Below are 144,179 nucleotides of genomic sequence, written 5' to 3'. Positions count from 1 at the left end.
CAGATCGTCTGGTAGAGGTAATTCAGAAATTATACAAAAATAACGCAATAATGATATAAAAATAATGGAACACAATCTGCCAATATTAATCAAAAAATTAGATAAGTCTACCCCCCTACATCCCCCCCCCCCCCCCCCCCGTCACCCATTTTCTTCAATGCCGATATTGTGGCAGCAAAGGCTGAATAGCACCGTGGTGTAGTGGTTATGAACTGAACTGTGGCATGGAAGATCGTGAGTTCAGAACTCCCATGGAATGTGCTATTTTAATTTCTTGATTAGGTTAGAGTTCAGTCTAGAAGTGTCCACAAGCGTCAAGAATCATTGCACCGGAATATTCTGTAGCTGTATACATACTCTGTATGTTCTGGGCGGAGGCAGTTCGCTCCGCGCACTTGTATGTGCAAGTGCTGAATAAACCTACGTTAAGTGAAGTTAGTGTTCTTCAGTTATATAGTTACACCTTCTTCTACGTGACATTATTCTGGTGGAGGCGGTGGGTATTGAAATTGTGATAGCGCACTTTATCGACGACACTGTGGCTCGCATCAGGCCACGACAGAGCCGCAGTTTACGTGGTGACAAATCCGAGTTCGCGGCTTAGTTAGTTAGTTACGTGTTCCATTGATCAATAGCACGGAAAAACCGTTATGATGTGGAACGTGTCAAATGCACAAGAAATGCGCATAGGAAACAAGGTTTTTTTTACATTATATTGTTATACCTAAATATTTCTATTATCTATCCTATTCCCTTAAATGGCATGTTACATATATTATATCTCCAGATTTATTATTCATATTCAAGAATTCCTCTATGGTATAGAAGGAGTTGTCAAGGAGGTATGATTTCAATTTGTTTTTGAAACTAATACTACTGTCTGTCAGACATTTTATTGCATCCGGTAATTTATCAAAACGTTTTATAGCAGCATATTTCCCCCCTTTCTTGCCAACGATAGGTTAAGGAAAGGACAGTGCAGGTCTTTCTTTCGTCTGGTATTGTAATCATGAATGAAGCTGTTGATTTTAAACTGGTTCATGTTGTTGAGAAAAAATTTCATTACTGAGTAAATGTATCGTCAAGCAGTTGTAAGAGTTTGTGACAGTACGTCACATAAATGGACATTTGGAGAAGGGGAAAGGATGTTTTTGTTATGAGACATGTGAATTATTAATTATTTCAAGACTGTGTACGTGTGCGCGATTACAAATAGTAAAGAACGTAAGTTATTATTATCAAAACACAAATATCGATGTAATTAACGAAACACAGTTTTTTTTGTATAATCTCTGTGTAACATAGGACATGAGGATCAGAGACAATGCTTTGATTGAACTAACTATCCTGTTTTGTTTCGTCTAGCGGTAGGCCGCCATCGTAGTGCTGTCTGATAATTAACTTAAGTTTTATCTGTATTTTCAAAAATATAATAGAAATTGTTATTAGAAAGTGTGTATCATTGACTTATTTGTCACCTCTCATGATCGCAACCATTAATTATAATTAACAAAGTTTTTACAGGACTTCGCAGTACAGGGAGCTCATCTCCCCTAGCAGGAGTTAGTCGGCCATTACGCTGACTGTATTATTTAATTAAAATATCATGTCATAATATTAAATGTAAATGCGAGAGACTTCTCAATTTTGATCCTTCATTAATTTCAAAGTTAAAAAGAGTCAAAATAGATTTAGTTTATTAATACTTAGAATACTGAGTGAGTTCAGTATGTTTCATTTTGGCCGCCTAACGGCAGACGAGATTCTCTCCAGTTTTGCCTTGCAAATAATGAAAAAGAAAGATTAAAAAATCATTACATTACGGAATATCTCAGTTAATCTTTGTGTACTTTGGTACATAAATAACCAGTAGCCCCTGAGACCCATATTAATAATTACAGTTTGCGTAAGAATACGCATACTTTCTTTTCTAAATAGCAGCGCTGACGCAAACTATTTATTAGAAGGCGGTAAGCCGCGCGCTGTTTTTAAAAAAATACTATATCGTACGTACTTCGGGGCAGTCGATGTCCGTACGAGTGTTATCGCGGTGTAAGTTAATTAAAAGTCTCATGCTAGCCCACAATATTTAAAGCCACCCCAACCAACATCATAAAATATATGGTTATAAAAATAAAAAAATATACACTTATACCGTGATAAGTTCCTAACCTTTTAAACAGATGCCTACAAGATGCGCAACTGTGAACCTCACACATTATTCCAACTACTTTCTTTTGAGCAGTGAATACCTTTTGCTGAAGTGTTGAGTTGCTCCAGAACATTATTCCGTATGACATCAGAGAGTGGAAGTACGCAAAGTATGTCAGCTTACTAATTTCTACATCCTCGAAATTGGCAATTATTCTGATTGCAAAATTTGCTGAACCTAGTCGCTTTAGGAGATCCAAAATATAACTTTTCCAGTTAAGATTCTCATCTATATGTACACCCAAAAACTTAGTATGCTCTACCCTGGGTACTGACGTCTTCTGATGTGTTATGTTTATTGAAGGAATTATACTTTTTGGTGCGGAAAATTGGATGTACTGTGTTTTTTCAAAGTTTAGAGCAAGCCCATTCGCCAGACCTTCTTTTACTGGATTAATAATTATGCTTGTATCATCAGCCAACAGTGTCAGTTCAGCATCTTCTTTCGCATAAGAAGGGAGGTCATTCACATATATCAAGAACAGGAGGGGACACATGATCGAACCTTGTGGAACACCTAATGTAATTTCACCCCAGTTAGATGAAGTGGGAAACGCCTTTGAATCACTTGAAGCATATAAAGAGACTTTTTGCTTCCTGCTCTGTAGATATGACTTAAACCACTCATATGTCGTTCCATTTATACCACAGAATTGTAATTTCTCTAACATAATGTCATGCTTCACACAATCAAATGCTTTAGATAAGTCACAGAATATTCCTACTGGTGACATTTTACTATTTAAAGACTCTATTATGTCGACAGTGGAATTGTATATTGCTGTCTCAGTGGAACAGCATTTCTGAAATACGAACTGTGATTTACTAAGCATCCCATTACTATTGAGATGGCTAACCACTCTTGGGTGCATTACTTTCTCAACAATGTTTGAAAATGCTGTAAGCATATTCAACAGATCGCAATCTATCGGAAACAGAAGATGAAGAGGACGTTATTATGACAGCAACTGTGTGCCACCTTATGAGATACCCTTCCGGGTTCTCTGGTGATGATGGCCAAGATCCAAGCAAGTGGCTGAAGGTGTTTGAGCGTATAGCCAAATTTAACAAATGGGCTGACACTGTGTGATTGGTTAATGTGTTTTTCTACTTGGAGGGCACTGTCAAGCAATGGTAAGAGAACAACGAGGAGAAGTTCACAAGCTGGGAAGTATTCCAGGCGAAACTACGCAAGTATTTCGGCGACACGCAACGACAGAAGTGCAAGGCTGAAGATAAATTAAAGAGCAGGGCACAGCGTCCAGGAGAAACTACAGCATCCTACACTCAAGACATCTTGGAGCTGTGTAAAATAGTGGATCCTAGAATGAAGGAGGAAGATAAGGATGCACATCTCATGAAGGGTGTTGCTGAGGAAATGTATCAAGCCCTACTCCTGAAGGAGGTTTCCACAGCAAACGACATCATAAAATGGTACCAGTATATCGAGACAACGCATCAAAAAAGAATTACATGCAAGAAGTTTGAACGGCTTCCAAACATCGTATCGATGTCTGTGATCGAGGGAGCAACTGATTTCACAAGTGTTCTTTGCCAGAGAGAGAAAGTTCAGAAGGCACTTGGATTGCACGGCGAGCAAAAAACTGAGGCGATTCAACAGGTCATAAGGGAGGAAGTGGAACAGACATTTAACCCAATCTCTCGTCCTTCATTTCCCTTTAAAATGGTGAAAAAGTCGAGACCCAGGCGGAGTTACGTTCCTACAATGTCGCATGAGGAAACCATTTGGACACCAACGAAGACTGACGTCTGGAGCACCCAGGGTAACTACCCACTATGTTTCCACTGCGGACGACCGGGACATGTGGTGCGCTATTGACGAGAAAGGCGCCAGAAAACAGCAGACTGATCTTAGCCGACACCAACTCCGGGACGACGAAGATGAACAAGAAGATGTGGGTGCAGGAGGATGTAGGTCACGATCGCCGCAAGCTAGCCGTTGGAGAGGACACTCCCCAACACCACGATCAAGGTCTCCATCGCAGTTTAGAAGCTCCAGCCGATCACCTAGCCGCCGCAACCTGGAAAACTAAAGGGTGCGATCTTCCTTGGAGGTGAGGCCGCCAAAGAGAAAAATCCTTCACCGTCGATCACTACAATAATGATAGGAAACTACGTCGATATCCTCCTAGATGGCTGACCAGCCCAAGCTCTTGTGGACTCCCGAGCATCATATTCAGTCATTTCGGAGAAGTACCGTCGCCAGTTGCAGAAAATCGTATTCGTCGACAGCAAAACATCTCTGCTGAAGGTGGCTAATGGGAAATACGTAACACCTACAGAAAAATGTACCATTCGTGTGGGTAAAAGAGGCCATACACAGCCCTTAGAATTCATCGTCTTACAGGAGTGTAGTCATGACGTCATTCTCGGATGGGACTTTTGGAAGCTTCTCAGATAATTATAGATAGTGGTTGCTAGAAGATTATGCTAGACGAGATGAGATACTGCGGACAGGAAGATGCGCATCCAAGTGTGTGGAGACTATGTGTGCTGGATGAAGTGATCATTCCTGCAGTCAGCGCTAGAAAGGTAACTGTCATATGTCCTACAATGCACCAACCCATGGATCTTGTAGTGAAATGTAAGGTATCGTTCCGAGTGCAGCGACAGCGACAGAGAGAAGTGTCGCCCGGCGACAGCGACACTGCTGGTTTCTATTATTTCTTATGTGAGCTCGTTCGCAGGGCGCGACAAGTGTCGCGCTGCACTTCATGCCTGTATCTGTGGTGCACGCGACGGGCGACACTGTTGCTCCCAGACCAGTAGCGTCGCGTGTCGCCGAGCGTAAATATGGATTTTACTCGCGAAGAAGACGAAAAGTTGATCAATTTGGTCCGTGTCAAACCCCAGCTATATGACGCCAATTAGATGCACACAAAAATACGCTTTTGAAGGACAATATATGGAAATATGTAGGGAAGGAGCTCAATAATAACAGAGTGTATTATTTATTTAACTACACATTTTATTTGGCAAGTACTCGCATTTATATAAGTATGTGCAAGCGTGGTATATATTCAAATTAATTTCGTAAATAAAAAAATATGTACATGTCGTTTCGTATGTTTCTTGTAAATACACTCCTGGAAATTGAAATAAGAACACCGTGAATTCATTGTCCCACGAAGGGGAAACTTTATTGACACATTCCTGGGGTCAGATACATCACATGATCACACTGACAGAACCACAGGCACATAGACACAGGCAACAGAGCATGCACAATGTCGGCACTAGTACAGTGTACATCCACCTTTCGCAGCAATGCAGGCTGCTATTCTCCCATGGAGACGATCGTAGAGATGCTGGATGCAGTCCTGTGGAACGGCTTGCCATGCCATTTCCACCTGGCGCCTCAGTTGGACCAGCGTTCGTGCTGGACGTGCAGACCGCGTGAGACGACGCTTCATCCAGTCCCAAACATGCTCAGTGGGGGACAAATCCGGAGATCTTGCTGGCCAGGGTAGTTGACTTACACCTTCTAGAGCACGTTGGGTGGCACGGGATACATGCGGACGTGCATTGTCCTGTTGGAACAGCAAGTTCCCTTGCCGGTCTAGGAATGGTAGAACGATGGGTTCGATGACGGTTTGGATGTACCGTGCACTATTCAGTGTCCCCTCGACGATCACCAGTGGTGTACGGCCAGTGTAGGAGATCGCTCCCCACACCATGATGCCGGGTGTTGGCCCTGTGTGCGTCGGTCGTATGCAGTCCTGATTGTGGCGCTCACCTGCACGGCGCCAAACAAGCATACGACCATCATTGGCACCAAGGCAGAAGCGACTCTCATCGCTAAAGACGACACGTCTCCATTCGTCCCTCCATTCACGCCTGTCGCGACGCCACTGGAGGCGGGCTGCACGATGTTGGGGCGTGAGCGGAAGACGGCCTAACGGTGTGCGGGACCGTAGCCCAGCTTCATGGAGACGGTTGCGAATGGTCCTCGCCGATACCCCAGGAGCAACAGTGTCCCTAATTTGCTGGGAAGTGGCGGTGCGGTCCCCTACAGCACTGCGTAGGATCCTACGGTCTTGGCGTGCATCCGTGCGTCGCTGCGGTCCGGTCCCAGGTCGACGGGCACGTGCACCTTCCGCCGACCACTGGCGACAACATCGATGTACTGTGGAGACATCACGCCCCACGTGTTGAGCAATTCGGCGGTACGTCCACCCGGCCTCCCGCATGCCCACTATACGCCCTCGCTCAAAGTCCGTCAACTGCACATACGGTTCACGTCCACGCTGTCGCGGCATGCTACCAGTGTTAAAGACTGCGATGGAGCTCCGTATGCCACGGCAAACTGGCTGACACTGACGGCGGCGGTGCACAAATGCTGCGCAGCTAGCGCCATTCGACGGCCAACACCGCGGTTCCTGGTGTGTCCGCTGTGCCGTGCGTGTGATCATTGCTTGTACAGCCCTCTCGCAGTGTCCGGAGCAAGTATGTTGGGTCTGACACACCGGTGTCAATGTGTTCTTTTTTCCATTTCCAGGAGTGTAGTATTCAAATTAACTACTGAAGTTTAATGAAGATCAGTTACTATTATTTACAGCATTATCTTGCCAAGGTATTCCTCCTCGTGTACTACAAAAAAACAAGTTTGTCTCTCACCTCAAATCCAACACTGTTTGGAAAACCAATTCTATCATACTTGTTGACTGAGTCGGTGTTTCACAGTGATAGAAGGGAACCGGTTGATCTTCAAGATAAGCATCTCGCAGAATATTATGTAGGCAACAAGCTGCTATAATCAGGTCATCAACTGATTCTGATAAAATTGCAATTGGTGTATGAAACACTCTAAATACTTGAGACAATAACCCAAAGGCGTCTTCTACTACTCGATGAGCACGACACAAACGGTAGTTAAAAATTTCTTTTTCCGGGTCGAATCATGCAACTCTTCGAGAGTATGGCGTCATCACGTAATTGATAAGTGCAAATGCTTCATAGCCGATTATGAAGTGCGATATTAAAATATCAGTGTTGGGAAGAAATTTAGATGCAGGGAAATTAAAACTGTTTGTGGCAATCTTTTCCCCCATCTCGGATTTTTGAAAAATACGGCATTCACTTTCTTTGCCATCTACAACAATGAATTTGTAATTGGCGTCAACTATTGCAAGCAGAAAAATGGAAAAGTAATTTTTATAGTTGAAAAAAGGAGATCCTCTGTTTTTTATGCTTATGCTTTTATGTGCACATGTTTGCCATCAATACTACCCACACAGTTTGGTACATTACATTTCTGCCAGAAATCTTGTTCAAGGCGCTTAAAAGTATTTTCATTTGGCGAGGGCAAGGCTATTGGCATCAGTTTTGTTCTCAATACGTTCAAAACTTTCCTAGCGATCCGGGAGATATAGCCGTCTGATATGCAATAGGCATATGACAAAGACTTAAACGTTTCTCCTGTGGTCATGAATCTGTAAAAAAAGGTAAAAAAAGAATTTCTTATCATTATTTATATAGACAATATGTGTTTTGTAAATGTACACGACATACGTAAGAAACTGTGATTAATATTTGAATGTTAACATGTAAAATGCATGTCATAATTTACGTTACAGGTGAGGATTGTAAAAGAAGGTGGAAACACATTAAAGAGTCCTGTAGTAGATTCAAGCGCAACAGTAAATCAGGAACAGGATCTGCTGCACCTAAGAACTCTAAATGGCCAATATATAAATAGTTGAGTTTTCTTGAGACCGTATCTCAGCATAAAACGGGTGGCACTAACGTGGTGAAAGACAAGGTAAACAGAGATGACACTGCTGATCAATCTGGGGGTGAGAGTATTGTCGCTTACAGGGAGGTGAATAAGGAAGGAGCTGCGAATGAAACTCCTAGAGACCGCCAACCTACTACAAGTACTGAGTCTACTAATACTAAACGACGACGCCGAAACAAAAAAGGCGATACCATTCTGAATTACTTAAAAAAGAGGGATGACAATTGGCAGACATTTTTGAATAAAATAACACAAAAACATGATATTGTAGTACATTCATTTTGCAATCATGGCGGAGATGTTTTTGTCTCGCTACCACAAATTTACAAACTTAAAGCGAAGCAAGAAATTTTAAACATCCTGATTAATTATGAAATGATGGCAGCTGAAAATCCTGATTCTTCTATTCAGCAGTTCAGTACCGAAGTGTCATTTAACTCTGCTTCATGTCACTTAAATTCCCCAAATCAAACTGGGAGCACTCCTGATTACACAATTTCAAAGCCTTCTATTTCCACCAATTCCGTTGCCGTGTATGCATACTCACCTCAAGAGCCTACCGATTTGACACTACCACCTGCTCAAGAACAGCATAATTTCAGTGCAGAAGAAATTGAAAATATGATACAAGACGATACAAATACAATACCTTAACCTTAAGAATAATTTTTCTTCCCCTGTAATCACATCTCTTGTTGTTCTTGGTTGTAGTTCTTCATGAACTAAATTCAAAATAAAATTAAATTGTTTTTTATTTAATCTGCAATAAGATCTAAATTTTTCTTCATCACTTTGTAAATGTTTTTCTAACTTGTAGAAACCTTTCTTGCATCGTTCCTTGAACATCGGGTTAACAGAGCGTCTCCTCATTAAATATTGGTACAAAAAAAATCATCACCGGCCGGAGTGACCGAGCGGTTCTAGGCGCTACAATCTGGAACCGCGCGACCGCTACGGTCGCAGGTTCGAATCCTGTCTCGGGCATGGATGTGTGTGATGTCCTTAGGTTGGTTAGGTTCAAGTAGTTGTAATTTCTAGGGGACTGATGATATCATAAGTTAAGTCCCATAGTGCTCAGAGCCATTTGAACCATTTTTTTTTAACATATCATCACCTTCCTCCACTTCAAAAAGTAAAAGCACAATTTCATTAGTCGACATGTTTTCGCAGACAACCAACGTCTTCGAATTCGAACGACACAATTTAGAGTCTGTCGCTGGGTACGGCAACAACATGTCGCTGTCATGGGCGACACCTGCCTACGTCGCCTGTCTCTGTCGACTGTGGCCCGTCGCTGTCGCTGCACTCGGAATGTTACATTAAGAGAAGCATACCACTGACGAATACCTTGGTCATCCTAGCCTCTGCCGTCTCGTTTAAGAACGGATTCGGTGGACTGTGGATAGTTAACTGTCGCCGAGAACTGTAGATCCTTCCAAGACGCATGTGCGTAGCAGAAGCTGAGCCGTTAATTGAAGAACAGCTTAGCGTCATAGAAACCTCCCGTGCCGAGTCTGTGGGTGAAATTAGCACTACCACTACAAGATCTTCTGGCTCGACTATCACCAGACCTTTCTAAGAAACAACAGAAGCTTCTCGCCATTCTTCAAGAGTTCTCTGAATGCTTCAATCCACAGGTGAAGAGCAAATTAGACAAATCGACGGTGAAACACTGTATTAGCACTGGAGACCACCAACCAATAATCCAAAGAGTATACCGTGTGTCAGCTACAGAACATCGAATAATTTGCGACGAACTAGAGAAAATGATGAAGAACTACATTATCCAGCCTTCACACAGCCCATGGTCGTCACAAGTGGTCCTCGTCAGGAAGAAGGATGGCAGCTGGCGCTTTTGTGTTTATTACAGGAAGCTTAATAAGATAACTAAAAAGGACGTTTATCCTCTTCCACGAATTGACGATATACTAGATTGTCTGAAGGGGGCTATGTTTTTCTCAACCATGGATATGTACTTGGTATTTTGGCAAATCGAAGTAAATGAGGTTGATCGTGAGAAAACTGCATTCATCACACTTGGGGGCCTGTATGAGTTTAAGGTAATGCCGTTTGGTTTGTGTAATGCACCAGCAACTTTTGAACGGATGATGGATAATCTGCTAAGGCACCTGAAGTGGACGATGTGTCTTTGTTATTTAGATGACATAGTGTTCTCAGAGACATTTGATGAACATTAAAAAAGACAGAGGGCTGTTCTTAAATGTCTCCAAAAAGACGGACTGAAACTTAATCCGAGAAAGTGTCTCTTAGCAGAAAAAAAAAATCAAAATACTTGGACACCTTGTGTCAAACGAAGACCCAGAAAAGGTGAGATCTGTAATGGAATTTCTTATTTCTAAAAGTATTAGAGATGTGAGAAGTTTCCTCAGACTATGTTCTTATTACCGTCGTTTTATCAAAGACTTCTGTATCAAAGCCAGGCCACTCCAAGAGTTGTTAAAAGTTGATGCTAAATTTTTCTGGGGTGGTGCTCAACAAGATTCTTTCTACGTGCTGCGAAAAGCTCTCACGACTGACCCTGTACTTGGTCTGTACGATGAGAGAGCACACAGATGCCAGCAGATATGGGATCGGTGTTGTTCTGGTGCAAATTTCGGATGGTAAAGAGAAGGTTATAGTCTATGCTTCTAGGACACTTACAAAAGAGGAGAGAAACTACTCAACTACAGAAAAAGAATGTCTTGCTGTGATCTGGGCCATGTGCAAATTTCGACAGTATCTCTATGGAAGCCCATTCACAGTTGTTACAGACCGTCAGTCTCTTTCTTGGTTGACAGGTCTTAAGGATCTAACAGGACGACTCGCCAGGTGGGCACTATGTCTTCAAGAGTATGTCATTACCATAGTAAACAAAAGTGGAAGAAAACATCAAGATGCCGACTGTCTCTCAAAAAACCCTGTGCAAGACCCTCAAAACTTTGATGAAGATAGTGACTGTCTCGCTGCACTCCAGGATCTCTCTCCTGAGCAGAAGTAGGCCGCCAAGATATCTCAAATTATGCTTACCTTAAATCTGTCAGAGGATGTGAAAAGACAATTTAAGGTAAATGGTTCAAATGGCTCTGAGCACTATGGGACTTAACATCTGAGGTCATCAGTCCCCTAGAACTTAGAACTACTTAAACCTAACTAACCTAAGGACATCACATACATCCATGCCCGAGGCAGGATACGAACCTGAGACCATACCGGTCGCGCGGATCCAGACTGAAGCGCCAAGAACCGCTCGGCAGTTTAAGGTAGTTAATGGGTTACTTTGCAAGAAAAACTTTGATCCGTTTGGAAAGAGGTGGTTACCAGTGATTCCTAAACCCATGCGCTAAGATGTTCTACAGAAATTCCATGACATACTTGAGGCCGGACATTTAGAATTTGTTAAGACATACGATAGAATACGCAAGATATTTTTCTGGCCAGGTTTATTTAGGAGTGTATGACACTGTGTCGCACTGCCGAGAGTGCCAGAGAAAGGCAGTTCCTCAGAAACCACCTGGCATACCAATTCCACCAGCCGAAACGCCTTCACAGCGTGTTGGGATTGACCTCCTCGGGCGATTTGCAACGTCTGCTAGTGGCAATAGATGGATTATTGTTTTCACTGATTATCTGACACGTTATGCCATTACAAAGCCGTGAAAACAGCCGAAGCATCCGAGGTAACCAAATTCATCGTGGAAGACATTGTATTAAAACACGGTGCCCCAAGGTCGTTATTTACGGATCGAGGAAAAGTTTTCCAGTCGAATCTTGTCGGCGCAACATTACTCATCACATCACGGCTGCCTGGCTTACTGAAGCCTAAATAAGACCTTGGCCGACATGCTATCAATGTTCGTCAATAATGAGCAGAGCAACTGGCGTGACGTTTGCCTACAACACCGCCAAACAAGACACCACAGGATATACGCCATTTTTCCTGGTTCATGGGCGTGAGGCGACTACGACGATCGACATTGTGTTTCCGTTACACCCTGATGACGTGGACGAAGACTACATCGGGCAGGTGTTAACCAGAGCTGAGGAAACTCGGCAGTTAGCTCGACTCCGCACGCTGCAGGCTCAAGAAAACGATCGCCAAAGGTATGACGTGAGTCACCCCCCTGTTGTCTACTAGCCTGTTGACCTCGTCTGGATCTTCACTCCTGTTCCGACGGTTGGTCTCTCTGAGAAGCTCCTCAGGCGCTACTTTGGACCTTACAAGGTTGTCAGACAGTTGTCTGATGGTACTTTTGAAGTTGAAGATTTTGATCCTGACACAAGACAGTGAAAGATCAGTGATACGGTCCACGTCCTTCGAATGAATCCCTATAAGGATCCTGCAACCAAGGGTAAATTCGAAGCTCCAGCGACAGGCAACAAGCGGAAAGGTGATGAAGTGCGTAGTGGCAAAAGAAGTTCTAAGAAGACCACCACCAGGGCGAGAATCAGTCGACGGGAATTGGAGTATGCAGGACCTATAACTCGTTCCTGGACTAAGAGGACATAACACCGAGACACTGTCCTCTTAAGGAGGGAGCAATGTCTCACTATAAGCTTAGCAGCACTGGGGTGTAGTGTTTATGATATCAAACTCTAGCATGGAGAGTCGTGAGTTCAAAACTCAACTGAACTGTACAATTTTAATTTCTACTTTAGGTACGAGTACATTCTAGAAGTATACACAAATGGCAAGAATCATTGTACTGGAATGTTCTGTAACTGTATATATACTGTATATGTTCTGGCCAGAAGCAGTTTGATTCCCATTCTCGTATATGATAGTGCTGAATAAACCTTTGTTAAGTGAAGTTAGTATTCGTCATTCATCTAATTACACCTTCCTCTAGGTGACAGTATTGATGGTATCATTCATAAACTAAATGAGATAAAGAAATGATAATTTCCATTTTGTGACAATTCTGTTTGCTGATGATCAGATGAGTAGAAGAATCTGAAGAAAAGGCTCAAATTGCAGTACATAAATTCAACAAACTGCCACTATATGTGGAGCGTAAATATGGACAGAAAAATTAAAGTAATGACATTTCAAGGATGGGAACCCATAAAAACAAATATTATTGTAGATGGACAAATAACTGAATGATTAAGAGAGTTTAAATTTTAGGGTGCAATTTTAAATCTCCCAAGTTAGAGACTGTAGTACTAAGCTTAGCCGGATTCAGACATTTCTGTGGTGCTATACAACGCATAAAATACAGCACATGTAAAGAAACACTGATTAAACTCTACAGAGTAATAGTGTTGTCTTTGCTACTAAATGGTAGCAAATGTTCGCACTTAACACCTGATGAAGTACACCAAATAGAATCACTGATACGAGTATTACAAATATAACTGAAAAATACTGTAGTGAACTCGTGGAATTCTTCTCTATGCTATCGGATGTGAAATGACTAATGAGATTGCACCACGTTTGGAGCCAACAATTAACTAATATCAATAATTAAATGAAATCAAACACAAAGGGTTCTTAGTTAAGGACTTAATTTATGAATGTAAATGATTGCTTATATGATCAAAACATGAAAGAAATGTATTTATTGTTGTGCTGTTTAGACAAAACAAAACAGAATTATAAATCTCAGAGCCGATTTGACTGGGCATTGACATGACTCAAGGGAAGAAGGAATGAACGAATGGTCTCACCATTCTTCGTTGTCGTTTGTCATATACTGCTGTCGGCGGCAGGTGCTGCGTCAGTACGGCTCTTCGCCTCAGAGCTTTGCTGCGAGAGTCGACTGCCCTCATCGGCAATTACAGTGTTGCGGCAGGCCCAGGTACAATCTTTGCGTTGTCTGCCCATTGCCGGTCGCATGGCTGAAGCTGCACTATCACGGTATCGGAAGGGGGATGTTGGTGATAAGTGGAAGAGCGCCGTTTCATTGCCATGCCTCTCCGTGCAGGGTCGAACTTTTCTATCTGGATTCGACTGGCGTGTGCCTTGTGAATTGGCCTGTTTCTCACGATTTCACATTTTTAAGATGTTTTCCAGCATTCCGAGACTGTTGGGAGAGCAGCTACATAACATTTCTTTATAACCGCTTTCTCTGCATGAGCCCTGGACAGACTCATGTCCGCCCGCATCTCTGGTCGTGCGGTAGCGTTCTCGCTTCCCACGCCCGGGTTCCCGGGTTCCATTCCCGGCGGGGTCAGGGATTTTCTCCGCCTCGTGATGGCTGGGTGTTGTGTGCTGTCCTTAGGTTAGTTAGGTTTAAGTAGTTCTAAGTTCTAGGGTACTGATGACCATAGATGTTAAGTCCCATAGTGCTCAGAGCCATTTGAACCATTTGAAGACTCATGTCTGGGCTCCATCTCAAAAACTGCTGGTGTCCGTCATTTACAAGGAATGTCCTCACTGTCGAGAAAAAACATCTTCTTAAGAATGCTGGCTTCTTTCACACGCCTCCCTGCACCAATTCCCCACGCTTTTTGCGCGCTGCTCCTTGTGCCTTTGGGGTGCTGGAATTGTCAGCACATCTCTGGTTTCTAAGTCAGGTAAAATGACTACCACCAGGCCAGAAGAACTCCGATGCTTTTGTGCGTACGTTCTTGGAGTTCCGTCCTAATGGCTGCAGGTGTCCATCAGGTCTCGGCGCACTTCTCATTGTCAGACAGACCCTACAGATCGTGCCCTCCTTGAACCAGGCGAGGATGTCTGCCCGGCTTCCTGCTGTGTCACTGCAGAATAACTGCACTCGGGGGCTCGCCCCAGGGGTTCAGCTTCCTCCTCCTAGGCCACTTGTGGCTGCGGTATTACAATCCCAATTGAACTGGAAAGACCATGCCCTATGTACTCACATGCCAAATAATAGGATAACTAAAACTGCAATACAATATAACCTAACCGGCAAGAAGAACACTGGCATCCCCTAAACAGATGGCATGAACAATTCTGAGGCCGACAGTGATGATGATGCTACTATGGACTCACTCCATTTAAACGTTTGCCTGTAAGGCACTGGTCCAAAGCAGCTTAATGTGTAGTAACCAGCATAACTGCTTCCTTGAGTTGGACATAAAATTCGTCCCTTGTTCAGACATTCCAAATTTTAGTAGCCCAAGCTTCACCATTGCGTGTGCTACTGTTTCTGCCTTCTTCTTTGATGTGGCTGTCATAGGAATGAAACGAGACGAATGATCGATTACTGTCGGTATATAAGTGTTTCCTGCCGGTGTTTATGCAAATGGCCCTAGGATATCCATACCAATCATGTGAAATTGCTTATGTGTCTTGGGTAACCTTTGTAGCACAATCCTTTAGTGACTGATCTTCATCCTTTGCATGCAAGCAATACAGTTTGTTATGTAACAATCGACATCCTGCCTACATATTACCCACCAGTAATGTTGTACTACTCAGCATTCCAGCACCCTTCAACCACTATTTCTGGCCAATATCAAGACATAGATCTGTCTTAATACCTTGTTTCTTAAGTTCACTAGTACACATATTCTGCATCTCATCTTTCTATACAGCACCACAATCCCATGCTGAATTGCAGTTGTCTGATGAACTGCTGACAATTGGATCCATTGCTTGTGCTTCCTTCGATTCATTTTCGTTATACAAGTGCATTCCAAAGCACTGATACCACCTGCACTTTCATATAACTTCTCTGGCTGATGTGTTACTGCAAAATCGAACTCTCTGAGATACAATGTACATCTAGTAAGCCCACTTCTTGAATCTTTATGTCATAATAACAACTTGAGCTGTGCATGATAGTTTATTATTTTAAAAAACTCTTCGATATAAATAACATTGCACATAAGTTATTTCACACATTAATGTATGAATTTTTATCAGTTATCAAATAATTCGTTTCCAATCTAATAAGCTATCTGAATGCTTATGCTAGGAGTGATCTTGTCAGTCTAACTGCTGACTTAAAATGCAACCTACATGAAAATCTCTATAGTCACATAGCAGTATAAATTCTTTTTGGTAATCTGCAAAGGTAAGAACTGGACTAGACACTACCAATTTTTTTAGTTTCAATAATACTGCTTTACAAACAGATTACCAATTAACCTTATACCTATTTTCAATAATTGGGTTGGGGTGTGGCAATTTCAACGAATTCTGGAACGAATTTTCCATAAAAACTTGCAAGGCCTAAAAATAACTGTAGTTCCTTTACTGTGTTGGGGAAGTCCTTACAGCAGCTATATGGCCGATTAGCTGGACCAAGTAACAAGTTTCTTAGAAAATTAAATGGCATTTTTCTGCAGTAAGCAATAACCATACAGCATTTAAAAAATCAAAAAATATGTATAAACATACTATATGTTCCTGGATACTTTTGGAGAACACAATTCTATCATCCATACAGACCACACATTTCTACAGTTTTAATCCTCGCCGTACACTCTTTAATAGTCAGTGATACCTTTCACTGATGGTACCCAATTCGCAAGTCCATAACTGTGAAATAAATACACAGAGTTCTGAAACATTTGGCATGGTGTACGCATCTGATATTGTCTTCTCGTTAAAATAGTGGTAGGCGAACCAGAGCGCATATGACTTTGTGCCATCTGGTGATTCGATTGGATGATGACAGTTGCTGCTGTTTCTATGATTCCATCTTGAAGTTACTGTCGTAAATTCTTCCATGGCAGGTTGTAGACGCTGTAGGACTCTATACGGCTTTTATAGACAGGTGTTTGATATGCACTGAGAATATAGTGTTCATTTCTTTTACATGACATGCAGTGCTCTACGAGTATCAGCTATCAATATGTATTCTTCTAACGGTTTCATCATGTCGTCCTCGTCCCTCAAGAATTGCTACTTTTTCTAGTAGTGCATTCATATTGAAAGACTGTCCTGGGTTTGCTTAATTTAACATGAAATCCTTGATCAGTTGGTCTTCTATTAATATTTCTGAATTAGCTACCAAGCTACTACATGATAACTATACTATTTCTGTGATAAAGTTATCAATACAAATCGCACAACTTTGCCTCCTTCAATTTTGCATTTCATAAGACAAACTATGGCATGCAAAATATTTCATTTTATCCAGTTCTTCATTTTCAAACGAAGTTTCAACACTATGCAGAGAAATAACTGGCAGATCATCTCCAATGTCACTGACGTTATCTTTCTGGTCCTTCTAGTGTGATATCCCATGAATTGTCTTTATGGGACTTTGTTGCAGTTTAGGCAGCCCACTCAATGACTCAGATTCTCCTTGAAACAGTAATGATTTTCTAGCCATAGCTCCAAGAAGAAACAGTGCAGCATCTAGTTCCACTGTAAGCCGTCAACTGTAGCATGATGTTCAGCATCTGACATATAAGTGGGCTTGTTGCTGTTCTAGTGTCTCTCTACTTCTCAAGGCCACATGATACTCTGCATGGAAGTACCTTTCACAGCTCAAACTCTCTTAGAACTATGTCTATATCAGACTTAAGTTTACATGGCATATCGTAAAACATATACTATTATTAAGGGGATTTTTAATGCTTCCCCAACGTAAACGTTGTAAATGTGGGTCTCCAGCTTACCATACCATTTTATTAATGTATCTCCACAATACTTCGCTGCAACACTGTCCATCTTCGCAAGGCAATGTAGCAATTCTTTCTAAAATTTCAGAAATCGGCCACTAGTGCACATATTTACATAGTCAAAGAATAATCTATAAATACTTCGAGTCGCTGACCTCTGTGGGAAGTATCATCAGCCTCCCATTCGCATGTATCTCTTGGGCTCAATTTATTTCCGTTTTTGCGTTATAAAGTAGCATATTCTTGCGTTCTAAAGTAGCCTATGTTCTTTCTCAGGGGTTAAGCTACCTCCATCCCAGATTTCATCACAATTGGTTGAGTGGCTTAGTCATGAAAAGGTAGCTGACAGCAGACAGAATTACTTTTGCATTTAGAACATAGGCATCTATTTCAACAACCCCGAGCACGTCTAAAAGATGATACATATAAGGTATCCAGCGTTAAATTTACCAAAATTCAAAACTGGGGCGGGTGGGGGGGGGGGCTGATTAGCGATTGGAAAGGTACTGGGAGCAAAAAATAAAGTGTACTAGTTTATATGTGCGGTATGCAGCTGGGATCTGAACATTTCCTCTTTCATTAAAAGTGTACTAGAACAGTGGTTCATTAATACAAACAATTAATCCTTTAACAATGAGAAAACATGCAGTTAAATATAATACTTGAAATGCATTACAGTAAGATAACAGTTAAAAACAACAAAGGTCACTACACATTGGAGGATCAAACTGAAATCATCAAATAATTCAAGTACTAAGCAGTTGCTAAAAATTTGTTAGTCGTCCAACAGCACTGCTCATTAACAGGGTATTCAAGGATATTAGTTGACTATACTCAGCAAACGCTCAAACATCTTAAGGTCTAATGATAGTGTCTACCAGGGCGAAGCCTTTAAATAATACAATTTTGCATGCAGTTTCCATGAACACGTTTCCCCAGTCATTAGACTACTTCGCCGGTAACACCAACCGAACTTATGCCAACGGAATTACACGTCAAGGATCCTTAAAAGCATTATGACAAATACATAATTAATGGCCGGTGGCCAGGTGACAATTTTGTAATTGATGAAGGTGCTTCATGATTTGTAGAAATTAGTAACTATTCTGGAGAATCTTAAGCTTGGATACAGAGAGGTTTACAGCGCAGTGGCCTAGCTAAAAATCAGGTTAAACTTATACTAAAGCCCGCCTCTGCATAGTGTCTCTTATATTCACTTAAACAGGATTTATAAGAAATCGGCAGCATTAATTCATCTACAAAAGTAGTACAAAAGACCAACGTAAGAAAAGAGATTAATTTCAGAGGCCAGAGGAAAATAAACAAGAGTAGCTGTAGTATAAACGAACTGAATCAACTAATCCCGGTGGGCAGTTTCGTTAAGTAAACAACGGGCGAGATAATTATCACACAGGCAACTACTTTGGAAAATAACATATGGCAAGTAATGCGGACTTAATGTAATCAACTAGCCAGCTGCCCCACCAAAATAGATACCTCTTTCATAGATGTATTACAAAATAAGTGGGCAAACATTGACACTAAGCACTAACCTACTAGAATGCCAAAACCGTCGATGACTTAAAATCTGGGGTGCATTAAATGAACACGACTACCATAAAACACACTAGATACTACGTGAGGCACATAGTCTACAGTTGACCTTAACAGTAAGAAACTTTAACACTGTTGTAAAAAAATACTAGACACCTTCAAGAAAATTGGCAAGCATTACATAAAAGAATCAGGGCAGGTAAGCGACAGAATGGTGTCACAGAAAGCACGTCTTGCACACACAACAAGTCAGCCACACTTCTCAGTAACGTGGCCATTAGACAACTAATACACGTCCGCCACAGTCGCGTATTCATGCTCAAAAAATCGGCCATAGAAGGCCAAGTGTCAAAACACATACGAGCGGCTTTGGCTCACTACAACGGACCGAAAGAACGACACATGGGACAAAATTCTTGGAACAAACTTACTCCCAGATACAAAAAGAGCCTCATCATGCTGCCGAAAATACGTGCACGCAACAATTTGCCAAGCAGACTCGCTTCCTTCAGTGATCGAATAGCTGACAGTTAAACTCACGTCGGTGTAATGGCCCCCAATGTCATTCCACGAGGCAAGCCACCACCTTCCAGCTACGTTTGACCTGTAAAATCTTCTCCTATGTGACTTTCATTTACTGATAGGGGTAGAAAAATTGTTGACTGCTTAGTGAGAGAAAAATAGTTAAATAATTTGGAAATCAGATACGCCTGCAATCTGAGGACGATTCTCGACGGAATCGTTATTCGCAGCACACAAAACGGATTTACGTTAGCAAGAGAGCTACGAACGGATTTTTTATTACTGCAATATTTCATGATCACGGTTGTTTTACGATCTAGAAAAAAAGTACCTGCCTAGCTTTAGATCGATATGCGGGCGGCAGAGGGCTTGTCTGATGAGCTAGCCTGGAGGAAACTGGTCAGGAAATCGGAAAGTTAAGGACTGCAAGCTCTTGAAAAGCGTAATGCGTGAGCGGCCGTTTTGACGCACTACAACTCAACCAGGAATTAATATGTTCTCACTTTCGTCCTTTTACAAACTCGAAGAACCGGTAAACTCCTTCGCCTTCTCTGTAGTAAAAGGTGCCACAGGACTATAATAATAATTATCTATACCGATTTCTTCACTTAAATGGTTGTTATTAAATAATGAATGGACATTCTCCCCTCTACCCAAACTACATTCAACGCTTAAAATTTAAGGATACCAGAATGTGACAAAACAAGATCAGCTTTAACATATCTATTGTTTTTCTACAGAGACCATAATATTCCATCTGGCACCGAAATTATTTACTGTAAGATTTCAGACCTAACAGAGCGCTCACGCGTCCTTGTTAAACACAGACATCCAGTTGCCCATACTTGCTAGCAAGTAAATTCCCCATAACTAGCTGATCACGGTCCAATATCGGAATCCACCGCTGCTTATGCGCGTCCTCATTCATGGCCAGGCGTCCTCTGGTCTTCAAGAAACAGACCAGAGATGAACTTAGGGCAGAGAAAATCGATACTAGAAAACCAAAGACGTTGCACACGCACGGTACAATAATGTCTAACACAACAGAACACACGATAATCTACCACCTCGTTGAATTTCACCACCCTTACAGTAAAGGAGACACGAAATACTATACCAAAAATAATTACACAACCAGTGATTTCTTTTCATACAGCAAACACAACTTTATATGTCCATTTCCACAAAAGGAAGAAACCACAATAGTTGCTGAACCAACTGTTTACCAGTTGTTTACGACTAGTTTCGGCCAGACGAGCAAGACAGTGGTTGCTGTTGCTTTCCTATGTTCCCTGTTTCTTTTTAAGTGGGAACGGAGCTTTTAATACACAGATGAAAAAGGGTGAAAGACAGCCTTAGTTCATAGATACCAGAAGATGCTTTATATAATTCCAAAACAACACACGTATACAACAAAATCCTTTTGGTTCAGTGACTGTTGTGACTTCCCTCTTTTGTGAAAATTGCACAAAAGTAAAAGGAAAACAAGTAATACATAATAATCAGTCTTAACTCAAAATGCCAAAGCTTACAATATATCCAAACAAACCCAACACTGATACTTAACGAACAATTATCAAGGTAGTAAAAGTCAGTGACAGAGCGCAACAGCCCAACCAATGAATGCCAGTAACAAGAAAGGGTTAAACTTTTACTGGACGAAAAACAATAAACTAAATTTACAACTTTACAGCGGCCTCGATATAGTTCAGAATTTTGATCTCTATTGTAATCACTCACTTGGTACCTTCATTTGGTCGTGATGTATACATGCCGACAGTAATGACGATGAAAAATTTGTACCAAGGCTCGGATTCTAGTCCAAATCTCCTACTCAGTAGGAAAATAAGCTAACCACTACGCTACTCTGGAACAGTGGCTCTGCACAACTGCACAAACTACGCTAGCATATCTCCCTCGTCAGTCTAAATTCCCATTCACGCCTCAGTCCACATGGTATTTCCCTAAATTTGAAAAGCAGTGCGGAGACTCTCCAACTGTATTGGAGTACCACCTCAGCTTCAAACCAAATGGGGGATAATGCCTGTAACTCAATCATAGGTGTTTAATCAAATTAAACTATATGGTTCCAGAGGACTTTTCAAGTCTCATCCATCTATGACGTATATATGTTGACAGAAGAAATGAATGAAACTTTTTACCAAGACCAGTATTCGATCCGAGACCCAGATCATGGAACAAATTTTCAATCACCAATTCAATCCGCATACATGCACAATGGATGTTTGAGAGTTGAAAAGGTCTCTGGAATCACATGGTTTCATCTGATTAATTTGGTCCATACAGGTGCATTCGGCTGCGGAGTAAGACTGCACTGATCGCAAATGGCACAATTTCCTTTAATGGCTATAGCCAAAAACTAAAAACACCATACTCGTGGCATGATGCATTTCCCGGGTCTACGAACTGAAGCACAGTCCACTGCTCCAGATTGTGTTGGCAGCAAGCCCCCGCCAGCCCCTACTGCCGGTCCAACAGGCTGTCTCGCTGCTTCACTGCAGGACTATGCTAAGTCCAGCCAGCTGCTGTCCTTGGAAGTTGCTAGCTGTGTGCTCTTCCAGTTAGCCGTCTTTCAACTCTTGTCTGCACTGACTCTCTTCTCCGACGTCGACAGCAGCCATTCCCTTCGGCACGGAGCTGCTGCAATCCCGTGGGTCAGCCATGTTGGGACATTAACAAGGTCCGTCATCACGTCATGTCGTCCCGGCGCTGAACATGAAGACTCATCTGCCATTGTCCACGGCCCATTGATGCTGGCTCCCCAAGCTGATGTTGTCAGTTTACTCCCGTACGCCGGGCTGCAGCTCAATCAGGCATCAAGGCGTTCCATGCCTCGCAATGATACTGCGAGAGGCAATTTTGCTGTTGCAGGCGTGGTCTGCTGTGGCGACAGGTAACACCAATGCTCGGGAATACGACTGTGCCGTGAATCGCTAATTCACGGCACAACTTGATGAGGTTTGTTAGGATGATGCAGGTGCTGGGAAAGTTGATGCTTCTATAGCGTGGTGTTGGCTTAACGTAAAACGTGTTCAGCAGCTAGCACTGGTATTGGATGGAGATTTTGAAGTGATGTTGGTCGTTGCAAATGAAATTCATCAGTTCTGGCATCCTTGCAGCTGGAACAAAAGAGGCAGATGAAGCTGGTGCTCGTAGATAAGTTGTAAATGGAAGGTGAGGTAAAAACTGGAACTTTAATGTGCAGAACTACGAGTATCACACTATAAGAAAGAAACGATATTCATTATTCTAATGAAGCTTTAGAAAGGGCGTAATTTGTAACAATAAAATTTTTAAGCCTATTTACCCAGTAGGCCCACCATAAAAGTTTCAAAGATAGAGAAGCAAATTTATCTGAACTAGATACTTTTTCTTATAGGTTAAGAGTGCTATTCGACAGATAGATGTTTGCCGTTGATGTTAAATTTATATATGTTTCACTAGCGGTGTACAAGATAAACATATTTTCCTTTCTTGTTTGTTTTGAGCAAGCTTCAGTAATAACTCGAGTATTGTTTAAGTCAAATATACAGGGTGCCCATAAATGTTTACCCTGATAATAAAACAATGTAACGCTTTATTTGATACAGTAAATGAAACGTGCGTTATGCCAAACACGCCTATACTCATTAAGTTTTGAGCCTTACATAAACATTCAGTACAGGTAATACACTTCAACATTTAAATCACTTTTAACATGTGCAACCCTGATACCACGCAAAATATCAAACCAGCATTTCTGATGCTTTGCTCTAGTGTCACAATATCAGGAACTTCTGCTCTATACATAATATCTTTCACATACCCCCAAAGAAAAAAACCTAATAGGGTAATGTCAGGTGAGCTCGGGGGCCACGGAATTGGGCTGTCTCTGCCAATCTACGTGTTGCGGAAAGTTTGATTAAGAACGTGGTAGACTTTCAGAGCCCAATGAGGGGGGAGCGCGACCTTGCTGGAAGATGATAATGTCCTGCTTATCCTGTAGCTGGGGAACGGCATAATTCACCAACATGTCTAGGTAAATATATCCCCTTAAATTTACTTCAAGGATAAAAAATGGGCAAGTCACTCGATCACACATTAACTTACACCACAACTTAACCTTTGGACTGGCCCCAATGTGTTCTCCTACGGAATGAGGATTTTCTGATGCCCAGATCCGGACTTTATGGCAGTTAACAGGATCACAAACGTGTAATGTAGCCTCATAGGAAAAACACAGCCCTTTGAAGAAATCATTGCCTTCATCCAAGCGGTTCAGCATGGCCACTACAAACTGTTCACGTTGTCGGCGATCTTCTGACGGTATGCCTGAACAATTTGGACCTTGTATGCATACCACATTTTCTGTACTCTTTGGCACTTGAAACTCCCACGAGGCTTGTCTAATTAATTCCTATGGTGACCACGTGAATGCGGTTTGAACTGCCTGCACAGTTTCGTCCGGAACAGATGGTCTGCAGCTACTTGTCCATTTCTGGACCAATTCCATTGCTTAAAAAGTTTCCATCCACGTTCTGATTAACTTCTTGTCAGGTGCCTTCTTTCCATAACGGAACTAACTTCCGCTGCACGTAATCGGTGATTTGATTTCTGCTAGCCACCACAACTCAATGAGCCTTCTCCTGGGTGAAGGGGGGAAAGGGAAGTCACTTTTACGGTATGCCTCACATAGTGATCCTTGTGCCGAAAGTGTTGAAAGAGACACAGCAGTACAGAAACTTCATGGGCTACTTCGTAGACCTGCAACAAAAAAAAGAACGGTACCATATTAAATATGATTAATATTTAATCTTGAAATTAGGGTAAACATTTATGAACATCCTTTATTTCCTATTGTGAAAAATATTTTGATCATCATGATATTAACCACTACATAAATGGCCATCATGTAGCGATATACACAAACAAATCTCACGCAATTTTCCTTCAAATAGTGCTTGTATAACATCTTTTCGATGTACGTAATGCTGCTATCGATGATTTGACGATGAAATTAAGATATGAATGAGGTGTAAAGGATAAGTTTCTCTCTCTACAAAATATAAATAAATAAATAAACGAAAAACCGATATGCCAACAGTCTCAGAGTATGGAATTTATGTTCCTTACTCCTGATCACAAACTGAGCGAAACAGTGCAGTTGTTAAGTTATGACATCCGCACTCGAAAGAGAGCGGATCAGATCGCCGTCCGCCATTATAATTTTAGCCCTCCATTGTTTCCCTAAATCCCCTAATGCGAATGTCGGTTTGGTTCCTGACAGTGACACATCCCATTTCCTTCCCGATCCTTCTGCAATCCGAAATTGATATCCTTCTCCAAACATCTTGTCGTTAACGGTATGTTAAACTTTCTCAGTAAATGCATGAATGATTTCAATTTCGGCGCTAAATAGTGGAGTCATCGGGCTCCGTTCTTAAAATATAATTACGAGGAGTCAACATTATTTAACTCACAAACAGAAACAGAGACATACAAATGTTGCAAATTCCTTCACCAGTCGCTCTGTTTATACTACTGTCATACTATAAAGTATTGATGAACAGGTTATTGCATTGGTAAATCGCGCAATTAATGGTATGAACTAGCCATCCAAAAACATACTGAAATCTTCGTCCAGTAAAATGTGGCAGGGTTTGTGACACCAAACATAGCTTCAGTAATTTTTTTGCTAACATCTCATTGTAACCCAAAATTGAATGTAGACTTCATTATATGCCATAGACTTCCCTCTTTTCAGCATTTGAAAAACGAAATGTTAAAAACTGATGTACTGTGAATTTACTCCATAAACACTGTGCATACCCAAAGATCTTCGTGTTGCGAGAGAAGAACGTATGTCATGGGGCTGTGTCCGATACAAAGGCGAATAAGAACTACTTTGTCCCTCCTATGTGACGGAAATGCTCATTATCTTCTCTGTCTGATCCTGACAGCACTTAACACTATTGCTTACTTAATCTTCTTCTTCATGTGCCGTCTCCTCTAAGAAGGTTGGCTGTCATCATGGCAATTTCTGATCTTGATTTGGCTGATCTAAGGAGTTCTGACGTTGAACAGTTGTACCAATTTTTTAAATTGTCAATCCAGGATGTCTGTCTTCTACCCCTCGTTCTCTTCCCACAAATTTTCCCTTCTAGTATTATTTGCAATATTTTGTAATTTACTCCCCTAATAACATGGCCTAAATATTGTAGCTTCCTTAGTTTAATAGTTTTAATTAATTCTTTTTCCTTTCCCATTCTTCTTAGGACATCTTGATTAGTAATCCTCGACACCTAACTAATTCTAAGTATTCTTCTATATGCCCACATTTCAAAATCTTCTAAACTGTTCATGTCCTTCTTTTTCAGTGTCCACGCTTCCATTCCGTATAATAATTTTGAGAATACATAGCATCTTAGCAACCTCATTTTTGTGTTTAAACAAATGTCTCTCGAACAGAATGCATTTTTCATCTTATTAAAGATACTTCTGGCCTGTCCTATTCTCGATTTAATTTCTTCTGAGCTTTCAATCTCCTCATTTACAATTGTTCCGAGATATTTAAATTTACGTACTTGATCGACTCTTTCCCTATTGATTGTAAGATTTTCTTGTTGGTGTGTTTTAGATATCACCATGAACTTAGTCTTGCTTACGTTAAGAGTCAAGCCAAATTCTTCACTTTTTTCTGCGACTTTGTCAAGAAGTAATTGTAGATCTTTGAGGTTTCCAGCTACTAGCGCAGTGTCATCAGCAAACCTAACATTGTTAATGTTTAGCCCATTCACTTTAATGCCAGCTATTTCATCTGATAGAGCTGCCTGGATTATGTCTTCTGAATACATATTAAACAATAAGGGTGAGAGAACGCAACCTTGTCTCACACCCCTCTTTATTTCTATATCATTCGATAACTCATTTTCTACCTTCACGGTTGCGGTTTGATTGTAGTAGAGGTTATATATAATGTGGATGTCTTTCTTATCAAGTGTTTTCTTTTCTAACAATTCTATGAGATGATCATGACGAACTTTGTCAAATGCTTTATTATAATCCAGGAAGCACACATACAGTGGCTGGTTAACCTCCATACATCGTTGCGCTAATATGTTAAAAGCAAACAATGCTTCTCTTGTACCGAGGGAACTTCTAAAACAGAATTGTGTTTCACTTATACCTTCTTCTACTTTTTTGTATATTCGTTGGTGTACAACTTTTAGAAATATCTTTAAGGTGTGACTCATTAAGCTTATTGTACGGTGATCATTACAAGTTTTGGCATTAGCCTTTTTGGGTAATGTAACAAAGGTAGATGTCAACCAATCCCTAGGAATAATTCCCGAATTATAAATATCATTAAACAATTGTACAAATATATCTATATGGTCTATTCCTATGAGTTTCAGGATGTCGTTTGGTATCTTATCCGGTCCAGGGGCTTTTCCTGTCTTTGATTTGTTGATAACATGTAATATTTCTTCTTTTGATATGCTTGGTCCTCGTTCTCCGATCATGTTATCATAGAATTTTTGATCTTTTCTTGTATCTTCAAATAGTTCTTTGACATATTCTGTCCACCTGTCCAGTTTACCTTTAACATCAGGAATTATTTTGTCATTTTTATCTAACAATAAACTTGTACTTTTCTTTTTATTAAGTCCAGCTAAATCTTTAACTTTTTTGTGTAAGTTGAAACTATCATGTCTTGTTTCATAACTCTCAATTTCAGAGCATTGTTCCTTGTACCATTCTTCTTTTGCTCGCCGTGTTTCTTTTCGTATTTCTGCATGTAATCTTTTATACTCACTTTCATCTCTATTTTTAAGTATTCTTCTTTGTTTCATCAATTGTAATATCTTCTCTGTCATCCACTTCTTTTTCATGTTGTCGTGTTTGGTCGCCATTGTGTTTTTACATGCATTATTTAATGTGTCTTTTATAAGTTCCCATTTGCCATCAATGTCTTCTGTTTGATTATTCTTTATCCTAACTAATTCCTTATTAATCTCTTCAGAAGTCTTTTGTTTAGTCAAGGGGTCTCTTAGAATAGTTGTATTTATATAGTCCTTCTTTTGTTTCTTTTGTATGGCTTTCAGTTTCACATGGAACTTTGCTACTAAAGGGTTATGATCAGAAAATATATCAGCTCCTGGATATGTTTTCACACCATGAATAAAATTTTTGTACCTCTTGTTTATAAGTATGAAATCAATTTGATTTCTGCAAACTTCTTCATTACAGTCTCTTGGTGATTTCCAAGTATAAAGTCTTCGTTTAGGGAGTTTAAAAAATGTGTTTGTAATAGACAGATTGTTTTCCTGGCAAAATTGTGACAGCAAATCTCCTCTTTCATTTCTTGTTCCTAAACCAAAAGGTCCAATAAGATCACCTTCACTTCCTTCACCTATTTTGGCATTAAAATCTCCCATGATGATAATAATGTCTCTGCTTTTTGAGGTTCCTATTGCTTGTGTTAATTCTTCATAAAATTTTCCTATTTCTTCTTGGTCTTTGTCGGCTGTTGGAGCATAGATTTGGATTAAATTAATATTTGTTTGTTTCGTTTGTAAATGTAGACTGATTACTCTATCTGAGATTGGTAAAATGCTTTTGACAGATTTACTAGCATACTCATCTAAAATTATTCCTACCCCATTCCTGTGCTGGCTATCAGAATTTCCCGAGTAATATACTTTCATGTTGTCAATGGTCATTTCTCCTGAGTCAGGCCATCTTGTTTCACTTACACCCAAAATGTTAATTTTTAGGCGTTTCATTTCTTGTATAACATTATTTACTTTGCCTGGTTGGTATAATGATCTTACATTCCAAGTTGCTATTGTTGCATTATTTTTTGTATTTACTTGTGGCATTGTTCAAGGTTCTCCCCCCCGGAGATCCGAGTGGGGGAGTTGAAACTCCGGATAATTTGACATTGAACCCTGCCTGATGAGTTTTCCTGGGGATATCCATTGGATCTTTAATGCTGTGGTTTCCCGTTGCCTTCAGCATCCTATGCCGTTGACCACCCTTGGTGATTCTTCCGTCTTTAGGAGTGATTTCTCACTCCAAGGACAAGAGGGTGCCCTTGCTCTACCAGCTCATCCGCCCTCTAGAAGGTCGTTGACTTAGTAGAGGGTTCCACTTAATATGAAGACCTAAATGCGTAGCGAAGTTAGTCGGAATGGTATGCGCCTCTTCCTCATTCCACAACAAGAAAGTCTGCGAAAGTACAGCATTACTCCGTCTGTGAGTGTTTCATTCCAAACTCTCATGGTTGTATTTCGATTACTGTAGCGCGCAGCAGCAGCTGGTGCAGAATCAAGTGCATGAGGGCTACCGCACTCCAGTGGCAAAGCAACGGAAAGGAGTTACGCTGTAAATCCGGTAATTTTCGATTGACATCTAATGAATTCACCGTCCCCAGGAGAAGTAGCTGTTGCGATCTATAAATCAGTAACATTGCTTGCTCTTTGTCCAGTTTCTGTGCGCGAAGTAACTACTCAATCATAACTTGAACTATAATTTACAAAGTTCAGTTGACAATAACGGCGTAGAGACCATTTAGATTCAATTTCTCCAGGAATAGCGAAACGCAGAAGAAAGACGGCAGATCCAAACGAGTTCGACCTCGTTCTCGCAGGGTATTCAAGAAGTTGTTCTCCACTTACCATACGGCTACAAATAAAGAAGCTTGTCACTCCTCTGTCGCTGTTGCATGTACACAAACGCCATCAAAACATTACACTACAAATGCTTTTAATCTCAAAACCTTATTAGAAACAGATCCCAAACATTCGGGTACTCCAGTAATATTCATAACATATCAATAACTGGTATTTCTCTTCATGGACCGTCGTATACAAAAAATGCTAGGAATATATATGTGTTGTAATAACTCGATACATACCTAGATGTACCTGTAAAACAATTAACAAAGAAGTGCACATTCACTAGATATCTTCTCCCAGCTATTAGGATTGGAGGTACGTCGACACTAATGAAATCTGGAAAAATCACAGATGTATAAAGCTGAGAAGCCGTTCATTATTTATAGTGCAAATTTTCAATTTATAGGGCAACATGCGTTCCTTTGAATCTTCTCGACAGTTTCAAAGTTTGTATAGCACCGGGAAAGACCCTGGTCTAAGTACTGAATCTCTGCCTGGGACTTCTGTTACAGTGTATGTACCTCTGCAGAATGAAAAATCAGGAAACGTTCTTTAGGATGTGGCAGCTATTCACGCAAGTTACGCAAAAAAGCTTAATTTTTTAATGTGAACGATCCCTGGGAGGTAGTCGCGGACTCAAGTTTTGAGGAGCTCGCTGGGACACATGTGCTCACGTGGATAGCTTAGATAATAGGAGTTTCTTCAGTGGAAGGCAAGAGTGTTTTAATACTCGTCTGAAGTATTGATTTAATCTATCAGGAAGTTACTGCATATTTGTTTCTCTAACCATTTGCTTAGGTTTAGCTTTTACCCCTCAACGTTTTACACAACTAAAGAAATTTTTCACAACAGAAAGGAAAAGGCCTGCACCATCCAGATGCTCTGTGGAACGTCCACCGTCTGCCTGCATAAAATTGCTGAAAGTATGCGAGGTGAACATGCAACGAATTACGATCTACAGTATATCTTTAAAATATGTCGTCCTCAGAGGAAAATTCTATTTCTCACGTTTCTTTGGACAACGTACTCCAGATATATAGCAAATACTCAAAAGTGGATTAGGAGAAGTAGAATAAGCACTTACACAGGTATTCAATTGAAGTAGTGGGATCAAGGATATAAACATTGGCCACCTTGTGGAACAGATGCATTGTGATAAAAATAATAAATATATGAGATCAACTAGAACTGGGTGAAAAAATATACAACATTTAAGCTGTTTATAATTTAATTATCTTAGTTTCAAAAAGGATGGCATTATGCCTGATGTCCGGGTGAGAGAGACAGCATCGCTTTCTCGTTAACGTACTAATCCGCATCTCTTCCCATCGAAACTTCTAGTTTTTATGTAAAATCCATAGCTATATTCTTAGCTTTATGGTACACTGGTGTGCAAATTTAAGGGCAAATGTACACTACTGGCCATTAACATTGCTACACCAAGAAGAAATACAGATGATAAACGGGTATTCATTGGCCATATATATTATACTAGAACTGACATGTAATTATATTTTCACGCAATTTGGGTGCATAGATCCTGAGAAAACGGTACCCAAAACAACCACCTCTGGCCGTAATAACGGCCTTGATACGCCTGGGCATTGAGTTAGATGGAGCTTGGATGTCGTGTACAGGTACAGCTGCCGATGCAGCTTCAACACGATACCACAGTTCATCAAGAGTAGTGACTGGCGTATTGTGACGAGACAGGTGCTCGGCCACCATTGACCAGACGCTTTCAATTGTTGAGAGATCTGGAGAATGTGCTGGCCAGGGCTGCAGTCGAACATTTTCTGTATCCATAAAGGCCCGTACAGGACCTGCAACAAGCGGTCGTGCATTATCCTGCTGAAATGAAGGGTTTCGCAGGGATCGAATGAAGGGTAGAGCCACGGGACATAACACATCTGAAATGTAACGTCCACTTTTCAAAGTTCCGTCAATGCGAACTAGAGGTGACCGAGACGTGTAACCAATGGCACCCCATACCATCACGCCGGGTGATACGCCATTATGGCGATGACGAATACACGTTTCCAATGTGCGATCACCGCGATGTCGCCAAACACGGATGCGACCATCATGATGCTGTAAACAGAACCTGGATTCATCCGAAAAAATGACGTTTTGCCATTCGTGCACCCAGGTTCGTCGCTGAGTACACCATCGCAGGCACTCCAGTCTGTGATGCAGCGTCAAGGGTAACCGCAGCCATGGTCTCCGACCTGATAGTCCATGCTGCTGCAAACGTCGTTGAACTGTTCATGCAGATGGTTGTCGTCTTGCAAACGTCCCCATCTGTTGACTCAGGGAGGAGACGTGACTGCACGATGCGTTACAGCCATGCGGATAAGATGCCTGTCATCTCGACTGCTAGTGATACGAGGCCGTTGGGACCCAGCAATGCGTTCCGTATTGCCCTCCTGAACCCACCGATTCCATATTCTGCTAAAAGTCATTAGATCTCGACCAACGCGAGCAGCAACGTCGCGATACGATAAACCGCAATCGCGATATGCTACAATCCGGCCTTTATCAAAGTCGGAAACGTGACGGTACGCATTTCTCCTCTTTGCACAAGGCATCACAACAACGTTTCACCAGGCAACGCCGGTCAACTGCTATTTGTGTATGAGAAATCGGTTGGAAACTTTCCTCATGTCAGCACGTTGTAGGTGTCGCCAGGCGGCAACCTTGTGTGAATGCTCTGAAAAGCTAATCATTTGCATATCACAGCATCTTCTTCCTGTCGGTTAAATTTCGCGTCTGTATTACGTCATCTTCGTGGTGTAGCAATTTTAAATGCCAGTAGTGTAGCTTTCGCATGATGTGTCACAGTCAAGTAATTCAATTCGATGAGATTTGCACCATACATAGAAAGTACTGGTACAGCATAGTGCAGAAGGTAACTGTAACAAATACGCAATGAGACTCTCATAAATGACAATTTCATTCACCGACAATGGTTACACTGAAGTCACTGCTATTCATGATGGTTCACTGGACATAATAAAGCAGTGTGCATGATAACCACGGAAAGGAATGAATACTCTACTCCTCCACCTGCGCGGTTGGCAGCTCCTTCTTGGTCGTTGAGGCATGTGGGCGTGCTGATACACGTCTCCCCAACACAACCCACACGTGGTCGATGGGGAACGAGCAGGCGACTCCATTCGCCGAATATCCTTTTGTTACACGAGCCCTTGGACGTGCGCTGTTCGATGCGGTCGCACATTGTCATCCATAAAAATGAAGTCAGGACCGAATGCTCCACACCATAACATCTGGACCACCAAAATGACCACGTTGACAATGCTGGTCGTACGCTCATACGACGAGAGGTGTAAACATGTAATTCGACCAGGAATATTACCGAGCATAGTCGTTCCGGTGGGCCAGGTGTTATGGTGTGGTGAACATAATGTTGCGTTGGCGTACTGACCTCCAAATCTTTCAGTACGGTACACTCACCGATCAATACTATCGTGACACTGTAATCCTTCTCTTTACGTGTCTTTTCAAGTGTGCATAAGGCCCTGGCAACATTTTTTTTTTAAGATAATGCGCAACAGATTTGTTACATACTTCTCCAGCAGTACGTCTTATGAAACGGATATTGACATGGCGGGGCCTTTTTTCCGTTTTCAGTTTCAGTTGTATGGAATGTGTAGTGACAATTTATATTTCTAAATAACCGACATATGCTATCGTAAATGGGGCCCACATAATGTTGTATTGTCAAAATTGATTGTTTTTAAAGGTGATACTTCAGAATAGCGTCCCCTTCTTCAGTACGGTAATCATTTGCTCACGTAACTTGCTTCAGAATTCAAAAGTTCTTTTTAGTTTTATGGAGATGAATGTCTTTTTACATTTATCGGGATGGCATGATTGGGAATTAATAATTGCATCAGAATTTGTAGGCTTTCTAAAACAGTGGAATTGATGCCTATTCCCACTATTCATAATAGTGAAATCCATAAAATTAACTTACTTTGATCATGTTATACTGTAAATTACAAAGATGCATGCTGCTTGGGTTTCGTGCAGTGTTATCTTTTTCGCCCATATGAAGTATTAACACAACAGCAATGTATCTTTTGTATTAAATAGTTTTTGCTTTAATTTGAGGATATGCTTCGAAAATCAATTTAATTCATGAATATATCTGCTAATTCCCAGCAGAAAAATTACCTACAGCCATACCGTCTTTTGGCAGTATACCTTATTACTGAAAAAAGGTTAAAGTTTAATGTAGTTTCAAGAAAACCTGTGTAATATTTACTTGAACTTAAAATCGCTTTTAATGACAGTAATAAAGAGTGCATGGCCTAGTTCAAAAATATTTTTAATTTTTAAAGTTTTTCGAAGTAATATACCGTCTTAAGCGATTTAACTTTTTATTTAGTTTGTAAGATGGGCAATTAGAATATTCTGTTCACGTAATTGCCTACCATGAGGCTCCATATAAGAATTTGAAAGCAGATTACAATAATTTCTCATTCATGGAAAAAGAGAAAGAATATTTATATATATGCCTGCTATGAGACTCTAACACAAATTTGAAAGTTATTAAATGACAATTTCTCATATGCGCTAAAAGAGAAAGAACATCTAAGAGTGATGAATCAACAATTTCCCACGTTGAAGGTTCAACGAAAATTTTATAAACAAGATATCCCAATTCACCCCGTTTTAAATGACATAACCACCCGACCGAGTATCACCACTCTAGAGTTTACAAAATTAAATGTAACGACTGTGTACATTATATGTATTACAAGTGGAGCATTACTTCAGTATCCGCTTCCAAGAGCGTTTCACTGGAGTAGCATGTAACAAATCTGTATTTGGACAGCATCTATTAAGGAGTGAGCACTCACTAAGTAGTATAAATGACAGTATAAAAATTCTGCATAATGCTCCAAAAAGTCTATTATAGGATGTTTTAGAAGAAATGTGAATGTATAGTTAGCACAAAAGTTTGCAACAAGAATTGTTAAACGAGCAGACCGACTTCGAAGAAGAACATTTTTGTGTCTTATTCGATGACGTTCTGCTCTTCTGTTTCACTTTTTTTACTTCGTTTTTTACTTCTCGCTTGTAATTGTTTACGTTTTTTCCATTTCTGCAATGCAAACTATACGTTAGACTTAAATCAACGTATTTTAACGAAATTCTTTTTTACAGACGCCGTTTTGAAGGCTGCTATAGCGTCGCCACGTAGCGGAACTTCATCAAACTATAGCGGCTGTATTTTCCATTACTTATTAAACACTCCTCGTATCACTAAGAAACTAATATTCACAACAGTGCCGCGTTTGCGATCTGACATCACAGAAGAGAAACTAGAAAAACGACGTAATACAAGCAAGCATTTTGTAGAATTTACAGTGATACGACGAACTGATGTATCATATGCTGAAGTAAATAATACAGAAAAATAGTCCAATGATGGTAACATGGATCTGAGTCATATGGAGTTGCAAAAGTCGTTCGGCAAAAAACAGACCGCATACCTACCGGCGCGTTATTAGTATCGCCAGAGTAGAAAAACCAGCGAAATTAAATAAAAACAAGCATTTGACAGAAGCAGAATTGAGAACCGACCGAGAAAATTTTGAACACTGGACAAACGAGAATGGGAAAAACTGAATGGTGTATCAGGCAAGAGATTGACAGGACGTTGAATAAACATCTCACAAAATCTGCATACAACAGCACGCCCTAGAGCACTATGCCCACGGCGCAGTTGAATGACCTCGGGGCGTACCAGTCCATCAAGCTTAACAAAAGTATGTAAACACTGGGGGCTAGGCTGTTATTATTTCTTTCAGAGCAATATGTGTGTGCAGAACAGAATCATCCAATTAGTGACGTGGCGAGCCGTTTACTGAGATGGATGCGTTCCGAGAATAGGGGATGCTGCCTGTGTCAATATTTAACAGTTATTCCTGGGACTACTAGCGTATTTTTAAAATGAGTTTTAAAATTTCCATTCGTTCGTAAGTACACATGAATTGAACGTCCTTGTAAGCGATTTCTGTGTTTAGCTATGGAAACTGGAGAATAAATAGATTTTCCCTTCAAAGATACATATACAGCCTTTGTAATTTTCAAATACGTGCCCCTGACCAATCTCGCCAGTCTACTGTCATTCTCTTTAGGTACGGGGAACTGTCAAAAATAACGTGCAACACGGCATGTTCTGTTCTTCTATCAATGAATTTGTTTAAGAATTATCAAATAACTCACTACCGATTTTTTTACAAAGTGTCCTGCACATGTTAACTACGAAGTATGAATACATTTGGTTCGAGATCCCTATGCACTGTATATTTTTTGGGCTATTGTGAACACAACAACCAACCCTATTTTCCACTGACTATTGCGAAAATGTATAGTAGCTGTATACCACTTTCATTCAATAAAAAAATGGTTATATTGTCTACTTGCATACGTCGCAGCGTCACATTTCCACCAAACACGGTGAGCTGACGAACTGGGTAAGGCACTGGACTGTGAGTCAGGAGGAGTGGGGTTGAAAGCCTAGTTGAAGCACACAAGTTCAATTATTCAATGGTTTACCAGAATCAGTTTCCATAAATAACAGGAAATATTTTTTGAAAAGTACATGGCACATTTCATTCTGTAATCCTGACCATTAAGAGCTTGTTCTCGTCGTTGACAACTAGTTAATCCCAAATTCTTCCTTTCTGGGCCATAACCGATGTAGTATTAATTCTGAACATGTTCTCCTAATTCATAAGCGAATTCATTTCAGAATGAAATGTGAATAACGACAAATTTCATGTTTTTTGGAACCATAGTCAGATATTGCGTCTGTAGTCTGAGCAACGCAAGAGGAAAATAACGTTAGTTGTTCTCTGTTAGTTGTCTTCTAACTTTGAAGCCTAAGGAAACTGCGACTGTTATTATACAAATTAAAAGTGTTGTGTACATAGTTCCGCGTAGTCAGCACGTACACAACTTGCCCAATAGAGCGCGTCCCGCTAAGCACAACAGCGCAGGCGCAGCGCTCATCCGTCTCCGCTCTACGAGATGGCGCTGCCATAAAGACGGGCCAAATTCTGCTTCCGCCGATCCGCGTATTAATATGTAACGCAGCCAATGAGATCGCTGCTAACGTAGAACCTTTTCTCCTCGCGGATCACACTCGCGCAGTGATACCTGAACGCTCGACGTATTATAACGAGTGTACAGAACTCCGATTAGTCAATCTGCATTAGTCTATAGTCAAGTTTCAGTCTGCGCCTAATAAGATTATTATATTCCTGTACATAGCCATGAAGAGAATTCTGTAGACACTTTGTCAAGTACCAGAGATATGTGAGAATAAGATTAACATACCAAGACCAAAGGAACTTCAGATTGTCAATTGTAAACAGCATCCAGAATCAGGTTACGTAATATCTATGATTTTTATTACTTTAATAAATGTGAAAATTAATCAAGTTCTGTTTAAAGTTGGGCACCGTCAATCTGCTACTCTAAGCCTGCAAGTGGCATTTCTATCGTCTGACCTAACGGCGGAAGATAAACACGGCACGATAAGACCACGAGACAAATTACTGACACTCGCCTACTTCGTTAGAGGGACAAGTCAAATAATCTGATGGTGAGTACCGAAGGGCTTACAGTACGCACACCACAAAAAGCAATCTAAATAAATAAACAAACCCATTTACATCCATGTACACTTCTGGGAAGGAAAACATAGGTACAAAGAAGGTAGCTGCGAAGAAACCATGGGTAACAGAAGAAATACTTCAGTTGATTGATGAAAGGAGGAAGTACAAACATGTTCCGGGAAAATCAGGAATACAGAAATACAAGTCGCTGAGGAACGAAATAAATAGGAAGTGCAGGGAAGCTAAGACGAAATGGCTGCAGGAAAAATGCGAAGACATCGAAAAAGATATGATTGTCGGAAGGACACTCTCAGCATACAGGAAAGTCAAAACAATCTTTGGTGACATTAAAAGCAACGGTGGTAACATTAAGAGTGCAACGGGAATTCCACTGTTAAATGCAGAGGAGAGAGCAGATAGGTGGAAAGAATACATTGAAGGCCTCTATGAGGGTGAAGATTTGTCTGATGTGATAGAAGAAGAAACAGGAGTCGATTTAGAAGAGATAGGGGATCCAGTATTAGAATCGGAATTTAAAAGAGCTTTGGAGGACTTACGGTCAAATAAGGCAGAAGGGATAGATAACATTCCAGCAGAATTTCTAAAATCATTGGGGGAAGTGGCAACAAAACGACTATTCACGTTGGTGTGTAGAATATATGAGTCTGGCGATATACCATCTGACTTTCGGAAAAGCATCATCCACACAATTCCGAAGACGGCAAGAGCTGACAAGTGCGAAAATTATCGCACAATCAGCTTAACAGCTCATGCATCGAAGCTGCTTACAAGAATAATATACAGAAGAATGGAAAAGAAAATTGAGAATGCGCTAGGTGACGATCAGTTTGGTTTTAGGAAAAGTAAAGGGACGAGAGAGGCAATTCAGACGTTACGGCTAATAATGGAAGCAAGGCTAAAGAAAAATCAAGATACTTTCATAGGGTTTGTTGACCCGGAAAAAGCGTTCGACAATATAAAATGGTGCAAGCTGTTCGAGATTCTGATAAAAGTAGGGGTAAACTATGGGGAGAGACGGGTCATACACAATATGTACAACAACCAAGAGGGAATAATAAGAGTGGGCGATCAAGAACGAAGTGCTCGTATTAAGAAGGGTGTAAGACAAGGCTGTAGCCTTTCGCCCCTACTCTTCAATCTGTACATCGAGGAAGCAATGACGGAAATAAAAGAAAGGTTCAGGAGTGGAATTAAAATACAAGGTGAAAGGGTATCAATGAAACGATTCGCTGATGACATCGCTATCCTGAGTGAAAGTGAAGAAGAATTAAATGATCTGCTGAACGGAATGAACAGTCTAATGAGTACACAGTATGGTTTGAGAGTAAATCGGAAAAAGACGAAGGTAATGAGAAGTAGTAGAAATGATAACAGCGAAAAACTTAACATCAGTATTGATGGTCACGAAGTCAATGAAGTTAAGGAGTTCTGCTACCTAGGCAGTAAAATAACCAATGACGGACGGAGCAAGGAGGACATCAAAAGCAGACTCGCTATGGCAAAAAAGGCATTTCTGGCCAAGAGAAGTCTACTAAAATCAAATACCGGCAATAATTTGAGGAAGAAATTTCTGAGAATGTACGTCTGGAGTACTGCATTGTATGGTAGTGAAACATGGACTGTGGGAAAACCGGAACAGAAGAGAATCGAAGCATTTGAGATGTGGTGCTATAGACGAATGTTGAAAATTAGGCGGACTGATAAGGTAAGGAATGAGGAGGTTCTACGCAGAATCGGAGAGGAAAGGAATATGTGGAAAACACTGATAAGGAGAAGGGACAGGATGATAGGACATCTGCTAAGACATGAGGGAATGACTTCCATGGTACTAGACGGAACTGTAGAGGGCAAAAACTGTAGAGGAAGACAGAGATTGGAATACGTCAAGCAAATAATTGAGGACGTAGGTTGCAAGTGCTACTCTGAGATGAAGAGGAAACAGGACTAAAATCCACTGCTCTGGTGACAGATTATGACCAGTTCGTGGACAATCATTCAATAGTATACCTGCATTGAGAGGAAAGATACCAGACCTAATGGTTTGTGTCGTCTCAGTAGAAACCGAATGTGTTTGAGGTAGGAAAGGAATTCGTAGCGGGCCGCATCAAACCAGTCAGTAGACCGATGACTCTTCTGATCTGCTTAACCGATACTTTCCAATAAAATGTAGAAGTCGCTTAGATTGTGTCACACGCTTGAGCTACCATTACATTCGCATGGCAACAGAAGTATTAAATTATGTCTGCCGATACGCTGCGTACATTCATGTACTCCGTTTCATGCATTTACCGAAACCAACAAAGAAAGTGGAAATGCAGTCTATTTCATTAGCCAACGAAGCCAAGGAAAACATCGGAAAATAAAATCATGTCTGTATGGGGATTTGAAACCTTCTACTGTAGGAGAGCGGCCTACTGCTCCTACCTAGCTCGACTGGCGATTACCAACCTCCTACCTCAAACACATTCGGTTTCTACTGAGACGACACAAACCATTAGGTCTGGTATCTTTCCTCTCAATGCAGGTATACTATTGAATGATTGTCCACGAACTGGTCATAATCAGTCACCAGAGCAGTGGATTTTAGTCCTGTTTCCTTACTGAATCTAAGGAAATCAAAATCTCCGATCAGTATACTACAGAAAAATTATAAATCTACAAATAAACATTATGACCGTAGTACAGAAGTAATTTCTTTGTAAATAATTCTAAATGTCGTCATTTTGAAGACATGTCCATCTGTAACTTTGCATCTGTATTCTGTACTATACGAGTCATGGGAGTCAGTGTAGGATCTCCGTGGTCCCACGTGACTGACGCTGGATAGGAGGGACATATTTTTCACTCGGCTGTGAAGAATTGGGTCAGGAATTGCGCTTGTTTATTGCAAGACAAGTACCAACTTTACTACGACGTTTGGAACACATGACACTCATAGTGCCGCGTCAATTGTTATGGCTTCCAATGATGCAACACCAGAAAGAGTCCCGCCGAAAGGAAACAATGGGCACAGGAATGACGACATATATGAGTCTCGGTTCTCCGTACAGCATCATGAGTGACGTATCTATGTGTGGAGTCTCCAAGAGAAACGAACGTTGCCAGATTGCATTCGTCGTCCTTATACGGTGTGATGGTACATGGTACCACTGTGTACGTTACAGGAATATCTATGGTTCGCTCAACAGAAACCTTTACATTTATGACCTATAAAGGGCAGGGGCTGTGACTGCTATTGGATATCTCCTGGACCTTATCATTCACAAGTAACGCGAGACTTTATGTTGCTCGTGTTTTCATAATTTCTGGAAATTTGTGGTAAGGTCTTATGGGACCAATTTGCTCAGGTCATCGGTCCCTAAGCTTACATACGGACAACACACATACCCATTCCGGAGGGCGGACTCGAACCTCCGACGGGGGGAGCCGCGCGAATCGTGACAAGGCGCCCAGAGACCGCTCGGCTACCCCGCGCGGCCCGTGTTTTCCTAACTGACCTGGATACAAAGGATGTTCGACTGTTGCTTCCGCGAGCAAATTCTCCAGATACCTCATCCATCTATGATGGCCAAGCGTTCCTAAGTGATGGATACACCTCCACCCACCACTCACTAACATTCATGAACTCTAGCTTACAGCTGAAAGAGCATGTAATGACGTACCCGTATCTGTCATGCAAGCTCAGTCGGACTTGACGCAGAGTCGGATTGGCGCTGTTGTTACTACCAGAGGTGGGAGATCTCTCTACGGCATTTCCACCTGGACTGCTTTTGACAAAGTACCGTCACGCAATAAAGAATTTCCCTGTTGAGTAAGCATTCTTGACGCCGCATTTCCGCAAACACTGGAGAACCAATACCAGAGCTTCCAGAACACACAACTGTGCATCCAGAATGGCCAGCCCTTAACATTTAAAATTCGATATTTGCAATTGTACTACATGATGATTTCTTTTACTTAACAGCAGTAATCGAGAAAAAATACTGCCCTCTCTTCGTTCCAGCTGCTGTATCCTTAATTTTTTCAGTCCCTTCAGAAGCTCTCTCACTTCTTTCTGAATGTTTTAATAACATTTCTCTCCAAATATGTATTCGTTTACAAACAAACTCCTATCATCACTCATACGTCACGCACGTCTAAATGCAACCATGGCTTACTTATTCATTTATTTATCCGTTTAAAAAGCAGACTAAGGTTTCCAGGGATTTACACAAATCCCCTCCATGTTCCAGTTTCAGTAATGAAGATGATTATTATACCGTTACAAATAATAATGGAATACAATAAGACTGGAATAGAAAACTGAAGATGTGTTAGGTGACCATCAGTTTGGATTTAGAAAAGATAAAAGCACCAGAGAACCAATTCTGGCGTTGCAATTGGCAATTGAAACAAGACTAAAGAAAGATCAAGACACATTCATAAGATCTGTCAGCCTGGAAAAAGCGTTCGACAACATCAAATGGTTGACGATGTTCCAAATTCTGAGGAAAATAGGCGTAAGCCGTAGGGAAAGACGGGTAATATACAATATGTACAAGAGCCAAGAGAGTATAATAAGTGTAAGAACGGGAACGAAGTGCTTGGATTTAAAAGGGTGTAAGACAGGTATGTAAACTCTCGCCCCTACTGCTCAGTCTATACATCGAATAATCAATGATGGAAATAAAAGAAAGGTGCAAGAGTGGAATTAAAACTCAAGATGAAAGGATATCAATTATAAAACTCGCTCATGACATTGCTATCGTCAGCGAAAGTGGATCTACTAAATCGATGAGGGTAATGAGTACTGAATATGGGTTGCGAGTAAATAAAAAGAGACGAAAGTAATGAGAAGGAAGAGAAATTATAACAGCCAAAAACTTAAAATCGGGATTGGTGATCAATAAGTATATGAAGTTAAGGAATTCTGCTACCTAGGGAGCAAAATAACCCATGACGGACGGAGGATGGAGATCATAAAAGGCAGACTAGCACTGGAAAAAGGGCATTCCTGGCCAAGAGACTTCTCACTAGTATCGAACATAGGCCTTAATTTGAGGAAGAAATTTGTGAGAATGTGCGTTTGACGTTCAGCATCGTATGGTAGTGAAACATGGACTGCGTGAAAACCGAGAAAGCAGAGAATCTAAGCATTCGAGATGTGGTATTACAGAAGAGTGTTGAAAATGAAGTGGACTGGTAAGATAAGTAATGAGGAGGTTTTCCAAAGAATCGGCAAGGGAAGTAGTATACGGAGAACGTTGACAAGAAGACAGGACGATAGGACATACGTTAAGACAACCGGGAATAACACCGATGGTACTAGAGAGATCTGTAGAGGGCGAAAACTGCAGAGGAAGACAGAGATTGGAATACATCCAGCAAATATCTGAGGACACAGATTGTAAGAGTTACTCTGAGATGAAGAGGTCGGCGCAGGAGAGGAATTTGTGGCGGGCCGCCTCAAACCAGTCAGAAGACTGATGACTAAAAAAGAAAACTAACTGTGGTAGTAAAAGGGAGATCTGATCCGGATTGACACGGCAGAGACAATTCTATACTGTAAATCAATTATTAATCCTTTTGTAATAAAGATACTGCAAAACAAGGTAATTAAATAATGTCAAAGGCATACCCTGAACATTAACAGAATCACGTCTGATTTGAAGATAGCTGCAGTGCAGCAGTGCATGCATTGAAGAGCAAAAGAAACTGGTACACTTGCCTAATATTGTTTAGGACCCCCGCGAGCACGCAGAAGTGCCGCAACATGACGTGGCATGGACTCGACTAATGTCTGGAGTAGTGCTGGAGGGAATTGTCACCATGAATTCTGCAGGGCAGTCCATAAATCCGTAAGAGTGCGACGGGGAGACCTCTTCTGAACAGCACGTTGCAAGGTATCTCAGATATGCTCAATAATGTTCATGTCTGGAGAGTTTGGTGGCCAGAGGAAGCGTTTAAACTCAGAAGAGTGTTCCTGGAGCCACTCTGTAGCAATTCTGGGTGTGTGGGGTGTCGCATTGTCCTGCTGGAATTTCCTAATCCGTCGGAACGCAAAATGGACATGAATGGATGCAGATGATCATACAGTATGCTTACGTATGTGTCATCTGTCAGGGTCGCATATAGGCGTATCAAGGGTCCCGTATCACTCCAACTGCACACGCCGCACAACTTTACAGAGCCTCCACCACTTCAATAGTCCCCAGCTAACATGTAGGGTCCATAGATTCATGAGGTTTTCTCCATATTCGTACATGTCCATCCACTCGATACAATTTGAGACGTGACTCGTCCGACCAGGCAACATGATTCCAGTCATCAGCAGTCCAGTGTCGGTGTTGATGGACCCGGGCGAGGCGTAAAACTTCGTGTCGGACAGTCATCAAGGGTACACGAGTGGGCCTTCGGCTCCGAAACCCCATATCGATGATGTTCCATCGACTGGTTCGCACGCTGACAATTGCTGATGGCCCAGCATTCAAATCTGAAGCAATATGTGGAAGGGTAGCACTTCTGTCACGTTGAACGATTCTCTTCAGTCGTCGTTGGTCTCATTCCAGCAGTATTTTTTCCGAAGGCAGCGTTCTCAGAGGTTCGATATTTTACCGGTTTCCTGATATTCACGGATAACTTGTGAAATCGTTGTACAGGAAAATCCCCACTTTATCGCTGCCAGGGAGATGCTGTGTCCCATGGCTCGTGCGCCGACTGTAACACCACATTCAACCTCGCTTTAGTCTAGATTACGTGCCGTTATAGCAGCAGTAACGGATCTAACAATTGCGTCAGAAACTTGTTGTCTTATATAGGTGTTGCCGACCGCAGCACCGTATTCTGCATTTTTACGTATCGCTGTATTTGAATACGCATGGCTATATCAGTATGTTTGGCGCTTCAGTGTATATGAGTCCGACGCCGACATTACTCTCGGTCATTCATATGCGTGAAGGTATCCCAGTTAGAGATATTGAGAAACTAGAATTCAGGAGAGGAATCGTTTGCAAACCCGTCTAAACGTTTACGCCCCTTTATGCAGTATCAAAAAGGCCGGACGGGTTACCTTGTTTACAGATGACATAATTTATCTTCTCAGACAAACCCGCCTAATCTATAGAAATAGATTTTAACTCTTTACTTCAAGTGAATGAACACCGGCCGAGTTTTAACTTGTATGGTATTAGAATTTGCGGCTCAAGGATGCATGGGTATTACAGTACGCCACATTCTTGAAATATTGTTTACTGCGGTCGATTTCTGGTAGCTGAATTGATAGAATGTACATAACTAACAACATTCGTCAACGAGTACTCACTAGTGATGTCGCCCCTGTTCCATTTTCAGATCACTGTGCTTTACTTGTTAAGTTGAGCCTAGAAATCAGCCCGCAAAACGGCTTCGTGGCCAATGGATGATAATCGTCTCTCACTTAGTTACGCTGTCAGAGTAACTTGGATCATCTGCCTACAGCCGGCCGCGGTGGTCTCGCGGTTCTAGGCGCGCAGTCCGGAACCGTGCGACTGCTGCGGTCGCAGGTTCGAATCCTGCCTCGGGCATGGATGTGTGTGATGTCCTTAGGTTAGTTAGGTTTAAGTAGTTCTAAGTTCTAGGAGACTGATGACCACAGCTGTTAAGTCCCATAGTGCTCAGAGCCATTTGAACCATCTGCCTACATTTAGTTGACAATTCCAAGTCAAAGGCCGACTCGTGGACCCGAAGACGCTTGCAAACATGACTATAAACTCATGGAAGACATGAAAACAATAAAATAGAGAAAGCCATGGAATTTTACTTCGCCGTCCTTAGAGGTCTACCTAAAAATCCCACCTTACAAACGAGCACATCTACATCTACATCTATACTCCGCGAGCCACCTTACGGTGTGTGGCGGAGGGTACTTATTGTACCACTATCTGATCCCCCCTTCCCTGTTCCATTCACGAATTGTGCGTGGAAAGAACGACTGCTTGTAAGTCTCCGTATTTGCTCTAATTTCTCGGATCTTTTCGTTGTGATCATTACGCGAGATATATGTGGGTGGTAGTAATATGTTGCCCATCTCTTCCCGGAATGTGCTCTCTCGTAATTTCGATAATAAACCTCTCCGTATTGCGTAACGCCTTTCTTGAAGTGTCCGCCACTGGAGCTTGTTCAGCATCTCCGTAACGCTCTCGCGCTGACTAAATGTCCCCATGACGAATCGCGCTGCTTTTCGCTGGATCATGTCTATCTCTTCTATTAATCCAACCTGGTAAGGGTCCCATACTGATGAGCAATACTCAAGAATCGGACGAACAAGCGTTTTGTAAGCTACTTCTTTCGTCGATGAGTCACATTTTCTTAGAATTCTTCCTATGAATCTCAACCTGGCGCCTGCTTTTCCCACTATTTGTTTTATGTGATCATTCCACTTCAGATCGCTCCGGATAGTAACTCCTAAGTATTTTACGGTCGTTACCGCTTCCAATGATTTACCACCTATGGCATAATCGTACTGGAATGGATTTCTTCCCCGTATGTATGCGCATTATATTACATTTATCTACGTTTAGGGAAAGCTGCCAGCTGTCGCACCATGCATTAATCCTCTGCAGGTCCTCCTGGAGTACGTACGAGTCTTCTGATGTTGCTACTTTCTTGTAGACAACCGTGTCATCTGCAAATAGCCTCACGGAGCTACCGATGTTGTCAACTAAGTCATTTATGTATATTGTAAACAATAAAGGTCCTATCACGCTTCCCTGCGGTACTCCCGAAATTACCTCTACATCTGCAGATTTTGAACCGTTAAGAATGACATGTTGTGTTCTTTCTTCTAGGAAATCCTGAATCCAATCACAAACCTGGTCCGATATTCCGTAAGCTCGTATTTTTTTCACTAAACGTAAGTGCGGAACCGTATCAAATGCCTTCCTGAAGTCCAGGAATACGGCATCAATCTGCTCGCCAGTGTCTACGGCACTGTGAATTTCTTGGGCAAATAGGGCGAGCTGAGTTTCACATGATCTCTGTTTGCGGAATCCATGTTGGTTATGATGAAGGAGGTTTGTATTATCTAAGAACGTCATAATACGAGAACACAAAACATGTTCCATTATTCTACAACAGATTGACGTAAGCGAAATAGGCCTATAATTATTCGCATCTGATTTATGACCCTTCTTGAAAATGGGAACGACCTGCGCTTTCTTCCAGTCGCTAGGTACTTTACGTTCTTCCAGCGATCTACGATAAATTGCTGATAGAAAGGGGGCAAGTTCTTTAGCATAATCACTGTAGAATCTTAAGGGTATCTCGTCTGGTCCGGATGCTTTTCCGCTACTAAGTGATAGCAGTTGTTTTTCAATTCCGATATCGTTTATTTCAATATTTTCCATTTTGGCGTCCGTGCGACGGCTGAAGTCAGGGACCGTGTTACGATTTTCCGCAGTGAAACAGTTTCGGAACACTGAATTCAGTATTTCTGCCTTTCCTCGGTCGTCCTCTGTTTCGGTTCCATCGTGGTCAACGAGTGACTGAATAGGGGATTTAGATCCGCTTACCGATTTTACATATGACCAAAACTTTTTAGGGTTCTTGTTTAGATTGTTTGCCAATGTTTTATGTTCGAATTCGTTGAATGCTTCTCTCATTGCTCTCTTTACGCTCTTTTTCGCTTCGTTCAGCTTTTCCTTATCAGCTATGATTCGACTACTCTTAAACCTATGATGAAGCTTTCTTTGTTTCCGTAGTACCTTTCGTACATGATTGTTATACCACGGTGGATCTTTCCCCTCGCTTTGGACCTTAGTCGGTACGAACTTATCTAAGGCGTACTGGACGATGTTTCTGAATTTTTTCCATTTTTGTTCCACATCCTCTTCCTCAGAAATGAACGTTTGATGGTGGTCACTCAGATATTCTGCGATTTGTGCCCTATCACTCTTGTTAAGCAAATATATTTTCCTTCCTTTCTTGGCATTTCTTATTACACTTGTAGTCATTGATGCAACCACTGACTTATGATCACTGATACCCTCTTCTACATTCACGGAGTCGAAAAGTTCCGGTCTATTTGTTGCTATGAGGTCTAAAACGTTAGCTTCACGAGTTGGTTCTCTAACTATCTGCTCGAAGTAATTCTCGGACAAGGCAGTCAGGATAATGTCACAAGAGTCTCTGTCCCTGGCTCCAGTTCTGATTGTGTGACTATCCCATTCTATACCTGGTAGATTGAAGTCTCCCCCTATTACAATAGTATGATCACGAAACTTCTTCACGACGTTCTGCAGGTTCTCTCTGAGGCGCTCAACTACTACGGTTGCTGATGCAGGTGGTCTATAGAAGCATCCGACTATCATATCTGACCCACCTTTGATACTTAACTTAACCCAGATTATTTCACATTCGCATTCGCTAATAACTTCACTGGATATTATTGAATTCTTTACTGCTATAAATACTCCTCCACCATTGGCGTTTATCCTATCCTTGCGGTATATATTCCATTCTGTGTCTAGGATTTCGTTACTGTTCACTTCCGGTTTTAACCAACTTTCCGTTCCTAATACTATATGCGCACTATTTCCTTCAATAAGAGATACTAATTCAGGAACCTTGCCCTGGATACTCCTGCAGTTTACCAATATTACGTTAACTTTTCCTGTTTTTGGTCTCTGAGGACGGACATTCTTTATCAACGATGATAATGTCCTCTCTGGTAAGCCGTCAGGTATTTTATCGTTTCGCCCAAGGGGGGGTCCCTCTAACCTAAAAAACCCCCGTGTGCACGCCACACGTACTCTGCTACCCTAGTAGCTGCTTCCGGTGTGTAGTGCAACATATAAGGACAACTAAAGCGAAAGTCACTACCAGCAAAAGGGAACAGTTAGATGGGATGAAGATCAAATACAACGCAATATCCATAGTAGAATCCGTGACAACATCCCTTTATAACCTCATCAAACATCAAATCTACCGCAGGCGCATATTCCAAGACCAAGTGCAAACCGGGATGGTGAAAGGAGATGTTGAACGACGTACAACGTCAATACCAGAACTCTACTCCTTGAGTTACACAAGTGAAGTTTTGATACCTGTAGGCACACCAATGTTAAACAGAGGAATCACAGAAGACGACAGAGAATTTGCAGCTAATTTCAGAGTGGATGAAATATTTGAATTCATTGTTAAATCATCAGCTCATAAAGCTCTAGGACTGGACGAAATCCTCAAAGCGTTCCATCACAAATGCTGGGATATTATTGGGACTACTTTCACTGCCATTTTAAATAACATAATTCGTAGTGAGACTGTGCCCAACGAGGGTAAAGGGTGCAAAATAGTTCTCGTACCAAAGAATAGACTGAAAACTAGAAAATATGCAGCCTATTACACTGCTGAACTTCGACAAGAAAACTGTCGCCAGAGCTATTAACAGCAGGGTGACCCTTTTGGCTAAAAAAGCAGTCAGTAGACATCAGGTTTTCTTCCATCGAAGGACTATAATGTCAGCTGTTCCTGAAATTACATCATTACAGAGAAGTGATCAACTTGGAAACCAAAACGGTCGCTAACACAAAATATTTATTTGGCAACATGTTGGAAGTAATACTGGACGACCTTGGAATACGGTAAGTCATGGAGGACTGAAGCAAGACAGGAAAGAGAACGATATACCTACTGCACATGTACATTTTTATTCTCACATGTTTCTTATTTAAATTATTTAAGACATGCATTACATTGTGACTTACCGTGTATATATTACTTCTCATTTCTTAATAATGTTATCGGTCAGAAATAACTAATAATTATACCAATATTAAAACTGTAATAATAGTTATAATAATGATGATCATAGGACTTCTTAATGTAAACGAGAGTGCGGGTACTGAAGTGATATACTACGACATAGTTAGTTCTAAGTAGTCTTCAGATCCGCTACGGTCTATATAATCCACTATAGTAGCATTATTATTAGATTTATTTTCCCACCAGCGAGCACTGTGTTCAAGAATTTGGAATTTATTTACGTATTTGTCAGGTTTCGGTAGGACCACGCGAACCAAAAATACTTATTCATGGAACGAATTAAATGTACAGTGCATGAAATGCTGATTGGAAAATTTATAAAGAAAAGAAAATCTAATTAGTAGAACATCAAAAATCGCGTAAGGGGATATACGAATAAATAGCACATTGAAATGGAACGTTCTCAAATGCTGTGAGGAACTCTTTTACAGAAAGTATTGGCCAAAGGAAATCTATCTACTTGTAATTAAAGACTTGGAGTTAATCAGTCAGATTTTCTGAGTTCTTCGGGAAGTATATTGAAAATAATAACTGCTGAATATCACACACGTTTCTTTACAATGGTGAAAGAGTGATATCAACTGCAAATATTTTTCCTTTTTCCTTCTGGTATTCGGTGCCATTATTAATGAATACCATGCAAACTGTGCTCATATTGCAATATAGGTAGTGAAGCAAGATAATCACATACTAAGTCACATACGAATGGAAAAACTGGTAGAAGCCAACCTCGGGGAAGATCAGTTTGGATTCCGTAGAAATATTGGAACACATGAGGCAATACTCACCTTACGACTTATCTTAGAAGAAAGATTGAGGAAAGGCAGATATACCTTCCTAGCATTTGTAGACTTAGAGAAAGCTTTTGACAATGTTGACTGGAATACTTTCTTTCAAATTCTAAAGGTGGCAGGGGTAAAATACAGGGAGCGAAAGGCTATTTACAATTTGTACAGAAACCAGATGGCAGTTGTAAGAGTCGAGGGGCACGAAAGGGAAGCAGTGGTTGGGAAGGGAGTGAGACAGGGTTGTAGCCTCTCCCCGATGTTATTCAATCTGTATATGGAGCAAGCAGTAAAGGAAACAAAAGAAAAATTCGGAGTATGTATTAAAGTCCATGGAGAAGAAATAAAAACTTTGAGGTTCACCGATGACATAGTAATTCTATCAGAGACAGCAAAGGACTTGGAAGAGCAGTTGAACGGAATGGACAGTGTCTTGAAAGGTGGATATAAGATGAACATCAACAAAAGCAAATCGAGGATAATGGAATGTAGTGGAATTAAGTCGGGTGATGTTGAGGGAATTAGGTTAGGAAATGAGACACTTAAAGTAGTAAAGGAGTTTTGTCATTTGGGGAGCAAATTAACTGATGATGGTCGAAGTAGAGAGGATATAAAATGTAGACTGGCAATGGCAAGGAAAGCATTTCTGAAGAAGAGAAATTTGTTAATATCGAGTATAGGTTTAAGTGTCAGGAAGTCGTTTCTGAAAGCATTTGTATGGAGTGTAGCCATGTATGGAAGTGAAACATGGACGATAAATAGTTTGGACAAGAAGAGAAGAAGCTTTCGAAATGTGGTGCTACAGAAGAATGCTGAAGATTAGATGGGTAGATCACATAACTAATGATGAAGTACTGAATAGAATTGGAGAGAAGAGGAGTTTGTGGCACAACTTGACAAAAATAAGGGACCCGTTAGTACGACATGTTCTGAGGCATCAAGGGATCACAAATTTAGCATTGGAGGGCAGCGTGGAGGGTAAAAATCGTAGAGGGAGACCAAGAGATGAATACACTAAGCAGATTCAGAAGGATGTAGGTTGCAGTAAGTACTGGGAGATGAAGAAGCTTGCACAGTATAGGGTAGCATGGAGAGCTGTATCAAACCAGTCTCAGGACTGAAGACCACAATAACAGCAACAAGACAGGTAACTGAAAGAGCTTCTGGTATACAGCCCATCATCATGCTACACACGGTCTATACTACTGGCAAGGGTCGTGGACGCCTTACTTAACTACTACATCGTGCTTTTATCCATCTAGTTTCCTCATTAGCAACATGTGTTGCATCGTCGTTTATGAATGCTGGATCATAGTTGTTTGAACGATACTACAGGTACTTTTTTATGTTAACATTAGCATAATACCGTGTTTTATTTACTTCAGTCAACAGTATGGATAGATAGTGAACAGGAAAGATATATCATCGGCCTCAAATATGATCGAGTTCCATAACAAGTATTAGAGAAAAACACTTGTTTGGATTTTTCCCACGAATATTTTTGCTATAGTACAAGACAGTATAGTAACATTTTTCTTCTTTGTTATCGGACGCAAACTATTTCCTTGTTCGTTATGTGGTTGTATTATGGCTGATGTAGCTGTAGAAACAATGCAGCTGCTCCTTAAAATCAATTTCTGATTCTAAATTTTTGGCAAGAGAGTGTTACGAAAATACATAAAGTTGCAGTTAAATTTGAATCCACCCTTACCAAGAGAAATTTTCGAATGCAACGAGAGTTCTGTCATTCGGTAAACCTCGAAAAACTTTATTTTCTGATAAATGACATCACACAATATATTTAATAAGGCTGCGAAATCACAGCCCTCTGTCCTTTATTTAAACATTAAATGTTATTATTAAGCCAAGCGTGTGTGCTGATATTTACTGAGCTTTCCAATATATTTTTGGTAGCACGATACTGCGTGGCATCATATTGGAACACGGGCTATTCAACGTTTACACAGTCGTGTTGTCCATGTGGCTGATTGCAATCGCGTGGGCAGATGACAGCCACTCCTGTCGGGTCAGTAATCAGCGCTAAGAGCTGCGAAAGGCTTCCGTGAACGATTTTATGAAACATGTGTAACATGCGATGTAAATACCACTCTTGACATTATGGAGCTGCATCTATGAAATAACTTCCCCTTTATAACGTCAGCTTTCTTCTGACTGACTGGTAGGTTCTCGAAATCCGAGCTCGATTCCTAACATTTCTGGTGGTAATTTTTGTTGTTTTAGATTACATAATATTAGGGGCTTTCGCCCACCTACTTGCAGTGTTTCGTTACTGTGCTTTGGCAATCGATCAGTTCAATTGGCGAAAATATCAGAAGCAAGGAAGGAAAGTTGCATTTAAATATTTTGCTTATATCATTAGAATTTGTAGCTGAACTTGGTAGGACTGGGAGAGACAATTCCTGTTTAAAAGAATCGTTCCATCACAACCCGCCTGCACCAGGATCTTCGCCACTGGGTCATATCATCAGTAACCTCTCACTACTTATATTAACTTTAATAAAAAAATTAAAATTCGCTTATACAGCGCCGACAAACAGTATGATACACAAGGTGGCATGCAGTGGACCACTAAAATGTGCAAACACTGCGTCATTGACGCACATTTTATAAAACGGCAGGTCCTGGAAAGCTCTATGTAAGTTTTACTGTTTATTACCCTATACCTCCAACTCAACAGAGATATTTACGCAAATGTTCTTGGTGCCTGGTAAATACTTGGCTTCATATTTGTGTTGCAGTTGTTTGCTTCTTTCAGATTTCTGCAGGCTGTTACCCAAATCTGAAAACTTAAGAAGACGTATAAAATCCATCAATTTACTAAGAGACAGAAGAGACGTTTCCTGACTTCGTTCTACTTGGCTTGTAAGCAGTTCGAGTGGCAGATATACGCGGGCAATACCTTCATCTTAAAGTTTGTAGCCTTAGTAATTGAGGTAGGAAACTTGCGGGATGGTTTTACGCCAGATGATGGACATATACGTCCTGCATTAAAGTATTAAGAGCACTGCATTCTGTACCACTAATTCTTCAGAAACCACACGGCTTTAACAAAATAGCCTTTTTTAGGTGCAGAACCGTGTAGCCTCAGGAATGTGTGCGTTTATGCTCTACAGTCATTTTTCTCATTCCACTACATTCTTGGTATGACTCCAGATACTGGAATAATACTCCAGAATTGATTGCACAGTTGGTTTACGTAAAACGTTTCAAGCTCCATCTGTCTGCAGCTCCATAATGCGTAAACCACACATTTCTTCTTATTCATCTGTTATATCACCACAACAGTCTATGTCTACTATACACCGATAAGGTGGTGCTAACCTCCTCGACATGCACCCATCTGGAGAGATCTTCTGCACATGGAAGGGTTCTGTAAGAATATAACGCAATTCATGTAAGAACTCAAAACAATAAATTCCATGAAATTGTACCGATCTGTTGCAAGTCAAGCCCTGTTCCAGAATCTGTTTGCACAAGAGTAAATTTTAACAAATGACTTCTTTTAACCAACTGTCAAATTTCGAAAACATTGTTTTCTAGCTAGAGGGTAGAAGCAAACATTTTCTGTCATGGGCGTGGAGTACTTTTTTGATAACCCTTCAACGAAGTTTCTAGATTTAGGCCGAGTTCGTAAGCTTACAACTATGATGTTTGAGCTATCTTTCCCGAAAAATTCAGTAATTTAGAAATTGGTCTTAGGACAACAACTTTTTTTTTTAGCTTCAGTGTTTTCATGTACCATCCACCGGGCACACTAGAAGCAAAAAGACGATAACAAACTGGTTTCATACTTTTAGCGAGAATTTCTGGATTTACTGCGTCCCCGCTGTTGTAAAGAGGCGTCGTATTTTACCCAAACTTCTTGGAAGGCGAGGCAAGTAAGCAGAGTCTTTCACAAGCCGCTACAGAAAAAAAGTCACTTATCATAAGCTCAGGCTACTTGGTGAACCAATACTGCGATACCACCTGCACACGGAACATGCATTCGAACGTTGAGCGTGTTGTGTTTTCGGTGTCATAACATGGAAGAAGCACCTTGAGGCACCTTTGCGAACGTGCAGATCAATATCGAGCACGACAGGGTATTCTGAATGTGCGTTTGAACGTTGACCAGTGTGGTGGAAAAACGCCACCCGTCTTCAGTATAGACACGAGACTCCCTATTGGCTTTCATTTGAAGACCATAAGTGCATATGTCTTTTCTAAGAGTAAGTAAATTGGGAATCTCTTGAAAACTCGTCTTTAACTGTACAATTTGTTGTAATAAAATGACAGAAAACGTTATATTGGTGGTTAAATGAAAGTATGCCATTTCAAGGTGACGGTACATTTCAAGGTGACTGTACACTAAGCATCTGTAAGAAATATCCTTGGTACAGTTTGTAATAATTAAATGTAAGTTAATAACATATCTGGGTTGAATCTTTCAGTTACTTTATCAACGATTAAAGCTTTCAAGAGACTGTAAGATAGAAAGTGCGATCGTATAACAGTCATGGTCGATACAGCGCAATGGGTAGAGTTGAAGCCTTGTGAGGCATCCCATTATGTGTTGCTGGTTCGCGTCTCCCTTCCCCGAAAGTATTTTCTTTTTTTACTAGCCGACGCGTTTTCTAATAGTTTCTGATACTCTCCCATTACTATAATATTAGAGCATTCTAAAATATTCGATGTTATTAAATATAAGTTCACTCTTTCTGAGGAGCGAGTTTGTTCGATTGGCTTGATCTACAAGACAGCTTGCACAACCTTCTGTTGGATATTTTGCACTTGCTTGTTTTAATGTTGTATTTCACATTTTGTACAGGTTCTGCTGCTGAATAGGAACGATTATCAAGTAAGAATGACCTTAGCATTTTACTAAAAAGTGAGAATGATGAAATAATTTTTATTTTATGTGGAGAACTGTTGTAAACTTTTATAAGCCAATATCCTTATTGACTGGACATAGTACTTTCCTTTTTGCCTCTTTGTCCATGCCTATTGAAGTTTTTATTGATGTATACTACAGACAAAATAACATGAGTTGCTTGTGAACAATGGAGGAAACGTGCGTTTTAGTAGGGCTAACGTAGGAATTTTACATCCATCCATTTCGTAAACAGTGTATCTGCGAGGCAGACAAAGGCGACGACTGCCGCTGGAGCGCGCTACAACCGCGTATACAGCGTTACAGCCCAACTACCGTATGCACAAGTCGCATAGTTTCCGAGCGGTCGCCAGCACGTTGAAGTCGGCACGCTAAACTCTCCGTGCGCCGACGACTTTATCACCGTCACGCTGCACGCGGTGCAGTGCCGTACTCTCGACAAGTGTCACGCCGCACACTTGTAACCGAGTGGCACCCGATGAGCACGAAGCGCCTTCTTCTGTTTAGTTATAGCCATCTCGACTCGCCAAACGCAGTGTAATTATGCACGAACTTGGAGCTATTTCTAACAGGAGATTTTTACTGGAAAAAGCAACCGATAGTTCGCAAGTGGCACCGATATAAAATTTTTGTTTCGGTACATAAGTTAAAATTCAATCCAAGTATCTATCTTCATTTACGTAGAAGATACAGTCTTGAGAAATTAGATGTTTCTTTTTGAATGATCGTGTGCTATGCTGTCTGTGGCACGCACGGTGGACATAGCAAACAACAAAGTAGTCGTAGTTCGACGCCGCACATTTTCTCCATTCTATGGTCCAACGACGTGCACATCTATATCTCTACCACCAAGCACGCTTACTGTGTATGTGCGGCGAATTCTTTGAATTTTTCCTAATTTCAATCTCGAATGATTCGTGAAACTAACACCAGACAGTAATCCTCTGTAAGAGGTCTAATTTCTCTGGTTATCTGGTTGTGGCCATTTCGCGAGGCGTTTGTGGAAGGATACGACATGGTGGCCGGCCATCTTTGGAACGTTCTGTATCAGAAATTCAGGAATAAACTGCAGTACGATGTTGAGCAACGAAGATGGGCAAAGGAACACCCGGATCTTTGGTTTCGGGTTCTTGTCACATTCTAGTGCTGGACGTGTCTGACATCTGGTAACCGTTATGGACGAGTATAGGTTGGTCGGTATGGATGTATGGTTCAAATGGCTCTAAGCACTATGGGACTTAACATCTGAGGTCATCAGTCCCGTAGACTTAGAATTACTTAAACCTAACTAACCTAAGGACATCACACACATTCATGCCCGAGACAAGATTCTAACCTGCGACCGTAGCAGCAGCGCGGTTCCCGACTGAAGCGCCTAGAACCGCTCGGCTACAACGGCCGGCATGGATGTATGTCTCAAGTATGCTGTCCCACGGGTGCAGCAGGGAAGAGGTAATGATTTAAATCGCTATCATCGCTGCTGAGGGAAATTTATCCAATCGGTAGTGTATCCCTAGAGTCCTTCAAGAATGAATACACACTGCCCAATACGGAACACCTTCCTAGGAACGAAGGAAACAATCGAGTAGAAGAGCCCTGTGGTATCTGTTGACATAAACCTGTTTGAATATCCATGACTTCTGCTGAAACTGCGGTGGATCGTGGAAGGAATTTTGCTCACATCCTTGGTGACCTCAGGACGTAGCCGTCAAAAAGTGGATAGCCATCAGAAATTACCGCTCGCATAGACCATCCTCCCGACAGCACGACCCTGCTCGCAAAATTAAAAAAAAAGTTTTAAAATTTATTGACTAGGTGTTCTGAAAGTATTAAACGTATCCGCTGTAGCGGAGTACTTGAACAAATAAAGTGTCTGCGATAGCTATTGCCGTAATTTTATCACATTATTCATTCAGAACGCCCAGCCAATAACAGTTTATTTTTTTTCTTTTTTCAAGAAGAGTGTAGTGGGACGAAATTAAGCGTCACCCATCCACCAATGTCAGCCCAGTTTGCAGGTGACTATAAGTTTAATTTAGTTTTGTTTATGTATTTTTCTTAATATTTGTAATAGCTGTGAATTATCTAAAAGTTTTGTATTTTTTTTATTTGTTTCATGTACGGAGAGGTCGGCGCAACGAACGGAGACAGCATCTTCGTTGCCGCGACCAGAGAGGAAATTGCTGGCCGCTATACGTCGCGGGTCGACAGCCAAGGAGCAACAGAAGATCCTGGAACCGAGTTGTTGCGTCGTGCTTCTAAAAATTAAAAATGAAATTTTGTACTCTTTTTGTACAACAATGACGTCATATAGAGCGTAATCTTATTGAAAAGTCAGTCATTGTTTGTCAACGGTCAAGTTCACATCTGTATGTGTAGGAAGCTAATAAAATAGTGTATGCTACTAAAGTTGAAACACGTGTTCTGAGGATTTATTTATGAAGAATTATGTGAACGGATTAATAATATATTTGACAAGATTATTGATTCTGACAGCGTTCATCGAAACTTTGAATCTCAAAAGTTTATTTAATGTGTGATTCTGATATCGATTAGATCAAGATAACGTGTGTCAATATAATTTCTGACGAGAAACAAACGAAATTTAAATCGAAAAACTTTATGAAAACCAACTGGCCCAAGTGATGTAATTCTTTGCATACGACTCCACTGATGTTTTACAGTTTCGTTCAAGAACCATGCTATGACAATTTAAAAAGAATATAAATCATTTTGAAGTGGGTTGTAACTGACGTAGGTGATGAAGTCTGCACATGGTCATATACCAAACGAAAATCGGTTATAAAAAACTTACGTCGTTACACTACACCGTGGCGACCTTAGAAACAGGACTTGTGTGCAACTAAGGCACACAGGTACGAAACAAAACATCAAGAGTCCTTCGGAAGTCAACGCGAGTTTTCGTGGGTGTGGACATCTGACGGAGCGCAGCCAAGCAGTACGGTCACGCAGTTGTTCCACGAGAAGGCGCATCTGTTGGGCAGCAGCTGAACGCTGCAAACCCCGACAACCTTTTTTCTCCCTAAACTTATAGGCCCAGTACGTCAGCTGCGGGGCGTTCCTCCGGCTGGTATTAGAGGTGTTGCTGAGGGCTTCGCCTGTCTACGGCGGTGCCGGGCGTGGTTGCAGCCAGTGACGTTTCCGGTGTTCGACTCAGCGTCCTGCCGGTTGCGGAAGCGGGGCCGCAGCATCTCAGCGGCTGCATCGACGGCTGTTACATTTGCAGCCCATAGCAGCATACTGATCATCGAGAACTACAAATTACAATATTAAGTGTCCGGTTAGTTTGTTTCAAGTTGGAAGTGGAGTGTTGTATATAGGGAGTGTGCTTTTATAGGATTGTTGATTACAAGTCTGCGTGTGTAAATAGTTAATATCTTACAATAATGTCGGGAAGTGAAATGTCAGACGAAGAGCAATCTATGTCCGATAGGAGCATGAGATCCCTTTTTAGGGCGATCGCTAAATTAAAACAATCTAACGGGGATTTTCTAGCTGAATTAAAACAGTCTAACGAAGAATCTAATGCTAGATTAAAGGAGGAATTAAAACAGTCTAACGAAGAATCTACGGCTAGATTAAAACAATCTAACGAAGAATCTACTGCTAGATTAAAAGAGGATCTAAGAAAATCTACAGACAGGTTACAGGAATATCTTAATGAAACCAGTCGAGAATTAAGTGATAAAATAGAGTCTTCTAAAGTTGAAATGCAGGAAAAATTAGTAGGACTTAGTAATAAGATTGCTGATAATTGTAAAAGGTTAGAAGAACATATCCAGGAATCGAGCGAGGAAAAAGCTCGCATGCGAAACGATATTACTGATTTAACCGAGAGACTAGATAGTGTCACTATCTTAGTTGCAAATGAAATACAGAAAAATAACGATATGTTACGAGATGAATTTTCTATGCAAACAGAAACTGTTCGTAGAGAATTATTGGAATCTATTAAAGAGATCTCTACCAAACCTGTAGAGATTTCTTCAATAGATAATGTAGAATTAGAGACATTAACTCATCAAGTAGAAAAGGATCATACCGAAATCGAAAACATGAAATTTTTAATTACCGAAATATGCAGTAACCTTGAGACTGCCAAAGATAATAACATTGAAGGGGGTACAGAGCGTTCACATCGTGAACACAGTGAAGAATCGATATTAGCTAATCGCGTATCCAATACAGAAATGCGAATACAGGAAATTACTAAACGGTTATCGGAATTAGATAATAATGGAAACATTTCAAGTAGTAGAAGCAATAACGTAATCAGAGACAACAGTCGCATCGAATTTGCTAGCTCGGACAACAACAATATGAATAAAGAAATCACGGCAAGCCAATCCGATGCAACTCCGTCTCTGCAATCTAAACAAAATCCGACTATTTCTCTCGCAGAATGTTTGGATGACATAACGACAAATTCAAATGTAGCAAGTCGATTTCCTGTATTCAAACCAGGAGGCGAACTTCACCCTATAATCTTTATAAAAGCTTTTGAAACATCATTATCTCCTAAATGGAGTAATGAAAAACGCATTCAATTTGTAATAGGACATTTAGAAGCAGAAGCTGCGGAATGGGCAGTACTGCATAGAACTGAATTTAGGGACTGGGATGATTTTGTTAAACAGTTTAAACAAAATTATTGGTCAAGAGGAAAACAACAACACTTAACCTTAGAGTTGTTAGACCCTCCTCCATATTCTAAACGATGGGGAGGTTATAGGAATTATTTTGAATGGCATTTAAACCGTGCTAAATTAATTGAAGTACCAATTATTGGAAGTCATTTAATACGAGTCCTAATTAGTAGGTTACCGTATTATGTAAAGGAAAGAATGATAGAAGGAGAATGGTCACAGCCGTGCGAATTGTTAGGATATTTAGAGCAGTTAGATATACTTAATAGAGAAAGGGAAGACGAGAAGTTTAGATTTTGTAGAAATGACAATCCTCGAAATAATAATAATTCAGAACCACGAAAAGCTAACAACAACAATCATAGCCGGTTTTGTTATATAAAACGTCAATCTAAAGATAAAGAGAGCCAACAAAATCGTGGTAATAACTCTAAAGTGTGGAAATTACACAATAATGATCATGAGATAAATCATCCTCAATTAATGAAGGCCAAGTGGTAGGTGACGTTATCATAGAAAGTTCGGAAAACTAGTAAAGTCCTTTAGTACGGGTCAACTAAAGGGAACTGTTAGTCAAGATTATACAAGACCCAATTGCAATTTATCATTAAGCTGCCAAAAGGACGGTGACTGGCAACAAGATTTACTTCAGGAAGACAATCAGATAAGGGAGAATTTAACTTATAAACCCGTTATTAAAGGTTATATTAAAGATACCGAAGTAAATATTATAATCGATTCGGGTAGCGAAGTATTTTATCTAAAGAACTATTTCAGCTTAAAAGAAAATATTGGAATTTCCCAACCTTACCTGTAACTGGGGTGAAAATTATAGGAGTTACTGGCAAAAGAAGTCAAAATATTACTGAGGAAGTTTATTTAACTTTTGAAATTGCTAAACAATTAATTGCTCACTCTGTACTCGTCGTAGCCAACTTAAATGTGGCCATAATTTTAGGTATAGATTGGCTGTGTAAATATAAAGCTATATTAGATTTTAAAGACTCTTCCTTAACCATCCATAAGGAGGCATGTGCTTTTAAAGTGAGGTTTTCTAATAATCAAGTACCTGAAAATTGCTACGAATCCTTACAGATTAAGTACGCACCGACCATGAACCTGTTAACAGATTTTAGTGATCTTGAGTATGCAGTATACCAATGTCAGGCTAGTAATAGTATCGAAACCGACGTGAAAGAAAAATGTTATTCTACGAATTGTCTATCCGAACAAGAAAAGGAAGAGTTGGAATCTTTGTTGTTAGAATTTAGAGCCGTCTTCTCAGATGAACCGGGGAGAATTAAAGATTACGTTTGTAAACTTAAGATTAAAGATCAAAAACCATTCTTTAAGAAACCTTATCCTATTCCAGTACAATTCAAAGAACCGGCTAGTAGAGAAATAAGTAAGATGCTAGAACAAAACATTATCGAACGATCATGTAGCGCTTTTTACAGTCCGTTGTGGGTAGTTAAGAAAGCTACTGGTGGGGTACGACTGGTTCTGGATGCCCGTGAATTAAATAAAATTATAGAGATGGAAAGAGACAGACCTATTCCTATGGAGGACGTACTTCTTAAGATTGCTAGTTCTCGTTATATGAGTACAATGGATCTAACCGCCGGCTACCATCAAGTAACATTACACCCGGATTCACGGCAATATACGGCTTTTCTTTTTGAAGGCAGATCATATCAGTTCCAAGTTTTACCTTTTGGACTTAATATATCAGTGTCAACTTTCATTAGTGCATTAGATTCTGCTTTGGGTCAGCAATTGTTACAAAAGATTATTTTATATGTAGATGATATTTTGGCAGCTACTAAAACGTGGGAAGAACACGTAACGATATTACGGGAATTGTTTGACCATTTAATTGACAGAGGAATTACGTTAAGATTATCTAAGTCTTACTTCGGAAAGGAGGAAGTGAGATTTTTGGGGCATATAGTGGACAGTAAAGGTATTAGGCCAGACCCAGCACGTATTGAAGCTATTGCTCGATGCCCGAGTCCTAGAAATCGGAAACAACTGAAATCGTTCTTAGGAATGGTAGGATTTCTGAGAAGATTTCTTCCAGGGCAGGATATTGTTAATCCTAAATTACTAGATTTATTGAAAGAGAAGTCAGTATGGTTCTGGGGACAAGAGGAAGAGGAAGTTTTTAATAAGATAAAAGGAGCGTTAACCGAAGCCAAAATGTTATACCACCCAGATTTCAATCAGGACTTTTGTATGTGTACGGATGCCTCTGATTATGGTGTGTCTTGTGTAATATTCCAAGGTGATCTGACCAATGAAGAGGGATTATATCGGCCCATTGGATTCGCTAGTCGAACTTTAAATAAACATGAAAGAAATTATTTTGTATCCGAGACGGAAGCTCTCGCAATGGTATGGGGTTTTCAACGATTTAGAGGATTATTAATGGGAAGAAAAACAATTGTATATACTGATCATCAGGCTTTAATCTTTTTGAACAATTGTCGGTTACTTCACCGTAGGCTATTACGTTGGGTATTATGCTTGCAAGAATTTCAGTACGAAATTAGGTATATAAAAGGATCTCAGAATGTAGTTTCGGATGCTTTGTCGAGGCTTCCCGTAGGAATGGAGAATATTAATATTTCATAAGAACCAGGAACAAATTACCATGTTTATTTCCTTTTAACTAAGGAGAACGAACGTAAGGTTAAACGGATAGTAACTGCTATTAGATGCAATCAAAGAAATGATGATCAATATAGGGACCTTATACAAAACCTTGATAATGGGGACGAAACAGTTAACACCTGGGGCATGTGGTTATATTTTAACGACTTGTTGTATTGGAAAGCACAGAGGGAACACCAAAGATGGAAAATCTGCATTCCGAAAACTGTTGTGTACGAGTTAATTACTTATATTCATGAAGGTTACGGGCATTTTGGAATTCATAAATGTATTAAACATCTAATGAAGTATTATTATTTCAAAAATATGTCCCGTATTGTGAGAAGTATTATTAGGGCTTGTGAAACCTGTCAAAAGGTTAAAGTTAATAACAAATCTAAGCGTTATAAATTATATGCTGTAATTCCTCGAGGTCTGTGGGATCTACTGTCATTAGATTTTTTCGGCCATCTGCCTCGTAGTTCAGGAGGATTAACTTATGTGTTTGTTGTAATGGAATGTTGGTCCAAACATGTGAAGCTATATACTTTGAAACGAGCGAATACAGCAAGCGTTATACGCTGCCTCACCCGAAATTACTTTGTTAACTGGGGCATTCCTAAACGACTTATGTCTGACAACGGTAGTGCCTTTATTAGTCAAAGATTTCAAGATATGATAAAACAATATGGAATCAAACATATCTTAATTTCGAAATATCACCCTCAAAGTAATTTAGTAGAAAGAGTCATGAAAGAATTCGGACGATTATGTAGAACTTATTGTGCACATAAACATACTCGGTGGGCCAAACTAATGCCTGAATTCGAAAAGATATTAAATGAATTGCCTCATCTAACGACGGGATTATCACCTAAAGAAATTTTAGGCAAACGAATTATAGGTGAGCCTTTACTAGCTGCTCTACCTTGGCCAGCGGTAAATGAGATTCAACAATGCATTCCAGACGAAAAAGTTTGCGAACAGATTGTTAAAAATGCCGAATGGAGAATTAAAAGTTATAATCAACAGGCTATAGAACCCTCATTTCAGGTAGGAGATCTTGTGTTAGTACGATCTCATCCTAAAAGTTCTAAGATCGGTAAGGAATGTAGAAAATTCTTCTTTATCTTTGAAGGACCATATGTTGTACATAAGATTGTACATCCCAAAGCGTTACTTCTTATGGAACCTTCATCAGGTGTAATTAAAGGATTATATAGTGTTGATCAAATGAAACCCTTCATTCCTAAATAAGTTAATATTTAGTATATGTTACACACGGAAGAGCGTTCATAGTTTATTCATGTGATGTATTTCGTGATAGTTACGTGTTATTTTAAATAAATGACAGAAAGCTTAAACAAGTGTTCTACAATAATCTACTGGTACTTCAAAAAGAGAAAGATAACCAAAAGGGTGATTTATATGGAAGAAATTTTGCTATTAGGTCAAAAGGAATTTTGTATATTTTAAATTTACTCGGATAGTAGGAACCAAAGGGAATGGTTAATAGGTTTAGGGACCATGGGCGTCCAGAGCTATATGGCTCACGAGAACATAGCAGAGTGCCTTTAATAGAGGTTTGTAATAGTGTTAATATAGAACACACCAAACGGGGCTCTCTCGCTTGTTTCTCCTAAATAAATTGCCATTACCCAACAAGGTGTCCGAAGGTAAAGAAAGCCGTGCCGAGATTCTAAAGAAAGTTTTGCTTGATTTCTTCTTGATTTCAGGCATAAATAAGGCATTAGGGAAAAGAATGACGTAAAGTAAATAGTACTATTAGTTATTGTGAGAAACTTATTAGTAATATACATTTTTGGAAAGAATAACTCTAGTAAATAAATGAAACTGAAATTAATCTATCACAATTTGAACGCTCTGTCCTAATGTAACAACGTTAAAGAACGTACTAAATTAGTATTTATTAGCAACTATTAAATGAAGAGGAGTAATCTCCATATATTCGGTTATGAATTACCATAATAGCACAATTAAGAGTAAATGACAAATAGTCACAACAATATCGTATTAAAAGGATTAAATCTATCTAAGAGCAAGGACTCTAGATTACGAAAAATGTGAGGAAAATGTATTAACATTTAAATATTGTATATTGAAAAGTTTTATTTTCGGTTAAAACCTGACAAACTGAGCTTGTGGGTGGGGTATGTAGTGGGACGAAATTAAGCGTCACCCATCCACCAATGTCAGCCCAGTTTGCAGGTGACTATAAGTTTAATTTAGTTTTGTTTATGTATTTTTATTAATATTTGTAATAGCTGTGAATTCTCTAAAAGTTTTGTATTTTTTTTATGTGTTTCATGTACGGAGAGGTCGGCGCAACGAACGGAGACAGCATCTTCGTTGCCGCGACCAGAGAGGAAAATGCTGGCCGCTATACGTCGCGGGTCGACAGCCAAGGAGCAACAGAAGATCCTGGAACCGAGTTGTTGCGTCGTGCTTCTAAAAATTAAAAATGAAATTTTGTACTCTTTTTGTACAACAATGACGTCATATAGAGCGTAATCTTATTGAAAAGTCAGTCATTGTTTGTCAACGGTCAAGTTCACATCTGTATGTGTAGGAAGCTAATAAAATAGTGTATGCTACTAAAGTTGAAACACGTGTTCTGAGGATTTATTTATGAAGAATTATGTGAACGGATTAATAATATATTTGACAAGATTATTGATTCTGACAGCGTTCATCGAAACTTTGAATCTCAAAAGTTTATTTAATGTGTGATTCTGATATCGATTAGATCAAGATAATGTGTGTCAATATAATTTCTGACGAGAAACAAACGAAATTTAAATCGAAAAACTTTATGAAAACCAATTGGCCCAAGTGATGTAATTCTTTGCATACGACTCCACTGATGTTTTACAGTTTCGTTCAAGAACCATTCTATGACAATTTAAAAAGAATATAAATCATATTGAAGTGGGTTGTAACTGACGTAGGTGACGAAGTCTGCACATGGTCATATATCAAACGAAAATCGGTTATAAAAAACTTACGTCGTTACACTACAAGAGGCGTTCTGCGTGGAGGATGGTCGAGGCTCAGCTTCCCAAGGCTCCACACTCATTTAAAGCGGTCCTACTGATGTCATCCAGGAAACGTCAAAGTGAGGTAATTTGAAGTATAACTTTTGCCTACCCCTTACAGTCTGTCGATGTTTGTTAAAGAAGTTATGAAGCATCCTTTATTCTACTTACACAGCATCTTACAAAGAAGGACACTACTTTTTATTTACATAGGTTTAGCATTATTTTGCTGTAATATTAAATAATAAATTTTTAACTAATCTGCCTTTTGTTATACTATCACACTATCGTCTGTACAAGAAAGTATTGTTTACTGTAAATTGCAGGGAAACGTCCCTATAGAGTATCGTTATTACTCCTTTGCTTCGCTTTCTCAAACCATCACTCAAATTTATACTCAAGTGATGAGGGAGAAAACTTGTCTCGCCCCATTACTCGTCTTAGCAGAAGATGGCAATCATTTACTTGTCTCTGTAGTAAGAAAACGATCACGTGGTTGCCGTTACTAAATGACAAGAAAACCCACTCTCCCTACTGCTGTTAATAGTGCTATGGCAGGCGCCGTCCTTTCCAAATGTACCAGGAAGAAGTCTAACAATTAAATAAATAAGTTCCACAGGGAACTACATGAAGACGAGAGGTTCTTTTCTGTATGTGTAAAACGACAGCAGTCAGGACCCAAATACCAATGGAACGCGAGCGAAAGTAGAATACACGAAGGAAGCTGCTCAGGTGGTCATCGAAGTCCCCCACAGTGTCCACACATCGAGACAGCGTCTGCGTCACGCCATCTCCCACCCCCTGCTTCACCCTCCGGCCGCCACGTATGTAAACATGCGACGCAGGTCCTTCGGCTGGCTGCGCCCCGCAGTTCCGTCTCCTGTTGTCTCAATCTCCTGCAGAGTTACTGCCTAGATGTACCGCCGCCGGTGGGCCGTCTGTTATCCCGGCCCACCTGTTGCGCTGGGTTCGCTGAATGAAGCCTGACCGAGATAGGCAAGCTTTCTCGTTCTTTGTGATCAGTATAATGGTTCTATGAACTGACAACAGTACACAATATAAGCAGAAATAACCCACCGCTTTCGTAAGTTAATCGGTGGTCGAGCGCCTAATAATGGTTACAGTTACTACAGCCACCTCAGGTCTTAGACATCCAAAAGAACGGTCTAAACACCAGATGGTAGGCTTCACTGAATGAGTAGGATATAAAAAAAAAGAGGGTGTGCATGCAATGCAAATTGCTTATAACATACTACTGCAATCCATCGTAAGATGTTGTTAAAGAGTGTGAGACCCAAACAATATAAAACTGACTGGGGATACTGAACATATGCAAAGAATGGATGCAGGAAAGGTGAAAACTCAGAACAGACATGGACTTGAAAACAGACACCATCTACTCCGTGAAAGCCTACTTTGAAAGTTTCTGGAATCAGTAAAAAGTCAAGAATCCATCAATACATCGCTTCCATAGGGACTACGAAGATAAAAATAGACTAATTACAAAACGCATAGGTACGTAAGTAATAATTTTTTCACGCTCGATATGTAGGCACAATAATCAGATACCTCAATACGTATTAAACTGGGATGTACCATCTGCCATACACTTAGATGTACATGTAGGTGCAGATGTAGATGTAAAATCTGGAAATTTGTGGGAAGTTTCTATGGGACCAAACTGCTGAGGTCATCGGTTGCTATTCTTACACATTACTTAACCTCACTTAAACTAACCTACACTAAGGACAATACACACACCCATGTCCGAGGAAAGACTCAAACCTCCGACAGGGGTAGCCGCGCGAACCGTGGTAAGACGCCTCAGACCGCGTGGCGTAGATGTGACGTTGTCGTGATTATGTACATAAATCACTTTGGTTACTTCGCTTCAAGTGATGGCATACCGAATACAAAGTCTTCTATCCAGTTCCGATAAAAGAACAATTGAAACGTTTGAGGAAGACAACTAAAAACAACTATCATTACGAATAAATCTAGCTTGGTAATGGCAGACTCAGTTAGTTTAGCTGTTAGTTTCAGTAATATAATATCAGAGAGATTCTTAGCTGATTTTTGATGTCACTGCTTCCTGGTACTCGGTTAAAATTAACAATGATTTCCAATAAATAATTTTACCAAATTTTTTATTCATTTACACGTTGCAGAGCATATGATATTATTATACTTCACGTTTTGCATATAAAAGAATGGCACTAATAGATGAATACATAAGAGTGCAAGTATCTTACATATATGGTAAAATAGTCTATAACATAAACTCGATTGCTCAAACGAGACAACATTATACGTGGTTATATTCAGGAAGTCCTTCTCATTGCCTGCATATGATGTTAAAGAACGCTCCTGCACGATGTTCTGGATCGCCTGTCGTTTCTCGCTGCAGTTTGAAGATTGATCAGGTAGACTAATTTCGACTTAACTAATGCGCGAATGTGTTCCCAAGTTTGTCGCCCCCACACTGGTTGGTTTCTTCGCTGAAACTGTGCAACACGTTTCTCCAACGACAACGCTTTCTGGTTGTCACCCGCAATATGCAGCTGGACGGTGAGATGTGAGAGATGCATTGCTATCCAGCACGAGCAGCAACACGCCATTGTCTACCAGCTGCGACGGCGGCCATTACTCTCGGAAGAATTATGTCTGCCAACGGCGGCGGAGCCTCTGTGAGCGCGTAACATTTGGGCAACGTCCGGTGGGTACTGCCACCTACTCATTGTTTGTAGTAGATAAATCTGAGTATAGAGCTGAATGTGAATGTCGTGTGACTAGGGTCTCCCGTCGAGTAGACCGTTCGCCTGGTGCAAGTCTTTCGTCAATGGGTATGAAATGATAATGATTAGAACAACACAACACTTAGTCCCTGAGCGGAGAAAATCTCCGACCCAGCCGGGAATCAAACACGGGCCCTGAGGATTGACATTCTGTCGTGTTGACCACTCAGCTACCGGGGGCGGACAGTATAGAGCTGCTAGCCATGCAGCAGCACCGAGAAGCTCTTGTCATCGTTTAGTCTGTACCTGTATGTGCTGGAGAATATAATCAAGACATTTTCTGTGGAGACTAGTTTCATCACTCTGTATTCAGGGTGAGTTTGCTAAATAGGGAAGAACTGCAGGAAACTATCCTTGAGACGATAAGGAGCAAAAGTGTCACATGGACGCAAGATCAGAAATGCATTCCAAAGAATGTACAACCAGTCAATAGGGAAAATAAATTATCTTTGACATTGACGCCAGTATCAGCATCAGACTGGTGGGCCATAGTTTGGGGTAACGCGGATGACCGTGTGGAGCTATCTGTATCACCTACAAAGCGTGCAGGTCTCGTTACTAACTGATTTGCCTGCGTGGCAACAGTCTTGTCTCTGTTTCGATGCACAAGCCACCACAGTGATAGGTTTTCTGACATCATTAATTCACAGATTAGGCTACCTTTATGAGCAGCAGTACTGTTAACATCACAACATGAACTATAAAGAATCCCCATTGCACGGTGGCAACAGATCATCAGCACCTGTTCAGCCTCAATTGGTGGATGGGGATTATTGGCGTCCGCTTCGTGGGACAAGTCATCCTTTCACGACGCCTCACAAGCTAGAGTATGTGCACTTCCTGCACTTCCCTGCTGAAAGATGTGCCTTTGTTTGTACCAAGGTTAATGTTACTACTATATAATGTGGTTGAGCTCACTGCCATCTTGAGTGAGGAGCTAAAACAGTAGTACAGACAGAACTTCCCCACTTGCCTGGTGTGTTCTAATGTCTACTTTCAATCAATGAGAGATACGCCGTCAAAGATCTTTCATGTCCACCTTGAATTGGGTGCAATTTTCTTGTAACGCATTTCCACCATGTGTCCATCTGACCTTCCTAGTTCCTTTTCCTCTCAGGTATCATTTCTTGCAGTATTTATCTTTGTCCCCATTTAGCAAAGTCGTCCTCTATCGCAGGGGTTTCCAACCTTTTAGCTCGTATGGGCCGCTTTCTGGAATAGTATTTTTGGACCACACATAATGTAATTAGAACTAAAAAAGATGGACCACTGACCACTCGTGTGATAGATGCTCATTTCGTAGGCCGCTTTGAACCTTGGTTTGAAGCGCACGCTGCCCCTGCGCCGCAGGTTGGACACACCTGCTATACATCGTCTTCATATTTACGAACCATGCGACCGTGTTCCCTTTTCGACTGACGGTATTCTGACGCCATTCTGAGAAGTCTGATATGGTCTCTGAAGCTGAAAGATGTGAATTTAAATCATCAGAGACCACCACTTTAAGAAAATGTTAGTTCATGCTTTTTGCAGAGCCGATACCACAACCTCAGCAGTGAGGCTGCATATTACGAAGAAGGAAATATGAAAAAAAGTGTCGGTCACTTGCAGTTATATTAATTGCGTGAACGTGCAGTAGCTGGTACTGCTCTGCCTGGATAGCCGATTTGGGAAATTTGTGAGGTGTTGGCGTTTGTTGCTGTGCGCCGTCCCGCCAGTAGCGCACCAGCCTTTCTAACTCATTATCGAAGTTAGACCAGTGGTCAACCATAGCATTCGAGAAACTCCCATAATTGTGCAGAAAGGAGCGCAGATAGCGTCTTGCTATGTTATTGTCCCTAGTCCCATAACAGTACATCTACTTCTACACAGATACTCGGCAATCCACAGTACGGTGCGTGGCGGAGAGTACCCTGTACCACTTTTTTGTCATTCCCTTTCCTGTTCCATTCGCAAACAGAGCGAGGGAAAAATGACTGTCTGTATGCCTCCGTATGAGCCCTAATTTCTCGCATCTTATCCTCGTGGTCCTTACGCTCAGTGTATTGTATGTTAGCGGCAGTAGAATCATTCTACAGTCAGGTTCAAATGCCGGTTCTGTAAATTTCCTCAATAGCGTTTCTCTAAAAGAAAGTTGTCTTCCTTTCAGGGATTCCCAGTTGAGTTCGCGAAGTATCTCCGTAACACTTACGGGTTGTTCGAACCTGCCGGTAGCAAATCTAGAAGCCCGCCTCTGAATTGTTTCGATGTCTTCCTTCAATCCGACCTGGCCAGGATCACAAACACTCGAGCAGCAGTCAAGAATAGGTCCCACCAGCGTCCTATATGTGGTCTCCTTTACAGATGAACCACTCGTCCCTAAAATTCTCCCAATAAACCGAAGTCGATCATTCGCCTTCCCTACGACGATTCTCACATGCTCGTTCCACTTCATATCGCTCTGCAACGTTATGTCCAGATATTTAAACAGCTTGACTGCGTCAAGCGGGACACTACTAATGCAGGTTTGATCTTCTTGCTCATTCGCAGTAACTCACATTTTTCCGCGTTTAGGGCTAGCTGCCATTCATCACACCAACAGGAGATTTTCTATGTCGTCTTGTATCTCCCTACAGTCACTCAACTATGATACCTTACCGCACTCCACAGTATCATCAGCAAACAACTGCAGATTGCTGCCCACCCTGTCAGCCAAATCATTCACGTATAGAGAGAACAACAGCGGTCTTAACACACTCCCCTGGGGTATTCCTGACGATACCCTTGCCTCTGATGAACACTCATCGTCGACAAGCTACAGGCTTCTATTATTTAAGAAATCTTCAAGCCACTCACATATCTGTGAACTTTTTCCATGTGCTCGTACCTTCGTTAACAGTCTGCAATGGGGCACCGAGTCAAATGCTTTCCGGAATCTAGAAATACGGAATCTGCCTATTGCCCTTCATCCATAGTTCTCAGTATATAATATAAGAAAAGGGCAAGCCGAGTTTCGTCCTAGCGATGCTTTCTAAAACCATGCTGATTCGTGCACATAAGCTTCTTAGTTTCAAGAAAAATTATAATATTCTAGCAGAAAATTTGTTCAAGAATTCTGCGGCAGGCAGAAATTATGACTATTGGTAGGTAATTTTGCGGGTCCGTCTTATATACTGCAGTCACCTGCACTGGGCGGGAGAGTAACGATAAATGCAAGCTGGGTAAAGCCTTATGCCACTGAACGATATTAGCTCAGACTGAAGTAGAATAAAAAAGGTAGGTTAGACGTTTTATGGTATCTGTTCAAGTCGTTCCTATTAGACGTGCAGAGTGGATTATGAGTAGTACTGGCACCGTGCCATTTCATTACAAGGAAAGCTCTGACTTGCAACACAGAAACACAATATTACATCCTCACTATCCTTTTATTTATGTTTTGTTTCGGTATATAAATCTTTTGTCATTGGAAGTAAACAGGGCTTTGACAAAAAGATGGCGCCGGCAGTCCGGAACCGCAGGACTGCTACGGTCGCAGGTTCGAATCCTGCCTCGGGCATGGATGTGTGTGATGTCCTTAGGTTGGTTACGTTTAAGTAGTTCTAAGTTCTAGGGGACTGATGACCTAAGATGTTAAGTCCCATTGTGCTCAGAGCCATTTGAACCATCTGAACCAAAAAGATGGAAAGACGGCAAGAAAGAACCCAGATGCTAGCAAAGCCTGCAGGTAGCGCTGCTATATCTGACCACGAACGGCGCCTGTGCAGTGTCCTCAACTCGTTGCAAGTGTCAGCCGTGGTCACAACAGTTTTCTGTGTATCTGTGAGTGCATTATGTCGGAGCTATGTAATTTGAAAGTAAGCAAATTTATGACGCTCATATGGTAAGTGCTTCTGTAAGAAAGGTAGCTGAAGTGTTTGCTGTTTGATGAGACACCAAATCGAAGATTTATACCGCATACAGGGAAATCAAAACCATCACACCCTAAGTCTCAAAGCGGACGGAAGTGTGTGCTGAATGATCATGATAAACGGTCATTGAAGAGGATTTTGACGAAAAATAAGAAGACGATAGCTTCAAAGATCGCAGCAGAAATGGATGTCGCACTTCTAAACCCTGTCCGCACCAAAACAACTCGAAGCGAGTTCATAAGCAGGGAATTGCTGTGTGAGCTGGAATTCCAAAACCCTCATCAGTTAAACAAATGCCCTTCACTGGAAGAAGTACTGGCGAAAGCTTAACACGTGGAATATGAAGCAACAGAAAAATGTCATTTGGTTGGATGAGTCACGTTGCTCACTTGTTTCCTACTTCTCACCGAGTTTACACCTCAAGAGTGAACAAGACAGTTCGGTGAAGATTTGGGCAGCTAAATAGTGGTATTTCATGGTCCACATGATTACTCAGCAATGTCTCATTACTTCCAAGGACTATGGGACCATTTTGGCAGATCAGGTGCGTCCCATTGTACAGTGTATATTGGCCAATAATGCTGCTGTGTGCCAAGATGACAGAGTCTCTGTTCACACAACTCTAATCGTCCTGGATTGTTTTTGTGAGCACGAGGGTGAAGTGCCGCGTCTCCTCAAGCCACCACTGTCACCAGATCTCAACATTGGTGAGTCTTTGTGATCTTTATCCATCATCGTTACCTGAACTTACCGCTATTTTGCAGGAAGAATGTATAACAGTTTCTTGAATATCATGCAGTACCTATTTGTATCCAAAACGACTGGAAGTTGCCTTGAATGCCAACGGCTTTCCTACAGGCATGGTAATGTGTTGTGTTTCTGGTGTTTCTGTATTTTCGTCCACCACCTGATTATATCTATGCATGTTACGAACTTATTTTGTTGTCGTATCAACAATTTGTGATTTTGTGTGTCATGAGCATTTCTAAACATTGTCATTAGATTATGCTTGGGAAAGCAGGTAAGATATTGACAGCTGAGGAGCAACACCGTTGAGACGACGAACTCGCAGGGCCAGAGGCATTTCAATGTAAGCACATGAAACACGTATGAGTCTGGAGAATACTAACCTTCCGAGTACATGAGTTAACTTCTCGCCTGGAATGCTACCAGAAAAATGCGTTCTACTAAAGGTTCGTAGCATGTAACATGCTGTGGTATTTGCTAAATGTTTCCATAGAGGTCTACGTAAGATAAAAAATGAAGCAATGTGCTGCAGCATGGATGATGTTAGATGAGAGAGATGTGACTGTCACTTGTTTTTCAGTCGGCAGAAAGAGAGAAGTCTGTAGTGTGAAGAGGATGCGAACATTTTATAGCTCCTTACATTGTAACAGTTGTGTAAATAAATCGGATTTTGGGTTAATACAAATAACGTCAAGTAAAATACAGTGCCTGTCTATTTATTTGACAAACAGCTCATCTCAATGTATCGAAATATGAGTTTTTTTCATTAGGTGAAACTGTCAATAATTAGCAACTTCTATAGCGGCTGTATTCGAGACGACCATCGCAGCAGAGAGAAGAGGCGAAGTTTCGCACGGAGCGGAAAATACAACTAACAATATTTACCATTAAATTTCCTATAAAGTTTGTTTCAGATACGTTTGACAGCGTCTGTTCGGTAGCTCGCCGTAAAAGCATTTAATTAACTTCCATTTATGAGTTCACCGTTAAACGTCATAAAACATTTCCAGTTCAAAAACTCCTGTAGTAAAAGTAGAATATACGTAATACACTGGCGACCCAACAGAGACCACATCCCGCAGTCTTCTGATAGTAAGTAAAAAGTAATGTAATTACAATACTGACTGCTCAAATGCTAATTCTATCCTATCTTTGTTCTACATATTCGACACCGAGCATACAATGATAAAAAGAGAGCGTCATCAGTAAAAAAATAATACAATTTTAGAAACTAAAGAAAATTTTTCCAGAGACAAGTAACGGAAATTTATGGGATGTGAGTAGAACCACTGATCACAGCACACAAAACCATTTTCTCTACGATCTCCTGATCCTTAACCTGCATAAAGCGTTTTTGCAACCAACAATATTTATGGTAGAGTTGATTTTTCATTGCAATAGTAAACGTGTTTCATGTACGTAACAGTGGCAATAATGAGAAGCCATCCTGTCGCGAACGTATAACACGAGTGAAATATTCCACAACTATTGAGTTTCTGTTATATTTCAATAATTCAGTTACTGTGTGCACCTTTTAGTGTCGGTAAAAATAGAATCAAATGTCTATGAGAATATTAATACTCACGGTGGTGATCACGAAAATAATGAATCAGAATGTAACGTATTAGATAACGAAAATGACAATGCTTCCAAGAGGACGGCAATGTCACGATCGATAACAATATACAACTGAACTCAACTGCAATGAATGGACAGAATGTTAGACCAAATGTCACATGGCTAATAGTCGATGAGGTTAATTTACAATTCTCAGTAGGAAATACATCTTTTGAAAAGAATTTGGATAGAAACAGTGCAACAGAAGTTGAAAACTTTCCGAACTCGATATTGAGTGAACGGAACGTACACAAGCCGGCCGAAGTGGCCGTGCGGTTAAAGGCACTGCAGTCTGGAACCGCAAGACCGCTACGGTCGCAGGTTCGAATCCTGCCTCGGGCATGGATGTTTGTGCTGTCCTTAGGTTAGTTAGGTTTAACTAGTTCTAAGTTCTAGGGGACTAATGACCTCAGCAGTTGAGTCCCATAGTGCTCAGAGCCATTTTTTTGGAACGTACACACACATATTCAGGCTATAAGCACATTAGGCAATCATCGTACGTGTCCACCGGCCTCAAAAATTTAGATCAAAGTCTCAGAATCTTAGATCAAAAAGACTAGGCACTTTCGAACGACTTCGAAAATTTGCATACTAACATTAACATATATTTGACAGACGGAACAAATAAATTATATACGAAATTTGCTAATACGTACAATCAGCTAGACAGAAAGCTTTCTAGTATGAGTGAAGATCAACGTCAAACTGCACGTCAAGTTGAGGAACTTGCAAAGGAGCAAAGTAGTTTACCATGAGCACATGGAAGCATAGCTCAAGCGGTGATAAAAAATCAAAACTATGTATCTGAAATTAACTCTCTTGTGAAAATTTACCGGATGATATACAAAAACTCACGAAATACGTAGGATTTCTGTCTTTAGGGCAAACGTTTTTGAAAACCGAGTACGAACATGTCAATAAGGACATTTAAAAATTAAATAAGAGAGTTGAGGCAGTCGCCTTTGACATCGGTTCTCTTCAAGTTGAAAAGTGGGTCTGGGAACAAGAAACTTGACGCGTTTGAAGAGATTATAAACGAAAAAGAACCTAAAATTCTAGCTAAAACGGATACCAATATGAAAGCAAGAGAAGAGAAGATCCGTTCCGAACTTATCAGCTTGTTCAGTGAAATAAAAGGGAAACTGAACCTACCTACTTTACCCATGCAGAATTTCCGTGTTTTGACAGCTACAGGGAATAAGTCAAAAGCAATGGTGTCGGGCATATTCGGCCCAGAATCCCACTGAATGGAGTAGAATTTCCTTCAGCCATGAGTCTCGCTCCGAACTGTACCTCATTGTGTGGTTATCAATTAATGGCGTCCACAACCTGGGACCATCATCCTTCTATAGCGCCTCACAGGGACGAGAATATCTGTATTCCTCTGAATGATCCTGCCTTTCCTTGCTTGTAGGAAGGGCAATGTGGCTCTAGCTCACTGCCGTCATCCGTATGGAGCTGAATCGCTAGTACAGACAGACTTTACCCACTTGTATGGTGTGTTCTCACACCTGCTTTAAATCACTGAAACCTATGCTGTGGATGACCAGCGAAGACATGGCTTGGAGACAGCCCCGACAGCAGTGGAATACCGACCCGATTGTCGCCCGCCATACGGCCCGACATCTAGGAGTGATGGTCTCGGGTGCCATTTCATTACATAGAAGGACCCCTTGGGTTATCATCAGCGGCACCCTTACAGCAACGTGGGACGTAACTGACATTCTATGCCCCGTTTTGTTACTTCCCGTGTCAAGTCCTTCTGGGCTTACATTTCAGCAAGATAATGACCACTCACACGTGGCGTGGGTTTCTATTGCTTGTCTTCGTGCTTGACAAACCCTACCTTGGCCAGCCAGGTCGTCGGATCTCTCCCCAACCAGCTCGAGATTTTAACTGTCTAACGAGCCATTTGGACATAATTCGGCACGATATCCCTCACGAGAACTTCCAGTCAATGCCAAGTCCAATAATTTCTTGCGTAAGGGCCAGAGGTGGACCAATACGTTACTGCCTTGCTCAATTTGTAAACGTCCTTCTCTTGAATAAATCATCCAGTTTTTCTGAAACTGTAATAATTTGTTTGTCTCTGCATGTACGCACTACATCGTAGTTAGCGCAAAGGTAAATTTCCATGTTTTTTGGGCAGTCATTTACCTAATGCTTGTATGGCAGTATCCTATCCCTATCCAGTAAGCCACCCGAGCACCGTAAGAAAGACGAAACATAATACTTCGTTTAAACAGTAAAAGTTATGCTTTTTTTCCTTAATAACTTAGCCATACTTTCTGCTCAGAAAATTATTCAGGAATATTGTTAAACGTGACACTTGACTCTATTATTCTCTCTGCTGTTGTCTATCCTCTCGAAAGAGTTTTGCTGTTTTCATTATTAGGGAAATCTAATTTGTACAACTTCGCGACCAGATGCTTATTTGTCGCCACAGTCGTCAGTTAACATGAATGAGGGAAGCCGTGTGCACCATCTGTCTTGACTCGTGGGAACTTTCGTGTGTTATCGCATTTTAACTATTTCAGTTTTTATTTCCTGAAGTGAAGATTGGAAACAATTCAGAATTTGCATGACCGGACCAGGAAAACAGCCGAAAAATCACACTTCAGGCTAGGCAAGCAGATCGACCTATGGCTAGAGCATCTTCCCTTCTCGAAAGCTTAAGTGCTTCGCACTGAGCTATTCGAACAGGTCAGTCGTGACACTTTTCTGATAAAAAAATTCAATATCTTTTTGAAACCGAACGTAGTTAAATAGTTTCCTCACAAAGACTTAAGTATATCAAAATAAGATAGCGTACATAGACAGCAAAAGTCATTACTGAAAGCTGAAAATTGTGTGAAAGATAGTGAGCTTTCTCTTGTAAAGTTAACTTATTTCAAAGTACCGCCACTTATAAAAACTTTACGGGTCATGTTTGTATGTGAGCATCTGTTCTATTTTTGTCCGGTTTCGTCAGTTTTGAACTGATGATAACCTGCTTTGAACCTGTCTTCCTGTCGTTGTTGCTTGGAATAATGCACTAGTGAGATTCTTGTAGGTAAACATTACATCTGGAAGGATAAAATTATATGATAATTATGTTGGCTTTTTTTTATTGTGAGCGGGTGTGCCAGTTTCATGGACAGTCGCTGATGAAAGGCTTATGGCACTTGAGTTGTAAATTGTAGGTCTTATTACGTTCATGTTTCAACGAGTCATATTCAAGACAAATTCATGACATTCCTAATCATGGACTTGCAGTACTGTATCTGCTTGCTTTTCGGAAGTGATTACGGTACTGCACGACAATTTTTCTTTATTTTAATCTGTTGCAGTACAATGGATATGACGAACTGCTTTAACGATATCACTACTTTCGTAGTAGCATGACCACTGACATCTTGAATGTGACCAAGTCTAGGAAATGGTGACAAAAAATAGCCTAAAGCTCTCACTCAGCTTTTCTTATCAGATCCACTAGATAACTTACAAAACGCGGTCGGGCTAACCGACCGGACGCAGGTGATACAGAGTAAAATAACTGTTCACACAGGCGGAAACTTTTTGACACATTGCCCCTTTGAAGGTGAACGCTGTGACATTGCGAGCCATCGGCTCTGCCAAGTGACTTGGAGTGCAGACAGGAACTCTTGGAGAGCTAAAACCTGGGACAGATGAGTGCTTCAGGCACCCGAACAGGTCGTAGCGTTGATAATGCTGGCAAACACGTGTGCTACGGAATGTCGAGAAACTACTCAATAGCTGCATATAAGAAGAGCAACAGGCTTCTTCACACATTCATTTAGTAAGTGTCATAGAGACTCTCATCCAAATCCAGTATCAGAGGCAACAAGCGAGACGTTGTGCATCACATTGTGGTTTACTGCAAAAAATTTGAGAGCATAGTAAGAGTCAACCAATACATCGCTTTTTGCTACGAATATTTCGTGAAAAGACCCGTAAGGTAAAATTAAGATTCGAGCCGACACAGAACACCATTAGCTATTGAAAAAGGAAAGGGGAACGTGACTATGATACGCAAAGTATTCTCCACTACACAGCGTAAGGTGGCTTTCGGAGCATAGATGTAAATGCAGGACAGAAGGAAAACCATCGATCGACATGTAGTACAATTACAAAATCTCATAATTCTAAAGCTAGTAAAAATCATTTGTGATTACCTATAAAATGACTGCGTACACTAATGACTAATAAAAGCAGTTCAGTCAATTGAAGATTGATGATCATGTAGTACATAAATTTCAAAATTATCGCCGCGCGGTTAGAGGCGCCTTGTCACGGATTCCGCTGCCTCTCCCTCCGGGGGCGAGTCCTCACCCAGGCCTGGGTATGTGCGTTGTTCTTAACATCAGTTAGTTTAAGTAGTGTGTGAGTCTAGGGACCGGTGAACACAGCAGTTTGGTCCCTCGGGAATTCACACACATATTACATCAAAATTACCTGGAAATGCCAATGGGAAAAATATCAACGGGTTGTGTCATATACACTGTCTGATCAAAAGTATCCGGACACCTATTAGCAGATTTTAATACTGGTTGTGTCCGCTCTTCGCCTTTATGACGGCTTGAACCCTGCCAGGGATGCTTTCATTGAGGTGTCTGAATATATGTGGAGAAGTGGTAGCCCATTCTCCCATAATAGCCTAATAGCCGAAACCAGAGGTGGTGTGATACTGACCGCTGAGGTCTGGAGCGAGGTCAACGTTTAGACTCATCACAGAGGAGTTTCACTGATTTAAGTTCAAGTCTCTGTGCAAGCCAGTCCATTTCAAAAATTTAATTGTTCACAAAGCATTGGCTGCCACTGTCAAAAATGGTTCAAATGGCCCTGAGCACTATGGGACTCAACTGCTGAGGTCATTAGTCCCCTAGAACTTAGAACTAGTTAAACCTAACTAACCTAAGGACATCACAAACATCCATGCCCGAGGCAGGATTCGAGCCTGCAACCGTAGCGGTCTTGCGGTTCCAGGATGCAGCGCCTTTAACCGCACGGCCACTTCGGCCGGCACCGCCGCTGTCATGCTGATACAAACAGTCATCGCATCCGAAGTGTTCTTCTACAGTAGGCAGTACACAGTGCTGTGCCATGTGTTCAAGTCTTTCCGCATTTAACGTTACCTTAAGCGCAATAAGGAGAACCCTTCCTAACCACTGAAAACATCCCCATACCGTTAGCCAGTTCCTCCGTGCTTCATTGTTGGCACTACACATGTGGCAGGCAACATTCTCCAGACATTCGCCAGTCCCTTACCCTTCCATCGGATTGGCACAAAATACAACCAGATTTATCACTCCAAATCAGTCGTTTTCAACGGCGTCGCTCTTCAAATTCTAAATCGCCACATAGCACTGAATGCAGAAATGTGTGGTTGGTCGTCCAGTGTACGTCATTCTTTTTAACTCCTTACACACGGCCACTGTGCCAGTTGGATTGCTGATAGCGCTTTGGGACTCACGAGTGAGTCCTTCCGCTGATTTCATGCGATTTTTTACAAGCGCACTCTGCAATGCTAGACGGTCCCTTCCGCCATTACATGAGGTCTGGCTGGTCTCGGTTTACCTGTGGTGGTACATTCGCGTTTCTCCTTCACATCACATCACCAACACTCGATTTGAGCAGTTTCAGAAGATCTGAAATGTCCCTGATGAATTTGTTACTCAGTTGACGTCCAACGACAAGTGCAGATTCGAGGTCACTGAACTCTCTTTACCCATTCTGCTGTTACTGCTTCTCTACTAACAAGGGGAGGTCCCAGTCGTGGGATCGACTTTTTGAAACCAAATTTACGGGGATGTAGGTTAAGCTCCCTTGTGTCACACCGTGCAGCCATTCATCCTGGTGGGACCTCGTTTGTCAGTAACTTACGAGAAAAAATTTTGAATTTTAAGTTTACATCTCCATCTACGTTATTACTCTGCCATTCACAATTATGTGCCTGACCGAGGGTTCAATGAACCACCTTCAAGCTCTCTCTCTACCGTTCCACTCTCGAAAGGCGCGCGGGAAAAGCGAGCACTTAATTTTTTCTGTACGAGCCCTGATTTATTTTATCGTGATGATCATTTCTCCCTGTGTAGGTGGGTGCCAACAGAATGTTTTCGCAATCGGAGGAGAAAACTGGTGATTTAAAATTCATGAGAAGATCCCGTCGCAACGAAAAACGCCTTTGTTTTAATTATTGCCACTCCAATTCACGTATCACGTCTATAGCACTATCTCCCCTATTTCGCGATAATACAAAACGAACCGCCCTTCTTTGAACTTTTTCGATGTCTTCCGTCAGTTCCACCTGATGCGGATCCCACACCGCGCAGAAATACTCCAAAATAGGGCGGACAAGTGTAGAGTAAGCAGTCTCTTTAGCAGATCTGCTGCACGTTCTATGTGTTCTGCCAATGAATCGCAGTCTTTGGTTTGCTCTATCCATAACATTAGCTACGTGCTAATTCCAATTTAGGTTAATTGTAATACCTAAGTATTTAGTTGAATTTACAGCCTTCAGATTTGTGTTAATTATCGCGTAATCGATATTTAGTGTATTTCTTTTAGTACTCATGTGAATAACTTCACATTTTCTTTATTCAGAGTCAGTTGCCACTTTTCGCACCATACAGATATCTTAACTAAATCGTTTTGCAATTAATTTTGGTCATCTGACGACCTTACAAGACGGTAAATGACACCATCATCTGCAAATAATCTAAGAGGGCTACTCAGATTGTCTCCTATGTCGTTAATATACACTCCTGGAAATTGAAATAAGAACACCGTGAATTCATTGTCCCAGGAAGGGGAAACTTTATTGAAATATTCCTGGGGTCAGATACATCACATGATCACACTGACAGAACCACAGGCACATAGACACAGGCAACAGAGCATACACAATGTCGGCACTAGTACAGTGTATATCCACCTTTCGCAGCAATGCAGGCTGCTATTCTCCCATGGAGACGATCGTAGAGATGCTGGATGTAGTCCTGTGGAACGGCTTGCCATGCCATTTCCACCTGGCGCCTCAGTTGGACCAGCGTTCGTGCTGGACGTGCAGACCGCGTGAGACGACGCTTCATCCAGTCCCAAACATGCTCAATGGGGGACAGATCCGGAGATCTTGCTGGCCAGGGTAGTTGACTTACACCTTCTAGAGCACGTTGGGTGGCACGGGATACATGCGGACGTGCATAGTCCTGTTGGAACAGCAAGTTCCCTTGCCGGTCTGGGAATGGTAGAACGATGGGTTCGATGACGGTTTGGATGTACCGTGCACTATTCAGTGTCCCCTCGACGATCACCAGTGGTGTACGGCCAGTGTAGGAGATCGCTCCCCACACCATGATGCCGGGTGTTGGCCCTGTGTGCCTCGGTCGTATGCAGTCCTGATTGTGGCGCTCACCTGCACGGCGCCAAACACGCATACGACCATCATTGGCACCAAGGCAGAAGCAACTCTCATCGCTGAAGACGACACGTCTCCATTCGTCCCTCCATTCACGCCTGTCGCGACACCACTGGAGGCGGGCTGCACGATGTTGGGGCGTGAGCGGAAGACGGCCTAACGGTGTGCGGGACCGTAGCCCAGCTTCATGGAGACGGTTGCGAATGGTCCTCGCCGATACCCCAGGAGCAACAGTGTCCCTAATTTGCTGGGAAGTGGCGGTGTGGTCCCCTACGGCAGTGCGTAGGATCCTACGGTCTTGGCGTGCATCCGTGCGTCGCTGCGGTCCGGTCCCAGGTCGACGGGCACGTACACCTTCCGCCGACCACTGGCGACAACATCGATGTACTGTGGAGACCTCACGCCCCACGTGTTGAGCAATTCGGCGGTACGTCCAGCCGGCCTCCCGCATGCCCACTATACGCCCTCGCTCAAAGTCCGTCAACTGCACATACGGTTCACGTCCACGCTGTCGCGGCATACTACCAGTGTTAAATACTGCGATGGAGCTCCGTATGCCACGGCAAACTGGCTGACACTGACGGCGGCGGTGCACAAATGCTGCGCAGCTAGCGCCATTCGACGGCCAACACCGCGGTTCCTGGTGTGTCCGCTGTGCCGTGCGTGTGATCATTGCTTGTATAGCCCTCTCGCAGTGTCCGGAGCATGTATGGTGGGTCTGACACACCGGTGTCAATGTGTTCTTTTTTCCATTTCCAGGAGTGTATATCAGGAACAACAGAGGGCCTAGAACACTTCCTTGGGGAACGCCGTATATTACTTCCGTTTTGCCCGCATCTCGTGGTCGTACGGTAGCGTTCTCGCTTCCCACGCCCGGGTTCCCGGGTTCGATTCCCGGCGGGGTCAGGGATTTTCTCTGCCTCGTGATGGCTGGGTGTTGTGTGCTGTCCTTAGGTTAGTTAGGTTTAAGTAGTTCTAAGTTCTAGGGGACTGATGACCGTAGCAGTTAAGTCCCATAGTGCTCAGAGCCATTTGAACCATTTTTTTACTTCCGTTTTACCCAATGACTTTCCGTCTGCTACTACGAACTGTGACCTTTCTGACAGGAAATCACGAATACAGTGACACAACTGAGCTGATATTCCATAGGCACGCAGTTTTGTTAGAAGATGCTTGTGAGGAACGGTGTCGAAAGCCCTGTGGAAATCTAAAAATATGGAATCAATTTGACATCCCCCGCCGATAGCACTCATTACTTTATGAGTATAAAGAACTACTTGTGTTTCACAAGAAAGATATTTTCTTAATCCGTACTATGTGTTAACAAATCGTTTTCTCCGAATTACTTCATAATGTACAAATATAGTATATGTTCCAAAACCCTACTGCAAATCGACGTTAGTTCAAATGATTCAAATGGATCTGAGCACTATGGGACTTAACTTCTGAGGTCATCAGTCCCTTAGAACGTAGAACTACTTAAACCTAACTAACCTAAGGACATTACACACATCCACGCCCGAGGCAGGATTCGAACCTGCGACCATTGCAGCAGCGCGGTTCCAGACTGTAGCGCCTAGAACCGCTCGGCCACTCCGGCCAGCTCGGCGTTAGTGATATGGCCCTGTAATTCAGCTGATTACTCCTACTTCCCTTTTTGGGTATTGGTGTGACTTGAGCAAATTTCCAGTCTTTGGGTACGGATCTTTCTGTGAGCGAGCGGTTATACATAATTGCTAAATATGGAGATATTGTATCAGCATACTCTGAGAGGACCCTGACTGGTATACAATTTGAACCGGAGGCCTTGCCTTCATTAAGTGATTTAAGCGGCTTTGCTACGCCAAGAATATCTACTTCTAAGTTTCTGATCTTGGTAATTGTTCTTGATTGTAATTCAGGAATATTTACTTCGTCTTCTTTGGTGAAGGAGTTTCGGAAAACCGTGTTTAATAACTCTGCTTTAGTGGCACTGTCATCAGTGACTTCATCGTTATCGCGCAGTGAAGGTATTGATTGCGTCTTGCCACTGGGGTGCTTTTTGTATGACCAGAATCTCTTTGGGTTTTCTGCCAGAATACGAGACAGAGTTTCATTGTGGAAACTATTAAAAGCCTTTGGCATTAAAGCACGCGTTATATTTCGAACTTCTGCAAAACATTGCCCATCTTAGGGATTTTGTGTTCTTTTAAATTTGGTATGCTTTTTTCGTTGCTTCTGCAACAGCGATCTGATCCGTTTTGAGTACCATGGGGAATCAGTACCATCATTTATTAATTTATGTGGTATATATCTCTCAATTGCCGTCGATACTATCTCTTTGAAACCATTTCACATCGTTTTTACGCTTACGTGATCCGATCGGAAAGAGTGGAGTGCCTCTTAAAATGGCGTTAAGAGCATTTTTATCAGATTTTTTTTAAAATAAATGTACTTTGCGTTTCTTTTTGATGGTTGTGGGTGTTACGGTATTCAGCGTAGCAGCATCTGCCTTGTGGTCGCTAATCCATGTATTCGTCACGATACGCCCTATTTGTTCAGGATTATTTGTTGCTAAGAGGTCAAGTATGCTTTCGCAACCATTTACGCTTCGAATGGGCTCATGAACTAATTGTTCAAGATAATTTTCTGTGAAAGCATTCAGTACAATTTCGGATGACGTTTTATGCCTGCCGCCGGCTTAAACGTATAATTTTTCCAGCATATAGAGGGTAGATTCATGTCGCCACCGACTATAATTGTATGAGTAGGGTCCCTAATTGAAATGAGACTCAGGTTTTCTTTGTGTTCAGCAACTATATCATCTGAGTCGGGGGTCGGTAAAATTATCCAATTAATAGTTTAGTCCGATTGTCAAGTATAACTTCTACCCATACTATTCCGCAGAAACTATCTAATTCAATTTCGCTACAAGGCAAACTACCTCTGACAGCAATAAATACTCCACCACCAACTGTATTTAATCTATCCTTTCTGAACACTGTTAGATCGTTTGAAAAAATTTCGGCTGAACTTATTCCCGGCTTTAGCCAGCTTTCCGTACCTACAACTACTTTAGCTTCAGTGTTTTCTTTTAGGGCTTGGAACTCTGGTTCTTTCCCAACACAGCTACGACAATTTACAACTACAATAGCGATCGCTTCTACAAATACCTTACTGTGTTTTATCTGCCCCTTTTAGATGGACGCCCTTTCTGTGGTTTCCTGAGACCCTCTAATCTAAAAAAAAGCGCATAGTTCTTTCCACACAGCACCCGCTACCCGTTAGCCGCTTCTTGTGTCTAATGGACTCCTGACCTATTAAGCGGATCCCGGAAACCCACCACCCGATGGCGCATGTCAAGGAATCTGCGGCCTACATGGTCACAAAACCGCCTGAGCCTCTGAGTCAGACTCTCGGCTCTGCACCAAAGGACCACAGTCGGTTCTGTCGACGATTCTGCAGATGGTGAGCTCCGCCTTAATCCCGCAATCAAACTGGCAGTCTTTGCCAATTCCGCTAGTCGCCTGAAACCAGAGAGAATCTCCTCCGATCCAAACTGACGCATGTCATTGGCACTGACATGGGCCACCACCTGCAGTTGGCTGCACCCTGTACTTTTCCTGGCATCCGGAAGCACCCTTTCCACATCCGAAATGACTCCCCCCGGAATGCACACGGAGTGCACACTGGCTTCCTTCCCGTCCTTGGCAGGGGCCCCATTACGCGCCTAACGTTGGAGTTTCCAACTACCAGCAAACACACCCTCTGTGAATGCCCAGACCTTGCGGGCCGATAAGCTTCTTTTGGCACAGGGTGGACGACTGCATCCAGCTCAGAAACTTCGTCAGACGCAGATAACGCCGGAAACCTTTTCGTCAAATGAACTGGGCCAGTTGGAAAGTCTTTCTCTGCCTGCCAGACGTTGGAATGATCTCCCAATCGACCACGGGTGAGGGGTCAACCTCACTGCAGGCTGTACCCGGGGCGGTCGCAGCAGTGGACCGATTGGGGGACAAGTGGGTCGTGCTCGACGTCTCTCGCATCTCCACGTCCGACCCCCCATAGTGATGCCCTTTGGCAGCAGCCTCAAGCTGTGTGACGGAAGTCGACATTTCCTGGAGCTGTGAGCAAAGGGTAACTAACTCATCTCGCATCTGTACACAGCAATCACAGTGCGTCTCCATTTCTGAAGTCGCTCCGGTTTGAAACCCTTAAAAATATGTAATAAACGAACGGTGTACTCACCTTATTAGCAGCAGGAACTCGAGCGGCTCTGTCACTGACTGTCTAACCGACACTGAGCTGTTCTAAGGAAAACAAACAAAAGCCTTTACGATACGAGAGTCGATACAAGAGTCGATAATTACGGCGGTACAGTACGCTAGACTGTTACTAAAATAAAAGTTTGTTCCTAGTAAGCACTCAAACACGCAAGAAGTTACAAAAATATATTATTAACCACAAAGGTAACCGAAAATAAGTCGCTCCTGTTTGAAGCTCGTAAAAATATGTAATAAATGAAATGGTGTACTCGCCTTATTAGCAGCAGGAACTCGAACAGCTTGGCACTGATGGTCTAATCGACACTGAGCTCAATAACGCTAAAAATGTCATATTACAAAATGTGGTTACATGATGCAATGGATAGGATAATAGCTCCACATAGAAAAGGTTGTGTGCTCGAATATCACGTCTAGTAAATTGTTTTTTTTTTTATTTTCAAATCTTTATCGAAATGATGTTGAACATTACTTTTACTCAAATTTTATTTCTACACCTTTATCACATTATTTTAATCACCATATAATATATTTTTATTTGTTTCATTTTTTATTTATATCATAATTTTTCCAATCGGAATTTTTGTGAATATGAATTTCATTATATTTATCTATTATAATATTCAGTTATTTAAAAATTCCACTCTATCATTTAAAAAGCAAAAGACAAATCCAAATAATCTCTTTATATTGACTGTGCAGTGGTGTGAAAATGTATTTTTCGTTATCAGAAGTGCAATTTTTTGCTTGGTAATCCCATACATAAATTTAAAGTATAACCTAAAACTTATTACACTATGGAAAAAGTAATGCAGAGGAAGATTTAAATGAAAGAATAGTTTGTAAGCATAACTAAATTAAAATAAAATGAGAAATGGATATAATGAATGCAGTAATGTAGATGAAATAACATGGTGATAAAACGGAAGAAATTAAATTGAAATTAATATGTAAAATTAATTAATAACTCATGAACAAAGATTTCAAGTGGAAAAGAATAATAGGTGCGAGTGAATGAAGAAATTGATATGATTAAAATGATGTGAAAAAGGAACGGAAATAAAAAAATACATTTAAATAAATTAATTGAATAAAAGTAATGCTGAAAATCATTTCGATAAAGATTTAAAAAGTATTGATTGGAGCTGGCGAGATTCGAACCCGCAGCCACCCGCTTGGGGCGCTATCATCCTATTGCACCACGGAGTCAGACTACTCGATGCAACGTCTTAAACATTACTGAGTGATACACAAAATTCTGAAATTTTATTTCGTCAATCACTCACAAACGAGGACCCACCAGGCTAAATAGCTACGGTTTGTGATATCTAGAATCTTAACCTACATAAACATATAGATGGTTTCAAAAAATCGATCACAGCGCTGGGGACCTCTTCTAGTAAGAACTCAACACTCCTCGCCCCCTGTTCTACTGGCGTGAGGGTGCCGGGATACTTTCGAACAGACAGAGTAATAGCCACTTCGGAATGCTGTCATACCACATCTTTGTCACTGAAATAACAATTTACTACTGCCGGTGAACCACGTAACATTATAAATTTGCTGCAATTAATTACACTGTGTGTAATTAACCGCGTGCACGCTACAATACACGAGCACGCGTTAAAAGTAAAGCAAATACACATTCCACGTTTTCTATACAGTGGTTACCGACAAAGTTCTTTCTCTATTAATTAGCGTAATTACATATTTTCAGTGTAATGTGTACGTGATACAATAATTTAAGAATCATCAAATAAAATATAATAGTATGTGCTACAGTTTATGAAAATGTATTTTTTCTGGGTAGTCTCGTTGTGTTGAATCATGAGGAAATGGGCCTTAAATCTAATTACGTTGCTTCGAAATAAATAGTGACTAGTTTACTTACATGTTTGTTACCAGTTTAATCAAAAGGAGAAAGTGTAATAAACAATAAAACTTTGAGAAATTTTCTGTTGTGATAGACACCTGGACCCCATTTCGAGGGGACGCACCCTATAGTGTAAGTCCTGGAATTAAGAATTTTCGATTGTGAAGTCTAATAATGTCCGCATAATCCTGCGAACTTACTTGGAAACTTTAACTATTTTTACAAGTTATTGTAACATCTTTTCATGTCACTTGGGAACTTAAACTATTTCGAGGAACCTGTATTTCCATTGTTAGCCATTTACGCGTAGTAAATGCGAATTAGTGAGTTTCACTAATCATGAAGTTTGTGAAATTCTTTTGCTGAAATAAATTTTGAACTTAATGAATCCAGATCTTGCGTTAGCGCGCGTTTTTAAAGCTTCACTATTAACTGTTCTGTGGACACACTGTGATGAGGCGTTTGGTGGATAAGAGCTATAGACGAGTATCGGGGCAGACTACAGAAGTAAAGACGTAACGAGTGTAGTTAATGGTCGCACCCAATAATAAATTCGCAAAGCGCTTCACGAAGTTAAGTCGTCGGTTTGTGTAATAGTTGATACTAATCGAGAGCCGTCGAACTGGTTTTCTCGTAATTCAGCATAGGCATCAGAATTTCTTTAAGGGCTTTATGGTCCATGGAGAAAATAAATTTCACACGAAACGCAATTTTTTTTAGCACTTACCTGGGTGAATGGTCTGAAAAGGGTGAATGTCTTAGTAGCATGGTCTAAGGGTTCATCAGACCCTTTACCTTCCATTGAAAGAGTGACACTCAAGCCATGCTCCCGTCGACGAAGCCCTACCTGAGTTCGATGTAAGTAACTGTTCTCTAAATAAGTATTCTAAAGCTTGAAATTAAATAGCCTCTGCCATCTTTACTGAAAAACCAAAAACCAGACGTCTGATCCAAACATGTTCTGAGCCTCAGGTGAAGCTGCCACTAACAACGCTAGACACGATAAAGTTTCGTATAAGATTTTTTTTTATCTTAAAACTTCCATTAATAGCAATCTGTTACCCTCTGACTTCTTATGGTTCGATAACAGGTAAACCGTTTTTGTTCTATTGATTTTGTTTATTTCTAACTAGTTTTAGGCTTATTGGGGAATGATTTTCTTGTTTTGCTACAATTGTTAGACTACAAGTTTCTATTGAAGAAATGAAATTTCTATACAAATAACACATTTTTTAAAAAAACTTAATAGGTACTGCATTTTGAAAACCGTTTTGAGGCTGGGATACGAAACCATGACGTTCCATATACAAAGCTGAGCACAATCTTATCATCTCTATATCATAATTTATTCTTCAGAAATTACATCTAGGCATAACATTACATTCTTCGGGCGCTATGATGATGATCTGAATATTTCCGGGATTTCAATGGATGGGCGTGTCTGAATCGAGCGAGATTTCTTCGACGAAGGGAAGAAAAGCTCGCACAACAGCTCAGTAAATCACGACCAGGTGATGGAATGGTGAGGTACGGTGACGATATATCGCGCCACTCAGACACTACAGAGCTGTGGCGGCTCGACGCACGCTTTCCGCACCCGGTGGATAGGTGGCGCCACCCGCGAGGGCGACCTGCTGTGGCGTGCCCACAATAGCGTTGTGGCGATCGCCGGCGAGCTCTTGTGTGTTGATTTGCTCGGCAAGTGATTGGTCGCTTGGGAGGCATGCTGTAGTAGATTCTGCTGCTGTTTTTGTCTCCAAGGAACGTGTCTGAGGTGAAGAACCGGTGACGCGGGTCCTCCTTGAAGGCGGAAACTTCAACTATTGCTGCTTTTGTGTTGTGGGTGAGGGTTGATGTTATTGTCAAACCTTTTCCCCCAAGTCCACCCTCACTCGACGCATCCACCAGAATCTCCACCAGCACCGCCTCCTTCCCTCTACCCAATGTGGCCATCCTTCTCTGCTGATGACCTTCTCCTTCACCTCACTCTCCTCCTCTCCGATCAACTCAACTCCCGTCGCTCCGCCATCTTCCTCTTCCTCGACCTTGAACTTGGCTTGTACGGCAATCCGGTCTCCTCTTCAAGCTCCAAACCTTCGCCCTTCATATTAACTACGTCCGTCTAATCGTCTCCTTCCTTTCCCACCATCCTTCTTATGTCAACATCCACGACACAGATTCCTACGCCTTCTACCCCTCCACCAGTGTGCTCCAGGATTCCGTCCTCTCCCGTCTTCTCTCCCTTCTTTACACGGAGGGCATGCCTCCACCTTCACCCCCCCCCCCCTTACACCTTCTCCAGTAAGCTGATGACACTGCCTTCCTTGCCCTCACTCCCACCCTGCAACGCTCCAAGCACCTTCTCCAATCCCATCTTGACCGGTTCACCACTTGGTGTAACCAGTGGCTGCTCAAGGTCAATCCTTCCAAGACCCAGGCGATCATTGTAGGCAACATCACCCCTTGCTTCCATCTCCTCTATTTCTATTTTACTGTCTATGGCCGTCCTATCAACCTTACATCTACCCTCAAGTACCTTGGCGTCACCCTTGACCATCGCCTCTCCTGGACCCCCCCCCCCCCATCTCCAGATGATCCAAGCCAAGGCACGCTCGCCCAGTCTGCTGTCTCAAGCTCCTTTCAGGCCACACATGGGGTCTGGAACCCTCCACCATCCTCCACGCCTACAAATCCCTCATCCGCCCTATCCTCTGCTATGCCTATCCTGCCTGGATCTCCGCCCCACCTACCTTCTACAAAACCCTTCAAATCCTGGAACACTATGCGCTCCGCCTTGCCTATCGCATCCGCCTCCCTTCCCCCACGCGGATCCTCTGTGAATTCCTTTCCCACACCCCCTCCTTTTCCTTGGACTGATACAGATCCTTAACACCTCCTGCAAACTTGATCACCCTCACCCAATTGTCTCCCCCATCCTTTCCCACCCCCATCTGGTGCCATGCCTGTACTCCTGCATCCCACCTGCTCTCCATCTTGCCACATTCCATACCCTTGTCCAATGTGGCTTCTGCCAACTCCCCCTCCCTGATGATGCCCTCGTCCCCTCTATCTACCCCTCCTACCAACTTTGATCCTCCCCTTCTTCCTCCTCTGTTTTCTTCCAGGGCACCCTCTTTCTCTTCTCTCCCTCCTCACTTCCTCTGTCCCTCTCCCCCCCTCCGCCCTTATTGGGCTTCCACACACCCCCCCCATACCCTCTCCCCTCCCCTTCCTTTTTCTCTCCCCTTCTCCCTCCTAACCTCACCTCTTCCCTCTGGCAGGCCCCCGGCTTTTTTGTGTGAACAGTGCGTCTTCTCGCGCCAGAGATCGTCTGCACAGTGCTCGTGTTTATCGTTCTGTCAGTGGATCAGTATCTCTCCGTCCGAGCTCCTCCATTCACGTGTGAGATTCTGTATTCCCCGTTGTGTGCAGTGTTGAACATTTTTTTTATCCGAACAGTGCGTGAGTGATTGACTTCGTTTGTTTTATTATGTTTGTCTCCGTTTTTGTCCTCCATATATGTTTGTTTTTCTGTATTCCTGTTGTACTGTATGTCTTTTCTATGGCCGAAGAGCGGCATAAATAGGCCGCTGCCGGCCTCCCTTGTTTGTAAGGTATGAAAATGACAATAAGGAAAAAAAATTCCCCCAAGAAGGTATGTTGTGACCTTATATGGTAGTTACAGTGGGCCTGTGTAATGGGTGTGTTACACGCCAGTTGGCAATTTAGTTGTATGTGATAGATTGGTTGCTGTAGCGGTCGGTGCCACGGGCATGCCACCGCCGTCCATTTATGTTTGCGCTGTAGTAAGTTGGGCAAACGCTGGGACCGCTCCTCGGCCAATGTTTCGGCGGTACGGTTTCCTCATGGCAGTCCAGCCGTATGGGATTGGTATGTGGCGTGACAGCTTGTTCCTGTGATACTCCTGTTTCCTGCTCGCCACATTCATACCTGAGTTACCTTGTGTTTCACTAACCAATAGGCACTACTACAAAATTATATTGCCTTTCCCTTGGAGGCTACTTAGTCTTCCTTTATTCAGATCATTCTTGGTACTTGAGTGCCGTTATTAAATGTTATTTGTGTTTTAGAGCTGTCCCACTCCAGTAGGCTGGGTTTAACTTTATCTGCTTTGAACTATTCCGATGGGGCTCCAATCCATATAGACGGTTTCGTAATTACCTGGCTGAAGGCGTCTGCGTCTGATTATTCAGGGTTGAAAACGTTGTAAACATTGCATTTTACTTAGCTTAGGGAGTTGTTAGTTTCTAGGAATTTAAATTAAATGCCCGCCCTGTGAATTCTTACTATTTAATATTAGCTGCAATTTGCATGAAAATGCTGTGAGACGACGCAGCCGTCTGGATGCACCTTTAATAACTTAACTTATGTCTTGACCACACATTTATTTTTCATCAACCATACGTATTTTCAAAGGCTACAAAAATACAACACAAAACTGGTATCATACGATAAGAAGAAAACATGATCATTTCATCATTGATCAGAGACACATTATAACGTCTAGAATACGGATTCCTAGCTTACCAGTGCTACGTCAGTCGAATAAAAACATTAGATACATTGTATCACGTCAACATTCTCGAGCACGAGACAAGTGCAAACTACTATCAAGTGAAAATTTGGGAAGCCAAGTGGACTACACCGCTAGGCGGCGCTGGGTACGTGGTACAAGCTGCAGTTTGTTTCCGTTCATAGTGACAATTTTCATCGTTACAACGTATAAAATGATTTCTTCAGTCAATGTGGGAATTACTCACAATGATTTACAAAAGATATTACTTTACAAAACAGCGTGTTACGGTTTTATTCGTCTACTACAATCGAAGAGCACGCTGATTGTCCAGTTGTGTGTTAACAAACAAATCCTTTGTTTTATTTACAACTTACACACATAAGTTACAGCCACCAGTATAAGTTCATAAAAATTTAATATAAGTTAAAATTATATAGATCACTAGTGTGTTGTAAGGGAATTGATTAAAGTTGGCACACTTAAGATACCATACAAAAGATCTTCTGTGGTTGTATGACCATAAAATTGTTTTCTGTGAACAAAATATTTTGTATTATCGCAATTAAGGGAAGGGGGAGTGGTCAAAGGTACACAATATTAATCTTAACATATTAAAAACTCCTGTAAAACAGTTTGTAATATTGTGACTACAAATGTTAATAAAACGACAGCTTAATTAAAATAATGCGAAAGCGTTGTGAAACATCTGTATTAGCATTGTTGTCCACAGTTTTTCAACTTGTGCCATACAGCGCGAGACACTGAGTAGCCGCATATGAATACCCTGTAGGCGTACTTAAGATAACGTACATAAGCTCTCATATGGTTGTACGACCCTCTAGTAATCTATATAATTTTAACTTTTATTAAATATTTACGAACGTTTACTGACACTAGTAATTTATGTGCTGTCAGTTGTAAATAAAACAAAGGATTTGTTTGTCAACAGACAGTTGGCCTAGTGCCAATCAGCGCTTTCTTCCAGTGTATTAAATCTGTGACACATTGTATTGTAAATTAATATCTTTTATAAAACGTTGTAAATTATTCCAATACTGACTGATGAAATCATTTCCTTCGTTGTAAACATGAAAACTGTAAACAGAAACAAATCGCAGCGTGTACCACGTACCCTGCGCTTCCTAGCGGTGTAGTCCACTTGGCTTCCAAAATTTTCACTTGGTAGCAGTTTCACTTGTCTCGTGCTCGAGAATATTGACACGATATGAAGTATCTAATGTTTTTATACGACTAACATAGCATTGGTAAGCTATGAATCCATATTCAAGTCTTTTTAATACGTCTCTTATCAATGGTGAAATGTATCATATTTTCTTATAGTCTGATACCAGTTTTGTGTTGTATTTTTGTAGCCTTTGAAAAAGAGTGTGGTTAATCTGCCAGGAAGTTTCATATCTTAAAATGTCTGTAAAATTGAATTTAACAAGTTAAAATTGTGTAAGGAAGTTTGCGCTGAAAATTTAAACTGGTGGCACGCTCTACAGATTCTGATTATTGGTCGGACTATTTACTCATTATTTTAAAATTTCTGTAAAACTGAATTTAACAGATCTGGAATTGTGTAAGAAACTTTGTGCCGAAAATTTAACCTGGTGACCCATTCCGTAGTTTCTCACAGTTCAACTTTTGTCCGCGATGATTATTCATTTTTGGAATATGTAAAATTTAGAATTATGTTAAGAACTTCCTCTTGTTGGAAATTCAACCTGAACGCCCGTTTCACATATTTCTTGGTTTTTTATTAACTGGTCTTGTTGTATGTGTGTGGTTCTAAATCTTAAGATTGTTTGCGGAAATCATATATGATCTGAGGAATTGAAAACGCTGAAAGGTTTTGGAAATAAAGTTGAATTTGGGGTCCAATCTCCCCACCTTGGTTTTCCTTAAATTTGTTTAAGGGGCTGCTGAGCCTCAGCAACTATTATCGCCCTGAATATTCGAAAGGATTCTAATCATCAATGTTTAAATAATTCGTTTATTTTATTCTATATTTTCAACAACGGCGTAATCCTGCATATTCCCCTTTGATTTATAAAGTTTTATAAGGATTTCTTTGTCCTTGACTGTAGTGTCGTGGTTATCGATACTGCCGGAGCCGGCGGCTCAATGAATATTTCTGCGGGCGACGCGAGCGGCGATTTGAACCACCATTAGGATAACCTGATCAATGAACAACCTCCAGACCGCCGACTAATGAAGACCGCCAAGACGGTGTTATAAGCGGCGGGCGCCTGGGCACCTTCTTCTAGTTCGAGATTAGTTCCGTGTTGCTAGTTGGTGCCGAATGGTACACGGAGTTGGAATGAAATTTTCTCTCTGCAGCGGAGTGTGCAGTGATATGAACCTTCCTGGTTGGCTGAAACTGTGTGCCGGACCGAGACTTGTTCAAATGGTTCAAATGGCTCTAAGCACTATCGGACTTAGCATCTGCGGTCATCAGTCCCCTAGACTTAGAACTACATAAACCTAACTAACCTAAGGACATCACACACACCCATGCCCGAGGCAGGATTCGAACCTGCGACCGTAGCAGCAGCACGGTTTCGGACTGAAGCGCCTAGAACCACTCGGCCACAACGGCCGGCGACCGAAACTCGAACTTATGCCCTTGGCCCTCACGGGAAAGTGCTCTACCAGCTGAGCTACGCAAGCACGACTCACGATCGGTCCTCACAGCTTTAGAGAGCTTTATAGAGCACTCGCCCGCGAAAGGCAAAGCCATCGAGTTCGAGTCTCGAACCGGAATACAGTTTTAATCTGCCAAGAAGTTTCGTTACATGGAGCAATGGATAGATAGTTCTGCCAGCAAATATTCAGTGTACATAGACGCACGCCCCTGTTGGACCTCTGCTTATAGCTACGACTGCCACGACTTGTCAACAATGGGGTTGGGTTGTTTTGGGGGAGGAGACCAAACAGCGAGGTCATCGGTCTCATCGGATTAGGGATGGACAGAGAAGGATGTCAGCCGTGCCCTTGCAAAGGACCCATCCCTGCATTTGCTTGGAGTGATTTAGGGAAATCACGGAAAATCGGGATGGTCGGACGCGGGATTGAACCGTCGTCCTCCCGAATGCGAGTCCAGTGTGCTAACCATTGGCCACATCGCTCGGTTTGTCAACAAAGCAGCAGTTCTTCAGCAACTAGTTGAGCAAAATATATTTATTTGAAGTGCACATGTGTGGACTAATTTTTTTCCTGGCTGTCCAAAATCCTACAGGACGACAAATCCCTTTGGCCACCTTCCACCCAGTTATCATTACCAACGAAGGCATAAGATTTGGCACCTCGGAACGTAATGGTTATCGAATCGTATCATAACATTGATAATTGTGAAACGTACCATACAGTCTATTAGCCATTCACAAATTACAGTTTTTAGCTAGGATAAAACGTTTCTTCTGGCTCTAACACCATGTGTATGTTTATGTTGGATGAGTTTGTTCTCTGTGTTTTCTCGGCCTTTGTGTGTCACCGATAGGTTGTAACAACACATTTCGCGCACCCCAACGGTAATCACTAGAGTGATGGCTACGTTCTGTTCGAGGAGCCATAATGAGAAAATTTAGAGAAGCGTCATTTGAGGCTGACAGCAGAACGATTCTACTACCATCAACGTACATTTCACGTAAGGACCAGATGGTAAGATTAGAGGGATTAATGCTCGTAAGGAAGTATATCGACGGTCGTTTTTCCCTCTTTCTATTTAGGAGTGGAGCGAGGAAGGAAATGACTAGTAATGGTACTAGCTACTCTCCAACACGTGCCACGCGACATGTTGCAGACTATGTAAGTAGATGTAGTCAGCAAATAGTTTTTTGTGATTTGGTTACTGGACGCGAAATATATTTCATTTAGTTTTTCCTTTGTTGCCATTTTCTCACTAGCTACCTTGTACAAAGAAGCCTTAACTCCACTGGCGTAGACAGTAAAGTGCATCCGAGCGAGGAGGCGCAGTACCGGTATTCGGGAGGACAGTTATTCAAACCCGGTCCGGCCATCCACATTTAGGTTCCTCTTGACTTGGTTAAATTTTTTATGGCGAATTCCGAGAGACAGTTTCTTTGAAAGGGCACCGCCTATTTCCTTCGCCATTTCCCTAATCCGATCTTGTGCTCCGTCTCCAATGGCGTCTTCATCAGCGATACGGTGTACTACAATATTCCTACCTTTTTTGTAAGATGTTTGTTGTTCCAAATGTTTTAATTTAAGTTGCTATATGAAGTTGCGCAGGAGATTGTGACCATTACGTAAGCTCTAAGCAGTCTTATACAATGTGATTCCGTAATCATATTACTAACTTTCAAGGATGATGCAGAAGGCCAAATGTACCAATTTGAGGTAAGAGACCCTAGGCCGGAAAAAAACAAGTAGAAAGGCATAAGCGGAAATCTACTCAAGTTCTGCCTTAATATCTCACAGCGCTCAAACTAAGGGCCCAAACTTCCCAACCCTAATCATGATGTCGAAAATTCCCGCTGGATACTCCCCAATACCTTCAGATAATTCGCCCTGTTGATGGACTAGTAGTGGCGCACGTAACAAGATGATGTCAGAGACCGAAAACTCTACGTTCACGGTACAGTAATAACGAATTATGTTTTCCTGCACAAGTTTCGTAAGTTGATTCACTTGTAACACTTATTCAAATTGGCGTCACGCAGTGTCTATGCAGGCGTGGCACCGTCATACGTAGTTCTGTCGTACCGGTTCTAACATCCCCGGTGTCGTTTGAGCGGTGTTGAAAGCAGCGACTTTGTTTGCCAGGAGACCCTCTCCAGTCTCGGCAGGCGTCACGTACACTTTTCACATGGCACCACAAGAAGAAATCAAGTGGGGTGGGATTAGGTGAAAGCGCTGACAGTGGAACATGACCTCGTCTGCCTACCCACTTTTTAGGGTCTATCTGTTACAGCTGTTCACGAACCTTCAGCCCGAAATAAAGTGGGTCTCCATCATGTTGGAATCACATCAGCCGACAAATAACAAATGGGATATATTCCAGGAACTTGGGCAGAATGATAAACACTACGTGCTCTGGAGAATTTAAGCGAGGAGGAAGAAATATGGGGCCTAATACATATTCTTTAACTATGCCTGCCCAAATGTCGACTGATAATCTGAGCTGATGGCTCTTCACAACTGTAGCATAGCGAGTCTTATTGGCCCAAACACGACTACTGCGACTATTTAGCATTCCGTCTCTAGCTAAACAGGCTTCACTCGTGAAAAGTGCATACTTAAGAAAGTGAGGATCGTCTATTAAGGCACTGTAGGAAGCATTGGCTGAAAACGACACGACATCCGAAATCAGCTGGCGCCAAAGCATGCGCTTTCTGTGGATGGTAGTGGCGTAGCTGTATTTCCCGCAATACTCGTCACACAGTACTATGCGAAACATTCATTTCACCTGCAACTGATCCATGACTGCAGGCATCTCATCTACACGAGCAAGCACTGCATCTTCTACAAAGTCAGTGTAGTTCGTCCTCCTCGATCATAGCACTGTGGTACCTATTGCCCTGTTTCACTTAACGATTGGAGCAGCCTTCCGAACACGGTTGAACCAGATGTTGTGTTCGCAGATATTTGGTTATGTGCAACTTTTCCGCTTTTTTGCTGCTTCCATTCGCTTGCCCATAGAAGAAAATCACGTCTGCGAGTTCTGTCACGAGGTACAACTCCATTTGGTTTGGGCTGATCAACGTTAGTACTTCAGCTTGCAAACACGGACTGGAGTCTACTACACTACAGACATTGTACACCAGGCTTCTCATATCAGTATACAGGACACCACCTTCATTTGACCAGTTGAGTTGTTATACCACCGTCTACACTTAAGTACCCGTCGGGATTGCCTACACCACAATTTTAGCAACAACAATACCGATATATTTATTTCTCTGTCAGGAGTATCAGAATGATTTGCGCTTATAATTGTCGTCTCAGCTGTTTCCAGACTAGGGCTCTTACCTCAGATTGATACCTTTACCTTTCTCCATCATCCCTGAAATTTTGTAAAGTCAGCACGAAATAAAATTGTATTAATGTTTTATTAGGTCGCTGAAATCAGCAGATCTGTTGATTGCGACGACATAATAAAGCATCGAGGTAAGACGTGCTGAGTGTGTTCAAAATATTGTCTCATTTAAGGTTTGGATTTTGTTATAGTTCATTACATGGCGCTTTAGACTTGTCGCCAGAACGTTTCCAAATTCACTAATAGCATCGGTAAGCCAGGATGTTATAGTCTTTGATTCGATTACTAGACCAGCGAAAAACTTTTGTGACAGTTAAACTGCAAAATTTGAAGTTGCTTGAAATATGTGCGCCTGGACAAAAAAAAAAAAAAATTCGAAGAATTATGGGTGATCCCTTGGCAATATCGGGATTGTGATCTGTTATGTGGGATTTGTACGTCGAACGTAACTGGAAACAGTCCAGACAGGATGAAAGTCTCTGTCTAGCAATCGGATTTGCCCCAAGCGTGAAATCAATGTACGAATAACGAACTCATTTCGGGGCTGCCTTTCGACGTTCCGAGTGAAGCACAGCATGATTAGAGCCGCCATCCTGCTGAAATAATTGGTGCCACGTAACGCTAATTATTTTTGCTTAATGATGGCGTAAGCGCCGATATTTCAGTACTGAAAATAGAACCGTTAACAGTCATAAGCAAAATATGACGTTCATCCGGCAATAAAACAAGCTGTGAACCCATTTTAAGTTAAGTTCATAATAATGAACATCGCTGCAGAAACTCTAAGATAACGTGACGACGGATTTGCACTGCGGGCGGCATAATGGTTGCTGATACTTCGTCTAGTATTCTGCACGTCTATCGCCAGTTTCGAAGCTCCTTTATACGTAGATTTGATGTGCCACTAGCCATATTATTAGCCAGTGACGTGTGAGAGTGTCCCCGCCTCTGGCGTGAATGATGGATGAATAGAGTCGACAGAACACTATTAGCGTAAGTAGAATACGTGGTGGAAGGTGTACTAGTAAGGATAACTTGGCGGGGAGCAGTATGAAAGAATCTTACTTGAGTCAAAATGTGGTGAAAGATGAATGCGATGAGGCTTTCTTCATCATGTTGGTGCACGGGATGAAGTCCTTGCAGGTATCTCAGCTGACGTAGGAGTTTTCATACATGAATTTGTGGAAACGTTAGTTTATTGGCTGCGTCAGTTGGGAGTGGTGTGGAGGACTGTGAAGAGGGTGGCGTTGCGATCACTTCCACCCGGTTTGAGAACATGTGCGGAGGTGCGCCCAATGAAATTGGATGAAGCGAAGATGACATTGGAAGCGTGGCATTCGAGAATTTTAGGAAAGAGTGGTTCACCTGCAAAGGAGACCGCATATAGGACCCTGGTGTGACCTATTCTTGAGTACTACTCGAGTGTTTGGGATTCGCTGCAGGTCGGATTGGAGGAAGACCTCGAGGCAATACGGAGTCGGGCGGCTAGATTTGTTACCGATGGATTTGAACAACATATAAGTGTTACGGAGATGCTTCGGGAACTCAAACGGGAATCACTGGAGGGAAGGCGACGATCTTTTCGAGAAACACTGTTGAGAAAGTTTAGAGAACCGGCATTTGAAGCTGATTGCCGAACGATTCTACTGTCGCCAACATACATTATGCTTATGGAGCACGAAGATGAGATATTAGAAATTAAGGCTCATACGGACGTATATAGATAGTCTTTTTTCCCTCGCTCTATATGCGAGTAGAACAGAAAAGGAAATGACAAGTAATGGTTCAGGGTACTCTCGCAACGCTCCGTGCAGTGGCTTGCGGAGTTCAGAGAGCGGACCCTGCTGTTCTTGTAAGATGTAGTAAACCTACGCCACCGCAGGCGAGAGGTTATGAATACTAAGGTCTGCAGCAATAACATAGCTGAGAATCTCTGGCTGATGTGAGTGATGAATTAGAAAATGACCTTGAAAATTTTACACAATACTGGGCTGAAGTAGGTCCATGGTGAAGCGTCCTTCCAGCTTCTTTGTCGTAATAAAGTTTTAACGGAAAATGATAAACATCGCCGATAGTTCTATGCCATAATAGGTCTACCGGTTGCAGTGGGCGAGTATCGGACTGGTCGCCAGTAGGATTAGCCGTCTGTTACTGGGAATAGTAATTTACTCAAAATTCAGTACAAATGATGGAAGTGATAAATATCACAATACAGATCTCATCGGTGTCCTGTAAATAGCACAAAGTGGGCGAATACAGGAACATTGATGTGATGAAGTTGCAGTCTTCACTGTTGACCACACAGTTATCACCGCAGTTGCATTCACACACATCATCACCGTTCCATTAGCTCTCTTCTTCAGGCCAATGAACGACTCATGTCGTTCATCGCAGCATTCTCCACAAAATATATTGTAACTGTGACCGGGACGGTAGCGGGGTTGAAATGACGGAAGGCGCGGCGGGTCCCGCGGAGAGGCCCGCGAACAACAACACAACGGGAGAGGAGGAACACGACCAACGTAGGACAGAAGAAACAACGGCAAGATCGAACGACGGAGTCGCAAGGAAACCTAACAAACACGTCCACTCGTACACAGAACAAGAAAGTAAGTAAGCTGTGTAACGCGAGGCGATGTGTCCACAGACGTACGAGAGATTAGACTGGCTGGCTGATCTTTCTTTTTTCTTTATTGAATTTCGATTCCCCCAGAAGGGGGCAGGCTGGCAGCAGCTTAGTATGCCGCTCTTCAACCTACAGACTTTGTTTTAAAAAGATAAAGAGAATAAATAATAAAAACAGGCGATAAATTCGGAGACTTAAATAGTAACATGGCGAAAAAATCATGGAACTTAAAATATTGAACAAAGGGATGATGATGCCAATAAAATACATACGAAGCAGGCAGGTAAAATAATAGACAGACAATTAAAAAACACGGCTACAGTCTGGTTTCTGTTCGCAAAAGACATAAAATTCACACCCAGCGACAGCATGGTTTCTGTTCGCAACACTAGAAAGACGAACAACACTAAACATTCACTGGAACACTGCACTAAAAAGTTGGCAAATGTGACATACCACATCCAAGAGCAGGTGGGGGGAAACTGGACAGATGATGGGAAAATAAAAAAGTGTAGAAGGAGAGGAAATGCGAAGGGGGGGGGGGGAGAGGTGAAAGGAGCTGTTGGAGGGTGAAGACCCATAAGAGGGGGGGGGGGTTGCTGGGCAGAGCTACAGGGGGTGGGGAAGGCAGAGGAGGGAAATACAAAAGGAATCGGGGGGAGAAGGGAGATAGGGAGAGGTTTGGCCGGGAGAAAACAGGATGGAAGCACGGGGAGGGAGTCCATGGAAAGGATGGAGGAAAGGAGGGGGGTGAGGATCAGAGTTGATAGGATGGATAGGTGGAGGGAGAGTGGGCATCATCTGGGAGGGGGAGTTGATGGAAGCCACCTTGGGACAGGAGATGAAGGGTGTAGAGATGGAGGGTAGGGGGGATGCAACAGTGAAGGTGTGGCAGGAGGCGAGGATGGGAGAGGAGAGGAGCAACAAGGGTGTGAGGGGGATCAAGGCGGCGGGAGGTGTAGAGTATGCGGATATGTTCGAGGAATAGGAGCAAATGGGGGATAGGAATGAGGTCATAGAGGATCTATATGGGGGACGGGAGGTGTATACGGAGGGCGAGGCGGAGTGCATGACGCTCAAGGATCTGGAGGGACTTATAGAATTTGGGGGAGGGGCAGAGATCCAGGCGGGACTGGCATAACAGAGGATGGGACAGATTAAGGATTTGTAGATGTGGAGAATGGTAGAGGGGTGCAACCCCCATGTCTGGCCAGAGAGGAGTTTGAGGAGTCGGAGGTAGTTGTCGGCTTTGGATTGGATTGAGAGGAGATGAGGGATCCAGGTGAGGTGACGGTCAATGGTGAGGCCATGGTAGGTGAGGGTAGGGGAGAGGCGGACAGGACGGGTGCAGATGGTAAGGGAGAAATCCAGGAGCCGGAAGGAGCGAGTGGTACGACCTATGATGATTGCCTGGGTCTTGGAAGGATTGATTTTCAGGAGCCACTGGTTACACCATGCAGCAAAAAGGTCAAGGTTATTCTGGAGAAGGCGTTGGGACTGTTGGAGGATAGGAGAATGGCGAGGAAGGCGGTGTCATCGGCATATTGCAAGAGGTGTACTGGGGGGGGGGGGGGGGCATATCTGCCGTGTACAGGAGGTAGAGGAGAGGGGAGAGGAAAGAGCCCTGGGGCACACCTGCAGAGGGGTAGCAGGTGTGGGAATTGGCGTTATGGATGGTAACATAGGAGGGGCGGCAGGAGAGTAAGGAGGCCATCGCTGGCTGATCGAGAGGCAGCGCTTAAGTACTCTATCGGGGGCGCCACTACTGGCCGCTGGGACCACGTGTTCCACTGTGGCGCCCTCACACTAAAAGCGGGCCAGGAGGCGCCCGCCGCAACAGCTTATGGCACGATTGTGTAGAGATCTCTAGGGGTCTTCGACGTCCATGACGTCTGGCGCGGATTCAAATTTCGCGGCGCGCGGTACCAGAAAATAGGTTGTAGGACAGCGAATATCATGCGCTTCCATATTGCCTTGCCCATAAAAAAACGCAGTGTACTAATTAATTAATATTGTTTACTGAAAGCCACGCAATCTCCGACAATACATTAAACTTCTTAATACATGTAAATCTGCAGGCTTACACGGCCGCTGTAATTGAAGGCAAGTCTTGTTCCTCTTCAATTTCCACTTAAATAATCGACGGTTCGACCCCTCTGCTAGGATCTTCTTCAGGTTTGATGTTCCCGGTTATCTAAAAACAGATTACGTGCCACTGTAGAATAAACTGAAGAGGAACATGACGCTGCATTACAACCGAGATGTTTTACCTTCCATTTTTATCGTATCTTCATCGTTACAATGATTACGAGGTGACAATTTCATCCTTTTTATGCAGTCATCTTCAGGACTATTGATTAAACATACGAAGCTGACAAAGTCAATGTATTACAAATTTGCGGCCTGATGATTTCCCGGTGTATTTATAACTTGTAGAATTCTCGAGTGTTCGCTCGGGGCACGCCTGAGATCTGCACAATATTTCGACAAACAGACTTGTTGTTGTCTTCAGGCAACAAGTCTGTTTGCCGAAATATCGTGTATAACTTACTACGTCACCCGGGCAAAACCCAAGAATTCTCCAAGATTAAAAGTTTTCCCAATTCACATGACACACAATAAACTATGCAGTATTGTAAAACAATTAATGTTTTTTTTTCTTTCTTTACAATCAACTACCGCAACTGATATCATAACTGCTGACTTACTGAATATCTTCGTGTCAGTTAACAAGACCTACAAACCTTTAACTACTTGTACACACACACACACACACATACACACACACACACACACACACACACACACACACACACACACACACACACACACACACACACACACACAAACAAACACAGAATCTTCCACACAGAATTAATTAATATCAGGCCTAAACAAACATTGCCAGTCGTGAAGTATCAAAGAAAATAACTTTTCTATATAAATTTCTATACGGCTGCAGATGACAAACTATGAAAAGAAACCAACACGAAACATAAAAAAAGGAAAAACAAGCATGCGCTTCCAGGACATACATGTACAAAACTTCGCCTGTTTTTCAAAATTATAACCACTTTCTTAAAAACTCACATTTATACTGTACAAGTTGTTAAAGAGCATTTGTCCTCCTTAATAGAAAGAAAATAAAAGCCCACTGACGATACTGAAACGTTAGCGAAACATGCGTACAGAACAAAAAGAAGAAACTGTGTTTTTCTCAACGCGGATTCCCTACAGGAACAAAAAATAAATAATGAAAATGTATGTTAAGTATGATTGTACCTAACAAATTTAACACACTCGTGGTAAAACAAAACAATTTATATGTCATCATTAGTCGCACAGCAACCATTCACTTTCCCGTACAACACACAGCGTACATAAGTCAGTAAGGTATGCGCAATAAAATGGCAGGATTTATAAGGGAGTAGGAGGATGCGCATTTTGAAGATATTTGGATGTGCCATCTATGTGTGGTACATTTAGATGACGAATTCAACAAGTCCGAAAGCTACAAAACTACAAAGATAAAAATTACGAATCGTATGCAAAGTTAAAATTACAGCGTCAGTTTTTGGTACAAAACAAGCGGTGTACGGCAGTATTCGGTTGGCTGGCAGCCCCTGCGAGCCGCCTGGCCGCAGGTGTCTGGCTCTAATTACACCAAATGGAGCGCCTCCTCGCCAGCCGCCATCTTTTTGTCGCTTTAATCAAATTCTTCTCGAGGGACGAAAAACGACAATCCTCTTGAAAAATGTACCGAACAACGGTGGAGGGACGAGGGATAGCAATAACTGCGGGCTCTACGACGGAAACGAAACGAAGAACGAGAGCAAGGTCTCAGTAGCTCCATTACCGCTGGAGACAATGAGCATAACACAGCGCAGCCTTCGACTGGTTTTCTTTTTCCTGTTTACATTAATATTCTCTTAAACAAGATAACCACAATGGATTATTCTTTACTTTCTAAGTATATACACTCCTGGAAATGGAAAAAAGAACACATTGACACCGGTGTGTCAGACCCACCATACTTGCTCTGGACACTGCGAGAGGGCTGTACAAGCAATGATCACACGCACGGCACAGCGGACACACCAGGAACCGCGGTGTTGGCCGTCGAATGGCGCTAGCTGCGCAGCATTTGTGCACCGCCGCCGTCAGTGTCAGCCAGTTTGCCGTGGCATACGGAGCTCCATCGCAGTCTTTAACACTGGTAGCATGCCGCGACAGCGTGGACGTGAACCGTATGTGCAGTTGACGGACTTTGAGCGAGGGCATATAGTGGGCATGCGGGAGGCCAGGTGGACGTACCGCCGAATTGCTCAACATGTGGGGCGTGAGGTTTCCACAGTACATCGATGTTGTCGCCAGTGGTCGGCGGAAGGTGCACGTGCCCGTCGACCTGGGACCGGACCGCAGCGACGCACGGATGCACGCCAAGACCGTAGGATCCTACGCAGTGCCGTAGGGGACCGCACCGCCACTTCCCAGCAAATTAGGGACACTGTTGCTCCTGAGGTATCGGCGAGGACCATTCGCAACCGTCTCCATGAAGCTGGGCTACGGTCCCGCATACCGTTAGGCCGTCTTCCGCTCACGCCCCAACATCGTGCAGCCCGCCTCCAGTGGTGTCGCGACAGGCGTGAATGGAGGGACGAATGGAGACGTGTCGTCTTCAGCGATGAGAGTCGCTTCTGCCTTGGTGCCAATGATGGTCGTATGCGTGTTTGGCGCCGTGCAGGTGAGCGCCACAATCAGGACTGCATACGACCGAGGCACACAGGGCCAACACCCGGCATCATGGTGTGGGGAGCGATCTCCTACACTGGCCGTACACCACTGGTGATCGTCGAGGGGACACTGAATAGTGCACGGTACATCCAAACCGTCATCGAACCCATCGTTCTACCATTCCTAGACCGGCAAGGTAACTTGCTGTTCCAACAGGACAATGCACGTCCGCATGTATCCCGTGCCACCCAACGTGCTCTAGAAGGTGTAAGTCAACTACCCTGGCCAGCAAGATCTCCGGATCTGTCCCCCATTGAGCATGTTTGCGACTGGATGAAGCGTCGTCTCACGCGGTCTGCACGTCCAGCACGAACGCTGGTCCAACTGAGGCGCCAGGTGGAAATGGCATGGCAAGCCGTTCCACAGGACTACATCCAGCATCTCTACGATCGTCTCCATGGGAGAATAGCAGCCTGCATTGCTGCGAAAGGTGGATATACACTGTACTAGTGCCGACATTGTACATGCTCTGTTGCCTGTGTCTATGTGCCTGTGGTTCTGTCAGTGTGATCATGTGATGTATCTGACCCCAGGAATGTGTCAATAAAGTTTCCCCTTCCTGGGACAATGAATTCACGGTGTTCTTATTTCAATTTCCAGGAGTGTATTTACGTCTCCCACACATTATTACACGAACCCTTAGATGCCTTGGTTCAAATGGCTCTGAGCACCATGGGAGGTCATCAGTCCCCTAGAACTTAGAACGACTTAAACCTAACTAACCTAAGGACATCACACACATCCATGCCCGAGGCAGGATTCGAACCTGCGACCGTAGCGGTCGCGCTGTTCCAGACTGAAGCGCCTAGAAGCGCTCGGCCACACCGGCCAGCTTAGATGCCTTCTTGTAAATGTTAATAATAAATCTTACCTCATTATATATTTCACTGATTATTCTAACATCACGTCCCTTCCAACAATATAGACTTGCATGAATCTTAAGAATCTCTGAATTATAATTTCGGAAATAGAGTCAACTTTGGATCAGTGACAAACTATAAGTAAGAGTGATTGCTAGGTCGCGTCAATTTCAAACCGTAAAAGCGTAAGCGAGATGCTACTGACATCTGTTAATGAGAGCCGCTTTTCATGTTCGGAGACTATACCTACCTCCCACTTCTATAAACGATTGTGACCTCGAGGAAATGTAAGGAAACATTCAATTTGTAGCACCGTAGGTTATCGATACTGCCAGAGCCGGCGCCTCGAATATTCCTGAGGGCACCGCGAAAGACACTTTGAATATCGCCACCTTTGAAGAACGTCGAGGCTGCCGACCAATGAAGACAGCCAGGACGACGTTATAAGCAGCGACCACCTGGGCACCAGGAGACTTCTGCTCGCAGTTCCGTGCTTCCCGTGAGTGCTCCGTGTTGATAGTTGGTGCCGAACATAGTTGTTGATGTGGTGTCACCGCCAGACACCACACTTGCTAGGTGGTAGCTTAAATCGGCCGCGGTCCATGTAGTACATGTCGGACCCGCGTGTCGCCACTGTGTAATCGCAGACCTAGCGCCACCACCAAGGCAGGTTTCGTGATACGAGAGAGCACTCGCCCCAGTTGTACGAGAACCTAGCTACCGCCCAGTTGTACGAGAACCTAGCTAGCGACTAGATGTACGAAGCTTTTCTCTCTCATTAGCCGAGAGACAGAATAGCCATCAGCTAAGTTAATGGCTACGAACTAGCAAGGCGCCATTTGTATCAGTGCCTATAGCTTACGAGTATTCAAGAGAGATGTATTCCAAGGACTAATTAAAAGATAAGTAATAAGCATCTACATACTTTTCTTCTTATTCATTTATAAGTTCTCATGTTCCAGACTTCACGCCCGTCTGCGTTAGCCTAGCGTGCATTTTCAGCCATCTCAACTTCACGGTGTCGGCCCAGCTACCGACACAACAGTTGACAGTTAGCTCTACAAGCAAACACTCAGTGTATACAGACGCAGGCCCAGTGTCAGGCGTCTGCTTATTGCTAGCCATGGCTGTAACAAGCTGTTTACAGTGTAGCATTTCTTCTGAATCATTTAAGTACGGTGTATTCATTAACACTGCATTTGTGTCTATTAATCCCTTGCTTGCCTGTCCAGATTCCTTTGGCCACCTTCCATTCGTTTATCATTAGAGACGATAGAATGAAGGCTGCTGACGTGCAATACAACACAGTTCACCCACACTATCATTTTGTGTAGAATTTTGAATATATATCTAGATACATTTGTAGTGGTAGAAATACAACAATGTAGGAAAAGATTTATTGCTGCTTACTGTAAAGAAGGCACGTTAAGTCACAAAGTGGCACAATTAAACGACACTTACATAAAGCTTTCGGCCACAGCCTTCATCAGCAAAAGAGAGGCACACGCACCAGTCATACACAAGCAAGCACTCCTCATGCACACATGACTGTCAAATCCAGCACCTCCAACATCCGCCCCCCCCCCTACACACACACACACACACACACACACACACACACACACACACACACACACACACACAGACACACATACACGCACACGCACACACACATACACACATATTGCCCTCCATTGGCAAACTGACGATTCCTCGATACTTCAGAATTTGTCCTATCAACTGATCCCTTGTGCCATACGGTAAATTTTGTCTATTTCTATTCAATATCTTCTCTTAAGTTACTCGATCTAGCCATATAATCTTCAGCATTCTTCTGCAGCACCACATTTCGAAAGCTTATATTCTCTTGTTGTCTGAACTCCTTATCGTCCACGTTTCTTTTCCGTACAAGGCTACACTCTAGACAAATACCCTCAGAAGAGACTCCCTAAATTTTATATTAGATGTTAACAAATTTGTATTTCACAGAAATTTCTTTCTTGCCGTAGTCAATCTGTAGTTTACATCCTCTCTACTTCAGGCATCATCAGCTAATCATTATTGCAAATTCTTCATTAAAAATGACAAAACAATGATCTTTCAATGTGGACATTAGTGTGCATGTAGTTCTAATAGATTTATTGAACCACATCCATTTTATTTAAACATGCAAGAGTAAAAGTCATATACAATATACAACCTCGGATCTGTGCTACATGTGAACCAACGGGTAGTTTGTGAGCCTATTGCCCTTCTAACCACCCTATATACCTCTGGTTAGTTAGGACGAAATGAACCATGTATCTAAAATACCTTGGTGTGTGGTAAAGGCGTCTGCTCCGAAGAAATAAATGTAATCCTTAAAACGCAGGTGCAGCTATAACCGAATCGCCATTGCTCAGTACCTGCAGCAATGACAAAAAAGGAAATCTCGGTTAAAGTAAACGAACGTAAAATTGGGCTGGATGGAATTACAGCGGTTACTTAAATTTGGAAAATGTTAGAATTTTAATTAATGAATCAATCAAAAATAGCTGTCACCAGCTCAGGACGTAAGCAAATTTCCTATCTCTATAATTAATGTATAATAATAATAACAATAATAATAATACCGAGAAACTTACTTGATCTTGTTACAAGGCGAAAACAGCATAGAATTGCTAAATATTGTCCTGGCGTGATGTCAAATGGATAGGTCACAGTGAACAAATACCTTTCAGTTAAGTAGCAACTCATGAAAATTAACTAGTAATAACCAAAGAAAAATGTCTGCAGTAGTAAACAGTTGCGTAAGTTCTACAATTTCGTGGTGTCACTCACTACAATGCCTACTGTCATTACTCAAAAAGTTATTTATGTTTATTCATTACTGGACCTTTGAGTTACAGTTACGTAATTTGTTAAGTCAGAATTTCGATTATAAAAAATGGTTTCGTGAAAATTCATCTTACATTAACGATTAGTACTTATCACTTTGTGCAATACTTTTTATTATTTGCTCAAGACGTTAAAAACATTTCTGACTGATTGCAACTGCCTAAAAGTGATAGTTTATGTATCCACGAAAAACACGCAAAATTATCTTTTACTTAATCATGCTCTGTCAAGTACTGTCTTTCAAATTACTGTTTACCAGACTTGAGTTCTTCTGTTAACTGTAGTACCGAAAATTATTGAAATTTTAATAATTATCATTTCTTTAATAAACACTGCAGTATTTTTTTCAATCATCGCGACTCTCTTGGATAATCAATAATGGAGATAACGGATCCTACTTAGGTATTTTATCTTAGGTAAAATTGAAGGTTAACATTTTAGGTCATCTCGGTATTATTCAAACACAAAATGAACTACGATACTAGCAAGCAATATAGAAGTCCAACGAAGTAACTTGTTGGAGCTTACTTCAAGCTGAGATGTCGTCGGTGCAATGTAAGGCATTGTTCGTTGACAGTGTGTGGCACAGGCTCTTTTCGTTGTGGCTCCATAACAAATGAAGGTACTCTTCATGTTCATTTGCATCCTGCTGAGATAATTATACTGCGACCATTTAATGCCATATACTCCGCCCGTCCATAACAAATATACGGGGAGCTATTAAATACTTTACCGCCAGTACGTTATGTCCATTTCTGAACAAAGGAGCCGCTGCCCGACTCAACTCGACAGTCTCTTGGAACACTCTCCAACATTCTCTCTGCGCTCCACTGAACTGGTGGCAGGCTTGCGCGCCCAGCGATAATCCAACTGCCACTTCACTGTACTCTTTGACGATATTGCATCGCCCTGACTAAGCCAGGGCGTCTGCTTAAAACTAGCTTGCAACTAACATTTGTTTAACTTTTTCAGTGAGGAAACGTTCCATTTAATCATACAAAAATTAGTGCACTTATTTACAAATTTTGATTCATCGAAAAAAATACAGCGAAAAGGGAAATTGCAGGGAAAAATTTAGTAGCCCGCAGAGTTGTTGTGTTGCACCCTTAACTGACATCGCGCCATGTGCAGCTATCGATTAAACAGAAAAACCGTTTCGCTAGTATGTTAATTATCTTGACATACATTAATAAGGCAGCGAGTATAGGGGACAAGAAAACTGCACAATGCACATAGATACCTTAAACGGTAAGGCTTGGAAATATGGTAAGGCAATGAAAGGGAAGACAGAGAGTAGAAAACTGTTATCTACAATGAGGATATAGTTACATATGCGGCCAGGCAGCCTGGTGGCGCAAAAGAGGAACACGGTTCGAACTTGCAAATAAGTGTGATGTAGCCCGAAGAAGTGGAGATGGCAATGGCTTGCACCGAGATTCAGCAAGACGCACCAACACGGTTGGCGGAACGCACTGTTTTAGCGCACGATGCAACTAGGTATTTGTTTTCTTTAAGTATGTTGTCATTTGTTAGATTTGCTGGTTCTTTATGATTTATACCTAGATATATACGTATATATTAGGCTTAGCTGTGCTCTATTCTCTAGAGCGATAGTCAGCATCTCCGGATTACAGCAGTCACTGGTTGATAATATTCACAAGGCAGAATACTGGTCGTATTTTAAGACTCTACCTACCAGTAGCCAGTAGCCTTTGTTCACAAACCACAAACTGGCTTCAGGGATCGAGCCAAGGTGCAATTAATTAGCATTCTACCGGACCGGACATGACAAGACAGTATGAGCAAGCGTGGCACCATTTGCTACTAACGAAAGCGCAATGTGTCTCATGTAAAGACTGGTGGTTGCGACGCTCCGAGCCCAGGCTCAAACCGTGTTTGAAAGCATGTGCTACAGACAAAGCACGCTGGCAGTGGCACTCTTTAGAATTACGGCCTGCGGCGTTGCACCAACTATACAGCGAGGCATCAACACCGCCTGAAAACATTACATCGAGGAAAGGATGTTTTGCCTTACTAGACAATGAAATGTCGTGTGACTAGGGCCTCCAGTCGGGCAGACCGGTCACCTGGGGCAAGTCTTTTTGAATTGACGTCACTTCGGCGACTTGCGTGTCGATGGGGATGAGATGGTGATGATAAAGACAACACAGCACCCAGTCCCTCGGCGGGGAAAATCTCCGACGTTGCAGGGAATCGAACCCGGGCCCCTTTGCATGACAATCCGTCGCGCTGACCACTCAGCTACTGAGGCGGACTTACAGACAATGAATAGAAGGTACAGCGTCCTATAGCCAGATTTTACAAGCATATGGCAACACACTACCAACAAAGGAGTGAAGGAAGGGGAAGTGGGGAGTGGGGTGGTACTTCATGCCCAGCACAAAAGAAGTAAGAAAAAAAATACAAATTTCTCCAATTTTATAACAATATACTTTTCAAAGGGATATAAATAGGAACCAAAGCGACAAAATATGTTTTAACCCTCTCTTAGCAGTACCAGTGCCTTCTCAATAACGTTTGCTACGTGAGGAGGCGGAGATGTTTTATGTCCATCACAAAAAAATTTGAAAAACAGAAATTTCGCTCATTGTAGTTGATTTTTACTAATAACATACTTTTTAAATAGATGCTGATGTGTGAGGTGGGTCGAGCATGATACTATCTGTCAGTGTTATTGTTTATTGACTAAGACGCTCGTAGTGGATCCTCAATTACACTAATTTTTTTAATAAGTTCCACTGAAAATTTGAAACAGCTGCAGAATCTGGTGGAAGAATTCATTAAAAACAATAAATGTTATTTTCAAATTTTAAAATTTAAACTATAGATCACAATATTTACAAAAGATGGTCATAAAGTTCACCCCCACCCCCTCCCCTCACACTTGTTGGTATAGCTAGGGTTCAAACAACGCACCACATGGCTCAGGAGCCGCTTACAGAGTTTTTCCAGGCAGATATCGGTACATGATACTAGTAGCAAGACCAATTTATGGAAGCCATAAAGGAATATTTGGATACGACACGGTGAACACTGATGAATGGTTCACAAATACGGGTGCTACAAGAAAAATATCAGAACAATGTGTGAGGGACAAACTTTGTACACACTTTTCTCTTCCTCAGAACATTCTGGAGAATGTGTAGACATTTGATTCAAAAATGTTCAGTTCGTTGCCCCATTGCGATTCGCGACTCAGTGTTGATACACTACGACCGAACTAAGCTAGATAAGAAGGTAGGCATTCCTGGTCCCTAGCGAGCAAAAACTCCCAGACGCCCTTGAACGCTGTGACGTCACATAGAGAACCTGTGCGTGCAGCAGAACACGGAAATCGTGGTATGTAACCATGGAAAATAACTCGTTTCCTGTCGTGATAAGGGTTATTGTAATTGTGCCGTGGCACAACGCATTAATATTCTCCAAAAATGAAAAACATTAGTTATCATAATTTTCCAAAAGATACAGCTGCAAAGTCAGTGAATTGTTCGAAGCCAACGCGTGGATAGGCTAGACTCTTAAAAATATTGCTGTTTTCCAAATTGATGGCGTACTGTAATGCTTTTGGTGCATTTATGTCATGCGAAGGTTTTTAGATTTGAGGCTCATCAGGGGATCTTATTATTGAAGTAACTTTTACCATTTTTTGTATTCAATTAATTAGTTTAAATATTTTAATCACCATTTGACTTTTTTATTTGTTCTCTGTTTTTCTTTGCGTCATTCTTTTTTCATTTCGAATCTTTATTGATGTGATTTTAATTATTTTTGTTTATATTTTATAATATTTAAAAGTTTGAAATGTCGATCTAGTGGTTACCGAAAAAAGACAAATGGCTGCGAAGTTGTTAAAAATATATTTTTATGATGTCATGTAGACATTTAAAAGATAAATTCTTCTTTGCATTATAGACAGAAAACACAGATGAAGATTTAAACGAAAGAAGGGATTGCTAATAAAATGAAATTGAAGCAACATGAGGACTAGACAAATGAATTCAGTAACATGGACGAAAATATAAAATGTTAAAATGGAGGAAGATAAACGTAAGTCAGTGCAAAAAACAATTAAAATCATATGGGCATTCCAAACGAAACAAGGGCAACTGAAAACCTTAATACGATTATGAACATAATATGGCAAGAAGAAAAACAGAAATAAAGAACTACATTGAATACAAATCATTAACTAACAATAATGATCGAAGGTATTTCGATAAAGGCAAAAAAATGGAAATGTAAATGCACCTGGGGGGCTATGAATCCACAACTTTCTCAGTGTTGGGAATACGTATTAACGGCTATATGACGCGGACTAGTATGAAAAATGTCAGATGCTATGAAAGTCGAATAAAACATAAAAAGATGTGGGAACAGTTTGCGATAGCTCTGGAGTCTAAATGTTCTTTTAGATGTACAGAAATACTCTGCATGATGTACTGCACTTAAATGCCGAAAGATCGATAAATCATTGTGTTTTCTAGCAGCAAAACGTGAAATAGGAACGCCTAATACCTATTGAACATCAGTTACATCTCTTGGGGGTCTTTACTATCTAGCGCCAGCCGAGAAATAACATAGCATTGTGCTTTGACGTAGAATTCCCTACTATTCATGAAAACAGAGTGTAAGAAACTATCTTGTAAAAGATCTTTGCTCTATTGTGAAACAAGGGTTTCCTAATGTTCGGGTCAAAGTTTCTGAATTAATAAACTAAGTCGAAGACATGAAGAAATTTCACAAAGAAGAAACAATTATGGATTACATCTTCATCAGGTAAACGACAATAGAAATCTCGAATGGGCTACATTAATCTCTACTTCTTTGTGAAACAAGTGACTTATTTGTCATTTAAACTTCTTACTACATATGTCTTGCCACTATGTTTGATTAGTCCAACTTTGTATCAAACCTAACCGAAGGAAAAATGAACAGCGTCAGTAATGCAGCACATACTGCCCATTCGAATGCACATCTGTTGTTTACAGTTGTTAGTTCAAGTTTCCACAGAAATTACTGAACCGACGTCGGTTATACACATGGAATAAAATCGGTTACAGATCTTTTAGGATGGACGGTATTTGGTAAGACATATCAGAGTCGCGTTGGTTTGGAATTGAACAGAAAGACTTACCGTCCGAGTAGTAGACCGTTAGTAGGGTTTAGAGACCAACCAGGTGTGACCACATGTCTTAGTATGGTAAGACACCATTTGAACGGAAAGTTGCAATTCCATAAAGCCACCTTAAGAGAGCAACATCTGCGAAATTTAGACCGACTCCAAAGGGCACAATAGATGGACACATGCATCCAATCAAAATACAACCACATACCAGCGGTCTTTCCCATGCCCTGATCCATCACAAAAAAGATACTAGCATCTGCGGAATGGCTCATATGAAGTCTAAACATATTCAAAATGCCCTTGCTACGTAAATGGACTAGATCTGTGCAATCATCATATATTGTCGTTATAGTTATTAAACTGACTTCCAAGATCGTCCGTGATGTTCTTGACACTATCAAGAAAATGTTTTCCATCTTGAACCGAGATACCAGTCCACGGTTGGCGGCACCCAGCTACATCAACCTATTCTACATATCTACATCTGCCTATATACGCCGCAAAACGCCTTAATTCCACCCCTACCATTCCCCCCAAACCCTTCCATTCACGAATTATCGCTAAGCCTCAGTATCAGCTGTAGTGGCGTTTCCCACTGCTTTAGGTAAAAGTATTAAAGCAAAACCAGAGACAAGAAGTGACACCAGTGAAGAAGCGGTGCAGTCATTTGTGGGTCAGATGGCTCATTTGTGAGAGGATAATGTGGTTACGTTTAATCAACTAGTAGGAAAGACTCGCGAGATAGAAATGTTGAAGTCTCAGACTCTAGGTGTGGATCCCCCTGTGGTGAATCTTGTTTCGCCTTTTCTGGTAGAGCGTCTGAGGATGTGTTGGCATTTATAGACGATCTTAAGACATCAGCTGATATAGGGGATTTGTCAGATAAACAGTTGTTGCAGATCGCAAGGATACTTTTGTCAGGAAAAGCAGAATTAGTCGTAAGGTGCACAGAAGCACTGCGAAGTGCAGTAACTTTTGACCAGCTGAGACAGGGAGCGGCGGGGTGGGATCGGTCGTCTGTGTTGTTTTTAACACAGTCGTTCAGTTCACCTGCATCGATAGGATTCTTGCTGATACCCCTTCACTCTTTGGTAGCAGATACGTGCTAGGCAGTGTAAAGCAGCGTTGATGAAACCACCACCTAATACCTACCACATACAGGCCGCGTAACTCTAGTTGGAAGTCAGTTCATCAAAGTTTGCGGTTAAAAAATCAAGCGTTCGGGATATTCAGCCCACTTGCAGAAAAGCGTTTAAAATTAGATTAACTCTGTTTTTTATTTATATTGAAACACTTGAAATGGCTATCAAGTCCGTAGTTAATCCGCTGAAACGTTATCATTTAAAGTTCATTATATAACAAATATTCACTTGAAAAGCAGCCAGAATTTTAGCAAATCCTACCCGACTAATTTTCACGTTCTACCAGTCACAGACCCACAACTATTCGCGAGTTAAACATTCGGTCGTTTCAGTGGTCTCCTTCGTAAGAAGTGCTCGCCAAAATATTCCTTAACAAGCACTATACACGCCACCAGAGTTGTTACTACGACCAGAAATTTCACACCCTCATATCTCTCAAACTATTCAACTTGGAAACACCAAACTTTCGTTAAAATATTCGTAACTCCAGTCGCTTCAGTCACGATATGTTCGAACCGAAATTAGCTCACTGTTTCCTCATCTTACAGAGTACTTTTAAAGAGCGATCTAACTTGGTGATATCCGTAGGCCGGCTAGCAAGCGACCCCCCTCGAGGTACTCTCCTCTCTACCCACTCCTGTATTCACGCGTCATCATCATCATCATAAACTAAAGGCTATGCCTTGTCGATTTAGCCACTTCCCTCTCTCCATTGTCATCCTCTTCAATTCTTCATACGATTTTATCCCCATATCTTCTTTGATGTTATTAAAATACGTTGCTCTTCCCCTGCCTCTTGGTTTTTTCCCCTAAAACTTTTCCTTCAAATACATTCTTTAGGAACTGGTCGTGTGTCATTATGTGGCCTATCATTTCTGATTTACATCTTCCCATATAAATTAGAAGCGTCTTGTTCTCATTCACTTCTCTTAAGACCTGTTCATTACTTTTTATATCTACCCAGCTTGTTTTCGTCATTCTTCTCCATATCCACATTTCCATTGCTTCCAGTCTCTTTTTCTCTGGCTTTCCCAGAGTCCACGCTTCACATCCGTTTGTTAAAACACTCCAGACAAACTTTTTCCTACTTTCTAGGCTTATATGTATGTCTATAAGTAAATTCCTTTCATTTTGGAAAACTTGCTTTACCAAGGCTATTCTTCTCTTTATATCTGTGATGCATTTATTGTCGTCAGTGATTTGGCTCCCCAAATAACAAAAGTTCTCAAGCTGCTCTAGAACATCATCTTCTAGTTTAATATTAATTTTACCATTTTCTTTTGTCTTCCCTACTACCATAGTTTTTGTTTTCTTCTTATCTATTTTTAGATTAAATTCTCTTAGTATTTTGGCAAATTTTAGCAACCTATGCTCAGTTTTCTTTACTGAGTCAGCAAGTACTACTATATCATCTGCAAAACGGATACAGTGTATTCGTTCCCCGTTAATTCACGCCGTAACAGCTCAACTGTGGTTGGCTGTTGTCTCAAATAAAGAAATATTTTAATCGAACTTGGCTGCTGAATGGTGTTTGGTCTTCTTACTTGGTTTCTGCGGGCTGCAGGGCTGTCGTCATGTGCGATGGCCAGCCGCCCATTTGTTCAGGTCGCGGCCAGGAAGTCCGTTCTAAATGTCTCCGGCGTAAATTGGTTCAGACACCAATTGGAGACATCTCTCTCCCTGCAGTGCCCACTATGTTACCTTGTCCGCAACGGGGCTGCCTGCTGCGCCCCTCTGAATCAACCGGCGCCGCCGTCGTTTTGCCTCGATGACGTGATTGGCGTTTTGCGTATCCCTCCTACACTGCCGCCGGCAGCAGTACTAACTGACAATGGCCATCAGCAGCCGCAAGACGTCTGTTACATCCACACGGTTGTTGATCATGGAGCTATAGCGACCTCAGCATTTCACCGTCTGGTCACATGTTGGACGACAGCCGTCCGCCATCCGACACGGAACACCATGTTAGGTAGCAACAGTCGCCGAGGAAATGAGACAGAGGGCGCCAAAGCCCCTCTGATGGTAACCTCCATCGGATGTGCGCACAGGATGACGACCCTCTGATTGACGATGCGCTGTCCTCCGACGCCCTGGCACCAGACTACGTGAAGTACAAGCAGCCATCTCTGGTGAACGTCTGCCTGAGGGCACTGACATTTCCCCACCCACGTCTGATGCGGCTGTCCCCCTTTCTGTATCTGACGCTACCTGTGGGCGTACCTCTGCTAGTGTTCCACATAACTGGCCCGATGAGACGTCTGTCTCCCGGAAAGATGAGATCGATGCTGAGGATGAATGTTCTGGTCTACAAAGCAATGGATCCCACTCCCATCCACAGGAACCTAACAGGAAGCCCCCTGTGCTTATTCCATATTTGCATCACCCACCCTCCTGGTGTTGGCAGCCTTTCAAACTTATCGCACAGTCAGCGTCAACACCATTCACGCGCTCCATAAACTGGCATTACTCCATGAAATACTGTGTGCTGTGGACGTTGATGTTGCCCTTCTTCAGGAAGGGCACGTTGCAACCTTTTGTGCTCCCCATGGATTTATGGCACACATCTCCCATTCTTCCCCTACTGGTAGTGGGGTGACGATCCTCCAAGTCGAAACAGTTACCTGTCTCCCGGATGCAAGAAGTATGGCTCTCACATTTGGTTGCGTCCGGGTCATCAACGTATATGCGTCGACTCGAGCATTCCACTTTCATCTCTGAGGTGGTCAGGTTGAGGTGGTCAGGTCTCTCCTTTTGGGCTGGCAGGATTTCTTTATCATGGAAGGCAACTTCAACTCCATTCAGGTGCCAAAAGACCAATTGTTACATCATTCTCCGTGCATAGCATTTGTCCAGCACCTCAACCTTATATACTCTTGGGGCATATTCAAGGTGATTGTCCAAAATGTAAACATTTCACTATCCATTCTTCCAGTCGCCTCAATAGTGTTTATATCTTCTGCGATATTGTCAGGCTGCTGACGTCTGGCCTGTTGCGTTCTCTGACCATGTCGCACATATCTGTGCCATCAAACTCTGCCGCCAAAGGGTGTGGCGCGGCCGGAACCATGGAAACTGTACACAAACCGTCTTGTGCTGTTTCAGACTTTCCCGACCTAGTAACTGCTTCAGTGGTTCACGGGCGTCGCGTCGGATAATGTTGTGGAAGCTGCACAATATTTCGACAGCTGCTCGTCGTCTTTAGGTGCTTACTGACGTCTTTCTGTAATGGCTCGCCAATATATACGTTGAATTGCTAGAAGAGCGCAGCCGCCAGGGTTTAAGGCTATATTGTCATCGTAGACGAATCATAGAGCACGGCGACACCCAGTTCCCCCTACAGTATAAACAGGCCACTTGTTTCTCATTCGTGACGCGGGAAAAGCACACAGATGCACAAGAAAACCGCAAACAATGAAAGAAGTATTAGGTCACTTTTAAATGACTGCACGCTCCTTAAAGCCTATTTCACACCATATTTTGCAAGATTGATAGTGAAGTCTTAGAAGATGAGTTTTACAGAGAAACTGATAGTTAAAAACAGGAAATACAATATCTCAGTTTTATTTTTACAAAAAAATGACATTATTGGAGAACAGTAGCTGTCACTTGATACAGAATGTTGATAGTATACAGCAGCCACTAGAAACAGTGTGGTTTTGGTTCACTTTATTGGACAAACACTGTTACCGAAAAAAATTCATAATGTTAAAGGTATTAAAATCATGGTTCTTCTACAAACTCGTGTTAGAATGCAACTTACAGCCTTGGAACATGTTTCTCATTTATTTTCTTGAATAACTCTAATGTTGTTCTTCATGTTTTCATTCACACTCATGGTGGCCGTCATTGCTATTCAGGCTCGTGTTAGAAAAATACATATTCTCTCGACACACTACAAATACAGAGCAATTACAAAGTATATGAAAGTCAAAGGTGCTGCGATACTGTAATACAGCAGAAATATAGGGCACTGCAGGAAAATGAGGCTTTTATTGCTCCTAAGGTAACCTAAAGAAGGTATTTCAGATTAAACGTAGGGCACTGGACAGAGAAAATGAAATGGTGTTTAAGGATTTACAAAATTAGTATCTTACTTTACGAAACATCACAGAAATACGTTTGGTTACATGAATTGGTTGTTGTCAGAGATAAGATGCTACGTATTAAAACAAACGTTTTTTTTTAAATGATTTTCTGATTCGAAATGGTTTATTCTTTCATGCAGCAATGTAAGTCTTTTCCACCCGAAACACCCTGCCGAGGATTTCACTTAGAAGAAACTGCCTTTCTGCAAGAAATCAGCTCAAACTGAAGTTCACTTTCAGGAGAAAATCCCATAGAACGAAGCAGTAATTTAATATCAGTGCATACAGAAATTTTGTCTCTCTTCTACGCATTTTCTGCTGATCAAACACGTTTCACGTCATCTTTAGCGTCTTAGTTTGTTACTTTTAATTTTAACTTACATGTTACAGAGTACAAGGCATTTTACTGAATTCAGAACGCAGCATTTCTTTTTCCACGTTTCGGATCTCATACGACGTTATTGCACGTTTTGCTGCTAGAAAACCGTGAAATGGTCTTTCATTGGTGGCGGCAGGAATTTATGGAAGAGCCAAACTCCAGTTTGAGCATCAATTGTGGTTGACAAAATCTTGATTTATTTCTTGAAAACATTTAAAATTTTCCTTCACAATGGAATGAAGCGAAACGTCAGTTAACAATAACCAATAATCACGGAGTGCCAGAAGGCTTAGGATTTACAATTATGCCTCGAAAAAAATTTATAAGTTCAAAATCAATAATCACCAAGAGATAGAAGGTTTATAAATTTCTTGACAGTTTTAAGTATTACAAAAAGGCCAAGATCAATACAGAGCCCAAGAAGGTTTAGAAATATCCCCATTTAAAAATTGGAAAAACTCTTTAACAGAAATAGGCCAACATATTTTACAATTCTTCCAAAATGGCCCGCTCCAAAACAACTATACCACAGTGGTGGCTACCAGGAATATAATAGATATAAAAACAGTGACAGCAAGCAAGCATATTTGGTAAATGGTATCAATTCCAAATATGAGGTTCATTCAAATGAAACCTGGTAAGTGCGTCTACCTATGCCTTACACGTATGGCGGGTACGTGACGCCATATATTGGTAGAGAGAGCGACGCGTGCACACCGTCTGATGTTGCGTAGCACCTGTGTGGTTTCACGCCGAGGTGAAGGTAGTCACAGAAGTTATCGTCCACAACCGAACATGCAGGCGAGTAAGCAGGAACAATGAGGAGTGACTCGATTTTTGGCGGCGGAGAGAGTTAAGAGGCCGTGAAATGTATCGACTGATGAAGGCTGTGTACGGTGAGTACAGTCAGAGTCGTTCAAGTTTTGTGGAACAGCGCAAACGATCCCTGGAGGGGCGCGAGTCAGTAGAAGACGATGCCCGTCCTGGACAGGCTCATCGTGTCATCACACCGGAAATGGTTGCGGAAGTGAATGCTTTAGTCTTGGACAACCGCATAATCACCGTGGACGAGATCCATCGGTTACTGAGAATTAGCGTCGGCACCGCCCATATCATAGTGAACGACGTGTGTGACTGGGTCCAGGCCTGGATCGAACAGCAGCCTACTAGCTTCTTCAAGGATAGAATCGACCGGCTAGTGTCGCAGTAGGATAAATGTGCCAACAGTTTTGGCGACTATTTTCGAGTACGTGTACTGTGTATAACTACATTTTTGAGTTAATAAAATCGTTACTTTACACTAGTGACCGGGTTTTATTTGAATGTCCTTTATATATATATATATATATATATATATATATATATATATATATATATATATGTGTGTGTGTGTGTGTGTGTGTGTGTGTTTAAACTCAGATTGGTGAAACACATTGGAACAATTTGTTGGCCGGCCCCATAACCAGGAGCTGGGTCAGCATACCAACGGCTAATTAGTCCACTCTGCAAAACTGACAACCAGATATTTGTGTTAGACAAACATAGACAGTAAACACGTGAAACGCAAGTATAATTCACCACTCGAAATTTCTGCAAGTCGTCCTTCTTTTCAAAAAATTACAAACGCTTAAATAAGACTATAACCGTCAAGCCCAAGAAATACTCGAAGATAACTACAATAAAACTATTTTTTCTCCCCAGAACTCAATACATACACCGAAGAGCAAAAGAAACTGGTACACCTGCCTAATAGCTTGTAGCGCCCCCGCGAGCACGCAGAAGTGACGCAGTAAGACGTGGCATGGTTTCGACTAATGTCTGAGGTAGTGCTGGAGGGAATTGACACAATGAATCCTGCAGGGCTGTCCATAAATCCGTAAGAGTACGAGGTGGTGGAGATCTCTTCTGGACAGCATGTTGCAAGGGATCCCAGATATGTTCAGTAATGTACGTGGCTGGGGAGATTGGTGTGGGAGGTTGGTGGCCAGCGGAAATGTTTAAAGTCAGATTGGTGTTTCTGGAGCCACTCTGTAGCAATTTTGGACGTGTGGGGTGTCGCATTGTCCTGCTGGAATTGCCCAAATCCTTCGGAAAGCACAATGGACATGAAGGGATGCAAGTGATCAGATAGGATGCACACGTACGTGTTACCTATCAGAGGTAGACGTATCAGGGGTCCCAATCACTCCAACTGCACACGCCCCCCGCCATTACAGAGCCTCTACCAGCTTGAACAATCCTCTGCTGACATGAAAGGGTCCATGGATTCAGGAGGTTGTCTCCATACCCTTATGCGTCCATCCGCTCGATACTATTTGAAACGAGACTCGTCCGACCAGGCAACATTTTTCCAGTCCTCGACAGTCCAATGTCGATGTTGACGGGTCCAGGCGAGCCGTAAAGCTTTGTGTCGTGCAGTCATCAAGGGTAAACGAGTGGACCTTCGGTTCCGAAAGCCCATTATGATAATGTTTCGTTGAATGGTTCGCACGCTGACACTTTTTGATGGTCCAGCATTGAAATTGCAGGTATTTGCCGAAGGGTTGTACTTCTGTCTCGTTGAACGATTCTCTCAGTCGTTGGCCCCGTTTTGCAGAATCTTTTTCCAACTGCATCGACGTCGGAGATTTGATGTTTTACCAGATTCAAGGTAGACCCGTGAAATGGTCGTACAGGAGAAACCCCACTTCGTCGCTACCTCGGAGATGCTGTGTCCCATCGCTCGTGTGCCACCTATGACACCACTGTCAAACTCACTCAAACCTTGATAACCTGCCATTGTAGCAGAAGTGACCGATCTAACAACTGCGTCACCCACTTGTTGTCTTATATTGGCGTTGCCGACTGCAGCTCCGTATTTTGCCTGTTTACATATCTGTGTTTTTGGAGACGCATGCCTACACCAGTGACAAACATTCAAACCAGAGGGTAATATTTAAACACAAGGTTAAACCAAGATAATTACAACAAGTTACCTCCACAAATCCTGTACTGGGGCACCGTTAAGATTGACTGATCATTCAAAAATTTCGCTAGATACAAATACTGCACCTTACCAGTACAGCGCATTCATCAACAATCTACAGTGTCTGTATATGGCAGCCATCTTCCTGTGCTGTTAAGGCTAACGGACTTCCCATTGTACGGCCAATTTAATTCTAAAATACAATTTTAAAAAAAGTAGTTTAACAACTCAGCGCAGTAAATGCCCTGTCTATCCCAATAGGACTCCTATACCCCTTCACATATCCATAAAAAATACAGTACCACAAGCAACTGAGACAATATTAAAGACAATCACTGTGAAGCAACAGGGACGAGATGCAAGTAATCAGGGGCGCACAGAACCTAGAAGCTCCCAAAATACCAACTATACGTCATCCGCTGAGACGACCGACCGACCAACCAATGGTCGTTCCCGATAAAAGAACAGGTAAGGAAAAGGGTGCAAGTGAATCACCAACTGACAGCTTGTTACGAAGAGATTGCTTCGATAGCACCGCAAGACAACGACCGGTGATGCCAACACACTTTCGATGGTAAACCTATGGCCATCAGCCTCTCGCCGAACGGAGCCTTTGGCCACTTCCCGCACAATCGGCCAACTGTCGCCCCAACCGCTCCAGCTCGGAACCCCAACTTCCTCCCAGTGCTGTCCAAACTACACTCGCACGCCGCAGAAATTCGGCCCACTGGCGGCGCGGCGGTGCGGCGGCAGCGCCACCGGACGACCAGAGGCGGAAACGAGCAGAGGAAATCTCACGGAAAAGAAATCGATACCAGCGCCTAAGGTGTTATCGTGATTTCGTGTCTTTTCATATGTTTCGTTTCTGGATCGTCGTTGTCTTCTTTGTGCATCTTTTCTCTGCTCATCGATATCCATGATTTCGGTCAGCGCTGTCACGTCATATGTCCCTCAGCTTTCACAAGCGAGATTGGGATATGAGCCAGACCCGGATCGAATCCTTATGGTGGAGTAGCTGCCGGTGAGCTTGACCATGGAGAGAAGAGAAATTACGGCTCTTACGGAGGCATATACACTCCTGGAAATGGAAAAAAGAACACATTGACACCGGTGTGTCAGACCCACCATACTTGCTCCGGACACTGCGAGAGGGCTGTACAAGCAATGATCACACGCACGGCACAGCGGACACACCAGGAACCGCGGTGTTGGCCGTCGAATGGCGCTAGCTGCGCAGCATTTGTGCACCGCCGCCGTCAGTGTCAGCCAGTTTGCCGTGGCATACGGAGCTCCATCGCAGTCTTTAACACTGGTAGCATGCCGCGACAGCGTGGACGTGAACCGTATGTGCAGTTGACGGACTTTGAGCGAGGGCGTATAGTGGGCATGCGGGAGGCCGGGTGGACGTACCGCCGAATTGCTCAACACTTGGGGCGTGAGGTCTCCACAGTACATCGATGTTGTCGCCAGTGGTCGGCGGAAGGTGCACGTGCATGTCGACCTGGGACCGGACCGCAGCGACGCACGGATGCACGCCAAGACCGTAGGATCCTACGCAGTGCCGTAGGGGACCGCACCGCCACTTCCCAGCAAATTAGAGACACTGTTGCTCCTGGGGTATCGGCGAGGACCATTCGCAACCGTCTCCATGAAGCTGGGCTACGGTCCCGCACACCGTTAGGCCGTCTTCCGCTCACGCCCCAACATCGTGCAGCCCGCCTCCAGTGGTGTCGCGACAGGCGTGAATGGAGGGACGAATGGAGACGTGTCGTCTTCAGCGATGAGAGTCGCTTCTGCCTTGGTGCCAATGATGGTAGTATGCGTGTTTGGCGCCGTGCAGGTGAGCGCCACAATCAGGACTGCATACGACCGAGGCACACAGGGCCAACACCGGGCGTCATGGTGTGGGGAGCGATCTCCTACACTGGCCGTACACCACTGGTGATCGTCGAGGGGACACTGAATAGTGCACGGTACATCCAAACCGTCATCGAACCCATCGTTGTACCATTCCTAGACCGGCAAGGGAACTTGCTGTTCCAACAGGACAATGCACGTCCGCATGTATCCCGTGCCACCCAACGTGCTCTAGAAGGTGTAAGTCAACTACCCTGGCCAGCAAGATCTCCGGATCTGTCCCCCATTGAGCATGTTTGCGACTGGATGAAGCGTCGTCTCACGCGGTCTGCACGTCCAGCACGAACGCTGGTCCAACTGAGGCGCCAGGTGGAAATGGCATGGCAAGTCGTTCCACAGGACTACATCCAGCATCTCTACGATCGTCTCCATGGGAGAATAGCAGCCTGCATTGCTGCGAAAGGTGGATATACACTGTACTAGTGCCGACATTGTGCATGCTCTGTTGCCTGTGTCTATGTGCCTGTGGTTCTGTCAGTGTGATCATGTGATGTATCTGACCCCAGGAATGTGTCAATAAAGTTTCCCCTTCCTGGGACAATGAATTCACGGTGTTCTTATTTCAATTTCCAGGAGTGTAGATAGTCGTTTTTCCCTCGCTCTACTTGCGACTGGAACAGGAAAGAAAGTGACTAATAGTGCTACCAGGTGCCCTCTTCCATGCACTAAGCGGCGGCTTGCGCAGTATGCATCAAGTTGTACATGCAAATGTAGATGTAGTGTAGTTTTTAGGCGGTTTTCCACGTTCGTTGAGCGGAAAGCTCGGTTGGTCCTCAACTACCATCTAAAAAAAAATACGACATACCAAAAATTAACATACGATAACAGACGCAACAAGATTTGCGCTCTTTACAGACGGATGGTACCCACAACTCCCTTCGTTTAGGTTAACTCACGACTGCGGAGGCAGGATGGGGCTCCGGCCACCAAGTTAAAATTAAATCAACTTTATTTCCTTACTGTGCTTGACAGAACATGATAACAATACTTCATAGAAAACATTTCTCTGGTTTTCTGCACACATTATAACATACATTTGGCAATTCATGAAACAATTAATTAAGTAGTGTGTGTAAGCCTAGAGATCGATGACCTTAGCAGTTTGGTCCCTTAGAACCTTACCACAAACTTCCAGTTTCCAGTTGTTCCTTAGTTTGAGTCCAAGACGCTCGACATTGTTATCTAGCTGGTGTAAAAGAACGGTGGCAGTAGTCCTGCTCAAGTTTTGGACACTCAAGGGTATGAAGAAAGGTATTGGTCGGATGTCTACTAAGCGTCTGGGGGAAATAATTACAAAATTCGAAAAGGTGGTTTTCGAAGTGCAATGTGGAACGGTCAGGGAAGCAGTTGATCTGACGTCTGTCGAAAATGTGGCCTCAGCATTCACAGGAGGGATCGAGCGGTGGTATGCACATATGCAGTGCACAGGGAACTGCCCGAACTCTACACATGCGTGCAAGCACGGAGCATAAAATCCTACGAAAAATCTTGCATTGCTATCCATACAAAATCACGCATGTTCTGGAGTTTCTTCCTGCTGACCTGATAGCGAGACAAGCATTCGCTATGGAATTTCTTTCTCGAATGGAAATGGGCAATGAATGGCCATGGAACATTCTGTGGACAAATGAAGCCTACTTCCATCTCCAGGGACTTGTCAATAAGTGCAACTGCAGAATTGGGATAATAGAAATTCCGCACGCACATCAACCGGTACCACTTCGTTCTGCAAAGGCGACTGTGTAATGCGAATTGATGGCGTCCAAGTACGAACGTAGCTGAATTGATGGCTTGCATTGCACAACGCATTCTGAACGCGACCCCCAAGAAACTCACGTTTCTCGATTTTAACATGTGGCAGAAAACGGTGGACAGCATATTCAACATGCCTTACACCAATCTCGCGACAGTTGGAAACTTGTCAATTTCCTTATTATGCTGATTTTGGCCCAAGAACAATTAAAGCCCGATGTCACTTGCTTTTTATGCGGTTTTTAGGACCAGGGAATTTAAAGACCGACGTCATTTTCCTTTTTATGCTGTTTTTGGCCTCAGACCAATTACAATGCGTTTCTCGCATCCGATATGGTACGACCTTGTCGTGATCGACAACAGTGCCAGAACTGTTCGCTGCACAACAAGATCAGTCATGTAAATTGAATAATACGGACGGCATACTTGGTATATTGTGCAGTTCAAACCGTAGCAGTCGTATTGTGATTCATGTCATGTGTAGTCGACCCCTTTTACGTTAAGACGCTTACAGCGATATCTGTTAGCAAATTTAGCCTAATTTATTTTGTTCCAAGACGTTTCCATCAATGCCAATTACATTATGTTCAAATTTGACGTTATTCTGGGCATTGGTTCTTTCTTCGGCAGTTTGAAACTGAAACTGTAATTATGGACACCCTGTACTTGTTTAATAACGCCGTAATATTTTCAGTAACACATTTGTAACAAGACACCAATTGTTGTTGCTGTTGTGGTCTTCAGTCCAGGGACTGGTTTGATGCAGCTCTCCATGCTACCCTATCCTGTGCAAGCTTCTTCATCTCCCGGTACGTACTGCAACTACATCGATCTGAACCTGCTTAGTGTATTCATCTCTTACCCTCCACGCTGCCCTCAAATACTAAATTGGTGATCCCTTGATGCCTCAGAACATGTCCTACCAACCGGTCCCTTCTTCTAGTCAAGTTGTGCCACAAACTTCTCTTCTCCCCAATTCTATTCAATACCTCATTATTTATGTGATATACCCATCCAATCTTCAGCATTATTCTCCAGCACCACATTTCGAAAGCTTCTATTCTCTTCTTGTCCAAACTATTTATCGTCCATTTTTCACTTCCATAAATGGCTACACTCCATACAAATACTTTCAGAAACGACTTCCTGACACTTAAATCTATACTCGATGTTAACAAATTTCTCTTCTTCAGAAACGCTTTCCTTGCCATTGCCAGCCTACATTTTATATCTTCTATACTTCGACCATCATCAGTTATTTTGCTCCCCAAATAGCAAAACTCCTTTACTAATTTAAGTTTCTCATTTCCTAATCTAATTCCCTCAGTATCACCCAAATTAATTCGACTCCATTCCATTATCCTCGATTTGCTTTTGTTGATGTTCATCTTATATCCTCCTTTCAAGACACTGTCCATTCCGTTCAACTGCATTTCCAAGTCCTTTGCTGTCTCTGACAGAACGACAATGTCATCGGCGAACCTCAAAGTTTTCATTTCTTCTCCATGGATTTTAATTCCTACTCCGAACTTTTCTTTTGTTTCCTTTATTGCTTGCTCAATATACAGATTGAATAACATTGGGGAGAGGCTACAACCTTGTCTCACTCCCTTCCCAACCACTGCTTCCTTTTCGTGCCCCTCGACTCTTGTAACTGCCATCTGGTTTCTGTACAAATTGTAAATAGCCTTTCGCTCCCTGTATTTTTCACCTGCAACTTTTAGAATTTGAAAGAGAGTATTCCAGTCAGCATTGTCAAAAGCTTTCTCCAAGTCTACAAATGCTAGAAACGTAGGTTTGCCTTTCCTTAATCTTTCTTCTAAGATAAGTCGTAAGGTCAGTGTTGCCTCACGTGTTCCAACATTTCTACGGAATCCAAACTGATCTTCCCCGAAGGTCGGCTTCTACTAGTTGTTCCATTCGTCTGTAAAGAATTCGCGTTAGTATTTTGCAGCTGTGACTTATTAAATTGATAGTTCGGTAATTTTCACATCTGCCAACATCTGCTTTCTTTGGGATTGGAATTATTATGTTCTTCTTGAAGTCTGAGGGTATTTCGCCAGTCTCATACATCTTGTTCACCAGACGGTAGAGTTTTGTCAGGACTGGTTCTCCCAAGGCTGTCAGTAGTTCTAATGGAATGTTGTCTACTCCCGGGACCTTGTTTCGACTCAGGTATTTCAGTGCTCTGTCAAACTCTTCACGCAGTATCGTATCCCCCATTTCATCTTCATCTACATCCTCTTCCATTTCCACAATATTGCCCTCAAGTACATCGTCCTTGTACAGAACCTGTATATACATCCCTTCTTTGCTTAGAACTGGTTTTCCATCTGAGCTCTTGATATTCATACTTCTCTTTTCTCCAAAGGTCTCCTTAATTTTCCTGTAGGCAGTATCTATCTTACCCCTAGTGAGATATGCCTCTACATCCTTACATTTGTCCTCTAGCCATCCCTGCTTAGCCATTTTGCACTTCCTGTCGATTACATTTTTTAGACGTTTGTATTCCTTTTTGTCTGCTTCATTTACTGCATTTTTATATTTTCTCCTTTCATCAAGTAAATTCAATATTTGTTCTGTTACCCAAGGATTTCTACTAGCCCTCGTCTTTTTACTTACTTGATCCTCTACTGCCTTCACTACTTCATCCCTCAGAGCTACCCATTCTTCTTCTACTGTACTTCTCTCCCCCATTCCTGTCAATTGTTCCCTTATGCTCTCCCTGAAACTCTGTACAACCTCTGGTTTAGTCAGTTTATCCAGGTCCCATCTTCTTAAATCCCCACCTTTTTGCAGTTTCTTCAGTTTTAATCTACAGTTCATAACCAATAGATTGTGGTCAGAGTCCCCATCTGCCCCTGGAAATGTTTTACAATTTAAAACCTGGTTCCTAAATCTCTGTCTTACCATTATGTAATCTATTTGATACCTTCTAGTATCTCCAGGATTCTTCCATGTATTCAACCTTCTTTTATGATTCTTGAACCAAGTGTTAGCTATGATTAAGTTATGCTTTGTGCAAAATTCTACCAGGCGGCTTCCTCTTTCATTTCTTACCCCCAGTCCATATTCACCTACTATGTTTCCTTCTTTCCCTTTCCCTACTCTCGAATTCCAGTCACCCATGACTATTATATTTTCGTCCCCCTTCACTACCTGAATAATTTCTTTTATCTCATCATACATTTCATCAATTTCTTCATCATCTGCAGAGCTAGTTGGCTTATAAACTTGTACTACTGTAGTAGGCGTAGGCTTCGTGTCTATCTTGGCCACAATAATGCATTCACTATGCTGTTTGTAGTAGCTTACTCGCACTCCTATTTTTTTATTCATTATTAAACCTACTCCTGTATTACCCCTATTTGATTTTGTATTTATAACCCCGTATTCACATGACCAAACGTCTTGTTCCTCCTGCCACCGAATTTCACTAATTCCCACTATATCTAACTTTAACCTATACATTTCCCTTTTTAAAATTTCTAACCTGCCTCCACGATTAAGGAATCTGACATTCCACGCTCCGATCCATAGAACGTCAGTTTTCTTTTTCCCTGATAACGACGTCCTCTTGAGTAGTCCCCGCCCAGAGATCCGAATGGGGGACTATTTTACCTCCGGAATATATTACCCGAGAGGACACCATCATCATTTAACCATACAGTAAAGCTTCATGCCCTCGGGAAAAATTACGGCTGTAGTTTCCCCTTGCTTTCAGCCATTCGCAGTACCATCACAGCAAGGCTGTTTTGGTTAGTGTTACAAGGCCAGATTAGTCAATCATCCAGACTGTTGCCCCTGCAACAACTGAAAAGGCTGCTGCCTCTCTTCAGGAACCACACGTTTGTCTGGCATCTCAACAGATACCCCTCCGTTGTGGTTGCACCTACGGTACGGCCAAGTGTATCGCTGAGGCACGCAAGCCTCCCCACCAACAGCAAGGTCCATGGTTCATGGGGGGAGCAAGACACCAAAGCTACCCATTATTCATGTGAATAACAGGTACAATAAATGAATTGTCTCTCTTAACCTCTAATTCGTGATACTTATAACTGCAGTTTACTTCCTATACTATTCGCAGTAAGCATCTACATCTACATCCATACTCCGCAAGTCACCTGACGGTGTGTGGCGGAGGGTACCTTGAGTACCTCTATCGGTTCTCCCTTCTATTCCATTCTCGTATTGTTCGTGGAAAGAAGGATTGTCGGTATGCCTCTGTGTGGGCTCTAATCTCTCTGATTTTATCCTCATGGTCTCTTCGCGAGATATACGTAGGAGGGAGCAATATACTGCTTGACTCTTCGGTGAAGGTATGTTCTCGAAACTTTGACAAAAGCCCGTACCGAGCTACTGAGCGTCTCTCCTGCGGAGTCTTCCACTGGAGTTTATCTATCATCTCCGTAACGCTTTCGCGATTACTAAATGATCCTGTAACGAAGCGCGCTGCTCTCCGTTGGATCTTCTCTATATCTTCTATCAACCCAATCTGGTACGGATCCCACACTGCTGAGCAATATTCAAGCAGTGGGCGAACAAGCGTACTGTAACCTGCTTCCTTTGTTTTCGGATTGCATTTCCTTAGGATTCTTCCAATGAATCTCAGTCTGGCATATGGGTATGATCATTAGAAATGCTTAAATAAAACGTATTTTACATCGTTACGAAACTCATTTGTGTCTCTTGGAGATTACGAGAGGTCATACTTCCAAAGATGACTCATTTCTCAACGCACTAGCCCGGGAGCCTTGTCTGTTCTTATGCAGCCTCTATACAGTTCCTGCTAACTTACTCCACAGCTATTTAAGTGCTGCGCGGAATTGGATGCGACGACGTTGTTACGTTATTATCTCGACATGTACGTCCGGCAGCGCATCCGGATGACATCGTAATGTTGTCAGAAGCAGCGCTTTAACAGTAGTGAGACGTCATGCATGGCCGGCGGGGGTGGCCGAGCGGTTCTAGGTGCTACAGTCTGGAGCCGCGCGACTGCTACGGTCGCAGGTTTGAATCAAATGGTTCAAATGGCTCTGAGCACTATGGGACTCAACTGCTGAGGTCATTAGTCCCCTAGAACTTAGAACTAGTTAAACCTAACTAACCTAATACATCACAAACATCCATGCCCGAGGCAGGATTCGAACCTGCGACCGTAGCAGTCTTGCGGTTCCAGACTGCAGCGCCTTTAACAGCACGGCCACTTCGGCCGGCCAGGTTCGAATCCTGCCTCAGGCATGGGTGTGTGTGATGTCCTTAGGCTAGTTAGGTTTAAGTAGTTCTAAGTTCTAGGGGACTGATGACCTCAGAAGTTAAGTCCCATAGTTCTCAGAGGCATTTGAACCATTTGAACATTATGCATGTCGGCAAACTAAAATAGCTTATTAACTTAGTATATCAACAAGAAATAATGAACAGGATAATAACAGATAGTTCATAGGCCTGTATATGGATCAAAAGTTAAACTGGGAAAACCATATCGCAGACCTGCTGAAACGTTTGGGTTCGGCTACTTATCCCGTAAGAATAATTTCGAACATTGGCAGTATAGAAGAGAGTAAGTTCATATATTTTGCATATTTTCATTCAAGGATACCTTCGGGACAGTATTGTTGGGTAGCTCCTCATTTCGGCAAAACGTATTCATCCTAAAAAAGAAAGTAACTGAAATTATGTGTGGGGTTCACCCACCTACATCTTGCATGCATCTCTTTAAGTGGCTGGAAATACCGACCGCAGCCTCACAGAAGGTCTACATTTAGTCACGTATGAAAATATCTTATCAACATCTATCTGAGCTTGAGAGTAACAAAGATAGACTCAAACACAATACTAGAAAGAAAAATGATCTGCATTACTTTTAAAGAATGTACATTTGTCATACGAAGGGGTGCAATATGCAACTATAAATCTCTTAGGTAATGTACCCATTGGAATAAAACATTGGACAGTTAGCAGAATTGTTTCCAAATGCAAATTCAAAATTTTACTCCTTAACTAGTCCTTCTGTATGACAGAGAGACTTTGTAATAGAAGTAGTCATTTAAACAAAAAAATTGTATATCACCAGCCTGTAGTAACACACAATTTTATTTTTTTTAAAACTGGACATTTTCTTTGTTTCTTCAGTTCACACGCTCCACACCATAACGCTTATAGTGAATATGAGCACATAAACAAAAGGATACCTGAGTGAGTCCCAAATCAAATTCTATGCTTTTGCATAGCGCAAATCTATTGACTGTGAAATGAATTTCATACTCTTTTTGCTATTTACTCAAGTTCCTAAAGATATACGAAGTAATTACTCATACCGAAACTTAATTCGTTCGAGAGGTCTACACAACTTCTGACTCATCCTTTTCCCTTCTCGTTTGAAATCTAGTTTATCAGCAACTGTCAAGGTCAATTCCCGCAGATGAACAGAAGGAATCTTACTCATAATTTCACGAACCTCATACAGTTAGAATTTGTATGGTATAAATCCACTCAGCAAATAAATGGACGTGGCCTCAGGTTACCATTTGGTTGAAGGACGTCTGAAATCGCCCTCACTAGCGCCTTACTGAGTTACGCTGTAGGCATTACCTTATAAGTACTGACAAGGAAATTAGAAAACCAATTGAAATACTACAGAGAGCTAAGCAGTTCCTTAAAATTGGAATCAACACTCAAAAAATAATAATCTCATTATAACAAATTTCTGGGACCTCTTCTTCGAAAGAGAGAAAGAGAGAGAGAGAGAGAGACAGAGAGAGGAGAGAGAGAAACAGACACACACACAGATACACACACACACACACACACACACACACACACACAGAGAGAGAGAGAGAGAGAGAGAGAGAGAGAATGAAGGGGGAGAGGGGGGGGGGGGAGTAGGAGATCAGTTGAACCGTACTGGTAGTGATAACTTTTGTATCCCGCCTGGAAGGCGGCGCGTGGGTCTGCTCCTGTAAATTGAAGGGTAGGCCGAATGTAGGAAGTGAGTAGGAGCAGCAAAAGGTGAAAATCTCTCGGTACTGCGTTTAACTTTACAGAACATTTAATAGAGAACTTTGCACTGACGATGAGCACGTAGGTGCGAAGCCGTAAAGGTATCAACGCTAACAAAAGTTACACAGACAAAATCTGTAGTGCCTAGCCGCCTATGAAATAGAAACAATGTTGCTTGGTCGTCTACTCGGAATCAAATGGGCAGAATCCGGAGCGGCGCTCGTAGAGCTGCACAGCGCCGGCTAGAGGGCACTGTCGTCGGTGTCGTAGTGCCAACCTAGCGGAGTGCACCTCTGTTGTGGCATCGTAGCCATCGATACCACAATAACCACACAGAAATTAAACTCGACTCTCCTTCCTGCTGGTGCCTGAAGTCAACTGAGGACCGAATCCGTGACCCGCGTTGTAAGAAAGGTGATTTCCGCCGATCTGTAGTTCGCCTTCTTATAAAAAGAGTTTCTTATTATGTTAAAGCAGGCACACTCCTGATAGTACGTTCTCGGCTTGACGCAGGTCGAGTACCTCGAGAAATCGCTGTATCTGTACAGGCGTCGTGGTGCGGACGCGAACATTTGGCCAGTATCGTGACGGGCCCGGGGTCGCGTGCCTCGACTATGAAATCCAGATGGCCGCTAAGGGCGGTACCATTTGAACCAAAAGCGTCGGCTCTTCCTGGTTGTTGCATTACTGGACCCGGACCGCAAGTGCTTCATCATCTACAACCACTGATTGTTCTTCGGCAACAGAGACAGCGGAACTCCCACAGCAGACAACTGCAGGCTAACTCCGCGGCTCTATCCACAGGTCTTAAGGAATCATGACACCGACATTATATCGCTCCCCGTGGCGGCACAGCCGCACTGGAATGCGGATTCACCTGTTCCTCCTGAGCGTTCTATCTCTGCTGCGAGCTCATTGAGCTGGAGGGAACCTCGTCCCTCCTCAACCGTGGCGGAATCTCTTCCTCCATGTAGGGGCAGCACAAGTTGGGCCGTTTCTGCCACCAAATGGTATCTCAGGAAATGGGGAAGGAGGGAAGAGGAGATAGCGCGAGATACACTATATCTCTAACTGACAGAGATCAGTAATAGCAACGCAGACGATAGGGTCAGTCAGATGGTACCAGGAGCGGCCTTCGCTCTGTGGTTTATACTGACAGTGGCGCTCCAGGCAGTGGTGATAGGGTCGCGTGAAGTCAGCCGATGCTTTCCAGGTCAGTGTACGTGTGCCTGTACAGAAAAGCAGGGGTAGGTAGGATTGTTTGTCGCTCGGTGTCACTTCTACGCCGTAGCCGCCCCATTGATGACTACTCGTGCCTATCCCAAGGACTCTTTCCTGAGTTTTGTGTTCGCCATACTCACTCTTGATGTTCATTGACGACTACGGCTGAAGTCCTCTACACAGTACTTGTATTTGTGTAACTGTTCAAATGAACGTGACGTATCATCACATCACAACAGGAATAAAGAAAGTGGAAATTCAGGAACGACATGTTCTTGTTTAGAATGATGTGAGGCTCCATTGCCGCGCAAAACTGCTGTTGTGCAACGTGTACGTCAAAGAGGCTATGGACTAGGCGAAATAAAAATTCGTAAGATCAGTAAAATTGCAAATGGAAGGTTACGTGGTCTAATGCTCACAGTAGCCGTCCGGGTGCATGGAAGGCTTACGAGACTTGTAGAATGGAATGGGCAGCACACATAATGTAGAATGTAACTTAAGAATAAATGAAGTGAAAAAGAGATAGATGAAGAACCGTGAAGAAGAAGAACAGGGACTAGCTTAACACAAAAATAGGGAACGATACTGTAGCGAACGGTTGAAGCTAGTGTAGTTCCTCTTCCTAACAGCATCCGACACGAGCAAACCAGCTCGTCTCTACCTGTGGTTACCCGTACTTTACTTATTTGGGCTATGCGTGGCTCTGTTAGAAAAGAATAGCTCTATGTAGTCACAGGGTCGAGTCATGCACGTTTGCTTTCATGTCCCAAAGCTAATTCAGTGCAAATAATAACCTGTAGCTGTGATCCTGCAGTCAAACAGTCTACGCATTGACGAGAGTTACGAGTTAATAAAATACACAAAACACAAAATAGAAGTTAAATGAATAATTTAATAACAAGGGTTCATTCCTATCGTCTGTAATTTATGTAGACGACAAGAAACGACAGAGAACTGTGCTGAATAATGTTTATTCAAGAAAGGACATTTCACGTACACAAGAATGTGGTCCTACAAAATTCATTTAAAATACAGACAAAAAAAAATACTCTTATCAAATACAGTAAATTTACGTTGAAAGCTTTACGAGAATGCCGGCCGCGGTGGTCTAGCGGCTCTAGGCGCGCAGTCCGGAACCGCGCTACTGCTACGGTCGCAGGTTCGAATCCTGCCTCGGGCATGGATGTGTGTGATGTCCTTAGGTTAGTTAGGTTTAAGTAGTTCTAAGTTCTACGGGACTGATGACCACAGATATTAAGTTCCATAGTGCTCAGAGCCATTTGAACCATTTGAACTTTACGAGAATGGTAGCAAAATCCTCAAACTAAATAATCAAGGATATGCAGAAAATAAGTGAATTTCGTAATCACAATACACGAAAGATTCCCCAGCTTTAAACAGTTCAGAGTTCAACATGATGATTTACAAATTAACACACGTGATACTAAGAATTGTTACTCTATTCTCAGGTCCGTAAATCAAGGGGCAACAGTTAAGACACATTCAGAGCTATCAAAATATAAAGTCGTTTCAAAAGTTTGAGTATCATAGCGTCCGTTCATTGCCCAGAATCTATCATCCACACGACCGAATAAAGCACTGTATCACTTCCACCATGTCTCCATGTAAAAGTGTTCCGAATCGTGTTATTGGAAACGCTTTATTTTTCTGGGATCGCAGATATTTTCATGTTTCTATTAATATCTCACTGTAAATTATTACAGATTCTCCAAGAGCTGTATGAAACCATCTTCCAGCGTGTTTCGAAGTCCGTTATTCCTGGTCATTCCGCATTCTGCTAAGCGAGTGAACATTGTCCAGATTCCCTCTTTTAGGATCTTCTCACATCCGGCTAAACTGCTCGTCTTCATCCCTGGATGACCTGGACCAGCCGCTGTGGTCCACCCTGAGCCCCAGCCCCCTTAGCTTTCATCTGTACATAAAATTCGGATTCCCTCGTAGCTATTCTAGGCAGCCGATTAACTCACCTACACACTCGTAACGTTAGAGATCTTCTATATAGGTGCTCCTCTGGTATCTGATATTGATATGGAAATAAGCAACAATGTCTTGAAATTCTGATTGGAATGGTAGTTTGAGATGAACTCCCTTCTGTCCAGTTCTCAAAACGGATTTCGAAAAGCAAGAGGCACGTCAGACAGCCTAAGTCTTTCAACTACGGATATACACTGAAGAGCCAAAGAAACGTGTACACCTGCCTAACATCGTGCAGGGCCCCCGCGAGTACGCAGAAGTGCCGCAACACGACGTGGCATGGTTCAAAAATGGCTCTGAGCACTATGGGACTTAACTGCAGTCAGTCCCCTAGAACTCAGAACTACTTAAACCTAACTAACCTAAGGACATCACACACATACATGCCCGAGGCGGGATTCGAACCTGCGACCGTTGCGGTCGTGCGGTTCCAGACTGTAGCACGTAGAACCGCCCAGCCACCCGGCCGGCACGTGGCATGGATTTGACTAATATCTGAAGTAGAGCTGGAGGGAACTGACACCATGAATCCTGCAGAGCTGTCCATAAATCCGTAGGAGTACGAGGGGTGGAGATCTGTACAGCACATTGCAAGACATCCCAGATATGCTCAATAAAGTTCATGTCTGGGGAGTCTGGTGGACAGTGGAAATGTTTAAACTCAGAAGAGTGTTCCTGGAGGCACTCTGTAACAATTCTGGACGCACTGTCCTGCTGGAATTGCACAAGTCCGTCGGAATGCACAATAGACATGAATGAATGCACATGATCAGAGAGGATGATTACGTACGTGTCACATGTCAGAGTCGTATCTAGACGCATTAGGGGTGCCATACCATTCCAACTGCACAGTCCCCGCACCATTACAGAACCTTCACCCGCAATGAGGTTTCGTTGAATGGTTCGCACACTGACACTTGTTGATCACCCAGCATTGAAACCTGCAGCTATTTGCGGAAGGGTTCCACTTCTGTCATGTTGAATGATTCTCTTCAGTCGTCCATGGTCCTGTTCTAGCAGAATCTTTTTCCGGCTGCAGCGATATCGGTGATTTGATGTTTTACCGGATTCCTGATATTCACGGTACACTCATGAAATGGTCGTACGCAAAAATCCCCACTTCATCGCTACCTCGGAGATATTGTGTCCCGTCGCTCGTGCACCGAATATAACACCACGTTCAAACTCACTTTAATCTTGATAACCTGTCATTGTTGCAGCAGTAACCAATCTACCAACTGCGCCAAACACTTGTCTTATATAGGCGTTGCCGACCGCAGCGCAGTATTCTGCCTGTTTACACATATCTGTATTTGAATACGTAAGCTTATACCAGTATCTTTGGCGCTTCTGTGTAAAACGTACTTACGCATCTTAAGGCTACTTGACCTGACAGTTTTTCGACGTTTCCTATGCGTATGATAGTGTCGACGTCAGAGTCCTGATACTGAAGTTTCAGTCGATGTTTGTGCCAGTTCTCATTACTTGCAACCTTTAGTCTGTCTAACGGTACCCTTAATCTATGCCAGACAAAAGGATAACATCTTGCGTGGACCACTTTTGGTCTACAGAGGACTGTCCAAAGGCTCCATGCTAAGTCCTATTCTTTACGCAATGTATTCGTCAGAACTTGGCACAATCCTTGACCCATCAGAAAAAATTGTACTGTACAGCAATGGTATCTACACGTAAACGTTTTCTCTCAACTTGAGGATGACGCTATTGTGGTTGGATCGAGCGGGGGATATACTGCTCTCGTGCACGTGCAGAACTAGACTGTTCGGCAGATATCAAATCTTCAGCGACTTTCTTTATACGGCAGAAACTGACGATAACTGTGCCCGAGGTACGATTCCGGCCCTTTACCATTCCAGTCAGGAGCTTAGTCAAATGGCTTGGGATCTATGTCGACAGTGGGCTGACGTGGGCACGTCAGGTAGAATATTTGATTTTCGTGGCCGGTCGATCTCTCAGTATCAGACCCGCTTAGCAGAATGCGGAATGACCAGCAATGGTGGACTTTGAGACTTGCTGATACCCAAATTGGAGTGGTAATCATTAAAAGAAATGCATTTTTGTCTTCTCATGAAATTTTAATCACCAACTTTCTCGCCAGTGATCTCCACCAAGATAGGGAAAAATCATCATCATAAAAAATAAGTGAAATTAGAGCTCGCATGGAAAGATTTAAGTGTTCCTTTCCCCCGCGAGCTTTTCGAGAGCACAACTGTAGAGAAATAGCTTAAAGGTGGTTCCATGAACCGTCTGCCACCACTTAACTGTTAATTTCAGTATAAACACGTAAATGTAGATATATATGTCTTGGGGCAATGAATTCCATACCTGTGAATGCGCTTTTCGTGGAGGCAAGGGAGCTGCCCCTTCAATTATAGACGACTTTCTTGGCTCAGAAATTAATGCTCAGTGGAGCAGCGCACACCTCAGTGGAGCAGCGCACACCGTTTATTCTCTTCCTTATAAATTTAACTGTTTCATTGAGGACTACCCATACGTCTATAGAATTCAAATGAGGAGGGCAACTATACTAATCCGAAGCCTAAAAGTCTCTATGCCTCCTGCATTTAGGTTGGAATACGAATTACTGAACTGCCGGCCCAAAATCTTTTGTCAGTCTGAGGGTCGGTTGCATCATTCACTTCTCCTGCATACCACTCCCATCTGATTGCATCAACGTGGACGTCATCGATCAAAATAGTCATTGACGGCTTCGAAGCAGGTCAGGGCACAGGCTTTGCTTACTTCTGCGGGGGTCTACTATCTTGGACCATGTTTAAGCTGCGATGGAAGCTTCACTGCCCAAATTCTTCCGGTCATTCAAAAAGTGTCATTATGGTATCTCCATTGGCAAAATGTTCCCGACTAGACCCCCTTTCGGATCTCCGGGAGGGTCTACCAAGGAAAGGTGACCGTGAGAAAAAGAACGAATAACAAACGAAAGGATACGTCCTGCGGGTCAGTGCGTGGAATGTAAGGAGTTTGAACGTGGTAGAGAATCTAGAAAATCTGAAAGGGAAATTCAAAAACTTAATCTACGCATAGTAGGGGTCAGTGAAGTGAAATGGAAAGAGGACTGGAATTTTTGGTCAGATGAGTCCAGAATAATATCAACAGCAGTAGAAAATGGTATATTGCAGGAGGAAAGCACTTCTACTAGTCCATTGTCTCAGACAGCAAATTTATGTGACACTCCTCGTCCTGAAAGACTCTCTGCCTCTTACATTTAGCTTGGAATACGGCCCAAAATCTTATACCACCGCTTGTCGTACTGGCGTTTCCCGTCTGTATCTATGTGACACTCCTCGTCCTGAAAGACTCTCTGTCTCTTACATTTAGCTTGGAATACGGCCCAAAATCTTATACCACCGCTTGCCGTACTGGCGTTTCCCGTCTGTATCAACGTGGCCGTCATCAGTCCTAATATTCATTGTCGGCTCTAAAAGGACAGGACGACGGCTTTGCTTACTTTTTCGGGGATCCACTATCTTGGGCTATGTTTCAGCTCCCGACGGAAGCCAGCATCTTTACTGCCGAAGTTCTTGCCGTTAAGGAAGCCCTACGTTATACTGTAAATCGATTCGACGACATCCTTGCTGTCAGGTATTCGAGAAGTGCACTGGGAAACCTAGATATCCAACAGTGGGACTCCAAAACTAACCTCCATGTTCTCGATTTAATTTAGTTAATCCACCAGCGTGAAAGAAAACATAAAGGTGTCATTAAGGATGAAGGGATACTCAGGTATCTCACTTAATGACTTCGCGGACGACGTGGCGAAACAATGTGGGACTGATGACCAATCTTATTACACTTGCCTTCCACATAGAGATTTTGCTGGCGACGTAAATAAACAAGTCCTTCAAGAATAGTCACAGTCGTGGCAGATCTGGCAACAATCCGTAGGAACAGATTCTGCCGCAACACAACCGAACATTCCTTAAAAAAAAAAAAAAAAAAAAAAAAAAAGTTCTTTCAAATCAAGCTCTCTAAACGTCGTAACACGGCTTTATAGGGTGGAAGTTCTGTCATCTCCGTAGTGCAAAGTCAACCAAACTGAGTTGTCAGGACTTAATCATGTGATACTGGAGTTTTCTTGTTACGCCTGGAAAAACCGCGAGTTTCTCAGGAACTTGATCAGAGCACGAGTTCCCCAGCATCTGTGACGGTTTGTTTTGAGAGCTGTTCACAGTGGACCACGACAGAGTTGCCCTGTTTCTGGAAGAAGCGGGCATCCAGTTATAAGTCAGACACAAAGGACGAAGCGTGAGAAGTTGTGATATATGGACTCTGTTGAATGTGTGAATGCACAAAGTGTACCATGAAGTTTAACAAATATTAATTTAATTTTCATTACCTTGACTGTGTATATGGTAATGTATACCAAATCTATAATTATTTTCGTGTCTAGTTAGATGGTTAACGCGAAACACCAATAAATAAATAAAAATTGACATTAAAAAATATCCATCCTAGTAATATTCGATGAAAACAACTTGGCTACAAGTAACGAGCAGTAAAGGGAGGGTAGGAGGCTACCTTATATGATGGAACACGCAGTGATTTGCAGTGATGCAATTTGTGGAGAGATGCCCTCCTGAGGACAGTGGCATCATTGGCAGCAGCATTTTTGTATCATCAGAGTAACCGATATTATCGCCATACGCCAAATCCCTACAACAGCTCCTTAGGAACAGAAGCAATCGTGGCGGTGCGGCGGAGTGATACAGAGTGTCTGGTTCTGCAGAGGGTGCGTCGTCTTTGGGGACCCATGTCCGTAGGCGCTAACGTAGGCTAAGTCCCATGTGACAAAGTTTGTGGACATTATTCCGACAGAGTTAGAGCTAAATTTGTTTCCTTATGCCTGCTGCACATTGTCCGTCAATAGAGAAAACACGGCAGAGAATTTCCACGACGGACAGGCGCCAGACAATTGGCTGTGATGCAGGCAGCAATAGTGCAGCGCACAACAGATCGCGTAAGCTCAGTCCCCAATTGGGACCAGCGTATAAACTCCGGCCAGCAGTAGCTTGGGCAATAGGTAGTATTTACTGCGAAACTGCTGCTGATCTCTGCATCACGGCTGTGCACACTGCTGGCCTCTGCGATGTTTGCAACGTCTAGTGTGGTGCAGCACTGCAACCGCGTGTTCAGTCCACGTGTTCACTCTGCTGTGATGTGCCAGAGAGACGGCGCATACGCTTTGCTCAGCTCAGCGGAAATTTCGGAAATGACCAATACTACCTCGGCTATTGACAGCCGCCTACGCGGATTGCGTACTGACGCAGAACTCAAGCGCATGGACGTTGCGTCTTCTTGCGGCACAAGTGTTACGATTCGCAGGTAGTCAGTTCCTGTGCTGCAGGTGCTCCTGGTTCAAATGGTTCAAATGGCTCTGAACACTATGCGACTTTACTTCTGAGGTCATCATTTTGCACTTCATGTCGAACTCATTTTGTTAGACGTTTGTATCCCCTCGCCCCTGTCACATTTATTGCATTTTTATAATTCATCCTTTCATCCATTAAATGCAATATCTCTTGTGTTATCCAAGGATTTCAACTAGCCCTTATCTATATATCTACTTGGTCCTCTGCTGCCTTCATTATTTCGTCTCTCAAAGCTATCCATTCTTCTTCTGCTGTATTTCTTCCCCTGTTCTTGTCAGTCGTTCCCTAATGCTCCCTCTGAAATTCTCTATAATCTTTGGTGTTTTCAGTTTATCCATGTCCGCATTAATGTATAATTTTAATAATAGCAATTATTAGATTCTTATACATAGAGAGTGTATCTGAAATGAATATAGGAAATGGTAGGGCTAGTGAGCTAGTATAGTGGGTCATAATAAGCATATTTCACACAGCAATCCATGTCCACATCCCTTAGTGTACGGCACTAGGCGTCTTTAAAAAGCGTCGCGCTGCCAAGAGGATAGACGCACTACATGCCATCCGAGCGATTGTAGCAGGTCTGCACGGCAACAACTTCAATGTATTAGTGACATCAAGAAACAAGAGACGTCGGGTTGAACTTTTATGCAAACGCTGTAGTCGAAGTACTTGCTGTATTTCAGACGGGACAACACTACGGGTTTTCCGCCTCTTACTGGGACGTGAACGCGTTGCTTTTGGCTGTGGAAACGTGGAACGGAAAGGAGCTGTTCTTTGGAGCAAACGGTAGGCACGCACTGGGCTTACGGGGCGACGCATGGAGATGCTTACGCTTCCCAACGTGTGTACGTTCGGCAGTTTCCGAAACGTCGAGTGCCAGATCCACACACATTTATTGCCATCCACAGGTTCCTACGGGAGATAGGTTCGCGTGTTGTGCGTTTGCCACTGGCACGTTATAGTAATGACATATGTACATTTCAGGCCTACTTCGAAATCAGGTGTACCCATTTTGTGTTACAGGTGCGAAGGCCTGGCAGACGCGGTCGACAACGGACAGCGCGTACACAATTGCTTGAAGAGGAAGCATTTGCCCTGCTGGAAAGCACACCCTCAACAAGTTTGTGGCGTGTTGCACGGGAAGTGCGTGTAAGCCATTTCACAATTTGCTATGTGAAGTATGAAGATGATTTGCACCCTATCACCTTCAGAAGATTCACACCCTTAACCCAAACGATTTTCCACGTCGAATTGAATTCTACCAATGGTTTTTGTAAAGATGTGCGGTTCGACCTGACTATCCGAACCGTTTACTTTTACCGTTGATGAATCCTTTACACGAACGGGTACGTTCAACAGGTACAATCAACACTTGTGGCTACGGGAAAATCCGCCCGCCACGTTTGTTCGTGGTCAACAAGATCGCTTCGCTGTAACATTTGGGTGGAATGGTAGGCGATAATCGACCGGAATCCACAGATGTTCACGAGGCGAGTGATCCAAAGAGATACTTAATCTTTTCTCGAAAAACTCCGCTAGAGTTGTTGGAAGATGTTCTACTCAAAGTGCGACAGTCAATGTTGCGCCAATACGATGGTGCACCTGCGCACTTCACACATGCAGTGCTGATGCATTTGGATGAAACCTATGATGATAACTTGTAGTGTACATGGTTCCGCGTAGTCAGCACGTACACAAATTTCCCACTAAAGTACGCACACCACAGAGCTGGATAGGGCAAGGTGGACCATTGGCACGGCCTGCATGTTTTCCCCACCTGACGCCCATTGATTTTTTTCTTCTGGGGCCACCTGAAATCTGTCGTCTATGACACACCCTTTGAGACTGGTGAAGAGCTGTTAGCACGCATTATGGTAGCCTCCAATGCAATTTCCACTTTTCCAGGAATGTTTGAAAGGGTAAGACAGTCACTTCACCGTCATCGCACGGCATGCATTCAAGCAGAAGGGTGTAATTGCGAGCATTTTTTGTAATTGTTTTCAAACAAAAGGCTATGAAACCCAACCCAGACTTCGCATATACCTTGATGCCACAAATACATTGAAAACGTTGCCATGAAGATCTTCTACGATGACGGTTCAGATGGCATGTT

The sequence above is a fragment of the Schistocerca serialis genome, chromosome 2 (assembly GCF_023864345.2).
Source record: "Schistocerca serialis cubense isolate TAMUIC-IGC-003099 chromosome 2, iqSchSeri2.2, whole genome shotgun sequence".
Lineage (NCBI taxonomy): Eukaryota > Metazoa > Arthropoda > Insecta > Orthoptera > Acrididae > Schistocerca > Schistocerca serialis.
This window is presented reverse-complemented; position numbering follows the sequence as displayed.